We start from the raw sequence: 144,179 nt of genomic DNA, 5'->3' as shown, positions 1-144,179 counted from the left end.
TTAATAATTTTAAAATTGCAGACTTATAAATTCCGTCTGTTCTTCCTTATTCTCGAGGATGGAGTTAGATAAATGAAAGTCGAGATCAAATATGAAAAGCTTATGACCCGGAGACCTTGATTAAGTATATACGAACTTTTGTTTTGAACGAAAGACACGTTATTTCAAGTCAAAAATTTGCTCCATTGCAAAATTCGCCGGTATTGCAAAATTTTCTAAGTTAAAATTTTTCGGATTTAAAATCCTAAAGTCGTGGAAATAAATAAAAAAATTTTCAATCAAAATTACAAATCATGCTATAACCTCATAAAATATACACTCAGCATCCGAACTCGTCATTTTCTTCCGTCCTAGCAGCGATCTCGTGACTTGGTTCCACCGGCGAATCTATAAAACCCCAAGTCCCCCCTCGGGGGAGTCCTTTTCGATCGGCCAGTCGAACGTGTCACGGATGATCGCGAACAATTTACGGAGTGCCTTGGATCTCAAGTTGGAACAAGTGCCGAAAGTTCCTCGGAAATCGAAAATTGTTAAGAGGTATGAAACTGATTACGTGAACTCTCTCTCGAGCTTCCCCCTCGCGAAATTGAGAGTAGAATTGTAGCTTAGAGAACGTTTTCTTGTAATTAACACTTGTAATTAACTTTTTCGTTGAAATAAATGTTGTTTCGTTGTTAAATGGAGTCTTTACTTGACTGGCGGCCACGCTTTATCGTCGACCCCATCTCACCTCCTCTCCACTCGCGTAACGCGTAACGCGTAACAAAACGGAACCGCCATCCTGGGCAAGTGAGCAAGAAGTCAACGACCTGTTGAAGGGAACGGAGCTGACGGACTCTCTCCGATCGGACGCTCCCCGGGCTCACAACTCGCTTGTTAACAGGAAAATTACGATGTCCAGGGGCAAAACACTACTAAAATGAAGAGTATAAAATGTACATCGAGATCTAATAAATTGCAGCCCGGCATTGTGACGATGTGACAATAAATAATTGTTCGATTGTCGGTTTTTTATTAGTTTATTTTTTAATTGTTTAAACTTGTAAGGCAAGTGACATCTTCGTAATCAACCTATCACAGAAAAATTGAAAATTTGGTCAATTATAAATTAATAATAGTTGAGTGACTACTGAATCCAAATTCTGTATAAATAAAGGAAATTTATATACAATTAAATTTAAAAACATGGGAAAAAAAACAGTTGGAATGAAAAATTAGTTAATTTTGCCCCCAATAACAGGAAGAAACAGAACCATCTTTTGATGGTTCTGTTATTGGGGGCATGTTTCCAGTTACGAACAATACTTGATCCCGATAACCTAATTGATAATATGGCAAATTATTTTTGTAATCGTTCTACTTATAATTATGCTTATCCTTAGGCGTATTTTATTTAAGTATTCAATATATTACCTATATATAAACATATATATATATATATATACAGTGATTTCCGATATTGGAAGTCTTTACGAAGAGAGCCTAACCAGGTTGGCATTTCTGGCGCTTCTGGATAAGAAAACCGCAACCATTATTGTGTTTATATAATGGGAAGGGATGACGACGATGATGATAAATTCAAATTTTCCGAATGTTCTAGAGAAAATATTGAATTTCCATTGCCATAAGGTTTCCTACAGCAAGATGTGTTTTTTAAGATTGTAACAATATCTAATTATATGAAGATTAGAACATTTTTATTTATTCAAAACACACTTCCTTTGATATACAATTTAACTTTTCCGGATGAACTCAAATTACTTATTGTGACATCGTCGCAATGCCTGGCTGCAATTCTCATCTTTTAATTTTAAAAATTCACGTGACTTTCGATCTGGTCCGGAAGTTGTCATACAGATAATCGGGATCTCCGGTTCTTAAGCTTTCTATGATACATCTGATCTGGTCTTTAGTGATATCTTGCCCCTGTATATCGTTCTTCTCCTGATAACAACAATGTTCAAAAAACACAAGTTTAATTGATTTACAATGTACTGAGTATGTTATTTTAAAACATGTTTTTATGTTTAACATAGGCTAAAAGATTTTACGTTGATAACAGATGTAACCGTTCTTATCTCAAATGTAATTAGTATAAAATGCGTTAAAATTTTATTGAATTATTTAACAATTTTGATTTTTTTAAAGTAATGAGGACAATATAAATTCATAATTTATTATAAACAAAACAGTCCGTGTTAGAACCACGGGTTCTTAAAGGAAATTCGGTAAATTCAACAAAAAGTTATCGGAGAATCAACATGATGAAGTAATCAAGATTTAAAAATAATATTAGGCCTATTTATAAAAGTATTTTTTATTGATAAAGTTTACTTTTAATGGCAAAGCCTTGTAAATAAATATTCCATAACATTTCATAATTTTCTACAAGGAAATTACAGGCAGAAGGTGAATTTTACAAAGAAAATTTTAAATGATATTAATAATTTTAGGCATCGTCGGCATCATCATTGTCTACATGATAATCTTCATCGTTATAATGATAATTATCATTATCGTCACCGTCAAATTTACAGATTTGTATAATAGATTGAGCTGTTTCTATCCTAGTTAAATAAAAATGATAATATTCAGCAGCCATTAATTAAATTGGAATAAAAATAGATAAAATGGTGATTACCATGATAACAAATTCTGAACGTTTTCTCGACAGCACGGTGAAAATTTCTGCCTATTTTCCTCGCTTTGTGTACTACTCATTAAATATCCTTGACTTTCTGGACACGCTTCTGATCCTGGACTGTACGGTATACCCGGAACGGGACCCTGGCCATCGTGAGGACATCCGAGTCTATAAAAATGTATGTTTAGTTGCTACATAAAATAAACATTTAAAAAATACACGGTGGACTTAACTGAAGTTTCCTTATTCGGAGCACTTCTATGGCAGATTGACACCAGAATTTCTACACGGACTAAGTACATTTTAGTTCAAAAACTTCCGCTATTGGGAGCTTCGGCATATATGGTTTATCGTGGAAATGTTGCAACTTTGGCAGAATTAAAGAATCGTATCGCATTCCACGTGTGAAGCATCACTGCAGAACAGTTGCGGTCAGCTGTGAACACACTATTCACGTGTATTTCCCAATAATGTTTTTAAACTATTTGTTTTTGCAGAATTATTTTCTTCATTCTTTGCCTAGTCTTTATAAAATTTTTTAGTGTCTATCAGCTTATCGTTTACAGCTACGGGATGTTCTGAATAGGGAAACTTTCAATTATGGCCACCCTGTACATCAATTTGTCAGCTCCGCTTACAAATGTCCTGATTCGTGAGCGATAGTATCGACTCTCTCCATAAAATTTGCATCGTCTTCGCAGACTCCGTATTTGTACCTTTTATCGCAGATTCCTCCGACGAACGAAATACCTGAAAAAATACATTTCAAAGTTTTTTTCGGGAATCATAAACTAAATAACACTAAAGACTAACCTGCAGTATTAGCATAGACATCGCCATTTATCAAGTCACCCCATTTTCGTCTGCAATTACATACAATTAATTTAACCGAAAGTACTTTTTTAACGCATTCAATACTTACTTAACCAAAAGTATAACTATATCAGCCCATTCAACGTGCCGATATTCAATAGGATTACTGTAAAAATAAATAGCCATGTTATCTAACAAATCCTCACAATTCAAATATTCTTCATACCCCGGAATAACGCTCTGTTCGATGAAGGAAGCTTCGTCCGATTTCTACACAAATAATAAAAATATAAATAATCCAATCAATAATTATTATAATTATTTAGTATGTGAGTTACCGTATAAGCTAAAATTCCAACCATAGAAATTTCTATGTTTAATTCTAATGTATGGAAAAGATTTTGAACCTGAAATATATTTTTAAGAGGTTGATCAGTTGGGCTTGAAATTATGCAAGAATTTATATTTTAAGGTTTACTTGGACAAACATAGTTGCTACATAATCTGTTAAGCCGATATTCCTCTCGATGAAACTCTCTGTAAAGGTACTTTCAGTTATAAATACATATTTTATCATCAGGCATTCGTTACTATTTAATACTCTCGCTTTGAAATTTAATAGCTCATTTAATTTCTTCGGAATTACTGTAAACATAAATTTAATATCCGTATTAAATTATTTATAAATTTATAAAATTTAAATTACATTACATGCCTTGATCTTTAATGTAAACATTTTTATCTTTCTTAAGTTCTATAATATGATGCGCTCTTTTCCCTTTCCTGTCCATTTCTTCTGGCCTAATCGGTTCAATTCTTAGATATGAATTTATAATTCCATGCTAAAATATTAAATAATTTATAATTATATACAGCATAACGATCTAGAAATAATAAATAAAGATACTAACAACTTTTAATGATTCTTTTTCGTCAATATGAAGAGCTGCTCCTATCTTTTCATTTTTATAGAGCTTGCTCTTTAACCGTTTCACATCAACCTTTAAATACATATTAAAGAACAATATTTGAATTACTTCTATTCAATAATGCTATTCAATTAATTATATAAAAAGTATAATAATAATTTCAAATCTGATGAGGAAAAGATCTTCAAAGCTAGTTTTAAACATAATGTGACCTTGCACTACAATATTCAAGGGCCCTTCCTCCATTACCAAATAATAATGGGCAATATCTACAGGATAAACTTCTTTAATCCGGCATTCTGTGGTCCGTGAACTCTCGTAATCCTGCACTTTTTGGATTTATAAATCTGTTATGTAAGTTTCGATTCAAAGATAATTAATTAAAGCAAAGCCAAAGTACCAGAAGCAAGTTATATGTGATTTAAGGAGGTCAATAATTACTTATTCTAAAAGTCATTCTAACATAGAAAATCCATTTTGCTGTACCTCTTCTGTTTCTGATGTACTGTACACATATTGTATCAAATGAGAATACAGACCTTAATAATCTAGTATATCTTGAAGACACTGCTGACCCTGCTGACTTCTGATATAATCTGAGCTACAGGAAATAAAAAGTGTCTTTGGTTTTGAACTTTATATTACACGAAACGATTAAAAAGGACTTTTGAGAACAAAGATGAGTTATATAAAACACTGTAAACGCTAAAAGTCTGACACCTCACGAAATATATCACGTGACAACTCTCTAGCTCTCCATCCCCTTGACCTTTCTCAACAAAAATTTAATAGCATCAATGCTCCTTATATACAGCTGTTAATATTGCTAAATTTCGTTTCTTAATCTTCATCCCGTCCTGAGATATTAAGCGAAATACAGTAGACGCCAACACACATACATACATGCCCAGGAATTTTTTTGTCTTTTTTGACTTTTTGGGTTCGAGGGGGTCTCAAAACGTGGAGATTTGCAAATTTGACACGATTCCATTACTTTCCCTTGTTATGTATACATAACAGCGGGGAAAGTAAAATGATACTTATTGTTATATTCTATGGGAAAATTTTTAGAAACGAAATAAGTAACTTAAAAAAAATATTATTTAAATATTTTCATTTAATCTACATATAACATGATTACCTTTCTGAATATATTAACAGCTGTTAAAGCTCATTGGATGGTATTTCCATCTAGTGATCACATTTGAAATTATATCCCATATATACGACTTTTTTTAGACAAGGAAGACAAATTTCTAAATTAATGTAAATTTTCTAAAACTATGTGATCGATAGAAGATAGAGAAGAGTAGCTGGATGGAGAATCACATCAAAATATCTGATAATGATCACTGGTATTGATAATTCGATACGAAACAATGTATTTGATGTTATACTTAAAAATTAGAAAAAAAATATTTTATGTTATACTTATAAATTACTTATATGCTCTCCACCTCAAATTAGTAGTGGCTTGCCCCTGTACATCATACTTTTCCTTTAACAATACAGTCGTGCCGGTCATCTATCTAACACTATTTAGGGGAAAATATATGAATTGAAATAACATGACTTCCAGTTTGTATCGGAAATTCTTATATAAAGTCACTTTTTACTTAAATTTTTTATTGACACTTTAAATCACATAATTATGATACCTAAATCGTCTTTTATGGACTACGGCAAATTTTTTCAGCTATCTCGCTGTAAAGTTCACCATTTTCTCCCCCCCAAAAAATTGTTATTATAATTGTTTTTTCTTTTGTATTTTAAACTCTATGTTTATTTTATATCCTTTTTTATTCTGTCTTGTATAAAAAAACACAACTGTTAGTTATCAGACAAGATGCCCTTTAGACCCACATCTCGAAGAGAAGATACGTATGTAAACGTGACACCGAAATTGTTTATCTATCAAGTAGTGGTGTAAAGGAATTTTGCCTATTTTTCCAATTTTAGGGATCCCCTTTCCAAATTCTTAGTAATACCGACTTAAAATAATTTAGAAAAACAAATTAGAATAAAAAAAATTATCAATTAATTGTTATAAATCTCACAACCTGCAAAGGGATGAGGGGATGCTCGTCGTTTCCCCCTTTTTCGATGGTGTTTTATGACCGATGGTATGCTATCCATGTCACATGGACGCACATCACTCTTCATTGACAAGAAAGGAGGAGGACCACTAGATGACCAATCATGCATTTTACAAATTACCTCACCCTCCAGAACTAAAGCATGATTAGTCAAAAACAAATAAAAATAGAGAGACAGAGAATTGAGACAGAATTGAGAGAGTGAGAAAGAATTGGGAGAGTGAGAAAGGATTGACAGACAGACTGACTGACTGACAGGAAATTAATCAGACAAAAGTCAACCGGCCTAGTAAAGGGCCAAATAAAGGAGAAAGAAGACGAAAAAAAGAGAACAGAGAGAGAAAATAAAGAAGTAACAAAAGACAACACTTTTTCTGTTATGTTGTGAGTTGCGCAGTTCATATAACCCCCGTTAGGTACTCCTGTCGTTTTATAGATAGAAGTAGGCTAATTTCCTAAATCGGATTTTGTAATTTTGTTCAAAACTTTGTTTTTCGATAATAAACTCTCGTTATTTGTACTTGACTCTGCATTCATCCTCCTGAGAGGTTCATTCCTGGACTTCGGAGTGACTCTTACCTCGCGCCTTAACTATTTGTTTTGTTGTCTAAATCGGAGGTGTGTTTGACAAAACACACCTGGTGGCAAGACACTATTTTAAACTTGCGTAATCTAATTTTTGACGACCGCCGACCCCCACATTGCTTGTTTTACATGTCGGAAATAAAAATAAATTCTCTTTGTATGAGAATTTTGTACAAAATTTATTTTGTATAAGAAATAAAGACCCCGGGGCATTTTGTTTATATTGTTTGTTCATTTAATGTATTTCTGTTATTTTGTTCCCCCTGTACACAGGGAAAAAACCTTATATTAAAAATAAATAAGTAAAAATTTTACATGGAAAAATTATTTGCTAAGGATAGGTTTACTTCACACAGTAATACTTGAAAAAAGTATGTAACAAGTAAAATATAATATCTAAATATAAAAGAGAATATCTTTATTTTCTACGTAGTCGTGATTGTAAAATTAAAAATATTGTCAAAAATAACAATTTCCCAATATTAATAAGAAATTATATAAGTTAGGGAGAGACATGGTGGTGGAATGAGGAGGTCAAAGAAGCAGTAAGAAAGAAAAAGGAAGCATTTAGGGTATGGCAGAAAGGAGACAATCAAGAAGATAGAGAAAAATATAAGGAGTGTAACAGGACAGTCAAAAGAGCAGTGAGAATTGCTAAAGAAAGAGAGTGGGAAAAGTGGTATGAAAAGCTTGAGACCAAGGAAGGAGAGAAGACTATATATAAAATAGCAAGAAACAGAGCGAGTGCTAGAAGGGATATATTAGAAATAAATGCGCTAAAGGGTGAGAATGGAGAGCTGTTAATACAGGCGGAAAGGATACTGCACAGATGGAAAGAATACTTCCAAAACCTTTTAAATGAGGAAAATGAGAGAGGTGTCCTGATAAACGTAGAAGTAAACCTTAGTCCGGTGGAGGATATTACATGGGCAGAAGTTAATCGGGCTTTGGAGACTATGAAAAACGGTAAAGCGGCTGGACCATCTGGAGTGGTAGTGGAAATGCTTAAGGCTCTGGCGCTGGAGGGGAAAGAATGGTTATTTAATATAATGAAAAGAGTATGGGTGTCCGAGAAGATACCGGAGGGGTGGAAGAGAAGTGATATGGTGCCGATCTATAAGCAACGGGGAGATCCACTACAGTGCAACAACTACAGAGGGATTAAGCTGTTAGAACACGCCTTTAAAGTATTGGAGAAGGTGGTGGAGAGCAGACTGAGAGGAAAGGTGGAGATAGATGAAAGACAGTTTGGATTCATGAAGGGAAGGAGTGCCATCGATGCAATATTTATAGCAAGGCAGATACAAGAGAAGAGGCTAGAGGGAAACCAGGGAGTGTTCTATGCTTGTTTGGATCTAGAAAAGGCCTATGATAGAGTACCTAGAGAGGTGGTGTTCTGGTGCTTAAGAAGGAAAGGAGTGCCTGAAAAACTAGTTCGGCTGGTAGAGGAAATGTATAAAGGGGCACGGACTGCTATCAGAACACCTAATGGTAGATCAGAAGAATTTGAAGTTGGAGTGGGGTTACACCAAGGATCAGCTTTGAGTCCTCTGCTGTTTATAACGGTAATGGATGAGTTGAGCAAAACCATTGGCAGACAGGGGCTGTGGGAGTTACTTTATGCTGACGACATAATGCTGATAGCGAACAGTGAAGAAGAGTTGCAACAAAGGTTGGGGGATTGGCAGAAATGTCTGGAGAATGGAGGAATGAAATTAAACATTAACAAAACAGAGGTTTTGGCCAGTGTTAAAAATCAGAAGATAAATCTGAAGTTAACGGATAGAAACGGACTTGACATCACGCAAAAGGCTAAGGTTAAGTACCTGGAAGTGATGATAGATGAAAATGGAGGATGCACCGTGGAGGTGAAAAGTAGAATCAGTAAGGGGTGGTTAAAATGGCGAGAACTGACAGGGGTACTTTGTGATGCCAAGATGCCGAGGAAATTGAAAATCAAAATTTATGAGGCAATAATAAGACCGGTCCTTTTGTATGGATCGGAAACGTGGACCCTCCGAAAGACAGAGGAGTTGATGTTGGCGAGGACCGAGATGCGAATGCTGAGATGGTTGTCCGGTATTTCGCTCAGGGAGAGAAGGAGAAGTGAAGAGATCAGGAGAGAACTTGGGGTTGAATGTATTTTGGACAGGATAACTAAATCTCGATTGAGGTGGGTCGGACATATGCTGAGAAGAGGAGAGGATGATATGGCAAGGAGGGCTTTTGACCTGAGAGTAGAGGGGAAGAGAAGTAGAGGAAGACAGCGAAAGCGATGGGTGGATGTGGTGGAGGAGGATATGAAAATGGTAGGACTGGAGAAAGGGGACGCTTTGGATAGAGAAAAGTGGCAACGCAAGATCCAGGAGGCCTACCCCTGTAAAGGGACAAAGGCAGCAAAGTAGTAGTAGTATAAGTTAGGGTCTACTCTAATTCGTATAATAATATATAAAAATTATTGATTTATATTATTTATAATCAGTTTAATTAATTTATATTCAATTGCATACTAATGACTACACGTATTAAAAATAATGTAAGCAAAGCAAGTTATGAAGCAAATCATCTTCACGACATTTTTCAAATTGTGACTAACATTAAGACAATTTAAATGAGATCTTCTCAGTGTTAATTAAGATTTTGATTTATTCTCACTATAAAATAATTCACTAAAATATTTTTAAATGTAAGAGATCGTCCGTAAATTACGTAACACCATTTTATACTTTCTAACTACTGTATCTACTCCTGTAATGCTCTGTAACACCCCGAAAATTTTGTAACGCATATCCTCGATTGACCAGTTAATTGTACTAAGGAATAATGCACAGCAATAAAGGTTACATTATCTTATTAATTACTTATATAACGGAGTGTACAAACAATACGATTTGCCATGGAACACTTCAAAAACTCGTACCTCTTGTTACGCGTCGTAACGATTGCCTGCATGCATATCTGCGTTACATAATTTATGGACAAACCCTAAGTTACGAAATAAAATAAACGTCTTTTATGTAAAATATTTTTAAAAAATTAATATAAAAATTGTTATACCGATTCGTCTCTTTCACCCTTTCCATTTACAATAGTAAAATTATCCGAAATGACTTTGCCAGCCGGTTCCAACCTCAACTCTACATCCTCTTCTAGAAGTCGAAATTTGAGAATTTTTGCTCCAGATCTTAGTGTTATAACTGAAGGGTAAACTACGTCGATTCCATCTAATTTATTTATGTTATCATTTATTAATTTATATACCATTAGTAATAATGAAAATGATACTGTACGGTACACTTACCGCTTAAAACAGCCGAAATCGTCACAAAATAAAAGATAATGCTTATTATTTTTAAGCCACGTAACTCCATTGAACTTATTGCTTTAATAACAGCTGGTAAAATATGATAGAAGCGTGTTTTAGATTATCAAACGTTAATTTCTCCCACACACAACCAAATTTTAAATATATTTTCGTATTCTAATTTCTTATAACAGATTAAACACACCTTTATACATTTAATATCATAATTTTGTCTATGAGATATATTCGTAATAGGGAATTTATTATGTCTGTACGATATATAATTATTAAATTAAACATTATTTAATTTTTTAATTTCGTTATACAATGTTTTATTTTGAATTTACGAATTTTTATGAAAGTTTAAAGCCAGAAATAAATTTATTATAAACATTACGTATGCTTGGAGAGAGACTAATAAACGTAATATTTATGTCATTTTTACTTCGTACATTCAATTAGTAGAGAATTAATTTGTATATTTATGCTTTTTTATGAAAAAAGAGTGTAAAATAATGTAATAAACGTTAAAATGATAATAACTTTTACATTAAATCTAACGGTTTAAGTGGTAATATAAAACGTTACATTAATTAATCAAGACATCGCATAAAGACTGGAAAAGTAATTCTTGAATTTTAGAAAAAATTAAATAATTTCTTATACTTAAATTTAAAATAATTTATTTAAGCAATAAAATAATAACTGACCTTTCGTTATATATTATGGAGCTTGAACTAACGTGTAAAACAGTTGGCGATGAAAATCCAGTGTTGCAACACCTGGTTTTTCATTCGTTTAACAATAATTTGTGAATTATTATTTATAAAATAAAATTACTCCAATCTTTTCTTAAATTTTTAAATTTTTGTTTAGATTAATTTCATTTTCAAAGTAATTTAATTATCGTAATATCTTCTCAACATTTTAAAAATCTTCCATTACTTACATTTATCTAAAAGACAAGTGTTATAAACAAACATAGGCTAACAAAAAAAAACATATGGAACTATAACGAGAAATTATTTACTGTGACATCGTTACAGTGCAGTGCTGCAATTTTTAATTTATTTAATTTAAAATATATGCTCTCCACCTCGAATTAGCAGTGTCTTATCCCTGTACATAATCTTTTCCTGTTAGAATAGAGTCCTGCCAGTCATCTATCTAACTCCATTCTCGTGATTAAAGAAGGAGAGACAGACAGACGGATGACAGTGGGAATTTATAGGTCTACAATTTTTTTAAATTGCAGTTCAATGAGAACGAATGTTTGGTGTTAATAATTATAAGCCTTGCTTAATTTATTTGTAAATAATATATTTATAATCATTAATAGTGGCCCACAATTTAGATTTTACAGCGTTACATTTATAACAAGAGTGGCTTATTTCGTTTTTATTTTGAAAGATTATTAAATTAGATTATAAATTATACATCTGGTGTGACCTGTTAAAATAAACTTTATTAATTTAATCACTTGTTTTATTCAAGTATATTATAACTCATTTTTAAGCAGTATTTTTGACAATAAATAACTATAGGTTAGTTGTTTTATAATTCTAATAAGAATATTGTTTGTTCTCGAACAAATGGTTTTTTACAGCGTACGCTCATTTACATCTACGAACCTATATACATAAATATTCAATTATATATTTTAATTCAAATTATTTAAATTAATAAATATTAGTGATGTAACGAATAGTATATTTGGCCTCAGCCGAATACTAAATATTCGGCTAGGAGCGTGGCCGAATACCGAATATTCGGCCAGGAGTGTGGCTGAATGGCCGAATATTCGGCCAAACTATTCGGCTTGATTAACGCACGTACGAAAATTGGCGCGCAAACCGCATTATGGCAAGGATCGCGCACTCTGCTCTCTATTGGATCGCTGTCACTACGATTTTTTCTTTCAGTAGGTCTAAATTAATTAAATTATAATTATTAGAGTTTATGTGAGATGGAGCCTAACGTCTACCTCTAGTGCCAAATTGGTTTATAATTTATGTAATAGCCGTAAATAGCCCGATATGATTCGGCAGTTGTTGGTATTTAGATGTATGTTATAACTTATAAGTTATTTTATTTGCAATCGATCTTTTTTAACGCTAAAATTTTGTTTTTACTACGTATTTGTAGACTGAATAGTGCCCTAAGGATATACTTTAGTGGGGACATATGGTCTAGTTTCTGCCCAGTTGTGGAACAGTTCAAATATATTATTGGGGGTTTTCTATTTGCGAAGTTTTGTGATATTTTAGTGCTATTGTTTTTGTCAATATTTTTAAAATTAACGTGATTTCAAATGTTATCTTTTGCATATAATGAAAAATGCTCATTCTTTGCTTTATATATAAAATAAATTATATATTAGTTACTCATCTTCTAGAAATAGATAATTCTTTCATTAAATACGATAAGTTTCAATAAAACGTTTCGTAAATCATTTTAAAATATCGTAAAAAATATAAAAATATACGCGAATACGAATATAACATAATTAACTAAACAATAATATTAATGCCCGATACATTCTAACCTACACGCCATCAATGCCATAAGATATCGGGCTAGATAAAGGCTATAATATTATTTAATTACGAAATAATTTAATACTAGAGTTAGATGCTATTTCTTATTAACTTTAATAATTATAGTTTAATTTTCAGCATTAATAAAAGTTACCAAAATGATTAATTTACTGTGTTTTTGTTATTTCTTACTCCTGTTTTTAGGTATTCGGTATTCGACCGAATAGTGACTAAATATTCGGTATTCGGCCGAATAGTGAAAAATAGGCCGAATAGGCCGAATACCGGGTAGTAACCGAATATTCGTTACATCACTAATAAATATATTTTCCCTCTAAATAACGTAAAAGAATTAAATTTTAATATAAAGCGAAAATAGTAAACATGTTAATAGCGTAACGTTATTTATATAAAATGTATTGATTAACAGTCGAAAAACCATCTCAACTTCTCTCAATTAAGTTAAATTTTCTATTAATTTATCCTTCAATCGAAATTTTAATCAATGTAAACCGTTATCAAAATATAAAAATCAGTATAAAGATTCTTAACCTCATACAAATTATCATTTTCAATTTAAAATTATCGAGTGATTCTTTTTTTTAATTGTTTATATTTTATAAATTTATATTATGAGTGCTTTAACTATTAAAGTATAATTAAATAATTAATTAACTAATTTTATTTTAAATATAATTAAATTGAGCATATTTAATTTTAAGTCATAATACCAATTAAGTATTACCTTCCCTGATTTAAATAAAAATATAAATATTCCGTCAGAAAAATAAAAGAATTTGATGTAAAGAAGAAAAGAAAAATTAAATTTGTAATGAACAAAAATGTTCAATCATATTTTTAATTTATTTAACTTATAAAAAATATGCTCTCGATTGTAGTAGTGTCTTGCCCCTGTAAATCATACTTTTCCTTTTAATAACGGAGTCGTACAGGTCAGCTTCATTCTGGAGAAAATTTTTGAATTTAAATCGCGTGACTTCCGGTCCAGACCGGAAGTTAGTGTATAGTTAATCGGCCCTCCTACCCTATCTGGTCTCGACTTTCATCCATCTAACTCCGTTCTATTATCGTTATCAAAGAAGCTAAGTTGCAACTTATTTAATGTATCGAAAATAATTTAAACAATTTAAATATATTATTTTTTATCAATTTACTGACAACAATAACGCAAAACTCGAATAATATAAAGGCAGCTGCGATGTACAACCTTTTATTTTATCTCCTAAACAGCGATCAACCAAAATAGGCTAGCAAAGCACTTCTACAGATGTGTAAGGGGATCATGAAAAAGGTTCGATCATTTCTAATTATACTACAATATAAAATTTACATAATTATAATAGTTTAAAAGGAGAGTATTTTTCTTGAATTATGAGAAATTTCTCTTATTTTTTCAAAAAGTATATATATATATTTGCTTTAAAATATGTGGCTCCATCTGCTATGAGGTTTCATTTAAAAAGTAATTACAAAAACGGAAAAAAGGCATATTTTTGAGGTAGGGACGAGTTAAAAAATTATAACAAATAAAATTTGAAATGAATTACGTTAAGAATTCATAATTTGTTTTTGTTTTTATTGCGTGATTCAGAAATTATGATTTTTATTTCTTTTTTTTTCTGTGTGACTAAACGTCATTTGAGTGTTTGGAAAAACGTCACTCCCATCGATTTCTCAATTAACTCCTTCATTTTCTGATTTACTCGGGTGAAATAAAATTGTCTAAACTTTAGAAAATAATTTAAAGAATTTAAAAAATAAATAACTTTAACTGAATTTTCGATTAAGAATTTCCTGACACTGAGAATAAGTAAAATAATAGGAAGTAAATGATAAGAAAATCACTCTTTACTAAGTAAAAGTATGCAATTCAGTTGAGAGATTGTATGGAGATTGGAGTTAGAGCAGACCCCTTAACGGGCCCCTTTAACCATTTTTTGGGGGTAGACAAATGAAATAGGTAGAAAGTTTCTTTATCGATTAAAATCAGTCATTTTCTATAAGTAAAAACAGGATTAATTTTACAAGGATAGGAATCAATACGGGCCCCTAAATTTTTTCCGGGTCTGGGGAAAAATCTCCAACTCCTCCTCTCCACGGCTCTCAAAGTGTATGCATTATACACGTGTGACATTAATGAATCAAAAGACTTAAAGTATAAGGGAATTTTTTTAAAGTAAAACCTTTATTGAACAGTTTATTTGTTTAATTATTTTGTACTTAAAAACTTTAATTTATGTTAAGTTTTTAATTTTAAGTTGAAAATTCAATTATTTGTACTTAAAGTAGTTACGAATTTATAAAATAAACACAGAATACGAAGCAGTTTACGTGCTAAGTAATTACTTTCATAATATTTATAAATAAGAATTCGGATAAAATAGTAAAAAATAATAATAGAGTAATCATATTTTATATTCAAAATATAATAATAATAATAATATAAAATTTTATCCGTATATAAAAAATAGCAAGAAAATAAAGCCTCGATTTTAAATATTGGTCTACTGAACAATTAAGAACAATTGATTCTGATAAATTATTAACAAAATTTGTAATAAATAATTACTAAAAATATAAAATTAGAATAATTAATTAATTGTATCTTAGACCGAAAGTTTGTATTTTGTTAATCATGGTCTCCGGTTCCTAAGATTTCCATATATGGTCTCGATTTTAGTAATGTCTTGCCCCTGTACATCATACTTCTCCTGATAACGATAGTGTCATGCCGGTTGTTTATCTCAGTGTTTCTCAACCTTTTTCTCAATGTGGACCAATACCATTCTGGATAATTTTACATTTAAAATTTTTATAAAACCCCATCTTTACCCTCAAAATTAAGTTTTTTTGCCATTTTATAATAATTAAAAATATAAAAATTTGTTAATAATAAAATATCGTAACAGATAGCGCCACACGCGCAGTTTTAAATGTTGCCGGAAAAGTTAAACAACTGATTGCTTTATTTCTTTATAAATAAATTATTCAATATACAATCTTTAGCACGTAAAAGTAACACTTTCAAATATCTTTCAAGTAATATAATAAATTTATCATTTATAATATGCCTAAATAGGAGCCAGTTTACCATAGGGCCTAGCGCGTGGAATTTTCCAAAACTTCCTCACCTATCTAACACGTAAATAGGGAACAGTTTCCCGTAGAAATTCGTCTCGTGAGGCAACCTCTCTTATCAGATCGCACTAAGTGTTACGTCGCTTCATCCTAATAAGAAAATTCTCTATTATTATAGTATAAGCGAGTTAAATCATTAAAAAGAATTGGGAAGAGAATATTTGAATTTTAGCAAAATTAATTATTTATATTTAATTATTTTATATTTATCACGCGTTAAACACCGTTGATATAGTTATAAAATATTTATAAACTTGAATAATTTATAACAGAAGACTGTATTTTTACGGAATCCGCTATCGAAGAACTTCGACTTTTCAACGTTTTCAAGAGATAAAATAGTGGACCAACTCCAGAAAATCTCATCTAAAAAAAGCCTAAGAAAACACATTAATGTTTTTATCTTGGTTGTATATTTGACCACACATCCATCTGTCCGAATGCCTGTCTGTTCTCTATACACCTCGATGTTAGCTTATTTTTCCTAAACCTTTCGACCGACCCCCACCAAACTTTACATACTTACTCTCTAGGACCCCACGGATAATATAGGATACCCCTACACCCTTTCCCCTGTTTTCAACCCTCCTTATTAATTCACAAAACCTTTGACCGACCAGCATAAAATTTTTAATTTTTATTAATTCTAATAAAATTCAATTAAAATTTATTCGATAAAGTTTAAAAACATTTTAATTAATAATTTTAATTAAATTATTTTCTTTAATTTAAAAATAACATAATACAGTAAGAAAAAGGCAAGAAGTTTAAGAAGTAAAGTATTGAAAATTAAACTTGCTCTTATTTTTATAATTAAAAAGGAATTAAAACCAAAAGAATTTTTGTTAATATTTAAAAAATTTATTTCTTTAAATGAAATATTTTAATATTAAAAAATGAATAAAATAGTTATAATCATTGCCAAAAGATGGCATTAAACATCCTTGATTCATCTTCCTCCTCCAACACTTATCTTCATCCCTAATTATAATTTTTGGAAATTAAACCAATAAATAAACTAAAAATATATATTTTTAATTGATACAAATTTACTTATTTATGACAAAAATAACTTCAAATAAACAAAAATTTTCAGCAAAATAATAATAATAATAATAATAACGTTAAAAAATATAAGAAAACTTTAATTTTTCTGTGTTAATTTCCCTATATAAATGCTGAAAATTCTTCAAAATTCTCCAACTTCCAGTAAAAACCACCTCTAAACGGGGGCCAGTTTTTTATCTTTCCGTCGTTGGCCGTTGTTCACAGGTTTAACTGCATTAATAATAACTTAGAAAGATGAATTTAAAAAAATAATCAATTTTAAAAAGTCGAATTAAACTTAGAAAGGAAGGAAATTAATTCTCGAATCGTCGATTTATAAATTGGAATCGTGAGTTTAGACAGATTAGAAATAGAGACGAGAAAAGGATGATTTGGGATGCTCTCCATCCTCTTTTTTTTGTAATCTCCCTCCTCCGGATGCGGGATTGTTCGTTATTTCTTACTTGTTTGACGATTAAAGTAAGACAGAAGTGATGCTAAGCTCATTTTTTATCTTAGATAGTTATCGTGGAAGACAGTAGAAGTAAGTAGGTAACATTCCTGAACACTGCCAGATTGAACTCGTCACCAGTTTCTAATATATAACAGAACAAAAGAAAGCAGTTATAAGAATTTTTCTGAATAAATTATCGATTCTGGAAACAGAAACGGATTCTTTAGGGAACGTTAAAAGGGGGTGAATTATTATATAAAAATTCGACTGTATTATTAAATCGATTTACCAGATGATAAATACCCTTTAATGTTAATTAAATTTCAGTGGTTTCGTAAAGAATTATTGAGAAATGAAGTGGTTTTAATGGCGCTAAAAATATATTATCGGTAATTAACTAGGGAAAAAAAAGGGAGTAAAATAGAAGATAATGGTTTTAAATCCTCCTCTCACACACCAGAGACGACAGGATACAATGATACTATCTTCACAGCTCCTCTTATTGTCTAGTTTTGTTAAATACAACGAGATTCCAGCATTTACTTTTATCTGATAGTCGAGATTAGAATGAGAGATTGTAATCTTGATAGATAAGTATATTAATTTTTCAAGATTTTTTTTTCTTTGTGTTTAAAGGATTAAAATCTCATCGACGAGTCAAATTTAATAACAAAAATGATTTTTATTGAAAAAATAAATATATAAATAAATAAATAACGGATTAAAAACAGGTTAAGGCTTTTAAATTATTTATTTTTTTACCTTATTTTTTATGCTAGTGAATAGAAAGAGGAGGGGGAGAAAAAGGAAAACTTGCCATTGATGTAGAGATGCTGATCTGAAAGCAAATACAATTTTTCTTTTTTTTTTCTTAATCTTTAAAGTCCAACTTTTCGTTTTATCATGATATTTTCAGACATTTGATGGCTATTTCTGAGCGAGTGAATAAATTCAAATATAATAGATAAGATTTATACATTCATTCGTATTTTCTTCAGTTAAAATATCTGTAGCTTCTCCTGTATTTTGTTATCACAGCTAAGATACGGACGATGATGTAGGAAATTACGTCAAATATTGAACTTTTTTTTTTCCTTAAAAAAATGGCATATCTTAAAATTTTCCAGACATTCTTAAGGACATTTATCACAATAGTTAACTGAGCTCCCAGACTTCATCGTAAATGAGCATCATTTCCAGCTTAAAACACTCTAATTACGAAAGAAAGTTTTAATATTTATACACTAAAAACCTAAAATATCACGTCTGAAATGTAGAAATTTGATATAAAGTTCAGATTTTATAATTTTGAGCTTATCTCTCGCCATCTAAGTAAGGAAAAAACAAAAAAAAAATCATTTATACCATGAAAAATGCATGAAACTTCCCTAGAAACAAACTTCTCCCTGTCGATTATTAATTATCATACAAACTAGGCATAATTTGGAAAAGTTTAAGGAGTTTTTAAAAGAAAGAACAGGAGAAAGCGTTAAGATGAAGATGCGTAAGAACTTTCTATCTCATTTTAAGAAAGTTGGGCTGTTAAACAGAAACCGATATCCAGGGTGGAAGCAAAAATTCTCAATCGATACGAATCCCCAAGAGCCAATATTTTAAGCGGCCATTTAGAGATAGAAGAGATGGATAATGTGTTCGGAGGTAATTTCAGCAATGACTGTTGTGTTGTTAACAACACCTGGGTACTTGGGTTATCGTCGTATCCGACCTACCATCGCATCTCCATCTCCTCCGTACTTAACATGAATTTTGGCAATTACCTTCCATCCCCAATTAGTCTAGAGACATTTTTATTATTAAAAATACTGCCATCCCGTCGAGCAATTCGAACGAAGAGAAATGTATTCATATATGTCGAAATTGTCCAGAAAAATTGTTCCTTTCTCCTGTCAAGTACATAAGAGAGCATTTCTAAAATTAACTTTTCTCTATCGATTTCTGCATACTTTTAGTTAATAAATAGACAGAATAGAGGAAGAAAAGGGGAAAAAATCTGTTGGAATTTAAATATTTATTAGGGACTAAATAAGCAGAAACCAACTTTTCTTAATTTTAAACTAGATATGAATAAACACAAAGTAATTATTATTCTCCTTCTCTAATATATTAAACAAGAAACAATGTTATTCAATTAAACAACAAGCTACTCTTATTCATGATGTTTACTCAAGTCTGCATTCTCTACACAACAAAATTAAGTAATTAAAATTTAGAAAATAAAACTTCATCGGATTTTTATCGATAAAATTTGTTTACAAAGCTATAAAACCTGAACGATGTTTGTTTAACTAAAAGACGTTGTTTATTCGCTCCCTTCGCGCATTAAACGATTAATTTTCTTTTCTTTTTTTTCTCCCTCCCCTTCTTAGTTTTAATTTGAATTTATTTAACAAATTTTATCAATTATATTAACTAAAAATGGTAAATTAAGTGAATAATTAAACGAAAAATTCAATAAAACTCCAAAGTGTCTCGTAACTGTTACACTTATAACGTTGCAATCTCGATCTCCATCCCTTCTAAGTGATCTTTAAGATCAAGCCAAGCCACTTTAAACATAAAAGCACTTAAAAACAAATGAAAATTTTAAAATTATTTTATGTTTTTAATAAAATCCCGTGTAAAATACCCATAGAAAGATAATCAAATTTTACTTCAAAATTGAGCGAGTGATTTTAAATTTCGATATGATCTCTGGTATAATTAAATGCATCCGAAATAAAAATTCTTAACCTTTATGCGCGATTAATTTATGTATTTAATAAATAGAATAGATTTTGTTTTTATGTCTACGATAGTTTGTTGAAGTCAAATTCTTTATGGATAAGTAAATCACGAGGCAAACCTCCCTCGACAGTTATAATTGTCTACTAGGGAAAAAACATCATTTACCATAGATAACGAATGTCATGAAAATGAAAAATGATCGAATTTCAAGCTCGCATTACCAATTAGAGATCGTTCCTTAACCTATATAAGTTCATTGGCTTGTTTTTTAACGTTTTAGTGAGCGAGAAGATTAAGAGATTACAGCTGATATTGAGCAAGTGGAGAAATGCCCATATTTACATGTTAGGGCCATTTCTCACGCGACATTGAATTATGTACGGAGATATTTACTTTAAAAAATATATATGTATATATATATATATATATATAAAAGAGAAAGGTCTCTCGTATAGAAGTTATCGTGTTTCTGCACCAGATGGCAGGAGTAGAAATGGGGAGGAAAAAAGTAATTCAACATCCATTCTTCGCACTCCGTACGCGATTTATCAGGTGCAGCATCTAATCGGCACGTGTCATCTACTCGCTACAAAAAATTGATATTTACAAATTATACATTTCGAATTTATCGCCTGTCAAATTTGTAGAAAGTTCAAAAAATATATAAAAAAGATAAATGCCCGAAATCTGCATTCTTCCCCCTTACCAATTGCACTCGTAACGACTAATGAAGCATCAAACATACGCTTCATTCCGACAGATTTATTTCTCTAAGATTTTTAAGGATATTCGCATTCACGAAGAGTATTCGTTCCCTACTACAAAACTCTTATACGAATATTTATAAAGAGTATTCTAATAGAAACCATTCCTAATTATAAGTCGAAGAGAGCAAACATACGAACGTGCTTAGGAGGAGTTTGAGCCATTTGGTTCCTTCTGCCTTCTGTTTGCCATGCTAAGTTACTGGCTGATTGCCAAAAGCCACTTTTATATTTTGTTTTGCCAATTGTTGTGGCATCTTTACGATATCGCAGACCTCTCCATAAAGAAAAAAGAATTTACTGTAAAGGGCGATGTATATATGCTTCTAATTTTCATTTTTTTTAATAAAATGTTTCCTTTGTTTTCTATCTGTTAAAGTTATTGTGCGGTTGTATGCGTGGTAATACAATAAATAATGGTTATTTATGAGCGCAGACGATATTTATTTTAACGTTACGTATGACGAAGAGCATCCTTTACCTTCTTCTCAGAAATGTGCTTAGTCTTGGTAAGGAAGTCATCCGTGACGTGCAATAACAAAGAGAAGAGAAAAGATCAAAAATGTCTTGTTGATCTCAGTTCATTTCCCGTCATTAATTCGATTGATTTGTGGCGAAGAAGTCGCTCGGTCCGGCCATTTATGAAAGAAGATGAAAGGGGCGGCCGTTTTGTGTTTGTCTAAAAGAGGATTTTCTTGCTCAGAATGCCACCAAAAAGACATTTTAATACTACGTAAGTATAATAATATCAAGAAGCTCCTTATATTTGACAATTGTCGCCACTTCTAAAAGGGAAATTTAAAAAAATAATAAATGTATAAAAGATAACTGCGCTGCATTACTCCTCTATCGTGCGGGGAAGCACGCTTTACAGGCAAAAGGTCAAAATAATTTTAGGGCAGCTATTATTACGGATACGAATAAAATATTAATAATTTTTCGTTATGAGATATTAATAAAGATAATGAATTATAAAAATATAAAACTTTGGAAAAGGAATGCTTAGAGGGAACGTCAAATAAATCACCACAAAGTTAGATGATAATCAGCTTATAAAATGGAAACTATGCAAGAGAACGTATAATGTGACGAGGATGTGATCAATGTGCTCGACTGAATGAAAGGAATTTCCAGGCGAAATGCCACCAAGTGATCAGCTGTCAATGGCAAAACGGCATCAAATATTCATAAGTAGTACTCCCTCCGGATGCATTCATCAAGATACGTTTTGGTGGTGAATTTAGTTATGTAACTGCATATCGAGATTCAATCAGACTGTTGACCAAACAAGCAGTCGCAGACAGAAAATAGTCGAATTTTATCAAATTTAAATAGCTCTTTTATGCTGGAAATAGTCAGGCGATAAAGTTTATCCATCCCAGACGAAAATTAACGCTATGATTAAATTATCGGCGACGAATACGGTGCCCTGTCGTAAAAAAAGGGACACCCGACCGTCATCCGATGTTAACATTAATGATATTGTCCAGTATAAATAGACTGGACGCGATCGGAGAAGCTTGTTAATCACACGACACATCGGAAATAATCAGATGAGGGAGTAATGATGTCGGGTCCTTCTATTGTTTGAGCGTGACTCGCGAATCGTGACTGCAATGGGACGTGACTAGGAATATCACAGTCGGTTTCCGAACAGCTGACCTAAGCACCTCTCGCAGACTTAATCATCAACTCTCATCATTACCTCTTTATTATCCTCGCAATTATGACTTATTATCCGACGATTTATAGATTATAATACAATAATTAATGGCACAGACGAAAGCGGAAACTGTCTTTTTCGTTAAAAATTTATGCCATATTAAACCGAAGGTTTGTTTAAATCTTTCTCTTTCACTTTCCTCCGTGGATCTCCTATACCACATCCCCCCATATGCAAATATAAAACTATATTTTAAAAACACTTTCGCAGATTGAGATAAGGAGGGATGGTTCCATCTGTGATAAATGTCGGTATAACTCTTTTTATTCTTCATCGAGCGTAAGGCCACAATTCCGTAGCTGCAGTGTCCCAAAATCCTTTCAACTTATCTGCCTTCGAGATATGATGCTGTTCAGATCCTCCGTGAATAAATTTTCATCGGTTAGTGTCAGTAAGCCCTTTATGTTGGCCGTCTGCCGTTCGACCATTTCCTTTTATTTATAGCAGTTTCTTCATTGACGAAGGAAATCCTAATTACTTAGTGAACACGTTTGGTACGTTCCTGATTTCCATAACAAATGCACAACTTCTGACATGCCAGATAGCAGAACTTAACTCGATTAAGCCACCAGAGGAAAAAAATGCATCGAAACATTACTCCAAGCTTCCTTCCTTTGCTCGAATCTTTGTGGAGGATCTGGTTGTTGTCTTCTTCTTCTTCTTCTTCTTCTTCCTCCTCCTACTTTTCTCGTATAAACGCTGCTACATTGAAATTATTTTAATTATTTTTTACATAGTTTCCTCATAATTTTATATTTTTTAAATCTGCAAAATTTGAAAAAATTACAAATAAAAATATATATATATTAATAACTGAAAAAAACCGTAGATTTTACTAACTTCACTCGGGTAAAAGAATCGAACAGCGATCGATTTATCATTAAGGAGAGTTTATAAAGCGATGAAAATGCAAAACAATTTAATTTCGACAGTAAAATATAATTTTCCAGATGTGTCTCTTCTCTGGAATCTTTATTGAAACGTAGGATTATACGAAAAATCTCCCTCCTCCGTCAACTTTTATTCTCGAATTTTTTTAAAATACTTTTTATTTTTATACATCCATTAAATTCGGTTTTAAAATTCCGTATAAGGTATATAATTTTATTATATTTTTACTTTTAAAATAAAATAAATGCGGATATTTTATTTTAAAAAAAAACTCCGGATTTATCCAAGATGCAAAGAAGAAGATGCGGAAGAAAAGTCGAATGATGAATAAAAAACAATGATAATATCAATAAATAAAAAGCGTGTGTGTGTGTGTGTGTCTGTATGTGTAGATAAATAAACAAGTCGAAGAATAGTGGAAAAAATAAGATCAATCGTGTTTGATAGTAAAGGTTGGAATGGCTTCAGAGCAGATGGCATCGCGACAAAAAGGAAAAAATTCGTTCAATCCTTGTTCAGTACCAGATGTTTCGGATGTAAGTCTACTTGTTAGAAATCACGGCCGTCCAGACAGTTTGACATTCTAAATGGGAAACCATCCCATAACAGCCCATAAGGGATTATTCTCTTGCCATTTTATGGTCCACTATCTACTATCTCGGCGTTAAAATGCGCAAATAATTAACGAGAGAATCCAACTTTAACTTCGATCGAATTAATTTAACATATCCAAACACATTTCGCTAACAATAAAATATTTATAAGTTAATTTTATTTCAAATTTATCCATTATTTCTTATTATTTATATTTAAAAAAAGGAAGAGAAAAAAACAAATTTAAAAAGACAAATTTAAAAAAATTATATATATATATATCAGGCAATTATTAAAATTGCAAGATTTTTGCATATTTTTTTTTTATTTCTTAAGTTAAAACAAGATTTTCTGATGGGAAAACTAAGGAAGTGAAGCCATTTGTCCGAGACTACAGCCATTAAAATGTAAATGGATCACTAAAGTGGATTAGAGTCATCTCCTAATCCTTAAATCCGGATATTAAAGAAAAGTAAAAAAAAAAACTGGGAGGTTTTTTGCATAAAAAAACATAATCCGTCCTTGTTGACTAAAGACAAAAAAAAAATCAGATTCATCTGCATATTTGGGGCTTAAAAACTCCTTTAGTTCTTCTTATCTGAGGAATTTTACATAGGCCATTCATTCATCTCGCTCCTCCTTATTACCAAGTCAACAACGGCTTAGAAAGCAAGCGGCAAATAACTTCTTAGTTTCTGTTGTCACTGCACCTTTCAGATAGCGATAACCGGTTTCAATTCTGTTGTAGTGACAAGTCGTGATGGATGGATGCGGTTCACCTGAGCTTGTTGCTCCGTGATGGATGGCCAGGTGAAAACGTGATGAATGGAGTTGTAACACACCTCGTTTCATAATCGTCATAAAAAGAAATAATATTAAGTTAAAATATTATATATTTGTATAGAGAAGAGGAAGATAATTTAATCCTTTTTTTTAAAAAAAATAGCATTTTTCCGCGTATAAAAGTTTCTTATCTCTTTCTTTCTTTCTTTTTTTTGGAGGGAGGTTTATTAATAACCATAAACGTTTCTGGCTCGAAAATCCGCTGGAAAATAAAGTCGAGCTTCTTCCGGTGCAGAGAGCGATTATGCTAAAGAGGGAGATCAGGTGATGGAAAAAGCTAAGAAAGAAGAAGAAAAGCAAAAGTCCAAAAGCTGAGTTTAGCTGAGAAAGATCGATGTTGGCTAGACAAGAGATCTGTCTTCTGTCAGTTTGTGGCCGGAGAAGAAATTTCTGCCAGCGTTTTTTTTTTTATAACTTCCTTGCCTCTGAGATATTCCGCTATAAACTGTCGTCCTTAACTGTTCCGAAAGGGCAGCTGGCCGTAACAAATATTTGAAAACACCTCTCCGGAGAAACCACTCTATAAATTTAAGTGGATGTAACGCGAGTTACGGGAGCATCCCAACAAATTTGACCACACATCCGAAGCTGGATAGAGTTGTAGGGAGGGATAATATGTGGCGGCTTATCTGATGAACGTGTTCAATTGTTCGTTCTTCCATTCACCTACGGATGAAGTATAGTCCCCCGGGCATTCCGGACTTAAAGCAGCATCGCATCCCGAAGAGGCGGAGGAGAAAAGTTGACTTTCGACAGGTTTTTTTTTTCGTTTTCCTTAAATATTTAAATTCCGGCTAAATTTTTGTGGGTGGATATATTCGGCCATATGAGAGATCCTGTTAGTAAAACAAATATTGGGATTATTATTTAACCATTACTAAGCAAATTCTAGCAAACAAGCGGCGTGTCTAGGAGCCAACATCTGTCACAAGGACGGAACCATTACCGTTCCCCCACAGTCGTAACCTATCGAGAAGAGGGGGTGAGAAGGGCCACCCCTGACAACCCGTGATCGATGTATTGTAGAGGGAGGGTATCGGAGGGACAAAGTTTCAATAATTTTCTGTGCAAGTTGGCAGAGCGATATGAGCCCATGAATTCGCCATTATATACAGCGTCAGTCTGTAATCCCAGACGAAGTAGCGAGTCTAATGAGGCATCCACTTATTACATTTCCTGCTTTTCTTCTTTTTTTTTCCACTGAAGAATCCGCAGATTATCTGGAAATGAAATCAAAGATTGACTCGGCGGAGTTAATGAACAAAGCGATGGCGATAACGTTAACAAACAGGAAATGAGGTCATTTGTTACCAGCGAAAGTAATCGATAAATGTAATCCCATCGTCTACAATTAATTCGCGTTTGTAAACAAAACTTATTCTTTTCGTTTCGTCCGATTGGCTATCGATTGTAGCAGAGAAAGAGAGAAAGAGTGGGGAGAGTAAAAAAAAAACCGTGTGTTCCCGAGCCAATTCCCAGTTGTAAGACCCCTTTTCTTCTTAAGGAAGCTGGGAGTACAGATTTGGACCGAAAGACTTCTATCAACTCCCAACAGTCGGCTGACAGTCTAAAAAAAAAGCACAGAAACGTAATAGAGGTTGCTTTTCTTTCCATTTGATCTCTCCATTTCGCCAGAACAATGTAACTTCCAGTCTAGACACATGTTGTGTGGCGACATGTGTAGTGTGAAATTGTCAGAGGAAGTTGTCCAGCTCCCACGTGTCTCTCTGCCAACGTCTGCTAATCACACCAGACCTGGACAATCGATAGACAAATATCGACATCCTTCCAAGAAACAGCTGTCCACTCACTCGCAGCTCCTCTCTGTCACAAGCTGCTTTATATTTTTTTTTTTTTTAGTTTCCTACCCCCGTTTCTGTATTTTTTCATTATTTTTATCTGTAAAAATGTTTAAAATCTTCGGTTACAACCGCCTTTTAATAGTAAAAATGCATATTTAAATCTTAACGGAGAGAGAGACAGAAAGAGGGGGACTGCTTACATTAGCATCGAATTACTCGAATAGAAAATTCAAAAGAATCAGGTAATTCAGGTAAAATGGCAAAGATTTGATTTTTGAACTTTTTCGGGTGTCATCTATCATCCTGGATAGGGAAAAAACGGGAGAAGATGCAGGGAAAAAAAGCGAAGTTGTTTTGACATTCGATTCTTCCGCTTGCGACGGATGGAGAGAGAAAAAATATGGAAGATATACGAAAGAGAAGGGGACCAAGAAAATGTGCAAAGTCCGCAGAAAGGTAATGTGGTGTGATTGGCTGGACCTTGCTGTTTAAACAAGCTGGAAGGAAGAGCCACAAAATCCCTAATCCCTGGAAGAAATCCCTATACATTATTCATAGGGCGAAGCTCTTTTGGCATTAGACACTTATGCCCGCAGTACATCTGATCTTGATGTATGGGAATTGCAGGCGATAGCAACTTAAAGACAATCCTCGAATCATTATTATAATAATAAACCAATGATTAATTTAACCGACGTTTAAATTACCACGACTATTAAGAGGTGAATTCTGATGATTTTTGGGGAAATTTTACGAAAAGTTTCCAATATTTTAAGTTAGTAAACTATTTAATACATATTATATAACGAGCAGCGAAGCGTTTCAGTCGAAAATTGGGTTGGAAAGTGCCGTTTAAATAGGAGAGAAGCTAAATTTATAAATTAAGCCGGATTCTCCAGAGAGCATTTTAGGGATAATAGCGGATAAACTAAAGTAAAAAATCATTACTGGGAATTTTCTATGTTATGACTGAAATGAAAACGAAGTAGAGAAATGTTAAATTCGAGAAAATATCAAATTTATTGCATTTAAAGTAAATGTAAAAGCGATTTACAACCGAGTAATGGCAGTCAATGAAACTCGTTATTGGAAACGATAAAGCTAGAGAGGAAAATTCATCTGAAAGGAATAAAACGTATAATCACTCTACAACCGAACAAATCTGATAAATTATGTTAAATTTCTCTCTAGAAATTATCCATAATTAATTTCTAAAAAAAAACAAATGTGAGAGTTATAAAGTATTTGATGTCTTTAAAATAAGGGATAGAGACGAAAATCGCCGTTTATCATCCACGAAACGTTGTAAAATCCAAAAACAATAGCTTGATGATGGAATAATATCCATCCAAAATGGATTAAGTTCACCCTAATTAATAATTGTACCGGCTTAGAAAGCAAATATTGCAAATACAAAGATTAACATAATAAAACACGAGACAGATGCACACAATTGTCGAAAGGTCAAATAAAATGGGAAAGAAGTTGAGCATATCGAATGGTTTTTATATCTAGAAACAGCAAAAAAATCGATAGATAGATAATTCAAGGTAATAAAAGCTTTCTGGGAGTTAGTGGATTGAGGAAAGAAAAAGATTTTTTGAATCTTACAGAACTCACTTATAGGAAAAGGCAAGAGAAAAATAAATATCCAGAAATCGCTTAGCGAGAATAATAATTTTGCTAAGAACAGTTTTAAGTATGACTGACAACGGCAAATTTGTTTATTACTTAAGTTTGAAGGGCTAAAATGAGTTTGATAAGCTGAGAAATATCACATAAAATTTCAGTTTTGCAGCTTGATGAGGAAGAGGAAAGAGGAAAGTGATGCGGTGTGTCAGGTTTAATGCAAATTTTCGGATGCTAGAAAAGATTTTTAACTGTTAAAAGGTTGTCGTAGAGGCATCAAGAATGCGGAAAAGTTTAATAACGAGGGAAGAGAAAAGAGAATAGATGTTTATTAAGAGGTGTTAAGCCAATAACCGATTAGCTGATTATCAGGGATGAAAAAATGAGAAAGAGAATCGATAAATCGCCGTTTCCTGTATCAGATTGATGTGTAGCGAGACTTAATTAATTTCCACAGAGCCTCTTGCTAGTTAACAGCTATCGGAGTGACGTCCCCGGAGGTTTGTGGCAAGAGATTAATTTTGACATTATTCCGGTTTCTCCTCCTTTTTTTTCCTATATTCCGATCCGGCCACAAATATGTCGCTGGAATGTTAAATATAGAGCCTTTATTGGATGTCGGGATGCTCTTAATGAAGGTACAATATCCCCCAACGACAGCAATCGGATGCGGGAAAAAGGGGAGAAGGCGATCACGTGACAGCGCTGCGGCATCTTTCCAAATTGATTCCGAGAGGATATTAAGAATCGACGATACTCCCACCCGTTAATTGCGTTATGTATTTAATAAAGATCGATGCCGGACCGATGCGGGGAGAAGAGGACAGGGGATTAAGATATAATCCAACGAAAGCGATCCGAAACTGATAAAGATGGAGAAATGATGATACGGATCGGGATGCTGGAATGTCTCTCAATAGAAACGATCTATAATCTAACCGGTTCCATTCTTCCAGAAAAAAAAAGCCAAATTTGAGAATTAAATCGGAAGGAAAGGAATAAAAACAAGCAGGAAATGAAAGACTTCGATAACGATGCTCTATTGAAAGTTGGCTTATTGTGAAAAGGCTAACTTTTGAGTCTTTCTCATTACTTCTCTCTATTCTTTCTTTTCCACACAATGAGACTTTGTTGATATCCGAACAGAAAATTTCTTCTTTTTTGTATCAGCATTCGTTCATTTATCAAAGATAATGCAAAGTATCGAAAGTCGCCTCTTTCTTGTACAAGTTATAGCAAAATGCTTCAGTGTGAATTGCCCCGCTCGTGTCTGTTTAATAATCGAGTCTCGTATCTCTGTCCTGCTACGGGATTAAAGAAGAATCGTCTTCAAATAAATACTAGGGGGTGCTTTTAGCCACAAGTGCAGATATACGATACGGAAAGACGTGACAGTTTGGCTCAGCATTTCTCGGATTTCTCCAATGAAAGCTTCCTCTCGTTTTCCACCAGAAATGGGAAAAATTAAATCGGTTTTATCTTTAAAATTTCAACTTTCTTTTGAAGAATAGAAGAAGAAGAGGTACAGGCAAAAAACTTTCACATTTTTCCAAAATTCTTACACAGTTTATACATTAAAAACAGAGCTTGTCACATCCAAAAAATAAAAGCTTTTAATGCGCCGCCGGAATGACGTTTCCGTTTCGGAAGAAAAAAAAAAGAAAAAAATAGCGTTCTTCCCCGTTGTCCAAATGACAAGTACACTTTTTACCTCCATTAACTGCACAATATGACGTTTTCCAGATATATTTTACCAACTAAGTATCTTAACGAACGGTCTGAAGTTGACAGTCGATGTTTTGTCATCAACTGCCACATTCTGCCTTTGTTGTTGATTGGTAGAGACTCCCGAAACCATCACCCGGATCCGTTATTTGATCTGAAACACGAAATAGGACGAATTCTCCAGAGGGCCTGCCCGTAAATGTGTCGTTTCTTAGCCAACATCCCCTTTCCGAGAAGAAAAGGAAAGGATCCCACCTCTTCGTAAAGAGCAATTTCCATTTGAAGAATTTAATAAAAATATTTATCAACTTCTTCGGTAACGTGTTCGACCCTCTCCTCATCACCCCTCTCCACTCTAGGGACTGGCTATCATATACAAGAAGCCGAGGATCCGAACCAATCGTCTCGACTTTCAAATATTTACAACTCACTAAATTTAATTTTCCGACCACCGGCGAAGAGTTTAGTGTCCCTTTTTTTCTACTCTTAAAAATGTGTGGTTCCGATTAAAAAAAGGGAGGCGGTTCGTAAATATTGATTGTGAAGATATTTCGTGACTGGAGTGACATCGTCCGACTTATATTCGCTTTAATAACCGCATAGAAGCTTTAACATCACACAAAAGTAATCCTGAAATATTAGTATCGATATCAGAGTTGTTTTGCAGCCATCTGAGTAAACAAGAGCTCACTCCCACCTGGTCATGAAGATGTAATAAAAGTGGAATGTCGTCCTTTGTCTTTTCCGGAGAGTATCCTCCAATAGCTGTATTGCCCCAGGCTGTGTGACTTTGCCAACCATCAGATCTCTAACCGGACTCCGTCTCATATAACCTCTTTTAACATGGAGATAAACGGATGCTGCTCTCCCGCATCATTATGCAAATGCACCTTTTGATATCCGAAAGGTTCTTCCGACGTAATCTTGCTTCAATCGATGATTTATACCCGTTTCATCATCATCTCTTTACATAGAGGGGGAATTCTGTACAACTTAAGATCGCCTCTGTACCGCGCCAAGAAGTAAAGTTCGCGAGGATTATCTTGGCCAATTTGTCGGATAATAAGAATTTACTATCGTTAAGATACCAGAAAAAAACATATATTATATATTTTAAAAAATAATAGATGATTTATAGCTAAAATTAAAACCTTGTTAAATCCATATAAGCATTAATCAAAACGTTTTCTCACTGATTTGCTTAAAAAAGAGGCTGATGACGTTGATGTATGGCTCGGGGAAAAATAATTCTGCTTGTAGTTTGAGCAGAAAGTAATTGATTGGGAGCAAGAATTCGTAACCGTAACCATAAAGAGGGTTGGGAGATGCGTGCCACACCCAGGCGATGGCACATATCTGTCTTAGCCACTCTAATTAATTTATCCCGTTGAATCAATCGGATCGGAGTTGTTTGGTACCTACCAAGCCAATTACTGCCTACGTTATGGAGGATCTTGTTCAATTGGCGCGCGGTGTGGTCCAGATGCGGACCTCCTACGGCTCTTTTGTATGCCACTGTCGATGACATAAGCCGCGGGGCACCTCCATTTACCGATTCGGACACGGCAAAGAATTGCGCGTATCTCTACCGAAACAAAAATAAAAAAAGAGAGAGAAATGAAAAGATTAAAGAGAAAAGCCTGTTTGAATCTGTCTGTTGCAGCTTGTCGACGTTTCAAAACTTTGCTTCAATTTCGTGTAAAGTAGCGAGAGCTTCATTAAATATAGAAAAGGAGTATTCAGCCGTCTGCATCTTCCTCCTACTTTCTAAACTTTGCTCGACAGGGTGGGTGCGATCGATGACGAGGAAACGGGCTCCAGATGGCGACACCGTCGACGAGAGGTAACGGAAGGCGGAGGTAGGCGTTCGACAGTGTCGAGGAAAGGCTCGGAGACACGAGAATGGCAGAGAAGAGAAGAGCGGGATGTCATCCCACTCGGTGGGACGTCGCGCAGAGATCCGTCTGCAAGTCATGACGACTCGAACCGTGTCAAACATGGAACGAATTCAGGCGGTTCCTGAAGAAAGCCTGCTTCTTCTCGGTCATGTGCTGCGGTCTGCTTTGCTACACGTGGCACGTGGCGGTTCGCGGCTTCCGATCCGTGGCCGAAACCAACCCCGGCGACTGGAGACCGGAAGAATACGCCGTCAGGACCTGGCTGCCCAGAGGAATCAAAGAAAGGGTCGACACCAGCTACGAAGATTCTAGACCCGTTGCCAATTGCAGCTGGTATGGAGAAATAATGCACAACAACGTTACCGTCCCCAAACTTAGTCCTCCCAGTAGAAAACTACCGCAGGCGTTAATTATAGGAGTCAAGAAGTGCGGAACCAGGGCTCTTCTCGAATTCCTCAGGGTTCATCCGGACATCAGAGCCACCGGACCCGAAACGCACTTCTTCGATCGCCACTACAAGCTTGGACTGGAGTGGTACAGGTCAGTGTCAAATTATTAATTAATTCATTTCTATACATTTCGAGGTTTCGGCTCCTCAATCGTGGTACGTTCTACGCCACGTAACGTAATTAAAGACGGCGCCGCCATAAGAGATTCGCAACGGGTTCGGGTAGAGGTATGTGCAAGAGGAGAAGTGGACAAAGTAGGATGGGTGTAATCTTGGATGATTACAAAGCGATTGAAAGATCTCCCTTTACATAGAAGCCACGAACACGTGCGGTGACACGGAGAACCTCTCTGCGGTGTCTATTGTCGCGTGGAGGGAAACCACGCGCTGCCCCTTCTCCTCTCCACCACTTTCACCCCGCTGCCCCTCTGTTGAGTCTGACAAAGAGAAATTAGGTCGCGAGTGGTCCTATGAAAAACACATGAATTACTAACGATTTCGTATTCATCAACCACGCTTAATTACATCATTCTACTGATTAAATCGACGACACTCGAGCAGCCACCGTCTCCAAATTTCATTCTTTATATAAATTGACGATCAAAAAGAAGTGTAAAGTGGATTTCCAACGAATTTCTCTCTATTTTCTAAGAGAGCAAAAAAGAATCTTTAAGGGTAGCCTCCTCGGTGATGAACTTAATAAATATATATATATATACAACCGCATTAAAATCTCTTTTTAACCGGAAAAAAACTGAAAAGATCAATTTATGTCACTTGCAACTGCTTAATCTAAAGTCATTTAAGCGCATTATTCTCTGACTTGGTGGAAAAAACGGCAACATATGCTTTGACCGTTGTAACTGATGTACACAGTTTAGGAAAGAGAAGAGAGTCGTCAGAGTTTTATTACTGTTAGTCGCATGATGGGGAAGAAAGAGGAAAAGAAAATATCCAATTATGAGATGATTAGCCGCTGTTTCGTCACGGAAGAAGCGCTTAGGTATGTTTAGATGGTTTGATGTAAATCCCGTGTTACCGTTGGATGGTTGATCGATCGGGTCGGACCAGGAAATGATTAGATGTGTGACTCGAACCAAGTTGATCCATCCAAGCGTTCACTAAGTACGCCTATCATTTCCTTTTCAGATGTAATACGCTCCTTTGTCGATCCAATCTGCTCGGACATTCGTTACAGGTGATATTGCACTTTGGTCACAACTTTTCACATAAGTTCTTTTTCATAATTGCTTCGGTTTCTCCTCCACTTCCTTTCTCAAATTAATCCCTTAGACTTTCATTTAATCCTTGTAACAAACTTCTGATTTAAATATTAAACCGGGATTTTTCTCTTTCTCCTCCTCCTCCATCTCCTCCTCAACCGGTAACAGACTTTACAATTATAAAATCTGCAAAACTCGTGCTGATCCGTGTGCCGAACGGTAGGAAATGTAGGAAAAATAAATGACTTCTAAATTTCCTATAAATCTTTTTCTCCTTCGATTCGGGTGAACATTTGCGATTTTCAAAAGTATCGCTACGTCAGCAAGGATTGGGGAGGAAAAAAGGGGGGGATTTTTTAAGGGAAAAAAATCAATTTTTATTCCGTTCCTTTGATTTAAGAAGGGGAAATTCGTGACGGTATTAATTTTATTATCGGAGTAACGTAACGCATAATCTTCTCTAGTGCCGACTTGGGATAGTAAGAGGCAAGTTCAGCATAAAATTCGGGTTTTTCTTTGATTACCGACAGAATTGTGGAGTTTGAAAAATTCGATAAGTCACCGGAGAGAAGTCTCTTCCATTCTTCGTATAAGACGACGTTACTGGGTTTTTTTGTGAAGTTTTTCTGCATCTTTTTTTTACATAGAAGCAATGCACTTACCCAGGTGCAGAGACCTTAACTGACTAAAGTAAGAAAGAAGGGCTGCGAGTGACACGGGATGTTAAGGAAGTGGCTTACAGCAGTCACATGTCAATAGGTTCTCTCCGACTGTCAACTGCAGTTCTCTTCTATTTACATAGTTAGTGGTGGCTAAAGTATCGCAGTATTGAGGTTGAGTGATCCGGTATATCCCTCGGGATTCTATTGGCTCCTTAGAGAATTCGAGCTTCTTCAATTGATGGCTTCTTTCACTCCAGGTTACTTCTTTCTCCAAGTTTGATATTTAATGATGGATTGTGCACTCTCTTAGTTTCGTTTCCTTCTTAAATTGAGTTCGAGAGACGTTAGGATTTCAATTTTAAGCTTAAGTATAAAGAGAGGGGTGTAAGTTAGTTAATAATGACGGATTGCTTCTTTCGTTGTAGACAACACATGCCAGTGAGCCTGGAAGGTCAGATAACCATGGAGAAGACGCCTAGCTACTACATCACCAAGGAAGTGCCCTCCAGAATCCACAGTATGTCTCCTCTGATGAAGTTGGTGGTTGTGGTGCGCGATCCGGTGACACGAGCCGTTTCCGACTATACGCAGTCCACTAGCAAGAGGCCCGATACGCCTTCCTTCGAGAGCATGGCCTTCCTGAACGGTAGCGAAGGCTTAGTGGACACGGCATGGAGTGCCATTAGGATTGGAGTCTACGCTCGCTTTCTGGACTGGTGGCTGCAATACTTCCCTCTACAGCAGTTTCATTTTGTTAGTGGAGAGACTCTGATACAGGATCCGGCCGGGGAAATGGCTAGATTGCAAGATTTTCTAGGCTTAAAGCGGGTAATTACCGAGAAGCACTTCTATTTCAATGAAACTAAAGGCTTTCCTTGTCTAAAAAAGTCGGAGGGTAACGGTAACCCTCACTGTTTGGGTAAGACTAAAGGAAGGACACATCCCGAAGTGTCCCTCTCCACTATACAAAGATTGAGAGATTTCTATCGTCCTTTCAACCTTAAGTTCTACCAAATGACCGGGAGAAATTTCGGTTGGCCCTGATGACTCTACATATCCTGCCTATTATCTTCTTATGTGCCAATATCTAAACCTCATTAGCATGATACTGCCACGACGTGAGAGGCAACCACCCAAAAACGACCCCATTATTGTTCTCGGTTTTTTTACCTCGAAATCTCATCGATGTACAGATCACTGTATAAGAAAAGTTGTACATTAAATGAATGTAGTGGATTATCTTTCTTTTATTTGGATTATCTCCCCCCAAAAATTCGATTAACACACGAAAGTCTATCGTAAAATATAATATAAATATAGAAAAAGTCGATTGAAATCAGTGGGTAGACGTACGAAAGGTTTAATAATTACATTGTTCAAGATAAATTCCTCTAAACTTTCATTAAGCAGAAAGAAAACTCTTTAAATTGATCCATTCTACACTTAACTTTAGAGGTTTTTCACTCCTAAAATAGGAGATTTCTATCTATAAAATGGATCATTATATATATAATGATTATATATATGATATATGATAAATTAGAGACTTTATTTTTTGATATTTTTTAATAATAAAAAAAAGGTTTGCCACGTCAAGTCTTTATAATTGCCTATTTTCGGGGATTGTTATTGGCTTTAGAGGTTTTTACTTCTGCTAATGGTTTACTTTTAGAGATGCTATCAGAAGCTTTATATTTAGAAAACAAAAGCCTAAAAGTTTCTAATTTTAGAAGAAGCAGCGAAAAGTTAAAAGTTTCTATTATATAACAATCAACGTTTTAAATACACTTTACGCTTCTCGGTAAATAGGAACCCATTAGTGGACGAGTGGATGAAACCACTAAGCACCGGTCACGGGTTCGCACCTGACCAACGAGCTGTTCACGTGGAATTTAGTGTTTTCTTCCCGTGTCTAGCACCTAAATAGGGGCCAAAATCCCCATTAAAACCACTAAACACCGGTAGTTGATCTCGGGTTCGCGCATCACCGACGAGCTAGCCGCGTGGAATTCAGAGTTTTCTTCACGTGTCTAGCACCTAAATAGAGGCCACTTTCCCCACAGAAACACCTAAATATCAGTCATTTTTCTATAATATCTAGCATCTAAACAGGGGCCATTTTCCCATAGAAAGTCCTCCCTCCGGGTACTCCCCACACTTTCCTAACAGATCGAGCTAGTGTTACGTGGCCCCCCACATCATCAATTCCATCCAATTATCGAACAAGAGACTCGAACTCCACACGAGATTCTTAATTTACAACGAATATAAGTCTAAAAATTCCACTAAATGGTAGCTTCTAGTTCAGAAAAAAAGAATCCAAACATTCGAAAAATAACTTTAAAACCCGAAATAATAAGAATTTTCAGTGGATGATACGAGTTTTATTAAATAAAACTGCGCTAGAATAAACAGCGATATGTTACAATTGCCTCTCTCATTAATGATAATTTGTGTCGTCAAGATATTTACAAAGCCGAGAGAGAGAGCAGCTTAGCATTGACAAGCTAATTCCCGAAACGTCATTCGGTTATCGCCATGTTTAATTTAACAGTCTGAAGCTTTAATTAACAGTCGCCAACCTCATCAAATATGTTTCGCTCTCTTCCATTTTGCACCTCTTCGCTATAACTTTCGACCGGGATTAGCACTTTGGGATTAGCCATAAGATCATTAAACCCCCCCCCGACAGAGGAAAAACCACTATTAAAGAGGCATCGATTCGGTTCAAAAGGGGAACGAGGAACCAAAAAAAATAATAATAACAATCTTTAAAGGATATAATTACGAGAAAGTCGTTCCTTTAATCGAAATCTTCTTCAGTTTTTGGGGGAGACCATTAATGTAGGATACGTATCCGCGTGAATATACGGATGCGTAATTGTTACAGAGGGAATATATGATAATCCCACGCTTTATCTGACGTCTACATGTATCCATTCTGATCAATATAGGAAAGTTTGGCCGGCAATACCATTTTCCAAACTGTAGCACGTGACTGGAAGAGAAAATGATGTATTTTTGTTGTAAGATACGCTGTGATTACAGTTTTTCCATCCGTTTTCTTTTCGTTATCGATTGTTCCCGGCCGCACACACCCACACACACACACACATATATATATATATAAAACTCTACAATTCAAACTTTGCGCCGCTTATTTGAATGGAGAAACCATCACGAGATTGGATGAGGGATGGATGTGGCTTTACATGAATAGAAAGCCGAAACGTGCGATTACTCGTATCTCGTATATTTATACGTCTATGCCAGACCGTAACTATTTTATTATAAAATTTAATTTAAAAAAAAGAGAATTATAGAAGAGGACAAAGAAGAAAGATGGCTGGCAGCAGGACGTCTGTGAAGCATTGACCGAGCGAAAAGCAGAGACATGGTAAGTCCCGTGATTAAGAGCGTGAGCGTGTGGTAGTCTTGTCACGTTTAAGTTTGTCACAAGTTTCTTCTTGCGGCGGCTGTATTGACGAAAATGTCACATCGCCATCGACTCCCTACAGAGTCGCCTTAATTCTAAATCTGGGTGCCGCATTTCTCTCTTTCTCTCGTCCTCCAGAATGCTACTGACTATCAAGCGTGTATGGCCATCGATTGCCAAATATCCTATTTATTCTTATTTTTTAAACCGCTAGACGGTGGAACGAAACAAGAGAGACGGAGGTGTAGAGGAACTTAAAGACGTTTCGTTAGTTCGTAGATGGGTGGCAAAGTTAGACTAGAATTTATCCCGGTCTTTATTCGAGAGAGTTGTAAACTCGTCTGAGCTTCTATTATCTTTGGCAAACAGCGCTTAACCGTCTTTTGTTTATCAACTAACTCGCTTTGCATTTAAATATATTCTGGGCATAAAAGGATTTCCTCATTGCTGCCGCTCTTCGTTCGTCCCTCGCAAATGACGTCTGACGTTATAACGCCATTCCTAATAAGAACTCTGATAGGATAAAAACGGGATTGAACTTTGAAATCCACTAATAGCCGTTATAATTGCATTAATCTATTGAAGGTGCTTAGTAATTAGATTGAAGCGACGACACAATGCATTTATCTAGGTTCTTTGTAATTTTCTGACGGGTAAAAGACATTGAAATGCTGTGTGCAAATCTTCCAATCGGGTCAATAGACTAAACAGACTTTAATGATTAATTAAATTTCCAGGATTTCGAAAGGAAGGAAAGAAGCCATCTCGACCGAGTTAAACCGTTAATAAAAGAAATTCAAAGCATATTCTCTCTATTCTTAAGAGATTATCCACTTAAGGGAGCATCGATTTCAGTTGCCAGTTGGTTTTTCATTCTCGCCATCCCCGAGAGACAATGACCCGGTGACATCTTGTCTTTTAGCAGCAATTCTCCCAAAACGTACTCTTTTGTCAACTCTGATTGACTCCAGCATTTACCACTCACCTCCTAAATTGATGATAGGAGTGCATTTTTTTCCTCCTCGTCTCTCTCCTACCCTTAATCTTCGTCTTTAATTTATGCTTCCTTCCAGAAGGAGATGATAATTAAAGAGCTGAGAGGCATTCAATTAAACGGTATTGTCGGAGGAACGAACAAGAACTGAAAAAACTATTAGCAGAGAATAGGCCATGCGTTTCTTTGGTCATTACAACTTTCTCTTGTACGTCGTTGATAAACGGAGACGAGAAGAAAAGAAAAACCTATTCTTTTCATCGCGATAACGCTTTTACTACTGATTAATACCTTAAATCTCCAATTTCCTTCTTCTAACCATATCTAAAATTGCAATTTTCTGTTTAGTCTCCATCTTCTCGACAAAACGACAAAGCCTTCTCTTATTATTGTTTCTAAAGATGATTAATCATCATCGCTTCTAATAGCAGATGCACAAGATACGGGATGCAAACCATTCTCTTTTAATTGGTCCTGGGAGAAGCAATCGTGGCCTAAAAATTGTCGATAAAGCTTTAAAATACTTCAAAATGCCACATTTTCCCCCTTTCTTTCTAATTCTTTTCTACGTTACCAGCATCTTAATGGTGCCTTTCTTTCACTCGTTTTTATAAACCTCGCTTCCAGGCAAACTTTAGTAATTTATTCGAATGTGCACAAAAGCATCAAATTGGCCAGCAATTATTTTATACTCATTAGAGAGAGAGAGAGAGAGAGAGACGAGCGCATGTTGGTCCCCTTTTTTATAGCTACACGAAGGTTATAGCAGATAAAAATCCACAAGAGTTATGTCGCTGAGCGTTTCTCCTTCTCCTCATATTTTATCTCCCACGTCTGTTTAGTGGAATCTGCAAAATGATTCCTTTTTAAAACAAAACCTTCTTTCTTATCATCTTCTTCTATGAATTTAAACTCTGTTCATTGGGGTCAATATTTGGGAGTCGATAGGTATACCCAAGACCGCTTCTCTTTCTCTCGGTATCCGGTTTAGATAGCAATTAAATGGAGATAAGTGTCATTTGCTCAGTTCTCAAACAATCTGCAAACTGCAATTAAAACCGGAGTAGCTGTATTTACCAAAGTCAACAGGATACAAAATGACCATCTGTGTCGACTAACAAAGAGAAACCCGTGAATAGTAATATAGATAATGACGAGTCATTATCATCCTCATCACCATCTTCCAACATGGCATCCCTGTATTTGTTGGATCTAATTTACGACTTTTAGGCATCACCTCGGTGGCAAGAATACCTGAGGGAACCCTCCTAACCTTCTAATTCGATTTGTTCTTCTTTATTGGTGATGTGATTGCAACTGTCTCCTTTCTCACCGTTTCCAACGTCGTAGAATTTAACGAGAAATAATTGTTTATAATCCAAATAATTGTAGAAGATTCTTAAAGACGGTAGTAGTATCTGTCGATTTTATGCTTGATAAAAAGATTGCAGATAAGATATTTATGGATGCGGTTTTCCTTTTTATTGTTATCGACCAAAACCTCATATAATAAAGCGGCTTTAGGAGGAAGAGGAAGAAGAGAGATGCATCATAATTTGCACGCTTTACTTATGCGGCGCCGACAATAGCATCTTTATCAATATTAAAATCGTTAAAAAGTAAGAAAGAAACTCTAACGTTTCTCTAAGTTAACTTAACAAGAATACAGCGAATTAATGTATACACACAAATCTGTATTTTCGGAATTTATATCCAGATAAAAAAGGATAATAAATAAAAGGAAACTGTCCCATCGCTCAAAAATAACATTGTGTAGATGAAAATTGTAGATATAACCAAACTATAAAACATATTTCATAAGAAATGCAGTTAAACTTTCGGATATAGCAACTAAAAGAGGGGGACATCCATCCGAAAAAGTAATGTTTTTGCTCTCTGGAAGAAAAGAATTTCCATTAAAGTAATGAGGTGCGTCCATTTTGTGCAATACTGCAGCAAAATACCTTATTTTTTTCTTCTTCTTCTTCTTTTATCTTACAGGCAAAATAACTCTAGCCCCGGTAAACAACTTTTCTCTTTTGCATCCCGGAGAGGTCAAGGGTCATCCAGCTGCCTAACCGTATTTAGAAGGCAGCAGCTGTATAAAACAGAGACTAAAAAGGAGAAAAAACATAGCATAATTGAGTAAGAAAAGATAAAAAAAAAGAAGAAGAAGACTGCACAAAGAGTCTGTGTTGAAAGTTAATTACTTTGACCTCCTATAAGAAGATGAAGGCTGTATTCTACTTTTTCTAATTCTTCTTTTATATATCGATACTTATATTTAACAGAAATTGCAGAATTAAACTTTTAAATTTTTGAAAATAAAGTTAGGAAGAGGAGAAGGGAAAAAAGACTTTTAGGAACTGTTTAAAAAACCGATCGAATGTTTGGTTCTTTTGTCTGTAAGGAACCTTTTCAAATTCAGTTGGGAAGTGATAATGATGGTCGAATGTCGTAGCTATAATGGAGAAGAGGTAATATAAAGGCGAGGTTTTTTTTATATCGGACGAAAATCATTTTAAGAAAGTCAAGAAAATCTTTTAGATTCGGAAAGATATCATCAAACAGTGGAAGATGCTGGAAAAAAACGGGGGAAAGAGTACATAAAAACAACTTATTCCCGGTATATTCGGAAAGATGATGACATTCGGTATTTAAAGGGTGATGAAAAAGGAATGGAATCACCTTTCCGCTTGTCTAAAAATTAAATCAGCAAACGGTAATTAACCATATTCTTTTTACAGATTTAAGTTGCCAAAAATAGATTCGGTTGGCTTTTTTTTCCTTCTTTCTATCAATCTCTCGATATTAGTAGAGAGGAACTGTTCTATTTTCGATGTCGGTAACGAAATCTTAGGTTTCTGACAGGAATTGGCAATTATAAAAGGAAAAGTGAATGGAGCTTGTGCAAACCATCAAAGTGTAATTAAGCAGAGAGACAAACGAGCTCCTAAATCTGTTTTATCCTGTCTGTGAACGGGTCGTTGTTTCGCTTGACAGCTACAAGAATACGTAAGAGGGAAAGTATGTCAGGACATTTCTTTTCTTCACTCTCGGCTCGTCCCCGAGGAGTTCCTCCCATTTCTAAAAGGTATGAGTTCTCTTTAAACCGCAACTCGGTCCAATCTGTTCTCCTCAAACTTCTATCTGCTTTCGCCTTTAATCCCTGATAATAATTGGTTAAGACACTGGCAAACTTTTCAATTTTAACCTTTTAGATGGCTTTTTTATCTTGTAAAAGGATTTATTGTTCCTTTTCTATCCCCCAAAGTATCATTTAAAGTTTTAAAATAACAAAAGAAACGAACGTAGTAGTAGTAAAAATTTATTAGTTAGATTATCTCGAGTACCTTTAAGAAGTCATACTAAAAAATGAGATGGATGTATATATACATACATAATTTTTTTATGGAGATCAGCTGCTTAATTGTTGGGAAAATGGTTTTTGCACTCATTAGCTATCTAGCAACAGATGTGCGGCTCTTAATCAAAGCATAATTGGAAGAATGGCATCATTAATCGATAAGGGAACAAAAAGAGAACCTTTTATACAATGATATATATCAGCCTTATGCCAAAAAATGGATGCCAAATTATAGTAAAGCGTTGGAAAGGAGAATTAAATGGAGAGCAGATGTGAACGTCTAAATTGCAGTTTTTCTTTCCATCTGCTATTACAAATCGGCATCTATCGTCACTGCTATTTAATTTATGAAAGGTGGAGAAAGATAAATCAGTCAGAAGGAGTGAGAGGGGTCGTTCCTATAAATTTGTAGGAGCCTGATTTATATTGCTATACCTTAATACCTGGATCTGGGAATATGAACTGTAATCTGGGACTAACATTCGATCAATCAGGGAGATAGGCAGTTCTGTCATCTCCTCGCCTTTCTGTCCGTTTGTCAAATGGGATGAATGATTGTCAATTCAGCGAGTCTTGTTCCGGGATTTAGCTAATGTTTCTCTACGCGCTTATAGCCGAGGGCAGGTGTCCTTCCAGTGGTCATCGCTGGCGACAAATCCTTAGGAAAGAAGAAAAGAAGGTGAGCTGGATACACCGAATCTCCTTAACTGAATATACACTTCTTTTTTTTCTCTCAAACTTTAGCCCGGATCTGACATAACAGATCGATTCCTGTTTTACCTTCCACCAACGGATGGCGTTAAAAGACTCTTTATGTATCTAAGCTGATTTACCTTAAAATGTCATTTCTGTCTTTTCCTCTTTTACATTGGAAATTTCTCTTAAGGTTAACTGCACTGTTCTTCCTTTAAAATTCTATTTTTACTTTCCAGTTTACTGATAAACATCTCTCTCTTTTTATATATGAAAAAACCATTTCCAAATAACCGAGACCACACACAAACACACGCGTAAACCAAGGGGTTTTTTTATATTTTCTAATTTTTTAAAAGGGGAATTGAGATATTTTTAATCAAATTTGTTCATTTTTGTGTTATTTCTGAAGAAGGTGCTACTTTTGCTGGTGTAAAAGATGTGCAAACAGCGTTAATGAGATTTTCCTGACGGTTGTTCTTGATCTTTTACTTAATTGGATTTAATGAAGACGCTTTGGTTAAGAAAAAAACCAGAATCGGAAATGATTTTACTTTTTTTTCCAACATACACACACACGAAAAAATGATTAAATTAATTCAAAGAAATCCCATTTGGGAGGCAAGTTTCGTGTTTATGATATTTGTTTGATGCGAAAAATCTTTATACAGTTTGCTTCGTTTAATCGTTACATTAATAAAAGTTTAATTGAAGGAAATTTCCGTCGAACGTTTCGCTAGCCTGAACTACAAGACTTTTTATTGATCTAAATAGGATAGATTGCATTATTGATCCAAATAAGCAATCTCTTTGGTTAACGTCAGTTATCATTATATCTGCCAGCGTAAGACCAATTGGTTCAATAAGTACTGTCGGATCTACCGATAATAGCGGCTAGAGAATAATAATTATCGAAACGAACGACACTTTAATAATATTTAAGTATAAAAAAAGAAGAAGAAAACGTTAAGAAAATTTCAAAATCGCACCACCATATTTTAATCGTTAGATTAAAAAGAAGAAAAAGTCGATAGCCCCTGTAAATCATTCTTCCCCGCTCGGCTACGGAGTTAAGCAGTGAAGCCATTTACAGAGAATAACGACTGAATCGAGATATATTATAATTTTAACAATAATTTCGTCTGTGATTTTTATAGTGGAGGTTTTTAAACGTTTTTTCCTTTATTATTTATAAGACACGATTTGCGTTTTAGGCATTCCTGGATGGCTGATTAAGCGCATCTGTTGTCGGGGCATCTCTTACGATATTAAGAAGTATTGATTGGTAAAACAAAGAAAGAATAATAATAATAATAATATATATATATATATATATAAAAAGCGATACAGAGTTTCGAGACGTCATAAGTATCAATAACGGTCGGGAGCATAATCTAGATATATATCTCTCATTGAAATAACCGTTATCTGTATTTTACGGTAATTTAAGTCTAAATTATTGTCTCTCTGCCAATTGAAGATAAGAATGCATCGTCACAGTTCCAAAACTTTAAGTCCTTCCGGCCCATATTCCGTTAAGCGGTTGCCACAACTGTCCGAAATTTATGTAAAACTCCAAGATCAATAAAAGGAGGATTTCAGTCGAGGAGATTGAAGCGTTAAATATTTGCTGCACTCACAATAAGAATTTTTCATTCGTCCTTCTTCTTCCTCCCCCGTATTCTCATCCGCACACACCGCTCCGATATCGGTTCACGTGACTGAGGTGTTTTCGAAGGTCGTAACGTAAATAAAAACACCAATAGAACGAAAGGGATGCAATTATTTATAAAAAAAAAAGAAAAAATAAAAAGACGACAGAGGAAGAGGGAGAAGGACCCAAGGAGGAAACGTAGAGTAAGAGATAAAGTATCCAACGACTCGATCGTTTATCTTAACGACTTGTTCATCAACTAAAATCTACAAAAATCTCATTTATTTTTCAGAAACATGCTAAAAAGACCCGAGAGTTACTTTTGTTAAGTAAGGATCAATGTGGCATGAATTCATCATGCAGTCAGCCTATAACAAACGAAAAAGTCGTTGAGTGCTTATTCATGTAGCATACAGATGTCGACAGAATACATTGGACAAAGATTTTAAGTAGAAAAGCATTCCGGCGATTTTTTTTTCCCCTTCTCTTCTCTTAGGCAAAGAAGGGGATGCGGTTATTTATGAATTTCCATTCACCAGATGTCGTTCTTTACCGCTTTAGGCGTGTTGACGTCATCAAATTCGAAATCAAGTTACGTCTTTGACGTCACGATTCGAACCCCCTCCGCTATTTTTCCCAGTAAAAAGAATTCTTTAGCATCTTGCTGGGTTAACAAAATTGCTGCAAGATAATATATATATTTTTTCGATTTTTTTTAAAATTTTATCATAAAAGCTAAATTTCAATTTAAATCAATAAAAAAAAGGCGCTACCGATATTTTTTAATCGATATTCCTTTAGGTATTTGAGAGAATTCGCTCATAAAAATTTTATAGAAATGCACTACTTCTACATATTTCAAAAGATATATATATATATATTATATTTATATTGTTTAAAATCAATTCAAAAAATTTTTAATCCTGAATAAAAGCAACTTTCCATTATGTAAATGAATAGAAATAGATGGTTTTTCTACCAGAAAATATCTTCCCCCCCCTTAAAATGATCCTTTTTAGGGAATTTATTACTCCTAGAAAAGGGAATTTTTGATCGAAAGCAACACAGCCGATAATAACGCGAGATGGTCAACCATAAACAAAGCAATAACTGTAAAAATACTTCTTATATACAGTTACAAATGTAAAATTTCATCGTTTCAACAGCATATTTTTCTCCCCTTTTTTAGCATCACAATCGAAGAGGAAAAGTTAATAACCATTAAAGCTAATTAAAACCCGTCTTGAAACAGCCGATCTCTTTCATTTTTCCAGATAAAAATCCCGAAAATTGCAACCGGAAATTCGCCAACTAATGAAGCCGCTTGTCCGGAAGTACGTCATCCGGAATAGGCTAATTTTACGTCGTTATAAATGTAATATTATCGTTAAAAATTCCCTTTTATTTCCAGTTAGGGATTCTAACGATAACGTATCCTCCGCATCCACCGAAAGGAGGGGAGGAAAAAAACGATATGGAAGACGGATTTTTATCCGAAATGAGCATGTTCAGGATTTATAATTGGTAAAAAAAAATAAAATAAAAATAATCCTACATCACCGCTCTTCCGTAATCCTGAATTATGAGAGCTTCGACCGGAAATTACGTAGTAATTCCACTATAGAGCGCGTGGATAATTACATAACTGGGATATATTCCTTCAAAGATTAAAAAAAGGGAGGAAAATTAAACAAAAGGAAAAGATAATTTCTAACTTACCTTCGTGCATTTGTCACCGGAGGAACGTTTCCACTCGCGAAGTGATTATCCAGTTCTAAAAAAGGATGGAGGAAACTGATTTAAATATTTCCTTTTTTTATTTTTTAAACTTTTCTATTTATTTAAAGAGGAATTGCAGCAGTGACAGCTTCATTGTGATCTTGTGTGTTAACTAGTCTTGGCTTCTGACTTTGATTGACAACGAGTAGATAAACTACAGAAAACGGTCCGAGTGTGCTACAGGACAATAGAACAACGGAAATAGGTCTCTTGTGTTTTGCTAGTCTTCATGTTTTATGGATACGAACTCCAGTTCTATCCACTACAACTACAATAGAAGAATGGTTAAAGAAAGAAGCGGCTTAACTTTCATTTTTTTACACTCTCCAACAGCTCCCCAGTCAAATACTTTGCCTAACACATTATAAAACTTAGTTTTGCAACTCCTCTTAATCGTTCTTCTACATCTAAACGAATAATAAAATATATAAGAAAAAAAAAATTTTATTTGATTAATGGAAGAAAGTCAAAAATTTACATCTTTTTTTTCAAAAAATAGAATTTAATTATCGAGATTTATTCTCGATAAAATAAAAATCGCAGCGTGTTTAAATGGAGTTTTGGAGGCTGGAGTTGTGTGGAGTTATGAGAGAAAGGGGGGAATCCCAAGCGTCCAATGATGTTCTGTTCTACATGCTCTTCTCAGACTTGTTCACATTTACGTCACAGTTGTTGTTGTAAAAGCTAAATTGTGATCGGAGAGTTTTGCCGTTCGGCAAACACGACGTCATCTATGGCAGCATCTCTATCATCCACTCCAGCCGTAAATAAAACCAAGAAATCCTCAAGAAAAACATTCTTCCTTTAATTATATCCATAATTAAACCGTTAGAACTTAGAAAAGGAGGATATTTTTTATATATATATTTTATTTTTTCCTCCTCCTCCTCCTCGGCTATAGACAGCTTAACCGTTAATTAATGTTAGCTAATCAAGATTTAGCACATGGTCATTAATGGATACTTTTAATTAGAAGGATTTTCTTTTGTGTTAATATTTGACTTCATCGATTCTTTACTGTTAATAAGGTATAATTAACGACGTCTTTATGAGAATTTGAGACGAAAAGGGCGCTAAACAGAGACATCCGAAGAGTGAAAAATGAGGAAAAATTTTTTTATTATTATTATATCATTTTTATTCGTTGATATTTTAAACATCTGTTTCGAATTTTATAGAAAATGGCGTTAGCTCGATTGGAAACAAGATCTCGTTTCTTGATCGGTGACATTAATGAGCTTAAAACGGAAATGATCCCAGATTAATTATCTGTTAGTAAATTATTATCGTCACTTAACGGCCCCTTTATGGTAACGAATCTGTCTCAACTTCCCTATAAAAATCCTTAATATTTACACTTTTCGCTCTATAAACTACTCCGCTAAATATATTAAAGCTCGAATTTACGTCAATTTAACCTAATAAAAATTAAATCGCAACACTTTAATGGATAAATGTAAAAATATTCACGAAAAAAGCGATTTTTCTATGAAATATTACACTGCAATTTTCTTCCATTTATATTATATAAACTAATTTCTACGTTTTCTTATCGGGGGTGCTTCAAAAACGTCACGGCAATAATATGAAATTAATTTGTTATGCCGGATTTATAGTGGAGGGTTGTCCTGTGAGTAATTCTCCATTCGATTGTGGTCCTCTCCAAAAAAAAGTACTGCCTCACTACCCCTGCCGCACCTCTGTATAGTAGATAAAACCACTAACACTGGTAGTCGGTCGCGGGTTTGCGCCTCACTAACACGTGAAGTTTAGTAAAACCGTTTTCTTCGCTTGTCTAACACTAGTTTCACATAGAAAGTCCTCCCGTGAGGCAGTCCCCCTCCTTCACCTGTCTAACACCTAAAATAGGGACCAATTTCACACAGAAAGTCCTCTAGTGAGGAATTCCCTCTTCATCCATTCTTCTCCACGTATTAACATGGATAACGCTTTAATAAGGTTCTAAATTTTTCTGTTCGTTAAATCGGGGTGCGTTAAATCGAGGAATTACTGATTTAAGTTTGCATAATTATTATTATTATTATTATTATTTAAGTATAAATAGAGATTATAATGTAAATTTATAAACACATTAAAATTTAAACCTCCTGTTAACAGAAAATAAAAGATTTTCTGTCACATTTATATTTGTCAAAATTAAAAAAAAAAAAAATATTACATAAAAAAATGTTGACAGAATTCTGAAGTTTTATACAAGGAATATTTTTATAAACAGTGGAAGAGAAATTCAATAAGAGCAAATATAGGATTTCAATATAAATCAAATATAGGACATGCTTTGTAATGTATTTAAAAATACTAAAAACACTCCATAAAATTTATATAAAAGTTTTAATATTTAAAAAGATTTATATACAGAGTTTTAAAAAATTTACAGCAAAGACTCTGTTTTATATAATATAAATAATAATGAAAAGATTTCTTATTTTACTTTAAATTTCAGTTTGTAACTAAGAATTTTTCTTTAATCTAACGGGAGATTTCTCAAATTTGACATTATTACCGGCGGAAAATCTTGCTTGTAATGAATTCATTCTCAATATAAATGTTCGTTTATATTAATTTTAAATGTAATTTTTAGATAGAATAATATTAAACTTGTCAGAAACACTTGTTATATCTTTATTGTAATCCATAAATAATAGAACGGTTGCATAATTAATTAAGACGGAGTCTAAGTTCGGAACAAATTGTAGGTATTATTTTGTTAAAACCGACTGCCGATCGGTCCGTCCGCATAACAAATACCGATCTATAAAGCCGACGGAGGGGTGTTTCTCGCCCTTCGACTTCTGCACTCGTGATGTCGGGATATTAATATCTTTATTTGAGAAAGACTGGAATTAAGGTTAGAAATATTTTCCAAAGTTAAAATAAGTTTTACGAGACTGCAGACAGAATTATAATTGTTTTGATTAAACTGGAGAACTAGCTTTTTAATTTATTAGTTCTATTTTAATTTAAATTAACTATCAATTACCAAAAATCTCATTTCTTTCTACCATTGCGTATTTAATGAATGATAAAACTAATCAAATGGAACGTGACATGATATAATTTATTGTGAAATTAAATAAATATTAAGTAAAATTAAAGATGACTGATCGTAAATTTTAAATTACTGTTTCTTTATACTTGGATATAAAAACTGTAAAGTTTGATAATTTACAATAATATGGATACGTAAAACAAAAATATTCAAAAAATTGATTAAAAAAACATTTATTTAATTATAAAAATAATATCAATTATGTATATAAAAATGTTTTTATCAATACATGTCTCTGCATAATTCTTATAGAACAGTATTAATAAAATATTTTCATTTACGTATTTATACATTTTTATTTCTACCAATTGATATCACCTAGACATCGCTCGACTCGACTCTACGAACTTCATTTTAATTGTGGACAGTTTCTCCTAGTATGACCTGAAAAAATTAAACAAAATTATGATTAATTTCTTAGAATTTCTTATACGGATATGACGGGATGAGAGCGGGACGAAACTTTACCCTCTTGTCCGCATATGCTGCACTTTCGTTTCCTTTTTACTTTTTCTGGAGCTCGACCGTTTGACGATTCTCCATTATTTTCTATAATATAAAACAATAATGTGTTAAAATGATAAAATATTAAATTTAATTAACATTTCTTTCCTTAAATATTTTATTATACATTTAATAAAGAGCAATTTAATAAATATATTTACGTAAGAACAAATTGAGAGAGGTCTGACTCGACGGTTCTTCGGCCCACTGGAAAAAACCGCATCCGCTCTGTCTAGATTTTGGACACGCGTAAAAATGCCTACCCTTATTTGGACCTTCTTTCTGGACAATTAACCTAAATTACGCAACGTGTTTATTAAATTTATTAGTAAATTTTCACCAAAAGACACTATTAATTTTAATTATAATATTGTAATTTCACCGAGGGACGTAATAAACAAACTTTAAGTTCGTTCAAAATTGGACGAAGTCGATATTTTGACAAGTTTTGCGGTTACGAGATTAAAGTAATTCTTTCGGCTTGTAAATATTACATTTATAACAACTTTTCTTGCATAATCGAAGAATAAATTAAACTTGTTAATAGTTTATTCAGTTTATTATAAACTCGATCAATCAAATTAGAATAAAAAGACTTGCAGACAAAGTTGAAGATAGTCTTAATATTTATAGAATCATCATTATAATTTATAATTATTACAATTATTTTAATTATAAGTAAGTCATATATTTAAAAGAAAAATTAAATGATTCCTGTATTCGTTTAACATATTTTCAATTTACATCATCATTAACATTGAACGGTACAACTCTGTGGAATTTATATAGATTTTAATTGTTTTATTTAGCTCGTATAATTACTTTTTAATTTCTTATCTTTATTTTATTATATTATAAAAATATTTATTTTCTAAAATAAATATAAAGAAGCATATTATAAACAAAAAGGTAAAATTATATTACATTATTATTCTTTACTCTATTACAAAATTAAATTTATACCCCATTTATTTTCACATAATTTTCTATTTTTGTCGCATTCAAAAATAAAATTCGATTAAACGAAATTATAAAACAGAAAAATAAGCCAGAGCATTCAGCCATTAAAATGATAAAAAGTGTCTTTTGGAATTCTTAAAATTGTGCGCCCTTTTTTAAAATAAAAGAATGCAGAAATATTTTAAAATATGCTAAATTTTACTAAACAAAATTACTTCTGCCCCCCCTTTTTTAGATTCGTTTTATTGAGTATTCATATCTTTTGCATTAATAATATTTCTTAAAATTTCTATTTAATTTCTTTAAATTTAATTAGTTTGTGTTGTCACTACATTTTCAAATTCCACTACTCTTTATTTAATGCCAATTTAACAACAGTAGTTACTTTTCCCCCTAAATATTGTGATGTCGCTGTTAAATTCTTTTCCGAATTCTGCGCATCACTGTGGTATGTCTTAGGACCGTGCGTTAAAATAAAAAATTATAATCTACGCTAGAAATAACTATTTCAGTTACGTGAGATGGTCAAATAATATAACAGTAAAATATTTTATTGCTCTGGAAATTAATTTAGATCAAGCAACAATATAAATACATGGTGTCCACTTACACATCTGCCCAGGGGCAAAAGTGGTCTTTCCAGCATTGCTCATGTGTGTGTGTGTGTGGTGCGTGCTTGTTTCGGTGATAAAATAATCAATACTTAAATATCTATCCAGTAGCAACAGACTTGTTCATTTAAAAAATTCCACAATGATGATGATGATAAACGCATTCGATAAAATAAAAGAAATTAACACCTTATCCAGAACCTGTTACCGACGTGTACTGTGAATAATACAGTTTATCACTAATGTTTTTGAACTGTTAAATAGTTCTTCCTTGGGTGAAATATGCTGAATAACCAATGGAACACAAAAAAAAGAATGTTAATATTCAAATGAAATGGAACATATTGTCGACAAAAGTCGTTACAATGGAATAAAATAAAAGAAATTGTCCGACAAAAAGGACACATCAGATTCTTCAGACTTGATTCCACTGGATTTTTCCCTGTAGGATATCTAAAAGTATTGCTGTATGATGCACACCCAGCAGTACCGTGTCACGTTGGCAAACTGGAAGGACTCGTACGAGAGGCTCGTGAAACAGTGATACCGAGAATGATACATGCCATCCATAATGCCACATTCAACCATCTACGTCTCCCTATTTCCACTAAAGGCAGTCATTTTGAACATGTTCTCTAACAAAATAAAGCTAATGTTTTCATATCAATTTCTTTATCCTTTACAGTCAGAGACCATTTATATGTTACGCTAAATCATCTTAGATTCCCTTCGGTTATTTTAGCACCGGCACAAGCACTCATCATACAGATATATTTACACAATGCTAAACAGTATTTTGTCCTTGGATAAATGTTTAAATGGACATCCTGTATAAGTATTTTTAACATTTCAATTAAGCTTTAGTTCAGTTTGATGAGATACGGCAACACATGCTTCCTAGGAGGACTTTCTGTGGGAAACTGGCTGCTATTTAGGTGTTAGACATGTTAGAAAACTCGATGTTGCTAAGTCTGTTGGTCAAGTACCGCACACAATCAGTGCTCAATGGTGTTATACATTTTATATGCACTGATAGGCATTTCGATTAAGATATCAGATAATTGAAAACACATAATACAGTGAGAACATTTAACTATTGCTACAATAAGATTATACATTATTTGATTTTTGTTGTATTGTGCATTTTTAAATGCAGAGAAACTCTTTCCAATTTACAAATTATTATTATTTTCTTGTAATTTGGTCAGCAAGATTTCCAGATCTTATTTCTACTTTTTCTAGCTTCAGGATTACATTACAGAAATAAAGTTTTAAATAAACATATTTCAAGTTAAAAAAAATCTACAACAGGTGGTAGCTGTTCAAGCAGATATGCCTAGAGCCACTGTTTATAATATTGAATAGAAGTTGTTGATTATTCAAGGAGAAAAATGACAGATATGCAAAGTCAAATGAAACCTACATTTTGAGTAAATAAGTATATTTATGAATATTGAATAAGTGCTGAATTTGTACGCATATGCATGTATTTTTCCTTAAATGCTATGATGTTGAATTGAGTCCAAGTAAATCAAATTAAGGTTGTCCAATAATGCATATTTAAAAATGCATGTAAAAGACATCTTTATAATTTTTATTGCATATTTTGCAATTTGACCATATTTATATTTCAACATCCTAAAGCCAAACAATTGCAATTAGTATTGATACTAAGCCAAACAATTGCCATAATCAGGTTATTATTATGCTACAATTAATAATCATGCTACAATTAATAATCAGAAACTAGAGGTAGACTCGCTATGCACCATCTCTTATCTAAATTAATAATTATAATAATTTAATAATTTATTAAATAATTTAGAACATCCTGGAAAAAAAGAACTATCCCAGACTTGAACCTGCAACCTCCACTTACTGCTTACCGTGCAGTGTGCTTGCCAATTACACCATCTGTACCCTGAGCAAACCTTCACTTCCAGATGTATTTAAATTTAGATATAACCAATTTAGATAAAAGATGATAAAACTTCTGTGTTATGGAGTACATGCAGAAAAGATTCTGATATATCAACTTTGGTTTGACCAACAATATGGATAAAATGGCAAAAATTAATGTCGAAATTGTTAAGAAATTATGGACAAGAGTTTGGATTTCAGATATTTAACAGATGGATAAATTCTTTATTTAATATATGCTATAAATCATTTCTTGCTAAAAAACAGTTTCAAGTATTGAAATGTCCTTACATCAGCACAACATGAAGCTTCAAAATGAACCAAAACAACAATTGATCACAGGTAAATTCTAGTTACATTGAAACTAACTTTAGTAGTGTTTATAATATCAGTTAGGAACAAAATATTACAGTCAACTTCAACACTAAATCTATAATTAGTTAGTAACTCAATAAAGAGCATTTACTTCATTTCTCATTGCCCCATGTTTATTCCATCCACCTAAAAAGTGTGATACAATAGACATTAGTAAGATTTGCTCGCAGACAGAAGTAAAATGTATGCATTTCAACTAAAATTTTAGTGTATATTACTAGTGCTTTTAATATGCATAATGTATATTTCAGGCATTTTAACATGAATATAGTAGTGCATATATACGACATTTACAAAAATTATGTATGCATGTATATTGCAATAATAAATGCATATAAATTTGGCCCTTATTTATGAAATTAAATTCTAATTGATAAAATTACAAACATCTCAAAATGTCACAACTCTTGAAAAACTGTATAATTGAATTTATAATACAATTCACAATAATATTTAAATATAAACAATTTTTGTAAACATTCATTGAACCCTGAGACAATAAATTTCACACAGTACAGACTTTGCAAACAGGACATCTCAGAGAAAATGCCACAATTTTAACTATATGCAATATGATATGATACTACAACAACATATGTTGCCTTCTCTTTTGCATTTGCAGCCTCAAGGGGCTGGATAAGTAGGATATTTCAACAATATCTTGCTAGACCACGTGTATGGTTAATGCAACAAAGGAATGTCTCTTGTTAGACTGAGTACCAAAAATTCATCAGATCTCAACAAAATTGAAGACTTGTGATTACATTTGAAAAAGCTATTTGGAAAACAGAAATCTCACAAGAAAGAGCAACTGATCATCATTCTTCAGGATGAGTGGGTCAAAATTCTACTCAATGCATGTCAAAATTTTATGGTTACAATGCCATATTGTGTCTGTCAAGGAGGTTTCGAGTAGTGACAACCTGAGTCAAATTTTCACATGTTGGAGCACATTTTCAGGGAAGGGACGGTTGGCGTCATCCTGGACAAGTCAAGACAGGTATGCCAACTAAGGCAGACCCCATAGAAAGCTCAGCTCAGCTCCTAATTGGTCGGCCAGTGGATCTAGAACTTAGATATAAGGCAACATGACTGTTGGGAGAAATGAGCCTAGCCTAAGACTGTTTAGTGAGAAGCAAGTCTGGACTAAGACCTTGTAGGTTGGAGGAACAAGATATATTGCTGTGTATCCCTGTAAATAGTGTTAAATAAATAGACTTAATTTATGTTCAAGGAATCATAAGGTGTTCTTTTTGACGAACCGGAAACCGGATGGCTCTGAAATTTACTGTGTCTATGTTGTCATTGCTACAAAATTAAAATGATGAGTCTGTTAACACAAAATATTTTTGGATTCATGTAAACATGGGTTGTTACTTTCTTCTATACCATTTCATTCCATACAGTGCCATAATAACATTGTATTATTGATTTCCTTTCTGATGATAATATATATATATATATTGTTACCTTAATATTTATTTAGGTGCACTTACAAAGATGTGTCTTGTTAATCTATCAATGCATGAAACTATCATTACAAGGAAGGAAGATTTTGGTGGAGAAAGTTATGAGCTGCTACATGGCAATATGCTGCTTTGTCAATTCTAACAGTTAAAGTAAACATTTTCAGCTGCAAAAATTATGAATTTGTTGTGATTTTCTCTTAAAAATCCTAAATATTAGAAAAGAATGAAAATTTGGATTTGGAAAATGGTAGATTTAACCTAACGGTAAAGTTTTTCATATTATTATAAAATAAACAGTATAAAATTCTACATGTGAATACAGAATAGCTATAGCTATTAATAAAATGAGAATTAACTATTTGAGAATGACACTTTAAATAGTGAATAATAAGTAGAATATCTAAGCTAATAAATATGTTTTATTAGCCAGCAAAAACAAATTTCTCATGGAAATTAGCTATTAGCTTATCTTTAAAAGTTATGAGGTGCATTCGAAAACTTGTGGGACTAGTGACATGGCACTACAATCGGCCACATGCCAAACTTGCGTGAACTAGGATGCCTGATAGGCATAGTTGTTTAGCTTCCCAGCAAATTTTGTGTCATTATTGTATGTAGTTTTTGTTTCTTGCTATTTAGAATAGATCCATGTTTCAAACTTGGCAAAATTGTAACAGAAAAGAAAGTGATTACAAAAGATGAAACATGGATTTACAGTTATGACCCTGACACCAAACAGCAATAGACACAGTAGAAAAATCATGGCTCACCCAGACCAAAGAATAAATACTGAGTGTGATGCAATCTCAAGAGCATGCTCATTGTTTTTTTGGGAAATTAGGAGGAAATTATTCTTTGAGAATTTGTTCCACAAGGCCAAACCATGCATCGAAATTTTTATATGGATATTTTTGAGGTTCCTGTGTGAAAATGTCAGATAAAAAAGATCTTTGGAAAGCTCAAAACTGGTTGTTTTATCATGATGACATTCTCGCTCACACAGCTATCTCTATTCAAGAGTTTCTTGCCAAAAATAAAATAACAGTGGTATCCCACCCTCCTTATTCACCAGACTTAGCATCGTGTGATTTTTTTCTATTTCCACTGCTAAAAAAGAGCTAACAGGACAGCAATTTGAGAACATTGATGACATTCAAACAGAATTGCAGCAAGTGCTTTAACAATGTCACACCAAAATGAGAGTTTCAGGAAGGTTTCGATAACAGGAAGAAGCTTCAGAAATAACTTATTTCAAGGCGACAACTCTCAATAAATTAACATGTACATCAGCCAGTTTTTATTGGACCAGTCCCAGAACGTTTTGACTGTACCTAATACAATTTATTAAAAAAACAATCTCTTTAAGATGACCACCTTCAAAACTTAGAACTACACATCTTAAGGAGGGTGGTCTTGTTAAAGGGATGACAAAAATTCAATGGATACAAAGTACAGTTTATGGTACTGTCGTACAACAGCACTACATAGTATATATAGTATTCTAGTGTAACATTACACAAACTACTATGTAGACAATACAGCAAAATTTATTTTAAAAACACTATGTATTGATTAACACTATACTGCAAGAAAATTTATTTATTAACACATCACATGTAATTCTGTATATTGTACATGAAAATGCAGCACATATAGGTCTTAAATGTTTGCTTTAAAGTAATCTAAAGTGGATATTTGCATTTTCTGTTTTAACTTTATTCATAAGACACTGCATTCAATATTTCTTTTCTATTTGGTCAAACAGATCCGTCTGTCAGGCCAAATGGATTCCAAAAACCATCCAAATCTCACCCAAATCTGTTGTTATTTAGCTAAAATTTGAAAAAAAATCGTAGACCTATAATTTTTCACTGTCGTCCATCTGTCCGTCCTTCCTTAATCATGAGAATGGAATAAGATAGATGAATGCCAAAACCAGGTATGGAAAGATTAGAGCCCCAATTAGTTAATTGGGGCCTCCTGTCTCTAATCTTTCCATACTTCCAATACAAACATACTTCCAATATACAAACTTCCAATGCAAATCAGAAGTCACATTATTTCAATTCAAAAATTTTCCCCTGAAAGGAGTTAGATAGATTACCAGCATGACTCTATTGCTAACAGGAAAAACATGATGTACAGGGGCAAGACACTACTAATTTGAGGTGGAGAGCATATATTTTAAATTAAATAAATTAAAAATTGCAACTCAGCATTGTGATGATGTTACAATAAATAATTGCTCGTTGATTACCATTTTATCTATCCCTATTAACAGAAAGATTAGATTAATTGGTTTTCTTATAATAAGAATAAATAGAACATAAGAATAAAGCAACTTGCTGAGGATATTAACAGGAAATATGTATCTTCTCCGTAAATAGGACCAAATAGGAAAAAATGAAGACATTTAAGTTGAAAAAAAAATTGAGATGCACTTTTATATCTAATGCAACAGTGTAACATGTTCAACATTGTATATTATATATGTTCATGGTTTTGATTTTATCCTGGGATAATGAAACTTGTCACCTGAAAGAGGGTATTTTACACAAAACTGCTATAAATCCAGGTGATTGGTCATTGGTCAGGTAAAGAGGCGGTTGATTTCAAAAGAATTAAAAACAATAAGTCTTGTGGAATAAAAATTTAGTTCTAGGAAAATCTGATTGTGTAAAGAGATAGTTGGCTTAAAGATGACCATCTGAAGAGGTTTTACCGTGCTTTAAAAATATAAAGGCAAAATCATTTATATTCATTATTTACAGTTTAAAATTGATCAAGCTTTGTTTATAAGAATTTAAATAAAATATATGATTATTATTGAATTTAATTGTATTATTTCTTTAAACATTATTTGCAAAGATAAAACTATAAAACATTTCAAGGTTACCCATGCAGCTATTGTTTTCTGATTTTGTCTTACTTAAGAACATAGTAAAAGCAGTGAAATCATCAATCTTTAATTTTAAACCTATTTGATTATGTCAAATTGCAAAAGTTTATAGTCTCCTGGTGACAAAAACTTTTAAATAAATTATAATTAACACATAAAGATAATTTTCCATAAATATATATTTATTAAACATGATAAACAGACACCCAAACTCTTTATCACGCTACTTAAGCTAATTAATTAAGTAGTTTGGCTAGAAGTAGGTGGTTAAGCCACCATCTTATGTTAAATTTACTAATTAGAAATACAGTCAAACCTGTTTTTATGCGGGGGATAGGGACCGCATTAAAAAAAACGCATTAAAAAAATCTCACGAAACTTCACGAATGGCTGTAAATAATAGTTTTCGCAACACAATTAAAAAATATTTTTTTTATGCAATCAACAGGGACCGCATAAAAAAAGTCTCACATAGAAAATAACTCAAAACCGTACGAAATAGAATTTATTGACAACAGATGTCAGCACTTGACTGCATCGTCTGGTCTATCGTCTGTTTTACATATTTTTGTCCAGGTGGTGTTTTGTTGACTTAAAAAGTAAATTATTTCATTTTTCGCATATTCATGCAATAATATTACTATAATAAGTGTATTTATGCTATAATAAGTTTATTTAGCTATAATAAGTCAACGTAAGACATGACGAATCGCACGAGACTAGTCGCCAACTATACCGCACAAATTAAAAATTCGCATTAAAAAAATCGCACAAATAAAAATCGCGCATAAAAAGAGCGCATAAAAACAGGTTTGACTGTATTTATAATTAATTTAGAATATTCTAGAAGAAAAGATTGGCCCAGAGAGGGACTCAAATCCACAACTTCTGCTTACCAGGTAGACACTGCTAGTTACGGTACCCTTCGATCTTCAATTCCAGGATATTCTAAATTAATTTATTTCTAATAATTAAATTTAACATGAGATGGCAGCTTAACAACCTATCTCTAGCCAAATTACTTAGTAATTAATTAGTCTTATGTAGTCCAATAAAGAATTTGGTTGTTCGCTTGATATTTAAATTAATTATTGGGTTGATTAAATACGTTATTACAAAGATAAACATTTATGTAATTTTTCCAATTATTAAAGGACATTCTTATTCTTATATTTTAATAAGCAGTTTATGAGAAAAAGATATCAATGCGTTTAATATGTTTGTTAAAGGCAGAATTAGAAGATACAACTCATAAATTATCTAGAAACATTTTATATTTCCTGTCTTGCTGAATTAATTTATCTTGAGAGTATCTAAATCACTGTAATATTATTTAACAGATTATTTAAATCATTAAAACATTTTAGTTAAATTATAGATTACAAGATAAGTTAAATTTTTACATAAGTAGCAAAATCTGGAAGCAATAACTCAAGAATATAAATTAGATGTTAGTAAAACTAGAAAAACTAAAATACTACTGAGGAGACGCGAAATAAGGATACCCAAATAGGATGAGAAGAAACAACTATTGTTCTGCCATCAATCAGTATTCTATTAGAATGATATACTATTTATAACTGACACAATAGCAATCATTTACCAATCTACATTATAACAATTTGTGATGATAAATAAGTAACAGAAATTGCAATATTCTGACCCATGGATACGAGTACCCAACATTCTATACAGAAATAATGACTTTAATTAGTTTCAACTTGAAAATACAGACAAACCCTATATTTATTATTTGCATTCTCACACCATATTTCGGATTTGTTTATGCTAATAATGTCACAAGCTATCAATCATTCCATATTTGAAGCATTTAATAATTTAATTCATCTGTTTTTATTATATGATATATATTTTATAGACTTCTCTATTACTGAATATAGTGCCTATACAACCATTTTAAAGACATCTAAATTGTCTGAAAACATTTTAATACTAAGGTATTTTAGGAAGTATTATTTAATATATTTTTTTATACAGTACTAAGGTATTTTCAAAGCTTAAAGGTTTTGAAAATATTCACATATTAATAAATAAGATTTCTTCAATTGATTAAGATGTTTTATTTATTTTTAAATATTCATTGCTAAATTCATAAAATTAACCTTTCCACTTACATTGAACTAACCTCTGAATGCCAAATAAAACACTGACTTTTTAATTGATGAAATAAAAGATAAAACAGACTGGTTAACACTACCGGAATTTTATACAAGGTTGACAAATGGAGGGCATATGAAATGTTTATCTCCATTATTTATAGTTTACAAAGACAAACTTTAATTTAAAACATTTATAATGTCATTACATCAAAAATATTTTAAACTCTCTATTCTGAGAAAACTATCAAGTACACGGTGTGTTTTTAAAGTAAGGTTCATTCGTAAATAAGAAAAAAAATATAAAAATAGCCAAAAGGGATGTACATATTTCTATTATTTTTCTTCATAGCTACTATTGACTTCTACACATTTTTGACATTGTGTCACCAATTTCCTTATTCCATTGTCAAAGAAGTCTGTTGCCAATATCTTAAACAAGGGGTCGGCAACCTTTCGGCAATGTTGTGCCGAACGTCAGTTACATTGTTGTTCCGAGTGCCGACATGATTGTACCAAGTTTATTATATATATTATCAAAATTAGTCCAGTTATAATGAACTTCAAAAATGTATAATTTTGAAGTTAAGTTGTTAATTGAATTATGTTCTTATATGTGAAGTGCTTGCATAACACAGATGAAGACACAGAGTGTAAATGAATGCGCTGTAATAGAAATATACAAATGAGATTCGTTTTTAAAGTACCATCGCCTTTGCTGAACTATGACTTTCATTTAAATGTGTAATTTAATAATTAAAATATAATTTTTTACTACATTTCTATTCAATCAGAGTGCCACTGAAAATCGTCCTGCGTGCCACGTTTGGCACACATGCCATAGGTTGCCAACCTGTCTTAAACCATTTAGTAATGTCAATTTTCAGTTCATCATCATCTTCAAATTGCTTCAATGAAAGCTTTTTCCCTATAAAATCCTTTTTGCATTGTAGACATATTCATCGACTATCACAATCTTTTCTGAAGCCCTTAAAGGACATATTTGTGTGCCAATATACTGAATAACTTCATATTGTATGCTTTGTATAATTCATCTTACTGTATTTAATTTTTTTCTTTTGTTATTTTGTAACACTACTACTAAAACTGTAAACAAGTTATTGTTTTAAATGTAAGAGCTTGTGTATATAACTGTCCAATTTTCTAGTGGAAGTGGAAAAATAATGATGATTTGAATATAAAAAATACAGTTTATATATAACCTTCAAGTTTAAAAAAAACATTAAAATTGAAATAAAACATTTTCATAATTCGTATCAGTGTCCCTTTATCCCAGTATAACCTTTATCCCTGCAGAGTATAATTGAAAACATTGCACTTATTATGTAATTTAAAAAGTACCATCACAAACATTCTATTTTTTTCCTTTTTCTTCTTCACTTTCACTAATAATTTAATGTAGATCTAGACATAATTATAAATTAAGATGAAATGGAAAAAAATAAAATATTAAAATGGAAATTTTTAAATCGATAATATAAATTCCAATAATGTGGATTTGAGAAACAGCTTTTTCTCATTATATACAACACATATGATAAAATTAACAGAAAGCTTTTGAGTGGTTCTCTGGAAAGAAGAGGAAGTATGGGAAACTTACAAACTTCAAAGATACGCATTCAACCACCTATATTTAAGCAATAATGACTTTAACAGAGTAAAAATCTATTCAATCCAATAGAAAACAAAAATGAATATCATTAATTAAAGCACAAATTAATGCACAGAAAATGAATGCGAGAAAACTAAACATGTGGCATATTTATACATCTGATGAATTTGGAAAAAATAACTCAACAGCAAAAGATCTAAAACATGCAAAAAAATGTCATATTTTATAAATACTTTGTTTTTATATTTTATAAAGCTTGGTAACTTTGGACGAAGAAAAAAACTATTGAAGTATTTTGTAATAAATTGTAAAATTGGCTAGTAAACTACCATATCATGTAAGGGGCTGTCCATAAATGATGTCCACGCTGAAAGGGAGGAGGGAGTTATGACAAGTTGGACAAGGAGGAGAGATGGGATTGAGCATCAGTGGATGTCCATTCATTTCATTAAATTTTATACAGTTTATGCATTTTATTATATTTATTTCAAAATGTCTGGTATGTTTTGTTTCTACTTATAGTATCTATCATTCATAAAGTGATAAAGGTTTTAAGGGGGGTTGTTGAGTTTTGTTCGACATCCGAAGATGGGCAGAGGTTACGGAAACATGGACAAATTGGGACAACTGGGAGAGGGGAATAAACATTTCAAGAAAAATCCGGACATAATTTATGGACTAGCGCCTAACCCATCTCGTATTTGATTCCAAACCAATTTTTTTTTAACGCAATATTTCATTATATATTTAATTAACATCTCATTAAAAGATGAAAAAAAAAATCAAAAAATCTGTTCAACAAATATGTTAAATTCTTTACTTAAAAATACATATTATTATATAAACTAAACAGTTTTTCCATAGATATATAAGAAGAAAATTTAATATTTTCAATTTTAATATCAAAACAAATTGAAAGAACCGTACATACCGTCTTGCTCTGGCTGGACATTTACACATTACATTGGTGTCATTTTCAGTAACTGATGGAAATCTAATAAAAGAAATTTCTTTTGTTAGTCAATGTACAATAAATGAATAGTAAAATCAAATAACAGAGCTTTAGAACTGAATTATTTTAATAACATTAAACATATTAAAAACTATTCAAAAATTAATTATTATAATTTATTGTTACAACAAAATTTTCCATTTTCATTATTAAATTAAATTAACCTGTTATCATTTGTATTCGAAGAATGTGTACTTCGGCTTTCACTCCATAAGAAGAAATTGCATTTGTCGGGAGACTGTTTTGGACATTTGTAAAATTTTCTTCCTAATAAAATAAGATCAAATAAAAAATTAAGACATTTCTTATTATCTAGAAATTAAATTCTATTGATTTTCCTCTTCTTCTTTTGAAATAATTATTTGTTAGCACAGACAACACAAGTTAAAATCAATGATTGCATTTTCGCCGATTTTCTCCCTACTACGACGAACTCCTCAAGATTCTAATTTGAGTATTCTCCTTTTTCTATTTACATTAATCCTTTGATTTATAATTTATTGTCTACTTATGCAGAAAATATCCAATTAATTAACAGCAATTATTTTGCATTAATGCATATCTTACAGATTTGTTCTATTAATAGTCCTCTTGACACATCATAATTTGACAAAAAATAATAAAAAGATGCTTGCTGTTTGCTGCTTGCTATGTGCACAATGTCATTGAATCATAGTCATTTTACTATGTCTTACTGTGAAATGAAATGTGGCCATGATTTAAATTTGTTCAAATTGTATCTGCACTTGGATTTGCATTTAATATCAGATTTACTTTTAATAATAATATTTCTAAAGTCGTTAATGGAATAATATTTCCGAGATATCCTTCAGAAATATTATTCCAAAGAATTTTTCTCTATTTTTTTAGATCTGTTCTACATGCACTATTACAGGATTCGAATTTGGACTTCAGCATCCTCTACTCTTATTGATACAATCAGCTGTGTTAAATAAAGTATAGTTTTTCTCTAAATAATAGTAGTAATATACCTTTTCATCCTGCTGATGCCATACAAAATTGTCTTAAGCTTCCAAGTCTACCTGAATAATAAAATGTGAATTCAGATAGACAGAAATTGTTCTAATTTCAGTGTAGTAAGGCTCACTTTGCTAAACTGTTTGTTTGTTCGCTGATTTATTGATGGTTTTCCTCTACTAAGCCTTATGAAATATATGAAAAATCAATACACTCTTATATTTAATATTACAAGTATTTCAATGGCATTATCTGTACCAATTAGAGTACCAATGAAACACTCATTTAAAAACATGTTTATGTAGATATATATATATATAAACTAATTCTTTTATTCCATATGTCAAATATTAAGCATAATGTTTTAACAAATAAATGCATCTTCAGTGGTCTATTATTATTTTTATAAATTTTTATTAAATTTTCTATGGTAGCTGTATTCTATGTTGATCTAGTAATAGTCTCTTTAATCCGAAGCTGTGAGGCAGTCTACCGTCAATTTTTCGGATTAAAGAGACTATTACTACTTTATAAATTTTGTTTGTATATTAATATATATATATATATATATATATATATATATAAGTTAACCAAGAAAACCAGCAACGAGTTGTTTAACTTTCTTGGCAACACATTTAAAATTTTGGTGGTGCCATCTGTTATGCTATTTTGTTAAAAAAACTTTTTATATTTTTTAATTATTATAAAATGGTTTGCCAAAAAGCTTAATTTTCAGGGTAGGGATGGGTTTTATAAAAAAATTGTAAATGCTAGTAATGAATAAAATTGTCATTAAGTCAGATCCTACTTGAGATGTGAAATGAATCCCCCTTTATCTCCTTGCCCCGTCGACCTATAACCACCAAAATTTAATAGCATTAATCCCTCTAATACACAAATCTCACTGCAAAATTTCAGAAATTTTCAATAAAAAGCACAGGAGTTATTAAGCTTAAGCTTCAAAGAGAGTGAACAAAATTAGTCCCTCCCCACACACACTAACATCCATACATACAAAAAAAACCAGAGTTGTTTTGCATATCTCGATGTTTCAAGATCCCAAGTCGAAAAATGTAAATATCTTGGGGGGATTCATTTTTGACTGATCACCATAGTTTGAGTACAGAGATAACACTGTATTTCATTCATAATTTTATGAATAACTGCTTACCTACAGTTATAAACAGTTTAATAACACTTACCTAAAAATGTTTAAATAAACTTTACTAAATACAAAGATTAATTTTTAAAAAGAAAACATGGTGACAGTCTTAACAGCTAAAGTCTGAAAGCAATGACGATGACACCTGGTTAATAGGTGTCATCGTCATTGCTAAACAATTTTAATTGCTTAACAATTGCTAAACAATTTTAATTGCTTAACAATTGCTAAACAATTTTTTTTCTTCCTTGTCCTATCAGTTTTCATTAACGTAAACCTGACAAAAAGCACAAAAGCATTTGAAAATTTCGATATTCTAAAATCCGTGGGCAAATTTGAAATGACAGGCATGCTTACTTGAATAAAAAAAAATATATATTGAATAACAAAATTCAGTTAAAAATTGTGAAATTTTGTTCAAAGGATTTCCAAAACCATGTTAGAGTGAAACCAGAAGTCATTTTGTACAGAGGATATCCCCAATTTTTGAACTGTGTTAGAACAAAACTGTGTTGTACTGTACAAAAGGGATACCTGTATATATATTTAAAAATTGAAAACATAAAATTAAAGAACTGATTGATATAGAAAGTTTTTTTTAACTGTGCAGAGTAGGGTTTCTCATTTCCCGGTCTTTTGCTTGTCCTGGGATTCCGGGATAAAAGTGAACTGTTTCCCGGGATCCCGGGAAATCCCGGGCAAAATTAATTATTTTTAACATATACAAATTATTATGAAATCAAATGATATAATTATTTTTCGTCTTTTAAACTAATTTAATACGTTCCGCAACCTCCAAAATCATATTAATAACGCTGTGTAAGATATATATTAAAAATTTCCTTTGAACTACTAGAAATTTTCACAAATAGAAAAAAATTATTAAAGCTTGCTGGAAACTGCATACAACAACAAAATTCTTTGAATTGAGTTTTAAAAAAATGAACTTAGATCAAACTTCTAACTTAGATGGCAATTTTCGTTTTTTAAATAAAATATAATACAAAATATTGTAAATTCTTATAAGAATTTAAAAAGCAAAGATAGTCAATACTCCGATCACTCAATCTAATTCTTATTTTAGTAATGAAAAGTCTTGCTACCGAGAATGCCTTTTCCGATTCAATTGATGTGACTGGAATCATGTTTAATGCATTTAAGAGAAGAGAAATATTATGTGTTTTTCATCTGTATCCTGAAAGATTTCTAGTTCATTTTCGAGATTGTAGTACTTCTTTTGTTCTCTAGTATTCTTGATTTGTCTACCTCGACTACATTAATAGAAACATCATAGCCCAATAATTCGGCAGTTCGTTTGTCTTTAATAATCAGGTTATGAAAAAAAAATTTCATACTTGCAGACCTTGTTCGTATCCTGGCCCAATTTGCACAACTTGGCGTTACGCAGTCATTGAAGTTACTGGGCATGGTTAAAAATTAAGACAGCATAAGCACAATTACTACAGATATTACAGATAAAGAATTTTGAATCCTGCCACAAATAAGCTACGTATTGATTATTGACCATTTGTGACGTGCCATAACGAATAAAAATTAAAAAAACGGTTAATGTTACCTTAGGTAGCCAAGATGGCGTCTCGTCTCTGAAACAGTGGGGACGCACGTACTAACCTAACCTAACCTATTCTAATAAATTACTATAATTATTAGCAACCAAAATATTAGAATAGGGGTAATTTATTAGAATAGGTTAGGTTAGATTAGTACGTGTGTCCCCACTGTTTCAGAGACGAGCCGCCATCTTGGCTACCTAAGGTAACATTAACCAAAAAAACTAATAAGTAGGTTTAAAATTAATAAATACAAATGTATTCTGACAGTTTATGAGTTAATTATACTTTCTATTTGCAAAACTTCCCCAACCTTAACACAAAATAAGAAAAAAAGTGAATTTTTAAGAAATTTGCGGGATTTCCCAGGATAAGAAAAATTTCCCGGGTTAAAAAAACAACCGGAATCCCGTTTGAGAAACCCTAGGGCAGAGGTTGTGACTAACCTCACAGATAAATTCAGAATAATTTTTTAAATATTTTTGTTCTGAAACAGACTAGAATCTGGCAATTTTGAGTAGCTACTCTTAAGAGATTGGCAACATTAATTAGCTAACATTACTTTATCAGTTTTTTGTTAGGTAAAAACTGCATGTTTTTCTCAATGCTATCTTAAACCGTACCAGAGAGATACCAAAATCCATTAGACCATTTTATTTTAGACTTTTTTTTTTTCATTTTCTGTTTGAAATAGAAAATATTGCATATCAAATTGACAATAAGAACGATGAAGAATCACAATAGACATTACTTGAATTAGAATTTGAAAATTTGATGATTGAATCTGAAAATGATATAGACAATAATGATATAATGGAAGAACATGCAGAAAATTCTGATAATGAAAAAATTAATATGCTAACATATTATGTTAGCGTATTAATTTTTGCAGGTTTTATTCCAATTTATTCTGGTACAATTATTATTATTAAAAACTGTTAAAACTTACATATTTTTCCCCTTTATAAAATGCACAGTTTTGCATCTAAAATTTATCTGTAAATAGAATGTCTTACAAGCCAAATCAATCTTATACTGTAGAGAATATTTTCTTTCCCCAAAAAAACTGACATGAAAAATGTGATATGTACAAGATAATAGCACATCTTATAAGGCAAAAATTACAGTAATATTTCTTCTCATACTTTGAGAAAATTTTATATAAATATTTTTTTATTTAAACTACAGGTATACCTCGTCTTACGTCGGTAATTGGTTCCAGGAGAGGCGACGTAAGTCGAAAAAACGATGTAAGTCGAATTTACTTGTGTAGTTTCAACTTATGTCGTAACTAAACGCCAATAATGGAGGAAACGCCAGTAATGAGCACTTAAAGACCGCTAAATAAGACGACAACACAGAAACACAGATGTTTTCATGGTTCGTTCTCTAGGATTTATGATGATTATATTAACATTTACTGTAAATGTACATATTTTAATATGATTTTATGTGCTTTCAACGCTTTTCTAGTGATATTACGTCTTCAATGTTTATGGTGGATGGATTTAAAGTCGAATAAACTGACTTAAACTTGATTTTTATTTTTCTATACACTTTTTTGACAAACGACGTATAATCGGGAATGAGGTAACTCAAGAGCGACGTAGCTTGAGGTATACCTGTATTGACAACCAATACACATTTTAAAGCTGTTTTTTTCTTTTTATTACTGTATCTAATAGATATACCACAAACTTTACAAGGTTAAATATTAGTTACAAACTATTACATCTTTTAACTAACTTCGTTAATTATACAATAAATAAAATATAAAATGGTTATTTAACATTTTAAGTATATTTATTCTATTTATTATATATATATATATAATAATACTATTAATAAGTAATAAAACAGCAAAACTATTTAAATATCTTTAACTTTAATGGTTATAATTAACTTTCACTTTTAAATAACATTTCAATATCCTCCAAAAAATTTAATCATAATTTATTATTAAAAATATATTATTTTTTCTATATCACCAAATGGATTAAGATATATATCCATTAAGATAACATCTTTAAATCAAATAAAAAATGATTGAAAATGTAATAAGTTTATACTAAATTGAAATGGCAAGACTGCTTAAAATTTAAATTTAATTTTTTATATATAAATTGCAGAATATCAAAATAATACTATAAATATTTTACTTATAATTAACAACTTCTAAATAATCCAAGTCTTTTTTAATGTGCCAGATTCTTTTTCTGATATAATTTTGGTTTTCACTTTACTAATATCATAAAAATGATAAAACTTATTTAAAAATAGCATACTTTTTTCATTTCAAAGCACCATCAAATGTAATGCACAATCAATTTTTAGATGTCAGAAACCCAAAAGAAAGTTAGCTTGAAAATTTAATGCTCCTCCCTATATCAAAAATGCATTTAAACAGTAACAAACATATCTTTTGAAAGCATTTTATTTTCTTGTTTACAATGCTTTGTGACATCTACATTTACAAATGTATTCATTTATGACTCCATTATCAGGTTCAGAGGATCTGTGGATCAATACAAAAATCACAGTCAAAATTGCAGTCTGTATGATCAATGTTTTAACAACTTAGATCATGAACTGGCACCTAATACAGAAGATAATGTTCTTGATGGTGAATGAACTTTCTATCTTTGAACTTCATAAAGCTCTAATTCAATTAAGAACTAAATCAATTCTGAGTTTGGAATTGTATTTTGCCAGAAATGACTTTGTAAGTAACAGCTTTCTCTGTTTTTCAAAAGAAATATTAAAAATTTGTAATAAAGTGTAATCTTCAGAAGAAAGTCCTTGAAATTGGAAAAAATAGTTTCCGTACAATTCATAAGCAGTTTGACAAAAAAATGTGTATAACTATCATCCAACTGCAATACAATTGATGTATAGGAAATTGTTTAATCTTATGTTGAAAAGTCATTTGATTAAATGGTTCAGAAATTCATGATATTCTAGACAGAAACCAATTCGCATTCTTAAATAAAAAAGAATGTAGGGAAGCTAAAATTGATAATCTTATTCAATTATCTTTTCTTATAAAAAAGACAGAGACTTTTTGCTTTTTTTTACCAATTTATCAAAGACCTTTGATCTGGTACCAATTTTTTTTTTTTGCAATTGACACCTCAATTAGAAAATGTTATGTTTAAAATTAAACAACAAATTCATTAAATTAATAGTTAAAAATTTCACAAATATGATGGAGATATGTATCAAAAAGATCATTATTCCAGTGAGTTCAAAAGCTCTTGTGGTCTCCCAAGGAGATCCCTTGAGTGTATTTTTTTTAATGTATATAAATGATATAAGTGAAAGACTTTGAATCTAAATGATTTGATTCAGATTGGTGACCTACAATTTGATTATGTAATTTATGCAGATGAGTGCAATCCTGTTATTTTCTTCTCAACTCTTTCAATGCAATTTCAGAAGAAAACATTGATTTTACAACATTAAAAAAAATTAATTATTGTGACATTGTCACAATGCAATTTTTAATCATATTTTGATTTAAAAAATCACATGAATTCTGGTCCAGACCAAAAATTCATATATAGTTTATCAGAACCTCCAGCCCAATTTTTCCATATTTGTGTGAGATACGGACCTTTATAAGAATTTTCTTTGCTAATTCTCGAAATATTGTAACTCCTGCCGTAACTCAATCTCTAAAACAACATCACCAGAAAAAGAGATTATTTCTCTCATCAACAACTGTGAAAAAGTTAGCCATAACAACCCTCAAAATTTTATAACCCTCCCTTTAAGAATGTCAACATTCACCTGTCCAAACTTTGTCAATCTCATACTACAAGACCTAAGTTTACAAATCTTGTCCAATTTCATTATTTTATTTTGGTCCCAGGAACACCTATGACATGACACCTGCTAAAGTAACCTTCGTTTTGTCAACAGTCAGTCACCTGACTAATTTTCCCAGGCCGAACCAACATAAGACCAATTCGCCCCCTCCGGGGAGTCTCTCACCAAACATCTGATCAATGACATTAAGGATTCTACCAAAGCGCTGTATCTCCAAATTTTTCTTTATTGAGTGATCCATGTATCTCAGTCGCAATTTTTATTAATTAGTGCCACCGTATAAAAGAAAGGATTAATTTGAATCTTAACGAATTGTCAAAGAGGTATGACAGTAAATTGTGTAAACTCTCTCTTGGCCCCTTTAACTTGTACTCAAGATTTAGGGAATCTCAATAAATATTCAATGTCCATTATTGTAACATCTATATGTTGTTATCCAATAAATTTTTGATTTTCTTGTTAAATGGTGTCATTTACTCATATATTGCCTATGCCTTACCAACGACCCCTATCTTCTCCTTCCCTCGACCTGACAAAAAGGATCCCTACCCCTCGGGATCATAAAACGGAACAAGTCATCCACTGACAAGTGGGCAGTTTTCACCAACCTGTTGCCGAGAAAGGGGCAAGACATCTGCCTTGCCTCCGGCTACCCACATTTGGTTTCAATTTTCATCTATCGAATCTGTTCTCAAGATTAAGGAAGAACAGGAAGACGATAGTGGGAATCTAGAGGTCTACAATTTGAAAATTGCAGTCCAATCAATGTTTTTGTTAGCTATTGTGATCAAAATAAAATTAAAATTAATTGTGACAAATGAATAGTAGCAGTGTTTCAAAAAGGAATAAAATTATAAAGATCTGCTAAATGGGACATAAAAGAAACTAAGATTATGGTAGTAAATGAATAGAAATACCTTGGAGTGGTTATGTCCTATAGCAATTCTTATACCAAACATTTTAAATTTTTCAAACATAAAATAAGGGAAATAACTTTTGAGTTACTAAGTTGGATCACTAAAGTTGAAATGTTCTTACCAAAAATTTATTTTGAGTTATTCAATTCTATTATAATAAGGATAGTCTTTTAGGATCATTTTATATGGGGTCCATTGTTCCCAAAGGACATTGAATTGATTCAAAACTAATTTATAAAGATGGTTTTTTAAAACAGAAAAATTGATCTCAGGCTACATTTCAGAAATGATATTTTTCAATAAAAATTGTGAAACTTTTATTTAAATTTTTTGAAAAATTGATGCAGGACTCATATTTGGCACATTTCTCCTTTAGAAGACATTTTTGTTAATAGATATAAAAAGATCACTGAGAAATGTCACTGAGAAATCAAATATTATATGTATGGAAGTATTTTACATATTTTTGAGGAATTGTTTCTTTAAGTGATTTTTCAATCTGCAAATATATTTGCTTCTCATCTAAGATATATAATAAGAAGATGGGAAATCAAGAGCGATAATTTATTATCTTTGAAGTCTTCTAAATATCGTGACTGATACAAAGACATCACAGTGAGTAATAAACCTCATTATAAATCCTATAACCTAAGTTATTATTCTCTCTCATCACTTTTATAAACAATTAATTAAGCTGCAGTTGAGATTTTTATATCAGACTATTTTGTTTGTGAATCAACATTGTTCATTCTGCAGTGATATGGAAAACTCAATGTTGTACCTCTTTGTTTACAGTAAACATCTTAAATCTCATAGAGAAAAATTGTTATTTTTACTTCTGATAATTTATCTAACAAAACTGTTTCTTATTATACCAAACTGTCATTAAAAATGATCCACTTATATGTTAATTTCATAAATTACATATTTATGCAATCATGTTACATTAAATCTTAGTTTTTCTATTAATTGTTTTTTTTTTTTTTTGTTAAACTAGATGTTTAATATACTATTTTCATATTGAAAATTATGTTATTTTGTTATTGTAACACCCCAATGATAAGGGTAATCCTAAATGGATAAATAAATGAAATGAAATAAAGAGCTGCATACACCTAAGTAAAAATTAAATTAATTTTATATAAACTATTAAAATTTTAAGTAAGAATACCTTCATTAGGCCCTGGTTTTCTAACAGTTAGAAGTACAGCACTCTCTCCACAATGACATACTACATCAATATCATCATCCAAACTTGGCTGTACAGAAATATTATGAGTTCTTACACACTGCTGACTTGATGATACTATTGAATTTACAGTTCTAAAAAGAAGATAGGCAATATTTTAAATTAATAAAATGATATAATCAACAAATATAAAAAATAAATAATAACTGTTATATAAAATTTTCTAATTTGTATCAAATAAACTGAAATAAAATTTATTTTCCATATATATTCCAGTTTAAAAGTTTAATTTTTTTCATTTTTATAGATTTCATTTGTTTTTTATTGCCATGTATGATAAAAACATATAAACAAATTAAATATTAAAAAAATAGTATTATTGAATTGTATGGATTAATAGGATAAGGCAATGTGACATATGGGTTAATTGCCAATGGGGGAGGCCTCCTGGAAACACTTTCTATGAAAAACTGGTCCCTATTTAGATACTAAACATGTGAAACAAATCTGGAAAACTATCAGGTCAGTCCATAAGTTCATGCGTATTTTTATCTACAAAAAAAGCAGCAAAAAATTTTAATTAAATTTTATTTCAATCTATAATGTATTCACCATTATTTTGTACAATTTCTTGCCACCTTGATAGTAGCTTTTTAATCCCATCTTCGTAAAATGATTTCGGTTTTGAATCAAAATATTCAGAAATAGCCTTTTTTACATTGTTCTCATCCTCAAAAGTTTCCCTTAAAAACTTCTGCAAACTGCAAAAAAAATGATAATCACTGGGAGCAATATCTGGCAAATATGGTGGATGAGGTAAAATTTCCCAGTTGTAGCTATCAAGTTTCTGTACAGTTATTTTTGCAGCGTGTGGTCTGGCATTGTTATGCTGCAAGAGAACCTGCTTTCTGTTCACTAACAACAGTCGATTTTTTTTCAATTTTTCATTTAAATGCTCTAATTGCTCACAATACATTTGAGCTGTAATTGTTTGATTAGGTTCTAACAACTCAAAGTTCTAACACCTGACATATCCCACCAAACAGAAAAAAGAGTCTTTTTTGGATGCAACCCACCTTTTGCAGTCGGTTTTGGCTGCTTGTCGCAACCCATCCATTGTCTTTTTCTCGTCACATTATTATAGAGGATCCATTTTTCGTCTCCAGTAACCAAAGGTTCTAAAGCAATACGGCATAAAAGAGACGTGCAAATATTTACACGTTGTCGGTTAGCTATTGACAGTTCGTGTGGTATCCATTTTCCTAGCTTTGAAACTTTTCCGATTTGTTGTAGGTGTCTATGAACAGTTCCATGGGATGAATTTAAACATTCCACAATTTCATCAACTGTTAAAGATGGTTCTGCTTCAACTAGTGCAGAGAGAGCATCACCATCAAAGTCAATGGGTCTTCCAGTACAAGCCTTATCCTCCACACTAAAATCATTGTTTCTAAATCTTTCAAACCACTTCTGCGCAGTCCTTGCACTAATTACGATTTGATTATTTACAGTATTTATTTTTTTGCCTGCATTTGTAGCATTCTCACCACTTAAAAATAAAAAGTATAAAACATGTCTTTTGTATTTGTGGGTTACTTCCATTTTAACGAAAATAAACAACTAAAATGTTCACAATTCAACAACAGTATTATATGAATGACATCCAATTTAACACCTCAGTGTAAAAATTATCACATTAGACTGACATTTTTAACAGCAAAACAAGATTTTTCTCAAGGTCATAAAAATGTGCATGGACTTATGGACTGACCTGATACATTTGGTCAGCTTATTGATCAGGCACAAACCCACAACCATTAGGCACAAACAAAAACATTATTGATAAATAAATAAAATCTTAAAATAAAAACGATTAAAAAAAAGTACAATCATTCAAATAATTCTTATTTACAATAATACTTTATTAATAATATAGTAAAATAAGTTTAAATAAAACTTTTTCTATTAAAAATTTACCTCAGCTTTTTTTTACTGAACTTTGAATTAACCGTAAAATTAATAACAAAAATATCAAAGTAATGTTTTTAATTTTCTCAAAAAAGATGTTTTAGAATGCATTTTCTCAGAGGGTGTTTACACTCAATTTGCACAAGTATATCAAGATAATGTTTGATATAAAACTTATATTTAATAAATTTTAATAAATGTGGTCTTATAATATTCAAATATTTATTTTATCATCATCATATTAAAAGGAATGCAAGTCAGAATATTGGATGGTAAGAAATTAATAAAAATTTAAATACATAAATAGTATTTCTTGTAATTTTCTTAGGATTAATTTTTCTTTATTATACTCCAATCAATAATCATGTGATGATCGGGATATTGTGAACTTTATCATTTATATGTACCTTTATAATCTTTTAACTATATTTTATACAAACTCTACATTTTATACAAAAACAGAACGAAATAGACCAAAAAGGGTTAGTTAAACGGGAAATCAACTGATAAATTCTGTTGATAAGAACAGTTTAAACTCGATTCCCACGAGTTGAGTTCCTTGTTAAGATGAGTCAAATTTCGGTGACACAACTACGTCACCAATAATTTTATTGGTCCAAGAAGATCATCTCTTCTGACGAAATCAAAGAAGGGCCTGCAAACTCCCTCCCCATATAAAAAGGGAGCACGATGAGTAAGACGAAGAAGTTGTTACTGACCGTGTGTTTGTGCGCTCAAAGGGATAGTTACCTGTCGCCGCCGATCCTCCCTCATCATCTATATTCAAGCCGAACTGTCGTCGTTACACTTCCTATCTGAACAACTATTACCTGTTAGTGGACAGAGTCATTACCGACGATCTACTACAAGATCATCTATTCTTAGTCCGAATGCCTACAACGGTCTATAAGGATATCATCGATTATTACATCGACATCCGACTACATATCTTAAGGTATTTATCCTACACGCGAATATTTGTAAGCTCTCTCTCTCTAATCCGCGTAGAATTTATGTTCGCGGATCGTGAGCCATGTACCTTATCACGTGTCTCTCTGTAAAGTAATCGCTTGTATCTAATTAGTCCTATGGTAAAATTAAACGGGTATATTTTTATATATAAATCTCTGGGTGCGTTCTTTCCGTCATCCTCTCCACTCACTTCATTCTGGGTCTAACCCATATGTAACCGCTCGCGCAATTGATTTTCTGTATCAATCTAAAGGTACAGTGGTGTCATCCTGACGTGGTATCAAAGAAATACCGGACCTATGGTCACAATAAAGTTTTATTAGTTATTTTTTCCTAAAGATAATTTCTGAAATTAGGCATATTTGATGCGAATGCATGAAATGCACTTATCATTCATGAGTGAAGTCATTATACATTACAAATTCATATACTAAATGCATTCTATGCTGAACAATGATAATTCTGCCAAGACAGCAAAACCAAAAGATCTTGTTGTAGCATAGCAAATATTATAGAAATTGAAAATAGTAGTAATGAAGATAAACAGTTAATATTAGAAACTCTTGAGATATATTTGTAACCCAATAGAAAAAGATTTGTATTTGTTATTTTGACAATATTGTTCCTCATTTTATATATGATTGTTTCAGTCAAGTAGAATTTAGTCATTTCATTATTAATATAATTAACAAAATTTTGCCATTTAATTGCTTTATTGACTCTAAATATGAATTTGATTGATATAATTAGAAACTAAATTAAAAATTATGATACGTTTATCTTATACGTTCGTAAGCCACATCATGCGGCACCTGCTAATATCACACCGGATCACATTACATTGTTTTGCAGTAGAGTCAAGAAAGCAATTAAATAGTTTTTTTCGTTTGTTGATTTTCTAACACTAAATCACACAATTAAAAAAATCAGAAGCAAAATTTATTTCAAAATTAATCCAAAATGATTATTCTAAAAAGAATTTACAATTATCCTCTTCGAGCTGAATTAAATCAGCCTGAAGAGGTTAGTCGTAAACTATCGAAAGTATTCCCAACGGTGAATAAAATGTTTATTTTAATGCCACAAGACAGAGTACATTACTTTTTAACATTATACTAGATAAACATTTAGCATGAAGTGCATTTAATTTTCTTATTACAATTCATTTATAAAAAGTTTTGAATTTGTAATATGTAATTTTTACATGTTTTTTTATCATCATCATCATCAAATATGCTCATTTAATTACAATATATTTTTAGAAATCATTCAAACATTTGTTAAATTCTTGATAACTAAAAAGTAATACATTCAATCCAATAATTTTATTAAAAAACAAACTCTGAAAGCTACAGTATCAGTAAGAACTTCCCCCCACACAATTTTTTGAAATTTATAAATATTTAAAATATTAAAGAAAATTGTGAAAATTATATAATGTTTGAAAATGCACCTTAATGGTTGTCTCCTAGAAGTTTGTGAAGCTGGAAGAATTGATGTCTGATTAAAACCACTATCACTTGAACTAACATTAGAGGCCATGGATATATTTCTTCCTGCATTTAATGCTGAAAAATATGCTACTTTTAAGATATGTATTACTCTATAAATTTCTTAGTATTAATTAAAAAATTCAAATTTAATTCATTATCTAATTAATAAAATATTTTATAAAAATTATAACATTAAATCTAACTAAATCACTGATAATAATAATAATGAGAGGCTCTGGACAAGTTCAAACCCTCACTGAAATCTGCATATTTTAATGCAGATTTCAGTGAGGGTTTGAACTTAATAAGTTAAAAAAAAAAAATAGAAGCTAGAAACAATTTTTTTGTATGGAAACGCAACGTGAACTTATAAACAATAGAATGATGTAAGTCCTAAGATTGACCATCTCTGGTTGGGAACAAATTAAACTTTGATCTCTCCTGCAATCTAAGTTGAAATCTCATTACACATAGTAATGAGTGAGCAACCACTTAGAAAACAAGAATGAGGAAGAACAACCAATCAGAACGGGCAACTAAGAACAGAAATGAATAAAAATCCATAAATTCAAAGACATGATGACTTTTCCTATAAGTTCCAAGTGTTGGACCAATTGTTGTGTATTCCTGTCTTCATCTCCTGTCCTCAGATCAACATCTTCCCATCACCAGAAGTTGATTGCATCATCTTGGAGTCTTCAAGGGTACTGTCATTTGCAATCAGGGACACTCCTTTATTTGGGACTATCTTGGAAAGGAGGGGGAGACACAGAGGCCACCGCCAAATTAGAACTTTGAATATCATGGATATCTTGTAAGCTCCTTTAGTGTCAAATAAATGGTTTCTTGTAACCATAGTCTTGTCTTAATCCCACATTAACCAACATGAATTAGAGTTAGGGTTAAATCACGAGTTATTGGTAAATTGGTATTCACCAACTCCAAATCTCCAGTCAACACCAATAACTCTAACTTTAGAAAATTGGTGAGTAGATGATAAACTCTGTGTTTAATGCTTGTGTAAAACGACCATTTTCAGAAAAAAATGGCAACATTCGATGACAACCAAAGATGACAGAAAATCTGAAATATGTAGATTATTTAGATTGTATTGAACAAAGAAGTAGGTGGATTATTTCTCCAAGAAAAAATGATTTGGAACAATTGGACGATTATGACTTTCTGCGTCGATATTATTTACCAAAAGAGTGTGTGAAAAACTTACTAGACCATAAATATAAACAACTTGCTAAACCCGATACATTGCAATAACACTACTTCAACTGCCATATAACATCAAGCTATAAATTGGTGATAATAATAATAAATTACTAATAAATTTGACCAGAGAGAGAGGCATTAGATGTCATCTTGTATTAAATATAATAATTATAATTTAATTTAATAATTTTTAAATTAAACTGAAAGTAAAGAATTGGCCTGGAGAGGGACTCAAACCCGCAACCCCCGCTTGCCGTGTGAATGCGTTGCCAATTATGCTACCCAGACCTCCTGTTTATATTTATATATATATATGCCTTGCCAGGTATGTGATGGCCAGTTGAGTGCCTTGTGTAAGAGTTTACAGGACATGGGCACTGAATGCATCCCCGGTTGGCACCGTAGTAACCAACGATGGTTATATCGTAATGTTAAATATACTGGAAGAGGAGATCGGACTGGAGGTCTGGGTAGCATAATTGGCAACGCATTCACATGGCAAGCGGGGTTTGCGGATTTGAGTCCCACTCCGGGTCGATTCGTTTCTTTCAGTTTAATCTAAAAATTATTTAATTAAATTATAATTATTAAATTTAATATGAGATAATGCCTAATACCTCCCTCTCAGGTCAAATTTATTAGTAATTTATTATTATTTATCACCAATTTATAGCCTGATGTTATATGGCAGTTGAAGTAATGTTCTTACTAGACCAAATTGGTCATAGTTTGCCTGTAATAACATTTTGCAAGAAGATATCATCACACTTTCAAGATCATTTTATGGTCAGTGGAGGTGGTTATAGAAAAACTGTTTAAACTCAAAAAAATTATGAAAATTTTATTCCAATCTAAAATAAAAAATACCATGTTCCATTTCAAAAATCTTTTGGCCTGGATATCCATACCATTTCTAGCCAGTATGAGAATCAAAATTGAACATACACCATCTAATGGCATATGCTCAATTTAGTTATCAAAATGTTTAAGGTTTTTGATGAAACTTGCTTCCCTTCATTTTAAAAGGGTCGTACAGGTGGCCGAGACACCGGTATTTACTTGTATTAGAACACAAGAATACAAATGTTACAACAGTTGCCATAAAATTTGCATCAATTTAGGAATAATCAGACTAATTGTGAGATAATAACATCCAAAAATAAATAAATTAATAATAATAAAAGTGAGATAAAGTTTTGTAAAGCATTATGTTGTCTCAATACTCTGTCTTACTTTTTTTTACAATTAATAATGTAAATATGTTTAAAATATTTTTAACATAATGAAAGTATTTTTAGCAAAATCATTCATTTTTTAGTCCATTCAAATGTTTTTGTATTTTTATTTGTAGAAAACTATTTCATGTAACTGGTTAAAATTCTTTTTGTTTTCCTTTTTACTCTCTCTACCCTGTGGATCTAAGAGAAATTTTTCCCTCTTAGATCGACAGAACGAAGCTCAACATATCCAAAACAGATCATCTATAGAAAATTCTCAAAATGTTTGATCTGGATACCAACTTAAGTCCCCACAAGTTTGAAAACTTTTGAACTTGTGAGAAAAAGCTTTTAAAAATGTGACAGCTAGTAAAAGCTGACATTTTAACTACCTTGTCAGCAAGTTAAAGTTCATTGCTAACATTAACAGTAATATTCATAACAATGTGTGGAAGATTAAAAGAAATATTAAAAATAATTACAATTATTATTAAAATTTAATTGATAAAATCAATATCTACCACTATTAGGCATAATTCTTCTAATACTTAAGGCCTGTAGAAAGTTTTCGTCACATCCTCCAATACATCCAATGTAGCTATTAAAAGAAACAAATTTCAAATGCATTCTCATCTTTTATAAAAAATTTGACAACAAAATATAAAAAAAAGTTGTATTCTTACTTATCTGGATAGAGGGGAGCTAAAGATCCCTTCTTAAATTTGAATTTAAGTTTTCTAATTTGACACTATTTAAAAATATTGTTATTAAAATTAAAAATTAATTATGTTAAAAGTATGTTTATTTCTATATAATTAATTTAATTAATTAAATTTTTTTTAAATAAACAGTCATTAAAATTGAATAAAAACACATCCTATACATTGAAAGAATCTATTTATTAAACAGTTTATAAAAAATAAATTCTTTTTAAAATAATTAAAAGTTAATTTTCAAAGTTAAACATTTATTCTTCACTGAATTTTATCTACAGATATTACAAAATTATATATTAGTACTACAAGTTGTCACTTAATGTCATTGACAGGTTTTTCTGTAAATTATAACTGTTAAAAATTAAGAGTAAAAAGACTCCTATTATTATTACTATAGTATCAAATCCCTACTAACTGGACAACTGGTAATAGCTAGGAAAACTCTCTCTCCCATTTTCAACAAACATGCAATATTTTAAGTTTCCAGAAAAACTACGTTGTTCGAACACTTTAAAACAAAAATAATAACTACATCAATAAATAATTCCAATTAAAATTACTGAATGCAAATAACCAATCTATAAACATATATAGATATTTGAATATAATGCAAGTGTGTATGTATATATACATTGTGGACCTTTTTAATCGATCCAATAGAATAACTGAAAAAATATACGTCCTACAAAAAAACCATTGAACCAAAAATGCTACACTTTGAGGCGGCATAAGATGAGGCCATCATTTCGTAATCAGTGTAAATGTGCTACAATCAGTATAAATGGGACCAACCCAAAAAACTCCCATTTTTTATTGCATATTCTGATTCTACATTAAAAATAAGCAAACTTTTATCTAAAACATTTTTTCAAAGAAGTATTTATCAAATAGTTATGAGCAATTGAAGTTTTATGCAGACACCACATAGTGCACACATAAATCTATGGATATATATATATATATATACACACACACACACATGCACAAACACACACATATATCTGCAAAAACTTTTTCTTGTAATTTCTTTCATTTTTAAGCTATTCTAAACTCCACATTTCTTGTCTGTAAAGATTATTTTTTATATAAAAATAAAATATAAGTTAAATAGATTTATTAATTTTTTCAATTTATTTTTATGACCTTTCTTGCAACATTTCGTGTCATGAAAGAAATGAACTCCATTGTAAAAGTTAATGCATTAAAAATAAACATACAAATTCAATTACTTTAAAGCTAATTTGCTCATTATCAGGAAAACCAAACACACAATTCTATTGCTATGAAAGCAATACATAGAAATAAAAAATAAATTAATAAATATATAATATTCAATATAAAATGCTAGAAAAACAAATTTTTTATTATAAACAATAAAATATTCATCTAATATCTGGTTCTTTTATGAGAGATAAAACATCTAATCAGAAATGCACTAGCCAATCCATCAACAAATTAAACAGGTGGTTTCCCTTCCATTTTTCAAAATATTTGCCTATTAAATTACAACAACATCTGGCTAAAACTGTAATGGTACCTTAGTGTGGAAAATGAATGCCTCCATTTTTAATAAGTTAAGAAATGATTTTAAAAAAAATAGTAGTACAAAACAATAGGATCTACAAAGTTCCAATCAATAATAGAAGAGATCAGTTTATGTGGCAACAGCCTGTAGAATAGAAAGAAAAAAAAATGAAAGAACACCAGAGATATACATCTAGGGAAGGGTAATAACACACTAACATGGAATATTTTGAATAAAGATCTAAATGTCTTATAGAATGAAGTAAAAGCTGTTAAAACCCTAAAGTCCACAGACTAATACTTCACAGGAGAAACTTTATTGATTTATGAATAAAAGCCAATGTTGTTATTTCTGAAGACTCCAATAGTTTAATGACACATTGGAAATGGGTAATGTGTATTTTGCTAGCCAATCGCTGAGAAACATCGTTAAAATAATAATTTCTAATATTTTAGTTTTAATCTTAAGATTCTAATATTAATTTTTCTAACATTTTATGTTAAACAATTTTTATTTATTTATTTATTTTTCTTTATATTGCTTACACCACAATATAATTCTATGTTCAATGTTTCTTCCTAATAAGCAAAGTAACTCAAAAATACTGATTTTGTTACAATTTAAATTTTAAAAAATTTATTCATCATTATTAAAATTATACAATAGAAAATGCAAATTATAAATTGAAGCGATAAACACTTACTCGAAAACCTTTTAAACGTGCAGCCAAATTTATTAACTTGAAACATTTTTGGTCTTGTTAAAAGACCTCTCTCAGAAAAACATTGTAAAATTCAAAGTCTTAGTACAAATACAAAAACGAAAAAGCTTTAGAACGTTTCCGAGAGAGGTCTTTTAACAAGACCGAAAATGTTTCAAGTTAATAAATTTGGCTGCACGTTTAAAAGGTTTTCGAGTAAGTGTTTATCTATTGAGTAATATACAGTCTCGGAAGAATTATAAATTCAAGCTTTTAATGCACTAAACATTTTAAAACAAAATTTCTCTGGGAATAAAATATTTTGAAATATTAATTGAATTAGGTATAAGAGTGAAATTTGTTGACATATAATTCATCATAATTTAATTAAATAATAATTTAATGATTTAATTTAAGAAGATTAAAAAACACAGATATATGATTTACATCTATCAAAAACATTTATGTGCACAAATTTCTACTTTGTAGAAGAAAAGTTTCCTACACTTGTTTCAAAGTACAAGCTACATTTCTAGTGTTGTCATAGCAAAACCATGTTCATCAGAAGATCAAAAGATCAGTATTTAACTTAATCATTTGTTTATTGTTTATATAATACCCACTTCAATTAAATGTAACAAACATTTAAGATTTTTCTTTTACTTTAAAATTTGTAACAGCTAATAAAAAAATTTATAACCAATTAGATTTTATAATTAGCTTATTTCTATTAAATAAATTAAATTTATTAAATGTCCTTTACTTTTCTTACAAATATTTATAAAAACAAATTCAAAATATATATATATATATATACACAATTAAAATTATGTTATGTACATTTTATTGATACATAATTAAGTAATGATATTTTATGATTCTATTTATTTTAAAGGAAGTTAAACAATAGAAAAATATCTCTTCACACAAAAATATTTGCTTTAATACTAGTTTAAGAAACAAAGCAGAATACAAAAGAAAAAATTCTAGTGTTTGAACTTGCATCATCAGGAATGCTTAATCTTTCGGGTGTTTATCATCCCTTTGTTTCTTAAACTTTATTAAAGCTAATGTTTTTTTCTGTTTTTTAATATATAGAGGTTTTTTTATATACCTCTTCACATAGACAGTTGTCAACAGATACATTTTCAACATAATCTGGTAACCAAATGGCTGCATTACAGTGAGGATAAGACATGCAGCTTAAATAAAATCTGAAAAATTATGATTGTAAATCAAAATTATATTTAGAATCTTCAAATACTTATATATTATTAGCAATTTACCCTTTTCCATCCTTTTTAATTTTAAGAGTAATATCAGAATTTGAACATTTTGGACATTTCATAATTGGTAATTGAGAAATTTCTAATTGCCCTATTAAAACAAAAACATCTAAATTAATTATTTTTACATAAATACTTTTTAAATTAAAATATTTCATCCTGAAAATTTCAGAACAACAACACAATTGTAAATTATGTTACATATTTTCAGAAGATTACTAAAATATATCAAAAATTGATAAATTCTTTTTCTGCTAAGTATTAACAAAAAGCTAATATTTAATAAAAATAATCATAAAATCAATATCTATATTATCTTATAATTAATTATAATAGTCTTACTATTTTAAACAACAATTATAAAATTTGTGTAACACTCACCTTCTGAAATTTGGCATTGTTGTTCATCTAAATATTTTGACAAAGCCTCATCTATTTTAATGGCCTATAAAACATAATACAGAAAAATTACAAATTTAAAGTAAATTACTGAATCAACTAATTTTCCAATTTAAATGTTTTTTTCTTTTTATTATTTTTAAACTTAATCTTTAATCAGCATACAAAAAAATTCCCAAAGGTATGAATTCATTAAAAGTTCACAAAGTCAAGTTTTCTAAAAATTCTGTGAACTGTTTAATGAATTTATGCCAATTAAATAATTTTAATATTTGATTTTAGTTTGTATATTTTTCCAACTACCAAAAAATGTTTTTCATTTTAGTTGAAGTTAGACAGACTGCAATAAAATGTCAAAGTCACTAATGTTTTTAGTATGTTCCTGAATGTAAAAGATTAAGACAAAAAAAATATACATATATAGATATTTTTTAATATATAATGTAGTTTTAATATACAGGCAGTCCTCTACTTACGAACTTTTGAAGTTACGAACAAAGCCGACAGATGGCGGGTTAAAGTGCAGTTGGTTATTTTTTATGTATAGTCAAGTTTATTTTTGAAGTTTTACGTTAAAACATTTACAGTACATACATATGTACATTTGTAGTTGTTTTAAATGAGTAATTTTAATAAATAATGTACTGTACATGTGACTGATTTGAATTTATACTTCCCTTTAACAATCTTAATTCAACATTATTCAAGTAGCCTAAACATTACATAATTGTAAAAACAACATTGTATTCGAGTTTTTGCGCCAAACATCATCTTTTCAAGTTACGAACTTTTCGATTTGCAAACGACCGCTACGAACGGATTAAGATCGTAAGTAGAGGACTTACTGTATGTTAAAAAAATATCTATTCTTGAAATATTTTAAATATTTATCAAACTTTAAGAAACTTTAGAAGAAAAAAAAATCCAAATTAAAAACTTAAAAATAATAAAATACTAGTTATTGCTTCAGTAAAATTTGTATTTTCTTCATTAACTATTATCAAATTTTTGAGACTTAAATATAAAATATCTGCTTAAATAAAATAATGCAGCACAAAGACATTAAAGTTAGTATACAGTGCCTGGAAATGTTTTTATGGACTAATAATAATAAAGGCATTATTATACAAGTCTGAATTCTAATCACAGTAAATTTATTGAAGAATTGAGAAATTTGAAGACATTAACGAAGATATTTTAATTTAAAAAGCAGGTAGCAATTCTTTTTTTCCTTTCATTATTCTATCCCCGAATAATGAAAAACTGGTCTTATCAAAACTACTCATTATTAATTTTTGTTCAGTTTACTAGTAGCTTTAGATTGATTATGTTAATACCTCAAAACAGTCAGCCTTTCTTAAAGCTTTATTAAATTATAAAAATACTGAGCTATACTTGTTAGTTAATTTTTGTGCTTAAGATTTATAAATGTATGATTATATATGAAAAATGTTTTGTAGCATAATAAATTTTAATTCTGTACACAATATATTTAAAAACTGTAGTTTTACCTGTCTTACTGCTTCAATATATACTTGTTGATATTTATTCAGTTGCTCTCTTAATACAACTGCAAAAAGTATTAATTAATATTTTTTCATTTTTATCATTATTTTAACAAAATTTAACAAATTAGAATATAATTATTTTCAAAATATTTATATTAAAGTAATTAAATCTATCAAAATAGATTTAATATTCAACTTTTTATAAAATAAAAGATATTTTTATAAAATATTTTAATAGTTCAATCAAAAGTATTAGTTTCATATTTTGATTAAAATTATTTTTTAAGAGAAAAGCTGAAATAAAAAATACTTATTTAATTAATTAATTTGTTTATTAAAATTTATTTTTGGTTAACAATTGGATTAGATTGATGTGATAAGGCAACACAACACAAAAACAATGTGCCAAGGGAAATGCCTCACTTTCTGTGGGAAATTGATTCCTATTTAGATGTTAGAGACATTTAAAAAAAATCTGAAAAACTCCACATGGCCATCTTGTCAATTTTGGATTTGCACCTGACTATCTACTAAATGACTATCAATGACTTTTTGACAAAAATATTCTATACACGAATAAATAATTATTAGCAGATAAAAAGAAGTTTTGTAAAAAAAAATTTTAACAGTAAGAAATAATAACTGAATAATAAAGCTATTCAAAATGTCATTAAAATAAACTTTTCTCATTTATATTAGATTATATATATAATTTAAACTATTAACTGAATAAAAATCAAACAAGCTTTTTTGATCACTTAATATAAAATTTCATAATATAAATATATATTAATTTGTTTGGTTCATTTATTTTTATTTTTTAATAGTAAAAATTGCATTTAAGATTAAAGTATAACTATTATATAATGAACATAAAGTGTTTAATAAGTAATTTGTTTGATCACTTTTTAGTAATACTCTCTCAAAATAAAAAAAGTCTATATAATGAGAAATTGAACATGTTAAAATACAGTTGAAAATTATAAAATACTACAGAATTCATGAAGAATAAAAAATGTCTAGAACTTTGATATTGTTATTATGGTCAATAAACTGAAGTATTTAAATAAAATATGAAAAATGATGATTTAATAATAGAGAAACATTGTAAGTAATACATGTACAATTTAACATACTAAACAGGATATTATCAATCTTCTATTTCAGTAAATACGTAGAAATAGAGAAAGCATCACTTACCATTAGGATCCTTCGTTCCTTCACATATCCTATTTTAAGAATTCATTTTTATATAAAATAACAACATTAAATATTGTTGCAATAAAAAGACAGAAGCCTTTATTACCTTTTCAGATCAGACTCAAGTTCTGCTCTTAAGTGTGGTTTAGACATTTCAAAGCCCATATTATCATAACCTAAAGATAATTTATTTTAAAATCTCTAAAAATGAATTTTTAGGTAAACAGTGTATACTCAATAAAACATCAAACAGTATTTTATTTAAATTTAAATAAGCAGTTACATATTTTTACTGAATATTCTATATAATTAAAATAAAATATATTGATTACTTTAAGTAAATAAAAAACAATATTAAATGTTTCTATATGTTTCTCTGTGAATTTCTAATAACAAACAATTTGATCTGTAATATACAGAAGACTACTTTTATTTATTTGCTTTCAACTTAGATTTCCGTCTATTAATTGATTTTAATGGTATTTTATAAACATTTGTTTTTTCATTATGTGTGAATTGAGGAATTTACATATTGCAAACACTTTCCAAATGTTTGCAATATGTAAATTCCTCAATTTATTCAAATTAAAAAAAATTAATAAAGTTATAATTTTGTTAATTTCATTTATTGAACACAGACAATTAGTAAATAAAACATTTTCTTAGGCTTTTAAATGAAATGAAAAACTTTCACTTGAAAGCTAGTCTATGATCAATAGTAATAATTATAGAAAAATACTAGTATAGTTAAAGCCAGTATAAATCAGAATTGTACAGTATGAATTTTTTTCTATTTTAGCGGGTTTCAGTTTTGAACGCATTTCAGTGTTTTTTCATTTTTAAACTATACCAGGCAAATGTCATACAGTTGTATTAATTTTTATAGTAAAGTAATAAGAAAAATTTTATTACTAGTTTTAATCCAAAGTGATTTCAACTCAAGATGGCAGCATTCAGATGCACGTATTGGAAATCATTCAATTCTAAAACATTCTCATAAAACTTTTGCTAGATATTCAAATACTGAAAGTTCTCAAACCAAGAACTTTCAGTATTTTTCATATTAAGTTTTCTTCAAACATTTTGAAACACATTCAATTTAAGTGAGAGCTGCACTTCAATACAGAATTTGTCTATATAGTTAAAAAGATTATATAGCAAAATCCTGAATTATTAGTACATCAATTATAAATTTTCAAAATATGACATTGTCATGTTAAGCTACAATAATATATTAAACCACTTTTATTTATAATAATTGATAATGACCGAATATTGAATAATTGTATTTAAATTTAAAAAATTGCTAAACAAGAAGACTTAATAATATAATACAGTGAAGTAAAATGTAAATTAATTTATTTCTGTTAAGTATCTTACCACCAACTTATTAATAGCTTGTGAAGCAATATGTCAAAATAATTAAAATAAATTTCTTCAAACATAAAATAGTTTGAAAAGCTCATCTGAATGTTACATAACTTATTTTATTGTAAATCCTACTAACAGTTTCTAAAACATTTTGCAAGTTAATTCATTTGGGGTAAAATTCAATTTAAACTTGTTATTCTGTTCTTATTGAAGAAAATCTGTGAGCTAAAGCAAATGACAATAAATAACTGCATGTAAATAGTACAAATAATTCTTAATTTATATCTATTTTGGATTTTTTATAATGTAAGATTCTATTTTTAAAAATCTAAAAAGTTCAATTAAACAAAATATTCAAAAAATGACAAAAAGCAAATTATAACATTAGATATGAAAAAATTGATCAGAGCACCTGTGACAGGAATAAACAGATAACTCATAAAGTATAAATTCTATTGAGGTTTTATTAATATAGATATTAATATTGAAATTAAAACAAATGAATATAGGCAACTAAGGACTTAAATATACAACTATAAAGTTTTCAAAATGGTAATATTATTACAGTAGAGCATCGATTATCTGACCCCCGATTAACCGACTTATCGGTTAACCGACCGCGTTCTAGTCGGCAAATTCAAATGTCCGCTAGTGATGTGGCGCTACTATATTTGGTTATGTCTTGGCTACTTTAATATTATTTTTGATAAATTTTTGCATGTTTTAGCTGGCAGCACTGGCTGGGTGCTATGGGGATGCTAGTATTTAAACCAGGCCTAATACACTATACTAATAATGTATTTTTTTTCATACTTTTCGGTTATCCGACTTTTCAGTTATCCAACCAACCCCAGTCCCCAATTAAGTCGGATAATCGATGCTCTACTGTATATCCTTATTATTATTTATCATATAGATGTCTTCTTACATTAAATTATTAAATTCTGAAAATGTTTAAGAATAATTTGCTATTTTTTTTTATTTTTAAGACAAAAGTTATTAGGTGCAATACACATTAAATTGAAATTTATAAAACAAAAACAGTATTAATAATAAAACTGATTTAACTTTCGAATTCAAACTCACCCTCCACAAGTCCCATTCCTAATTGCCCTGGAACAAACTTATCTTCATTTAAACCAACATAGTGTCTGGATTTTATTGTTTCAATATGGTCTGCATGTGTAGCATCAGTACCTTTTAAGTAAGCAAAATATGTCAGAATACTTTGAAATACACAGAAACCTAGTCTAGAAAAGAAATATTTAACAAATGAAAGATGTGACTGTTGCAATCTGTATTAAAAGAAGCAGATCATCAACATAGATAATCTTTCATACAATGATTTTAATTCTGCTGTTGCATCCATCAATATCAAAGTGAATGTAATGAATGGAGAAATAGCAAAATAATATCCAAATTTGATCAAAAAATCACAGGATTTTACTATGGGACGATGTTTGTAGACATCTAATGCAAAATTTCATACATTTAAATGAAAAAGTTCCATATCGCCCACATAATTTATAACTAATTTGTTGTGATTTCATTTCCTTGATACATAAGAAATTCTTCTTAGTCATAATAAGAAAAATAATTTTATAATGCTACTGTAAAGGCATCTATAAAATAGACAGGACAAAGCATTTCTTAAAATAAAGAAATGAAAAGTTGCCAATTAAATATATTTAAAGAATTTAAAAAGTGAATAACATAATCTTTTTAAAAATACAGCATAAAACTTTTGCTAAACTAAGATTAAACCTGTGAAGAGTTATAAACAAGCTCAAAAATGATAGTTTAGGGAAAGTTTTATGCTAGACATCTAAAAAGGTTGTGTTATTCATCCTTTAAATTCTGTAAAATAAAGATATATTGAAAAATAAAGTACAAAATATCAAGTAATTAAGTAATGAAAACCATACAAACAAGTGTTTTTTAAAATCCTTTTTTAAAAAACACTTGTTTGTATGGTACACTTGTATGTAACACTTGTTAAAATCAACTGCTATCAGTTCCTAACTGAAATTAAAAAGAATTTTAAAAAAGACTCAACTTGTTTGTATTAGCTTCATTACTTAATTGCTTAATGTATAAATAATCCTGGCTTTTTGTGGAATTACAAAACATCAATTTAAGAAACACATGGTAAAAAGTTTTTCATAAATAAAAATAAATCCTATGTTGAATAATGATACTTACCAATCCCATGCTTCTCCATCAAAGCAATTAAATCAGCTTCTGTCAATAAAGGAGGAGGACTAGTTTCACCATCTACCATCTAATTTAAAATATAAAGTGAATATCATAAAAGTAATTATTGCTACTATATTGTTCTATATTGATAAGAATTCTTAAATTACATATTTTAGCAAAACTAGCTAATGCAAAATGAAAACCATTTGCATTTATTATTACAATTTCTATTTAAAAATGATTTATAGAATAATTTAACAACTAAAAGATGTTATTGTACTGTAATATTGTCATATGTGTGTGAGAACTGAGGGGGTTAAGCGGCAAGCTTGACCCTGCTTATCGGCTTCCTTGTCAGGGGATGGCCTATACTGTAAGCGAGTGGAAGGGCTAGTGAGGTCATGATAAGGTGTCGGCTGTACTCAAGAATGACAACCAGTAAATGTTAAAAAGAAAAATTTAATAACATCAAACGAATATAAGTAAATACAGAAACAAAGATAATACATAGTCTACACAGTCTGATCAGCACGACCATTATCATAATAAGGTATCGTCCATTTGGCCAGCCTTCGCAAATTCAGCCCTTCGTACAGGTCTAAGGATGTTAGATAAATGCTAAGGTGGCAGCTTTCTTAAAACTAACCAAGAGAGAGTGAGAGAGAGTAAGTTTCTAAGCAAATACCTCATAACCTGCAGTGATCTGGACAGTCCTAGGATAGCTGGGCAGAGATTTGAACAGAGCTTCTCGTCCTGTAGAGTCCCCTCTGATGATCGACCAGAGGCTCAGATAGGACTCCTTTTTATACGTGTTTGGCTGGGAGAATTCGGATGAAATTCATGATGTAATGTGTTCTAAGTTCACTTTCAGTCCGAGTGTTGTTTATACTAATTGTCAAAAATCGAACATTTCATCAAATTTATTACTTTGTCTATCCGGTATTGTTACTCATTTTACCTCATAAAATTGATAACAACTGTCAAACATTTGGAATAAATGATCAGAGGTGACTTAAGGTCAAGATTTGTCTTGCGACCTTAGTAATAATTGTTCTGCCAGTGAGTCATCTGATCAGTTTTATTAGTGACAAAATGGGCAAAATAGGAAGTGCGTCAGTTTGTTCGGTTTGGACCCCTCTGTTAAGATGACCCTCTTGTTACCCTCTGTCGAGTAACAAATTCAGTTTCATGTTAATTGGCTAGCGCTGTAGATCACAAGAAAGGTGGAAATGAACAAATGATACCCGGTCGCAAGGGGAGAACTGTCTCTGACGTTTGCGACATAGTTGAAAGGGCAAAAAAGGTCACTTTTGGAAGTGCTGCACAAAATGGAGGAGAAAAAGGTTGTCTTCTTGACCTCCACCTCCCATAAAAAGCAGAAAAAAAAGGAAAACTGAAGAAAGAAGGGAAATAATAATTAAAAATATTAGAGTTTTAAAACTCACAAAAGAGCTTAAAAAAGTTAGAAAAACTAAATTTCATTAACTAATCACAAAAATCTACAAGCAAACTTAATACTAATATTAAAAAATAACTTAAGCTAAATTCCATTTAGCAATTAATCAAAACAGGTAAATGAAACCACTCACAACATTATCTGACAAAATATTCAATTATATTTTTGTCCAAATCAGAAATTTTTCAAAGATTCTCAATTGTCTCATACTCAATACAATTCCAAAATCTTTGATTCAACAACAAATCTCTTTCAGCTAAATCATTACGAAAAAATCCATGATTTGACCTTCAGTTTTATCATGTCAATACTTCTAACTTCTGAATTTAACAATCTTAACATTTAAAAATTATTTATAAGATGTCATGTCAAAATAAGGTCATTGATGCTCATACAGAAGCCTGTAGAAGGAATAACAAGAAAGAATTTGTGATAAATATGAAGAGAATTGGACTGATCAATTAGACATTGTCATGTAATACAAGGAATATACAATTAGGACTTGTTAAGTTACAGATTAAACTTGGACAGTTTGTTTTCTTTTGGTGCAAACCACATATTATTAAGTATTCAATAATCCAAAATTACGTATATCAAAACACCAATATTCTTTATGAATAACTCCATTTATTGTTTTCCTAAATTATTATTGTTATTTGAATAAAGATTGAATTTTACATATCCAGAGCAGCATTTCATATAAAACTTACCTCTATAGAAGAAGGCTGAAATGTTTCACCTAATGCATATTCTGGAATTGTCTAAAAGTAATTTGAAAATTATTAATTTTTTTAAATTTTTGATAAACAAGATTTTAACAAATAAATACCTTTGAATTCCATTTGTCATAAGGATAAACTTCAAGATAATTTTTTGCAATTATCATTAATCCATTTAAATCAAACTGAAAAAAAATAAATAAATTACATAAGAGTTTAAAATATTGTATATTTCTTAATCATAATATTACAGTTAACTACAAAAACCAATCTTGACAAATATAATCATTGTACGACATTGTATTTCAAATTAAAAATAAATTCAAAAAGAGTTACTTAGAACCAATCATAAAAAATATCCTTTTTGTTAGTGGAACACAAATATTCTCTAGTGATATATCAAAAATCATGATTAACAAAATATAATTACTCAGAATTGTAAAGAAGCTCTTAACTTTATCTTTACAATAATTAATTATAAATACAGTAAGACCCTGCTTAAAGCTGCCTTGATTAATGCTGAATTGATATAATGCAGTCTGCCTAAAGCCTAAAAAAAAGCTCAAAATTTAAGCTGATTCAAATTATTGCAGCATTTCATTGATTCGTATATAATATGATTATTTACGAACATGAACCAATCAGCAAAAGGTGGAAATTCCTCATAGTGCTGTACTTCCCCTAAATTTATGTTTGTTTGGTGCAATTTTGGAAAAAATATAACATTATATATGCCACAGGAAATATCAACATTGCTTGGCAAGAATTAACTGATAAATGCATGAACGAAGTGTGGAAGAAGTTATGGCTGAAGGTACCCTAGAATTCTCAATGAGAAGAGCCTATCATTAATGAAATTGTCAACCTTAATCGATACAGCAAGACTAGGAGATGTAGACGAGCAGGATACTGAGAAGTTACTACAGGTTTCTGGTGAGAGCCTTACCTATGACAACCTTCAAGAACTGGCAGAACAAGAAATTCATGTAAAACTGGAAAATAGTGATTCTGAAAACAAAGAACCCAAAGAACTTGCTGCAGATTTCCTTAGTAAAAGTGGTAATGATAACTGAAATTGCTGATCAAATTGTAGCAAATGATCCACATTTTGAAAGGAGTGCAAAAACAAGATGAGGCGTTTTGGATGTGATCTTCTGCTACTGACATTCGCTTAAAGAAAAGGAAAAAAAAAGGAACAAATAAAATTACGTGACTTCATTGCAAAAATAAGAATTTCAGAAGAGCCAGGACTATCACTACAAAAAATTAACTTTATCAGAAATTTCACTTATAGTCATCTTGCTGTTTGGACTGATGAGGGACTAACTCATAGTCCCTCATCAGTCCAAGCAGTCCCTCATCAGTCCCTCATCAAAAATATACACTTTATTAGTAATAAATAATAATAAAGTGTATATTTTTGAACTTGATCTCTGACTCTGTTTCGTCAACCTACAAGGTGTGATAAGTTTGTGCAATCAGCCAATTTTGGGCTACATCAGAATTCATTAATTCACAGAAGAGATGAGAATATTTGTAATATACAGTACGACCCCGCTTAATGCGGGGGTTATGTTCCTAGACGACAAAGCACTAAATGAAACGGTGTTAAACAAGGTAATTTTAACACAGTAAATAGGGAAAGAGGAACATGTGACCAAAAATAAACAGATTTTATTTTAATTTTAAGTTATGTTTATATTAATTTGCATACTAATATATGTTAAATAACACACAAATATATGCACACAGAAATGTAAAGTTCATTTTTACAGGTCTACATACTCTCGTTCATTTCAATCTAAACCAAATCTACCCAGAGAACACCAAAAGCCCCACAAACCTTATCAAAATAAACATAACAATAAAATTGTCAAGTGTTTTAATTGTAATAAAAATTGGTCACATTTCAAGTAATTGTTTATATAAATCTGAAGGTATTAAATGTTTTAAGTGCAAAAAATTTGGTCATAAAGCTAACACAATGCTTGTCCTCAAAAAGAAGTAAACAAAATGGAACTAAGTCATTTCCCTAAGCATAACAACAAAATTAAAATGAATGTTGAAATTCTAGGTGCAAAAACAAAAGGATTCATTGACACGGGGTCGGATGTAACAATGAAACCAAGGCAGTTTTATGAAAAAATAGGATCTCCGAAATTAAATTCTGATAATACATCTTTGATTGGATTAAATGGGAATAGTATTTCTTTGAAAGTGAAATAAAAATTGATGAATATTCTCTTGCCGTGAATGTTTACATATTAGAAAGTGATCTGTGCAATTCTATAATAATTGGAATAATGTTCTGAATAAGCTGAATTTCTCTATAATGAACTATGGATTCAAGATTATAGGAAAACAAAGCCAAAATACTATTCGTGTTAATTATGCTCGAATTTTTATTTCCAAAGAAAATTCTGCGGCTGAATCAACACTCGTAGACCAGATGGCACATATGGAAAAGGGCAGATGTCTCTTTCACATTCCATTGAGGAGGAGAAAGAAAACAGTTTTCAAAACACTAAATCACTTGATGAGTGCCCATCTTTTGTAGCTAACAATGTAAATGATTTCAGTGAAAATAAAGAAGAGAAGTTGACTTTTGAATCTAATATCACTTCATGCAAGCCTTGCAATGAAAGCAAAAAAAATGCAATCAAGTATGGACATAAACAAATTAAATTGTTTTAACCATTTTTCGTTCACCGATAACAAAAAGTGTGATTTAGCTGATTCTTTAGAAGTTGAAAGTGAAGAAACATGCTTTTTAGGTTGATTGGCAGATGCGACAGATCGTTGTCAGATAGAAATAAATCACATTCTGGAAACAAAACAACAGCAAAATTTGATGAAACTGATTTCAGACTATGAGCCAAATAAGGTTAGGGATACAGGATTGAAAATGCAAATTATTTTAACTGATGAAGTTCCCATTAGTCAGCACCAGTGAAGAATGTCATTCAAAGAACAAAAATTAGTAGAAGATCAAATCCAAGAATGGTTGAATGGTGGCACAATCAAACCTAGCTGTTCAGATTATGCTGCACCAATAGTTTTATGCAAAAAGAAGAATGGCAAGACTAGACTGTGCATCAATTTTCGTAAGTTGAATTGGAAAATGATCAGAGATCACTTCCCATTGCTTTTGATCGAAGATGTGATAGATCGTTTGGAACAATCAAAAGTGTTCATGTCGCTTGATTTAAAAAATAGATTTTTCCTTGTTGATATTGATGAGAAATATAGAAAGTATACCTCTTTTGTTACACACAAGGGCCAGTATGAATTTTTAAAGTTTCCTTTTGGCTTACGTAATAGTCCAAGTGTATTTCAATGTTATATTTACCATGTGTTTTAGACCAGTGTTACAAGATAAAACTGTAGTAATTTATATGGATGATATCCTGATACCATCAACAAATGCACAGGAAGGTCTAGAAAAATTGAAACGTGTACTAAAAATAACTTCAGAATATGGGTTGGAACTTAATTTCAAAAAATGTCAATTCTTGAAGGACAAAATAGAATTTATTGGCTGTCATCAAAGACGGAACGATTAAACCCTGTCCAACTAAAACAGCTGCCGTTCAGAAGTTTCCACAACCCAGAACCACAAAACATGTTCACAGCTTTCTAGGACTCACAGGTTATTTTAGGAAATTCATTCCTCACTATTTGAAAATAGCAAAACCCTTAAGTGATTTAGAGATGGTGTAAAATTCCAATTTTGTTCAGAACAGCTAGAAGCATTTCAAAAATTGAAGGACATACTATCACAAAGTCCAGTCCTACATATTTTCAGCATGGTGCTCCACTAGAATTTGTAATGTTATTTCTCTTTGTAGGTCATTTCCGCTCACTGAAGATGTCCTTAAAATTTTTTCATTAGTTTTATTAAAATAATCATTTCAATTGATATTGAAAGCAATAATAACTCATTTGATTTTTTAATATTTGTCAGAATTTAGCCATATTTATTTAACTATGTCATATATATCAAATTGATGTAGAATGCAAAAACAAATTTATCAGTTTATAAGTTCAAATAATGTCTCAAATAGGGGTTAATAGTCATTCTCTTGCAAGTGATGGTCAGGTGACTACAGAGTGACTGTGAAATGGTGAAGATATTCATAGATTGCTTTTTTGTTTTTTAAAGAAATATTGTCAAACTGTATAAATTATAACAAATGCTTTGGTATTGATTATAAACATTTTTTGATGCATGAAAAGTTTATATCATAAAGAAATTTGCAGTAAACACAAAGGAAATAATTGTTGAAAGCTGAAAATGAAACTATTCCAAATAAATAGTCTTCATGAGACTTTACTTGAACTTACAAATTGATAAATTTGTTTTTGCATTCTACATCAATTTGATATATATGACATAGTTAAATATATATGGCTAAATTCTGACAAATATTAAAAAATCAAATGAGTAATTATTGCTTTCAATATCAATTGAAATTATTACTTTAATAAAACTTCTGAAAAAATTTTAAAGACATCTTCAGTGAGCGGAAATGACCTACAAATAGAAATATCATTACAAAAATATTATTTTTTAAAGGTTTTTATTTTGAGATTTCAATTTTTAAAATCTCTCATAATAGATGACTTTAAAAAGTCATAGAAAATCAACAAATTTGAGTTTTAAAATTCTGAAACCATACATTAATTAATAAAAAATAAATAAATAGAATTCTAAAACAAAAACTGTTTTTATCTCTCAGTTACTGTTAAAAATGGAACAGAATTTTCCCTTAGAAATGCATTACATTTTTACCACTATCTACAGATCGTATGTGTAACCAAACAGATTACAATTAATCTTAAATCATATCTTATGTTTGCATTTATAAGAATAATGGTTGAAAAATAATTATTTTGTTAAAAGTTTCATATAAATAAACTTAATCAAGTCAAATATTAATTATAACAAGCAAATTGTCATACAGTTTAGTGACAAAAATTTTACATTTATAACAAAGTAAATAATTAATATAGTTACTTTTTCACCATTAATATCAATTTCTACTATTGTTTCCTGTCCTTCAGCATCTTTGGAAAGACAAGCCAGAAAATGTCTCACTATAAATTCATACAATCTTGCTTCATTTCCCTGAAATTAAAAAATATTTCATTTTAATTTTATTCATTTGTTTAATAAACTTAATTTAATACAAAATTTAAAAATCAAAATAAAGTTTAATAAACAATTTAAATAAAATATTACTTAAAATTAAATATAAATAATTAACTTAATTATAAAAGTTAAATAATACGTGTAATTTTAGGGAATATTTTCAATAAAATATTTTAAAATAATGTTTACAGCTAACAATTTCTTTTTTTATAACACTTTATTAAATTATATTACAATTTTATATAACTTTTTATATTAGTGTAGTAAAGTATTATTTCATAAAACAGATTTACCTGTAAGTTTTTAGCATATTTTGTAGGATGAATTGGAGGATGGGCATTATCAGTTTTATTTCCCTGTCTTGGATTAGGACCATCATTTAAAACTCTACTAGCGAATCCTATTTTTAAAAAATTTACATGAAATTCAAATACCATGTTTTAATTTAAAAAAATAAATAAAACTGTAAAGTTTGTATGTTTATACAGAATATTTTATTAATTAAAATTACAAAAAAAATCCAAAAACACTTAAATATAAGCAACAGTAAGTTTTATTGTGATTACATTTTTTAAATTTTTATTATTGATCAGATTACAATAATCAGGTAAAAGATAAATGAAATAAATGTATGAATGATATTTTCTAATGAGATAGGAGAGAAGTGAAAAAATAAAGTTTACTTAATTTTGAAGGAAATACAAATATAGACAATTTAAAATTATTTTTTACCTCCCCAATTTGGATCTTGAACTTGCATTTCTACAAGTGATCCTAAATTAAGGTCATTAGGAAATTTATTAGTTTCCGTTCGGGGATAACTGATGTATCCTTGCGTATAAAGCTTTTCTGCTATGCTCATAGTTTCTTTTGCTTTCATACGTAATTTCCTTGATGCCAATTTTTCTAATTCCTATATATGGTTATTTTTAAACAGTTATAAAAATAAAAACTGAAATACAAATTAAAATTTTGTAATAGAGAATACTTACAACAGTGTCTAATGGCAAAGGTCTCCACTTGCTTTTAGGCTTAGTTTTTAAATCTGTGACATGAGCAGTTGGGTTCTGCAGAAATATCATAAGAAATTAAAAAACAAAGTGAATTATTAACAATTATCATTAAAATAAAAGAGAAGATAAATAACTCGACACTTTACTTCTGTACAGTGAAAGAGTAGCTATGAGTCAGCCTGAGCTGGAAGGATATTTGAAGAGGAGGAAGGAGACATGTAAAAGTTGACACATGGATATGATTTCTTTTAAGTGTTTTGTTTTTACATTTTCAAAGTGTCCAATTGAATGTTTTTCAACCTTAAATCTTATTTATGTCTACTTGGTCTTATACTATGTTTCAAAACATTGTGTAATTTTCCTGCAACTTTTCATTAAATACTAAGACTAAGTTATATAAAATTTAAAAAATTCTGCAATGTTTGGAAATTTATTTTTTCTATCTTCATTATTTTACATCCTTTTCAATTAAAAAAATTTACAATTTTAAATTTATAAGTAAGAAAAGTTTAATTATGTTAATATGCAAATAATGCAACAGATGCATCCCAGTTCAACATGCATTAAATATTTCAATATGAAAAATTCTAAATGTATGGTATACTTTTTCCCCTGTAAGGAATGGTAAACATATTAAATAAATGTGGTAAAATGATGATGATTTTTTAAAATGGAAGATAATTTATCTGTTTTATTAGTACAAAATTTAAAATACTAAAAACTAAAACTCTTCCCTGTAGTTGAAAGTTTGCATAAAATTTCAAAGTTTATGGAAAGCCTTATCTCATAAAAATTTAATTTGTATATTAACCTTCTATATGACCGTAGTATTTTATAATTTCTAAAATAATTTCCAGTTTTACAGTGTGTGTAAAAATTCTAAGAAGAATTTGTCAATTTATTTAACAAATTCAAATTTTTACTTTTGAATACAATCACCACAATATTACTGGTGTAGAATTCAATAAATAAACAAGTAATTACCCATAACCAGCATTAATTCTCTTCAAAAACAAACATTTTCTTCCATTTTTAACAGTCATCATCAGGTTTCTACACTTTGGAATGTTTGTAAAAGAACACACCTTCCAAAAATTGCATGTCCTGAAGCTACGCGCATGCTCAATGTAACATTTTAAAAATTAGTCTTTAAAATGGCTTCCTATTTTAAAAAATTTGATGTTTATATAAATTATAAAGACAATCTTGATGACTATCTATTTTACGTCAAAATACGCCCTCTACAAAGCTGCCAACGAGTCCATTTCTTTAAAATTGATGGCTGTTTCCCTTTTGAACACTTTAAATATCTCCAGCTGTTCGAGATATTTTAGGCTGGCCTGGTCCTCGCACTGTTGCAGTAATTGTGCATTATCATAGTCCACCCTGGCGAAAGCAGCCAATGCTGTAGTGGAAAGACTTTTTTGAATGGTGTATATATGCTCCTTGATCCTTGTTTTAAGGCAACGTGCAGTAGTACCAATATATTCACCAGGATGGTTTACCCTATGATTGTAAATAGAGATCGAATATATCCCTGGAATATTATTTTGATCCGATCAGTCCTCATCGTTTCTTAAACAAGAGAAAACTGTCAGAGATCTCCTGTAAGCGATCCTGTTACTCGTAAAGCGTGCCATTTGTTAGTAAGGACCTTGTTGTAAATAATAGGTAAAAAGGACTTGTCTCTTGGAAGTGCTGTTTCTGCTGGTTGTTCCTGGTGTGCAACCAGATCATTAATTTGGTGTGCAGAGTAACCATGCTGCCTAGCTACACTTGAAATATATTCCAGCTCCATTCTCCTATCTTCCGCCATCAAACAATAGGTGTAAGCCCTTTGTACAAGGGTCTTAAAAGTAGAGATCTTGTAACTAAAAGGATCATGCGATTTTGCATGGAGGAAAAGCGGAGCATACGAGGTCTTACAGAATACCTTAGTTCTCAACTGGCCATGTTGTAATGTGATGACCATATCAAGAAAGTGTATGCTAGTGGAGCTTTGTTGTTCTACCCACAACAAGAGGTTGCAAAAAAATCACTGCTTAAAAATTAGGCGTAAAAAAAAAAATCACTACTACACAGTATGTGACTTTTTTTTTGTACAGTTTAATACTTTTATAACCATATAATAACCATACTGGTATTTCTTTTATTGTTCACATTTACATTTATGATGATGACCATTAAAAACAGAAGAAAACATTTGTTTTTGAAGAGAAGTAATGCTGGTTATAGGTAATTACTTGTTTATTTATTTTTACTTTTGAATCAGTGTTATGACTTATAATCTATTAAAATTAATTATCAAATTAGACAAAATAATTAAAGTTTAAATTTTATTTTTATAGAAGTTCAGAATTTGTTAAAGAATTCAAATGCTTACCTTTGATAATATAAAATTAATTGTTCTAAAAAATTATATTTATATTTACTTACTTCTAAGCAAATCTGATAAATTACAAGACAAGCAGTATGATCAAAAAGACGTCCTCTTTTCCAAGTAAAGTCTGCTTGGGTACCATTTTTTAAATGAGAAACTAAAATAGATTAATATTGAAAATTAAAAATAATTAAAATCATTTTAAATTTTAGTCTTAAAAGTATTAACTGAAAACTATTTTATTAAATTCATTTTTTAACTATGATAAATATTTGTACTACTATGTAGAATTTACAATTCTAAGCAAAATTTATATTTGATTTTTAATGTAGTTATTTTTATTTCATTGTACTGATCTGCCTATTTAACATGCAATCAGTACAATGAGGTTTCTTTTAACATGAATAAGGTTACAATTTTCCACAAATTTTCATCACATACTAATTATGGTGCTTGTAATTGCCATTCCTCAAATTTGATGATTCTGAAAACCTGTATGTGTCTTCTCTGCAAATGCCATTGTATCTCATACATTTTTCAGTTTATGAGATACTGTTTTTTTTATAGAACATCGTTGACCAGGCTTTCATGGGGAGCCCTTCAAACTTCAGGATAGCATGGACTAATGTGAAACATTGGAAATAAATGATGGGAGGGTTAATATGTTTCTCAGAAGGGCCAGAAAATGAGAAAATGTTTCTGTATTTTTCAGGCATGAAACAAATCCTTGAAATATTTAAATTGAAGGTCATCTTACAAAGACAGGTCACTTTAGGCTATCTTATGCATGCATTCAAGATCTTAGTGATTTGCAAACCACATCATTACATCATGCTTAGCTGACAAACATCCATAATGTCATGCCTACCTCTAATGGTGATTGTAAGAAACCTCCATGAGATCATTTTTGATGACATTAGGGCATTAAAAATGACATCAATACAGAAGATTGTTGTATTGATGCAATCATTTGATGGTAAGGAAAAATTGTACACAATGACAAGTGTAAGACAGTGAACTTTTGTAGTTTTTTGAGATTCTGTGATAAGTGGGAAAAATTTTTTTGACTGAATTTTTAGTCAGATATCATATAGCATGAGGATTTGAATTAGGGCTAAGTAACTCAATTTGGTGAAAAATTTCCACAAAAAAAAACTAGTAGGTGCAAAAAAAATCACTGTTACACAGTATGTGATTTTTTTTGTACAGTTTAATACTTCTATAACCATATAATAACAAAACTGGTACAGTAGAGCATCGATTATCCGACTTAATTGGGGACTGGGGTTGGTCGAATAACTGAAAAGTCGGATGACCGAAAAGTATGAAAAAATACATTATTAGTATAGTGTATTAAGCCTGGTTTAAATACTAGCCTCCCTTTTCATGGTCGAGCCAGTGCTGCCAGCTAAAACATGCAAAAATTTAACAAAAATAATATTAAAGTAGCCAAGACATAACCAAATATTGTAGCGCCACATCACTAGCGGTCATTTGAATTTGCCGACTAGAACGCGGTCGGTTAACCGATAAGTCGGTTAATCGGGGGTCGGATAATCGATGCTCTACTGTATTTCTCTTATTCTTCACATTTACATTTATGTTGATGTTGAAATTAAAGTCATTCTAATGTTAATCAAAAAGATACATTAGGTTATTTTACATGTTTAATAATATAATAAGTTTTTTACATTATCAGTTTATAATTCTATCAAATTATTAAAATTCATATGTATTATTACTATATTAATGAACCTTAGTCAGAATTGATTCATTTTTATTTAAAGTGATTTACAAAATTTATCATACAATTTCATGACATTAAACCGTTCATAAATCATATTAGAAATAGGTTTTTTGCATCTAAATATGTATCTGATATTGTTTTAATGAAATTCCAATTATTTTCCAATATAAATTAGGTTAGATTAATCAATTTTTGAAAATAAATTTGGATTTTAATATGAACCATGACATCTCTTATCATGTATTATAACATTTTCCTAAAATTTAACTAATGCATATGTTACACAGTAGTAAAGAAACTAAAATTGTTAAATCAAGCAAACTGATTTCAATAAGCCAGATGCATGCTTATTTCTGATGTAACACATCAATATACATCTATTCTTTTTATTTTTTCAAGTTTTATCTACTTTTTAAAAGATAATGTTTTAAAGTATGAAATCAGAATTGGACAATGTTCAAATGCATCTACTAGTTAATAAAAATGTGTTCTGTATAATTTCATGTTAAATGATAAAATTTCAAATGCATTACCAAAATTTTATTTTGATAATGTATTGGAATTTTTTAATAATGTATTTTATACAGAAAATTTCATTTCTTGACATGTTTTTAATTAAATAATGAAACAAAAAACTACCTTTAATTTTCCTTTAATTTACCTTTAATTTTCCAAAATGGTTCAGCAATAAATGACTGTACTTGTTTATATCGTTCAACTACAAAGCCAAGAGTTGGAAACTGGCAGCTTCCATAACTTATTAGTTCATTTTGAAGAGATTCTGGAAAGACTTTCTTCAGTCTCAGAGTTTGAAATCTTGTGAAGGCAGCACCTATCAGAATGTTTCAATAAAGCAAAACAAAAATTTCTTTAAAAAATTGATGTTAAAACTCAAAACATATTGATAAAATTTATACCACATAGCATTCACAAATTTGTAGATTCATATTAATTTTAAAGAATGTAACATCTTTAAAAAACATAACATCATATATGCCACAGAAAATATCAACGTTGCTTGGCAAGAATTAACTGATAAATGCATGAACGAAGTGTGGAAGAAGTTATGGCTGAAGGTATCCTAGAATTCTCAATGAGAAGAGCCTATCATTGATGAAATTGTCAACCTTAATCGATACAGCAAGACTAGGAGATGTAGACGAGCAGAATACGGAGGAGTTACTGCAGGTTTCTGGTGAGAGCCTTACCAATGACAACCTTCAAGAACTAGCAGACCAAGGAATTCATGTAGAACTGGAAAACAGTGATTATGAAAACGAAGAACCCAAAGAACTTGCTACAGATTTCCTTAGGAAAAGTTTGGTAACGATAACTGAAATCGCTGATGAAATTGTAGTGAATGATCCAGATTTTGAAAGGAGTGCAAAAGCAAAACGAGGCATTTTGGATGCGATCTTCTGCTACTGACATTTGCTTAGGGAAAGAAAAAAAAGCGAAAAATGAAACTACATGACTTTATCACAAAAAACAAGAATTTCGGAAGAGCCAAGACCTTCATCACAAATAATGAACTTTACACTTCTATGTGCATATGTTTGTGTGTTATTTAACATATATTAGTATGCAAATTAATATAAACATAATGTAAAATTAAAGTAAAATCTGTTTATTTTTGGGTTGCGTGTTTCCCTTTCCCTATTTACTCTGTGTTAAAATGACCTCGTTTAATGCTGTTTCATTTAGCACTTTGTCATCTAGGAACACATTCCCCGCTTTAAGCAGAATCTTACTGTACATAGTATATTTTATATATATTAATTTAACTTTAAAACAAATTTTCAAATATAAATAAAACATTTATATTTGTAAATTTAAAAATATGTTTAATTCTTTGCCTTCTGGACATGACAAGGTGAAAGAAAAAGATGTGTTTCATGCCCATCATAGGTCAGCCGAGCTTCCAAAGGGGGGTAGCTAGATAACCAATATATCTAAGCCAAACCATCCAAGAAAATTTCCAATGCTCAAAAATGGGATTCAAATCTAAGTTCTGAAGAAGTAAGTTCTTGCTCTTACTGTCTTGACTATTTAGATATCAATAGTTTCTGAATTATAATTTATTATATATCTTTATCTTACCTATTCTTAGGTCTAATTCTCTTCTGACATTAACAGCATCGCTTATATTCTTATTTGGTTCACCCAGATTTTGACAAGCTCTAGATATGGCTTGAGGAGTAATTTCAGAAAATCTAGCTCTAAATACTTGGATATGTGGTTTTACTGAAGGAAAAAAAGACAGAATTAATTCCAAAATATGAATTACTGTTAGGGAATTGAACCTAATAATTCTTACTATAATCAATATCTTAAAACTTAAATTTATTATTAGTTCTAAGAATTACATAAAAATAATCATATGTTTTTATCTTAAAACTAAAACTTGCTTGTTCCATACTTTTAGGCACATTTTTGTCAAAAAATTAAGATTTGTAGTTTCTCACAATGAAAAATTGATAACAATAAAATGAAAAAATGGTGCAAACAAATCATTACTCTTAATCAATAAAATGAAGTATCATTTGTTATATGTAAGGTCTGGATTTTTGGGTGCAGTTTTAGAATGGATTAGGTGCTCATTTGGGTGCTTTTTTTCTCCATTTTGGGTGCCAGTTTGAATGCTTTTAAATGCTGTATTATTTAGACAAAAACCAACAAGATGTACTATATTTACAAACTACATAATTGTTTATTGCGATTTAGACATAAAGATGAGCATTATAATTTACAACGATAACCATTTCAATGTTCTTAAAGTGAAGTTTTCTCGTTTGGAGGATAGAATGTCTTTATATAAAGAAAAAGATTTTTTTACATTGACTGAGACTAAAAGGACATGTTTCAGTTTTACTCAGAATTCTAGTTCAGTGCAATCCAGAATATTTTTCAAATCGGGATTTTTTGATAAACTAGACTTGAGTTTGTCCAGGGCAAAACCGTCCAGTACATCAAGTGCCTGACTTACAACATTCCACTGATCCCGCATTTCAGTTCCATGTCTTTCCAGCTCATTGATTTTATCCACCAATAACTTGTATGAATGCACAGAGTAGAGCTCTGTGGTCACTACTGGATCGGCGACCAGTTTCTCGACACTGTCGACAGCTGCAGAATCACCAGGAGGAAGCTCACTGATAAATGCATTAATTTTCTTGAACATCTCGCAGTAGAATACCACACTGTTTATCCAAGACCCCCAATGGATGACCAGATATTAGAGTTCATTGAGTTTGTATTTTCAAGTTGGTACATTTTGAACAACACTGTACATAGCACCTGGTCAGTGATGAAACAAGAATGTTCAGCACGTACCGTTTTGTGGAATCCGCTGTTTCTTCCAGTATAAACACTACAGGATTGTCTCCAACAACGTCCAGGTGCCCCTATAAATATATGCTCGAAATTCCTCGTTTTTTGTTTGCCTTCTCTATGCTTTTCCAAACTTATGTGTGACCTGATTTTCTTTTCTTGGTGTTTCACATCAACCAAACTCACATAATCGCAAATGGAACAGCAAAGAACTTTTCCGTCTGTGCATACGCCTTAACTTATTTGCTAAAATGTTCAGTTTAGATGCAGACAATTTGGTTAATGTGAGCCTAGGTATACAAAATGGCGGCGCTTCCGGTCGCCATCTTGTTTGCACACGTAAATGTGCAAACAAGATAGCGACCGTCGACAATAACATAAAAGCACCTATATTTAATCTTTTTTAAAACTAAGACATTTTTAAAACGTAAATTTGCTACTTACTTTTTCCCCTGCTTTTGGTTATTTTTCCTACTCTTGAACCAGAAATGAAAAATAAAAAAGTCATCATACTACCTATAAATTCAATCGATGCATGGACGAAGTGAATTACGAGATTCTATACATCAGCGGTTCAAACAAAATTTGCCTGTATTGTACATAAATTTTACTCCTCTTAAGAACTGCAGTCTTACGATTCACATCTCTTGACTTTTTATCTACAATAGACAGCGTCTCCATAGAGGTTGGCACCTGCGATCCACGGCCACCTAGCCTTCCATGTGTCATTCACGTTGTCTTTCGTGTCGGAAATCACTATTACATATCCTTGGTTATGACAAATTTAACACGTTTAACACACATTTGCACACTTATAAATGCACATTTAAACCATGTTTAAATACATTTAGCTCACATTTGCACACTTTTAAACACATTTAACACATTTACACACTTTAAACGCAAATTTGAACCACATATAAACCCTTTACAAAATTTTTACCTCACTTACACAATGTTAACACACCTTTAATACACTTTTATGACATTTAACACGCATTAAACACATTAATGACACGTTTATCATGTCAATTACCATTGACAAACTTTCCTCCTCGATAACTTTAGACTTCGAGTAAATTGTACAAACTTTGAAAAAAACACAGACACTTTTAAAAAATTAACAACGTACATAATCCGTCTACATCATAACCAAAATTCGAAATTCACATTATTCCTCATGTTTCCTGAACGGAATTTTTTGATGGATATTTGCATACGAAGGCATCATTACTATCAGCGCCATCTACATTTCTTTTCTAAAAACACTTGCCATCGAGGTTACCGGAAGCGCCGCCATTTTGTATACCTAGGCTCACATTAACCGACAATTTTGCCATTTTCTAATGTCGCCGACACCAAACAAAGGAAATTGGAACTGTTGTGCTCACAAGTCAGGGTAAGGTGACCTCAATACAGAATTTTCTAGATTGCTCTTTTCTTAGAAAAGAAAACATGTGTTAAAGATTTTCAGTGAATCTGTTTACATTCTTAAAACAACCCTAAGGCCTAGTTGTTTAGTCCAGATAATTCCGCTTTACCCCCTTTCCTCTCAACAAAAGAAGAGAGTAAGCTAATAATCATATATTTTTCCTCAGCATATGTAGTCTGGTTTAACGAATTTGTTTTTTTCCCCCCTCAAGTGAATGAATGAAAACCACCAAAAAAAAAAAAGAGATAATTCTCAACATATTCTTTGAGAATGTAAGAAAGGGGGAAGCTGGGTGCAAAATATATAGTTTGGATGCTAGTCACTGTTTTGGGAGCAAGTTTGCGATTAGGGTGCATTTGGGTGCTAAACAATTTGGCAATAAGTGGGCTTACTGCACTAAAACCAACTTAGTTTGTCTTTTTACACTCTGCCCCTTTCAAAAATTGAGTGGGTGCAGCACCCAAAACTCCGAACCTTAGTTATATGATACTTCATTGTATTTACTTAAAGAATCATTTCACATAAATAAAAACTTATTTCTTCTTTCATATTATGGAAAGAGAGATGAGTTTTTATCCATAAAATGTTTCTTGCTTATAAAGTGCTTCATCTAATATATAGGCTTTCCTAGATATAGATGAAAAACTTTTAGTCGAATTTCTTAATAATTTCTGTAAAATTTCTATTCAGATACAAAATTATCCTAATGCAATTAATGTTGAAATTCATTGGTATTTTTTATTAATTTCTGTTCTTAAGAAAAAAAATATCCTATTGAAAAATAACCTTATCTTTTTTTAAAAACATTAAAATTAAATGTATAGCAATGAGAGAATGAGAAATACAAAAGCATTTCTTGTACATAAAAAGTTTTTAATTCAATATGTCACATGTCATCATTATTATTGCCCAAAAAAAATGGATTCAATACCAAAAACCAGAAAATAAAAACAGATAGTAAACAGCTTAACCAATGAATTTACTCAAAACATTTAAATATAACATTTAAATAAATATAAAATATATTCTAATATTTCTCTATTTTACACTTTTTTCAATATTGAATCATGTTTCTTATATGATCATCCATACAATAATGGTAATTTAACACTAAAAATAATAGGTAATTTAATTCATTTAATCAAATGCTTTCATTTTTCATTATAATAGTCAAATTCTGCATTTAAAGATATTTGATAACCAGAGAACAAATCTGATATGAAATTAAAGAAAACCTCATCTAACATAATGCAAAAATTTCAACTTTCTAACTTTTTTAGTTTTCTTATGAATCTGTCAAACTTATGGACATTGAAAGATAAAATGAGCAATTATTTTATTGTGACATCATCACAATGTCGGGCTGCAATTTTTAATCATATTTTTTAATTAATTTAATTTAAAATATATGCTCTCCACCTTCAAATTAGTAGTGTCTTGCCCCTGTATATCATACTTTTTCTTTAGCAATTGAGTTGTGTCAGTCATCTATCTAACTCTTTTCAGGGGAAATTTTGAACTGAAATAATGCGACTCCTGGTTTAGACAGATTTAAAATAATATAAATTCTTCTTACCATTTCTACAAACTTCAATAATTTCAAAGCCAATATTCTCTCCTTCTCTATCACCATCTGTCCAAATAATTAATTTATTGCAATTACGAACTTCTCTTTCTAATGTTTTCTGAAAGTTGAAAATAAAACAATTGTAAAAAGCACTTTACCAAATTTTTCAAATTAAATCTTCTAATATTCTATAAGAATAAATTTTAGAATATCAAATTTCCTTTACTTAATTCATAAATTTTTTCTTCTAAATTTAAAAATCACTGATTAACTAAATCAGGGTTTAAGATGGAAAAAATGTTCTGTAGCATTTTAGCTAATTTTACTAAAAAAGTTATAGCAAAATTTTGGGAATTGCAGTTAACATTTCTCATCCATGAGGCTGCCCAGAACAATACGCAATACATTATTGTTTAAACATTTCTTTATTCTCATAGATACTGTACATTATTACAGTGCACTGCACTACCGATGTAACCATAAATCTGTTGTCATAACTCACAAGTATCATACATTATTGAACAATTCTTCTTGATTTTGATAACACCAGGCACCACACCATATTTAAATGCTGAATGAAAACCAAATTCCCTATTTATGGAGTTGTTTAACAAGTTGCTGATGTTTTCTACAACAAGACAGCTTTTTGTTAATTTCATCTCTCTTTCACACTTAACAGTGCATACTGGGAATGAAAGAACAAACTGAATAACTGTTGAGATAAACTGTTAATTAATTAAAATTTAAATCAAATCAATTGAAACATTATCCACACTTTCTGAAATAATAAGTATTTGTTTTCCTTCTTGATTGATTTGGTCATATTTCATCCAAGTCAAAATTGAGTCTATTTATAGCACTTCCTTGTAGAGTGTAAATTTTGGTTTTTGTTGGTGTAATGGAATATTTTGCTTTTAATATATATAAATAATAGATATAAATATAAATATAGATAATATATTGTATCTGTAGGCATTTTTATGCATGAAATACCACTAAAAAGGTAAATAAATAAAGCTTTGTTTTGGGTGAGTCAGAAATGAATTAATTCATTTTATATTGTTTTCTTATGGGAAAATTTATTTTGGTTTTAGAACAAGTCAGTTTTTGAACAACTTTCAGAAATGAATTAAGTTTAAAAACAGAGGTTTAACTATATATATATATAAATTAGATCTTATCAAGAAACAAAACCATGTTTTAAATTTTAATATTAAAACTATTTAAAGTATACATTACTGTTTATACCCACCTTAATTTTCACATAATCATCTATACATTCCATAATGACAGGTGCATCAAAAAGAGTAATTGGATTGCATCCTTGCCTATTTTAAACAAAAGTTACAAATTCTGATTACAAGCTGATTGCATAAATTTCATTACTAGATACTGTAAAATTCAAAATTAAGAATACAGTCTGTCCCTTGACACATGCAAATACATTTTCCATTAATAGAATTTTACAAAATTTCAGGAATGACTAATATAATATTGCTTCTTTATCCCTGATATTCCAAAATTACAAAAACCACATAATGTCCAACTATATATTATTAAAAAATTAAATGGTAAAATAGCTAGAATGGCACATAATAAAACAAAATACAATATTCAACCATTTTCATACATCCTTATTATTTTAATTTCTGACCCACACTGATTGCGTTATCATAAAAGTATATGGACAGTATCTTTACAACTGTACCAAAAACTTTATCTGGGTTCAAAGTTACATTCAGCCTTACATAAGTTAGGGACTAACTGTATTCATTTTTACAAATTTAAATAAAACTGAAAACAACATTTATAAATTTACATAAATATTTTCTTATATAATTATAATAACTATTATATAAGAAAATATTTAATTTATTCATGTAAATTTATAAATATTCTTTTCTTTTGACATATTCTGAAGTTTTGCCTGGTTCAATGTCACGACTTGGCGAATTAATAGACACTTGGCAAATAATTCATCAACTTTTTAATCCATATAGAGACGCGTTTCGGGTTTTCGCCTCTCTTCAGTCTGTTATGTAATAAATATATGTATAAGTTTCTTGATCTTTTTATGGGAAACTGGCCGCTATTTAGGCGTTACAGACGTGGAGAAAATCCGGAAAACTCCACGTGGTCAGCCCATACGAGCAAGGTGCAAACCCATGACTGAACTCGCAGTGTTCAGGGAACGGAGACAGCTTGGCCACTGGTGGGCCACGGCTCTACTTAGAAAATCCTCTTCCCTGCACAAGACAAACTTCTTCTCCTTGTCCAAAGTCGATAAAAGAATAAACGTTTCATTGCAAATGCTTATTCTTCTACCAACTTCACATGGGAAAAAGAAAATGGGGAAAAATTGCATTTTCATACTCCTATATATCAACACCTGTATATATCAACACCTAGTTTGACAGAATTTTTTTCAGACCTTAAAAGTCAACTTATACAGTATATAAATGAAATATGGTCATTTGACTTACTTTTTTATTTCATAGTTGAAAAGAGAAATCTTAATCTTTTAAACTAGTAATATAATAGTTGGAGACAAAAGAATATTAAATCATTAATAACATTTTTTTAAATGTGTTATATTAATACATTATTTTTTTTTTTGTAAATCTTAAAGTTTAGAATCTGTTCACAACATTACAATATGTAAAGTTCAATTGTAATATTTAAATAATCTTACCATTTTCTGTACAATCCGACAAAATCCAGATTTAGCAAATGGCCCGATACAGAAGTCATGATCATGGTACAATTCTGATTGAATAACCGATACTCAAATTCATAAATTTTATTGTATTGAGATAAACCTTCCCTGCGTCTGTAACTACCCCTAGACATAATTTCAGCCAAATTCTTTGCAGCATCATTCTTTTCTGCCACATTTAAAATCATAGTACTCGAAAATTCAAATCTTCTACATAAGAAATAACTTTCAATACAGTTGATGGAAATCTGAAATGAAAACAACAGTTATTCCCTGTGTAGATAATGTGCAAATACAGTAGTTACAAATGCAGCTCCAAACAAGGTGGTTAGGATCTCATCGGTTAAAACCAGTGTTTTTCAACCATCAAACTGCAGAAAAATATTCATAGTACCAACACTATGAGATGTTTAAAAAAAAAGAAGAAGGAAGAATGAACGTCTATTTGGACGACGAAAAAATAGACAGTCAAGTTCATGTACCTAGGAAACATAATTACCTCAGACAAAAGAAGTGGAATAGATGTTACAGCGAGAATAGCCCAAGCAAAACAAGCATTCCATAAGAAACAACAGTTAATGTTACCTTAGGTAGCCAAGATGGCGGCTCGTCTCTAATTCCAGCAAGGAAGCAATGGGACGCACGTTCTAACCTAACCTAACCTATTCTAATAAATTACCATAATTATTAGCAACCAACTTATTAGAATAGGTTAGGTTAGGTTAGAACGTACGTCTCATTGCTTCCTTGCTGGAATTAGAGACGAACCGCCATCTTGGCTACCTAAGGTAACATTAACCGAAACGACAGATGTTAACATTGAAAAATATATCAATCAACGTTAGGAAGTGATTCATTAAGAGTTTCAACCGGAGCATAGCATTGTATGGTTCAGAAACATGGACACTCCGAACAGCAGAGAAAAGAAAACCAGAGGCCTTCGAGATGCAGTGCTGGTGAAGAACGGCTCAAGCGTCCTGGGCGGAGAAAGAGGAACAAGGATATTTTGGAAGAGGCAACAGAGAAGAGACAGATTTTGAGAACAATACAGGAAAGGATAAATGACACAATCAACCACCTAATTCGACACTCAGAACAGACGAACGTTTTATCGGAAGGAAAGATAGAGGGCAAAAGGGGACGTGGAAGATCCAGAGTGGAATATCTTGACGAGTTATTACAGAAAAGATAAACATCTAGCTCAGCAAAGAGAGAAGCTATAACACTCCATATATCCACGTTTGCCCACCAATCATTGGTCGAGGAGAGAGAAAGAACCGACATCGGCATAGTCGATTACGGGCAACATTTAAATAGCACTCAGGAATTACCGTAGATAACAAAGTATACGCTGTAACTCTAAACAAGCATATGTAAGCATAATTCATAGACGCATTTAATTACCGCCAGCATAAAATTATCCATTATTTTACCGGTTCACAATGAGAAAAGGTTGAAAAACACTGCTACAGACAATGCCCATAGGAGTAAATAAGTCAAAGGAACCGAGGGGATTTAAAATTAGGGAAAGAGTACAAACCACTCATTCAGAGCAGCAATTTTACCAATACAATATATACATCTTAACAGATCCACAATAAATTATAAACTAAATAGAAATGTGTTTAATGAGCGATCTTAATCGAGTTTAAACCGTTTTTTGAATTATAATCTATTTTTATAACCGTAATAAAATTGTTAAATTACGTGAAGGTAAATTTCTCTTAAAGCAAATGAAAACAAAACGAGATCGTTTGATATTCTCACCCTTTTTGCAGACGGTAAAAAGTTATTAAGGAAAACTGAACGAAAAGTGAGAAACATTCCCAGCAGACATTGTGAATCTCTTCGTTTTCACACATTAAAATTCAATTTGTTTACCGCCATGATGAAAAGCGACCCCTGCCGACAAAATCCTTACATTATGATTTTTGCTTACGTAATTCGTAAAGGCCTGGCAACATGACCTTTACTACAGCCTTTTTTTTAAATTACAGTATGTTTTGGTTTACCGAATGATATTGAATTCTTCCGAAGTTGTAACCTATACTGGTTATTAAAAGCGACCTATACGGAGGCTTCTAGAGCGACAGCATAAACACATGTCTGCGTGTTTGCTGTGTATATTTAACAATTACAGTGGGTGATCGGTTAACGAACAAATCGGATAACGAACACTTTCGCGAAAGATTTTTATGTTCGGACATCGAACACCTCACAGAACAAACACAAGAAGAAGCGACGTAAAATAATGAATACCGATTAGTCTTCCCTTGTCTTCGGGCAACAATTCGAAACTTTTCGGAGCGCGGGAGCGTCGACATCGACGCTCAACCCGGTATATACTGATCGGATAGTATCCTCCGAACTTCGAAACTCTCCCTTGTAATTCCAGCTTTTTATTTTTCTGACAGAAATAATTTTTTATAGTATTCGCGAGACTGTCGGGCGGGCACTCGTTAAGTTATGCGTCGGTTTTTATATTTGAAAGTGAGAGTATAATAGCAAAGGTAGAGAGTGGGCAGAAGATGTCTGATGTTGCTGGGCAGTATGGCTCGAACAATTCTTTAATCCCCACAAACGGAAAAAACGTGACTAATAAATTTGCAAGACTGTGTATGTATGTATTTTTATTATTACATATAAATAAACGTAGTAAGAAAGTATATGTTTTTTATTTTTGGGGTCTCCAGAACGAATTAATCAAATTCCCATAAAAACCTATGATAAATCGATAATCGGTTAACAAACAATTCGGATAGCGAACAAAGTCTTGGAACGGATTATGTTCGTTAACTGATCACTCACTGTATAAGACTACTTACTACAATTAATAACATAAATTTTATTTTTATTTATATATAGGCCTACATTTTTTTACTTAAATTCCCGAGCTGCATTATTAAATTTTAAATTTTCTTTGTATAAACTCTTTTCAAACACTAAGACGAGTTTAGTTAGGCCAACAAAAGGACTGCCAGATGACGAATGGATGGGGCCTATGAATACGTTGTTCTGAAACAAAATGGCGATTGAATTCACAAATAAACTGATCGTAAATGCTGAATGTTACATTAAATCACACTATATTCATAATTAATGAACAATTTAAAGATGGCGGGATCCCGTCGTCTTTAAATTGATGGTTGTAAAAGCGCCGGCCTGCCATTCTGGGGGGCACAGATTATTGCCGAGGATATTAACAGAAAATTATGTGTATTCTCCGTGTTAAGTCAGAATAGGAAAAAATTAAATCATTTAAATTGAAAAAAGCAAAACGAACTTTCCTATCCAAAATGATAAAATTGGTCGAAGAGGTTATTTCATCCAATGGATCAAAAAATATTCTAAAATATGTTATATACTGATAACAATGAGTTATTATAGCCTACCTTTGTTTCTGAAGTCCAAATTTTCCTAAATTTATTTAAGATGAATTTTGACAGGAATGATCTCATTTGGTATCTCTGTAAAAATATTTATTGAAATATTAGTTACTTGAAATTACCTATATTACTTTTATATTTAAAATTATTATCTTAAAATTACAGCATAGTATACCATATTTACCATACACACAATCTTATAACATCGGGACAAATACATTTTTCAGTTCTTTGAAATAGATTCATTAAGGATTAAAATTAAATAAACTGTAAATTACTTACCAACAATCTAAGTATTGAACATAATCTTTGAAAATTTTGTTATCAATAAACAATTAACACGGAAGATTGACACGAGATATGATAAAAGAGTCATAATGAAAACCATAACTTACGAATGAACTTAATTATAAAAGTATATTCCTCTACAATATTTATCATATTCAGTATAGTTGACAAGATATAAATCATTTATTAGTATATACAGGCTTATTATATATATATATTCTTTTTAACTAAAAGGCACTACAAGAGCCTTCTTAGTAAGGTTATTATAGACCCACAATAGGACAGCTGGATGGTAAGGGAGGCTCTAGAGAACATGGGGTCGAAGCCTGAAGTGTCAAAAAAAAACCAGTAATTTTTCGTAGATGGTCCATCCTGTTGTATTGGGCCCCGACACCCACCACCAGAAGGCTATTGATAATGGTAGAAGTATAATAAATAATTAGAAGTGATTATAAAAATTTATAAATATTTGTCTGTGATCACAATTACAATTCATTACTATAAATTTAAGTCGTTAGATTAATAAATGAGCAGTATATACGGTTAATGTAATCCTTTTATATGATACAATCGTATAACAGATTAATAGTTAAACAAACTCTATACATTTCGATTTTTATTTAAAGTCATCAACCATGACTGCCGATAATAATGTTCATCCCGGAAATATATTATAAACCAGAAAACAGATAAGATCAGCAATTTTATTGGCTTATTTAGCTATAGCCTAAAGCATACAGTCACTTTAAACCTGTAACCGCTGATTTATTATAGAGTTTTCACCGTTTATTTTTACACACCGAATTGTTTATAGGACTATAACTTTAATGAAATTCCGAAGTGAAAAATCTGTGTTGTTTTGGTAATTATAGGACTACTTGAAAGCAAGAAATGTTTTGGAAAAAAGACCTTCGACCTTCAACCAGAATGCAACCGGTCTACAAGTAGGTTGCTTTCCAAACTAGTCTTACTGTGAGCATTTCCTAGTAAATATTGAAAAAAATATTACGTTTATATATTTATCTAATGGCTAGACAAAAGGTGAAATTTAAACGAACTTTTCCATCGATCTTGTTCTATAAAGCTTCAATACATAGATGGATATTGCCTGTTTTCATTTGTTTTACTTTATTGTTACTATTGGGATATAGAACGTTGAAAACACTGTATTTGGACTGGTATGATTCATCGTTAAGAAATTTAGGTAAAAATTCGAGTTAATATTTCTTTATTTTTTAATGTTTTTTAATGACTTAATAGTAATTTTATTTTTACGGAAGATACACTAGAATCTTTATTGGCTTACATTCGTCATCCACCCACTCTATGTAAGACAACCTTGACCTTGAATGGAGATGGTAAACATCACGTAGACAGGAATAAGGTGGTATGTCTAAAGCCAGGACCCGGACTTAGAACCAACTGCATTGTATATTCGTTTAGGTAATTACGATAAATTCAATAGATAAATCACAATGCGAAACTTTAAATTTTTAAATTAATAGGATAGATGGAGACTGGTCTTTCGATGAATCTCTGGAGAAATATGGTTGCAGGGTGTACGCTTTCGATCCTGGAATCGACGTAAATAACCAGAATCTCAGCAAAAAAATTTCATTTTATAACCTGGGTGTATCGGATGTCAATGAAAATAAGTAAGTAATATTTAAATTTTGTATATTTTATTGACAAAGTTTAGATAAAATCTTACATTTAGAATACGTACAAAAAATAAGATATGGAAAATGAGAACGTTCGATTACTTTCTGGATCTCTTGGGGCATCATAATGAAACAATTGACGTACTGAAGATGGATATCAAGGGATCAGAATGGGATGTGCTGAGGCATATGCTAAACAACGAGTACTTTAATGTAAGAATCATTTTTATTTAGTTGATTATTTTTATTTTACGTTACGTAATAATTATTTTTGCATTCTTTTCAGCAAATACATCATTTATGCGTGGAAATCTACGTTAATTTTGATACGAAATGGAGTGAGAAATTGCAGACGTTAAAAAGACTCGAAAGAGAAGCAAAATTCAGATTTTTTAACTCCAAAAAGAATAATGTAACCGGAAAAAATGTATTTTCTAACAAAGATAAGAAGATGACCGAACAATTGCTATACGAATTGGCGTGGTATAAAGATGAGACTAATTGAAATTTTGTTACAAGATAAATTATTAAAAATTTAATTAAAATTATAATTTTGTGAATATAAAAATTTATTTAGATACCATGAATGAAAAATTAAATAGGTACATTTTACACTTAAATGAATAGACGATAAATTGGAAAATACATAAAAGTAACAATGAATTTTATATTATATTATGTCAATGGTTCTCAACCCGTGTTCCACGGACCATAAATGTTCCGCAAACTTGCCCCAAAAATTTTTATAATTTTTATTGCAAAATTATTACAATATATTACTTCATTCGTAGAAAATCCCACGTTACTATTTTATTCAATACAATAGAGTTTATAGTTTAATGCTTTATTGTTTCATGAAATTTGTAAATTCAGTCTCAAAAATACCATAACTTGTCCTGTATTTTAGCTAGTGTAGCATTCGGCAAGGCTACACTAGCTAAAATACAGTTTCTGTTTGTGGTACAAATTATGGTATTTGCGTGGCTGAAGGACAAGACATCAGAATGCTGGACTGTCTCTCTGGAACCGGGACAGTTGACGACTAAGGCTTTATTAATATTAATAAAATGCGATAATAAAACGTTAATTATACTGAATTCAAAGCGGTTTGGCATCTGATATTTGAAATAACGTGACTTTCGGTTTGTACCAAGTTAATTGGAGCATTCTGCTCCTTTCCATATCTGATTTAGGTTACGATTAACAGTAATTTAATATAACGCTAGATAATTTAGGTAATTATCCTTTTCTCTATTTGTAAATTTCCTTCCTTTAATTACTACCACTGACGATTAAATAATTTTGAAACATATTGTTTCTTACGTATTTAAAGTTCTAGAGGAAACTATTTCTCGCAAAAGAGGTGTCTAAGGTTAGAATAAACGGACTGCACAATCAAACGTTGGTTTTCGAACGTAATTCGTTCCTAAGAGTTGTTCGAAAACCGAAACAAATTTTCATAAAATGGATTAATTTAACCGAAGCATATTTAAACGGTGTACGCGAACTCACTAAGTTATTGTTAAAGGTAAAGTATGATGTACAGGGGCAAGCCACTACTAATTTGAGGTGGAGAGCATATATTTTAAATTAAATAAATTAAAAATTGCAGTCCGCCATGTGACATGTGACAATAAAAGAATTGCTCGTGTGATTTTTAGATTGTTTATTATTTATAATATTACACATATCTAGTCAGATGCATTATAATAAGTCTATAACCTCTCACTTCCTGTACATTGCTTTAAAAATTCTCAGTAAACATACCTTCTATCAATTAAAAAGGCCCACTGGGCGTTTAAATGCATTTATTACGTGTAAAGGAACATACTACAGCTATCATTAAAATCAAGCAATAGCTTATTATATATATTTATATTTACTTAAAATACAAATGGCAGAAATCATTAAATGTGAAATAATAATGTAAATTTACAATAAACTCATTTATTTACAATGTTTATCTCTCGAAAAATAAATGGTATCTGTAAGTTAAACAGAATTATAACTTCTGTACAGGATAGTACCAAAACTTTATTTTAAATCGGGCATAATTTTACGGTTCTTATCAAAACAGTATAATTTACAAATGTTTACGGTTTATTTTATAAGCCTGCCTCGGGTTTTAAACTACAAACTTTCGAAATTTCTATAGTTTGTAGTTTTAAACCCGAGGCAGCTATGACCTACAAATCCGTGGGTGCTAGATGACACGATGGCGAATTTCTGAACACCTATTATATTTTCCAATTCATTGACAAACTATCGTACTCATTTTAATTAGGGGAGAGCGGGGCTAAAAGTTCCCGGGGTAAGTTGTTCCGATTGAAATAGCTCCACAAGGAAAAAATATATATATAATTAGTAAATATGTAATGAAATCGAACGTTTCTACGCACCGACGGCAGCTATCTTAATCAGGCCAGTGACGTCCGGTACATTGGAAAGAGAGCCTGTACGTCGCTGATCCACATAAGTAAATATTTTCGTGTTTGATATTTTTGGTATATCTGGCGAATTTAAATAATTAGCGATTAGTTGTTTGGTATTTTTATTCAAAAATATATCGAGTATCTTGATATACTACGCTAAAACTGTATATGTCTCGTAACCTAATCTAGTAGTTGCTGTTTTGAACCCATGTGTTATCGGGGCTTGATGTTCCCTTCTTTGGGGGGCATGTTGTGACCTTGGAACAACTTGCTCCAGTTCATCTGTACCGGTAATGCAGTAAAAATAATGGTTTTTTTTGCAGTATGCGGACTTATATTCGAAAAGCAACACGGGGTTCTGTATCTCGGGAGTTGATGCAAAGAGCTGCAGATGCAGTTATTAAAGATGGTTAAAAAATAAAAACTGTTGCCAGAGAATTAGATATTTGTCATATGACGTTATATAGATTTGTAAAGAAGTTGAAATCTGGAGTAGAAAACGTTGCGATTGGCTACAGAAAAGTAAGATTGGTCTTTATTGAAGAACAGGAAAACAAGTTAGCAGAGTATTTGTTAAATGTAAGCTTTACTGAAAAAAGACAAATCTTGGATCAGCCAGGGTCATCAGGAGTTGTAAATTTGTTTGCAACTTCTGGTGTTATACAAGAACTTGGAAAGGATGTTCCTTTCTCCCTTTTTCTTTAAGTAAAAGTTATAAATGTTAAAACGTAAAAATGTTTTCTTTATAATAAATTTAAGAAAAACAACTAATTATTCATAAGATACTATTGATTAGTCCTTAAATACATACGTAGTTAAATAAATTATTGTTTTTTTTACATATTACACCTTCCATAGATCTCGTAACAACTTGTCCCACCCTGTTAACAACTAGCCCCGAACCGGGGTAAGTTGTTACTTTCCGACTTTAGGTATTGTATTATTAATTATAAAAAAACTTACAGAAAATCAACCCCAAAAACTGTATTTATAGCAAAGTTAGATATATTACTAAATTTTAATCTCTTAATACTTAGGCTAGAATTATGTTTCCTTAACAAAATATAAGGTTGATTAAAAAACGGAACTTGTAGCCCCGCTCTCCCCTACTTTATCACATTTTATTGTCAGTTTCTATATAAAAAAATATTCATTTATTTCAAACCTAAATAATATACTTTCTATCTGCATCGCTCTTTTAAATAGACTACGAAAGTAAATCTTGCTTAAGACCGCCGCTGCTTTCTTTAACATACGAAGTAAAGGGAGTTGAACGTCTGTGTCATTCTATTCTATCCAATTATGAGTTGGAAATTCCGTTATAACAGAATGTTGTTTTAATTTCTTTGGAGAGGGGTTTCTTTCGCATAATAATATTTTAAAATTATTTTCTAAATACAAAATAGAATGCAAACAGCGGGCATTCTTAAATGTTTCTATCAGTCGGCCGTTGTTCAGAGGTTTGACTGTGTTATAAATTGCTTGCAGAAGGTTTAAACAATAATTTCTAGTTATTTTGCATTAATATTGTAATCAGAATTAATTAAAACTTTCAAAACCGATTAACTCGAGAATAATTTCTAATAGATTGAATGATTAAAATTTTAAAATAATAATCGAATGATTATCATATTAGTGTCATGGAGTCTATTACTTTCGTTCTAATACTTAAGAGAAAATTATTTTTAGCATTGTGAATTAATCAATTATTTTAAGTTTAAAGCGACTCTTAAGTAAATGTTACAGGTAATTAATTTATAGAAAACAATAATTTAATGCTTCATAATCAATTTAATTCTTTAACTGTTCGGATACAAAAGTTACAGAACAATTGTACGAATGTTAGACATTATAATCAAACGAGAGTAATTCCGATATATGATTTATGCCTGATACAAACAATATAGGACACTTTCATTCATTGTTTGCTCATCTTGTGGGTCTGGTTCGCCTAGATCCTAATTAATATATATATATATTTGTGTATAAATTAATTATAACAAAAGTTTAAATATATAAAAATAACACGCATAATATATTACCTTGGTTTTTTCATCATAACATTCATCAACCTAATGGAAAAAGATTTATTTTAGATTTTGCATTAAAGTCGAATTGATTTTAAAAGATCTAACGTATTTTTATCGTAAATTTTCTATAAATTAACAAGAATTGCTACGAAATCTTAATATGCAGTTAATATTTAGAATAAATCTGTCTGCAAAATACAAAGAAAGAGCTTACATCGTCGTCTCTGCGTACATTATTGTCACAAGTATGCAGTAAAATAGCATCCAATTTGTCATCGACTTCATAAAATGTATCTACGCATTCGTAGAAGATATCGGTTACCTTATAAAGAAAAACATTCGTTTAAAAATTCGTTTAAACAACCAAATCAAAATTGAAAATTAGAAAATAAGCATACCTTTTGAACGATTTTTGGGCCACGACTAATAGTGCAATTTAGGAATCTGCGCAAATATTTGTCGGGTATAGCTGAAAAAAACAAATGTAAATCAAAGTAAATCATAAACTTAACTTTTACCGCAATAAAAAAGAGGAGAGAAAAGAGAAATGCAGCATTACAGCACGCAATATCTTGGAATTCATTGGGATGAAATGATTGTACAACTCCAAATACAGCCAGGAATGAAAATGCTGCAATTAAGTACACTTTCATCTTTCGTCTTCTATTCGAATTCGACAAAATGTTGTAAGATCGAACAATACAATCCGAGTTCAACTTCGATTTGTGTGACAACTTCTTAGGAAAGGCAATTTATTCGAATTAAAGAAAAAAAAAGTCGGATGTGGCTGCTTTTAATGATATCCTGCATTTGCAAGGAAACGATTATGTATATTATTTATCTGCAAATATTTAATTTTAAAGTATCAGACTAATTAGTGAATTAAAAATTAGATTTATATTTGCTATTTTTACCTATTTAATATTCATAACAATTATTTAACGTTTTTTACAGGTAACTGGAGTATCACTAGGAGAGAGTAGCCTCCGCCAATCCAACGTGCCAGGAAAGTTTCGTTCAACCCTTTTCTCACAACTGTAATCAAATCCAATAAAATCCAATGAATAGATCAAAACCATGTGACAACAAAATATAAAAACTATAAAAATAATCCAAACAAAGTATCTATATTGTATATCCGAAATCCCTTATCAACAGTTGAGTAGGCGAATGTGCATGATCTGTGAAGAAAATCCATGAAAAAATTAATCCAAATATCATGCAAATATATGAAAACTATTTGTATTTACAGTCAAACCTGTAAACAACCATTAGCGACGACAACATAAAAAAATCCAGCAACGAGTTGCTTAACTTTTCCTGCAATATTTGATGGCGCCATCTGTTACGAAATTTTATTTTTTAAAATACTTTTTATGTTTTTAACTATTATAAAATGGCAAATAGTTTTATAAAATGAGTTTTATAAAAAATTTTAAATGCTAATAACGAGTAAAATCGTCATTAAATCCGATCCTGCTGGAGATACACACGACCCCTTCCTCTGCTCACCCCCATCACCTTTAACCACCAAAATTGAATAACGTAAATTCCCTTAATACACAAACTTCACTGTAAAATTTCAGAAATTTTTGACAAATTAAGTAGTTCAAGTTTTAATTTTACACTTTATTAATGTAAGCTAATAGCGATATGTTTTGATAAGTGCAATTACCACAAAATTACTTAATAAGGAAGAAAGTTGTAAAGGCTGCATTTTTAATGATTAGAATAAAAGGATATTATTAAAAGTTTCCGATAAACTGGCACTAACTAAAGCATTTCCCTTTAAAATGTGATGTTTTTTAAAGTTCTGTAAACGAGCGATAACGTTAGAAAAGACCCTTTAATTTTGTTAAAATCTAAACTGAAATTGTAAATTTTAAGATATTATTTTCTAAATCAAAAAGCTGAATTCCCATCTCCGTTTTCCATTCGTTGATCAATTGTTAATTGCAATTTCTGTTATATATAACAGAGGGAAAGTATAGCGATCGGTTAAATCGCCCTTCAAGATGTTCACATTTTTGGACTCGGGACACCTTGAAACGTCGTGAAATGCAAAAAATTCGGATAACTAATAGTTTAATTATCCGAATTCTATTCGAATTTTGGGATTTGATGGTCCGAAATTAAATCTCAAATTAATTATATTTAGTCCCACCCCAGTAAAGAAATGTAAATCTCCATTCGGTGGGACTAAAATATTTGTTATAAACATTCACAATTGTTTATAAACCTCACCATTCAAAATTAATTTTTTGGCCATATTATATAATTAATTATTAATTATATAAATATTTTTATTATTGTTATTGTTTTCGTTATTATTTAAATATTTGCTAGTCTGTAAAATACGTTACGTTGTAATTATTATTGTTAAATATGTAAAAACAGCAAAGAAAAATCTATTTTTATATAAATAAATAAATTAATTAGTATGATAATTTTAAAAATATTCATTTCAGATAAATAATATGTGTAATCGTTTCCTTGCAAATGCAGCCACATCCGATTTTTTTTTTCTTTAATTCGAATAAATTGCCTTTCCTAAGAAGTTGTCACACAAATCGAAGTTAAACTCGGATTGTATTGTTCGATCTTACAACATTTTGTCGAATTCGAATAGAAGACGAAAGATGAAAGTGTACTTAATTGCAGCATTTTCATTCCTGGCTGTATTTGGAGTTGTACAATCATTTCATCCCAATGAAATCCAAGATATTGCGTGCTGTAATGCTGCATTTCTCTTTTCTCTCCTCTTTTTTATTGCGGTAAAAGTTAAGTTTATGATTTAGTTTGATTTACATTTGTTTTTTTCAGCTATACCCGACAAATATTTGCGCAGATTCCTAAATTGCACTATTAGTCGTGGCCCAAAAATCGCTCAAAAGGTATGCTTATTTTCTAATTTTCAATTTTGATTTGGTTGTTTAAACGAATTTTTAAACGAATGTTTTTCTTTATAAGGTAACCGATATCTTCTACGAATGCGTAGATACATTTTATGAAGTCGATGACAAATTGGATGCTATTTTACTGCATACTTGTGACAATAATGTACGCAGAGACGACGATGTAAGCACTTACTTTGTATTTTGCAGACAGATTTATTCTAAATATTAAGTGCATATTAAGATTTCGTAGCAATTCTTGTTAATTTATAGAAAATTTACGATAGAAAATACATTAGATCTTTTGAAATCAATTCGACTTTAATGCAAAATCTAAAATAAATCTTTTTCCATTAGGTTGATGAATGTTTGGATGAAAAAACCAAGGTAATATATTATGCGTGTTATTTTTATATATTTAAACTTTTGTTATAATTAATTTATACACAAATATATATATTTCAATTAGGATCTAGGCAACCCAGACCAACAAGATGCGCCGACAATGGAAGAAAATATCCTATATTGTTTGCATCAGGCATAAATCATATATCGGAATTACTCTCGTTTGATTATAATGTCTAACATTCGTACAATTGTTCTGTACTTATTGTATCCAAGCAGTTAAAGAATTAAATTGGTTATGAAGCATTAAAGTATTGTTTTTGTAAATTAATTACGCATAACAGTTACGTAATGGGCCACTTTAATCTTAAAATAATTGATTAATTCACAATGCTAAAAATAATTTTCTCTTAAGTATTAGAACGAAAGTAATAGACTCCATGACACTAATATGATAATCATTCGATTATTATTTTAAAATTTTAATCATTCAATCTATTAGAAATTATTCTCGAGTTAATCGGTTTTGAAAGTTTTAATTAATTCTGATTACAATATTAATGCAAAATAACTGGAAATTATTGTTTAAACCTTCTGTAAGCAATTTATAACACAGTCAAACCTCTGAACTACGGCCACTGATGGAAACATTTAAGAATGCCCGCTGTTTGCATTCTATTTTGTATTTAGAAAATAATTTTAAAATATTATTATGCGAAAGAAAACCCTCCAAAGAAATTAAAAAAACATTCTGTTATAACGGAATTTCCAACTCATAATTGGATAGAATAGAATGACACAGACGTTCAACTCCTTATACTTCGTATGTTAAAGAAAGCAGCGGCGGTCTTAAGCGAGATTTACTTTCGTGAGTCTATTTAAAAGAGCGATGCAGATAGAAAGTATATTATTTAGGTTTGAAATACATGAATATTTTTTTTATATAGAAACAGACGGTATAACGCGATAAAGTAATTAAAATGAGTTCGATAATTTCTCAATGAATTGGAAAATATAATAAATGTTCAGAAATTCACCAACAAAATTGCTGTCCAGCTTTTACAGCGCTGAATTCATCGATTCCATAGCGAAAAGGTTGTTCTGCAGTAACGAGAGTCGTGGCAGTCACATTGCGCCAAGTGGAAAATTCACCGACTGACTACATATACAGGAATCAGAATTGCCGATTTTCGGGGGATCGGTTTCTCCGTCTTCCAAACGTCTATAGTAAATATGAACATCTCGTTAAAAAGATATTTGTTTTCTTCGATAGTACGCAAAATTTCAGGTTTTTCTATAAAGGGTTGCCGAAATATAAGTAAGTAAAAAGTGCAAAGATTGCCATAAAAGCTGTATTTTCTCTTCTTCTTTCTTCTCTCTGTCTTTTCTTGGCGGTGCAGAAGCACCCGGAGAAAAAACTCTACTGGGTGTAGAGAGCTCAAACTTTAAACTTAAGCCTTTCACGTTATCAGTAAGGTGCTGGAGGAACTTCCGGGTCGATAGGTCAAACTTCGCGGAATCACCCATAGAGCTATGTTACTTTTGTCGCTTTTTAGGATAAAATTGCATCCGAACGAATGATTTTCACTCGAAATGTTGCCCAGAATAACAAAATCTTAATTTTTTTTTTGTAAATTAAACCTTTTTGTAACGATTACACTAACATTAAATAGAACGTGCTCAGCAAAATATTAAACAATAACTAAACATCCTTATCGTTGCCGAGAAAGTTTATTTAAAACAAACGTTTTCGACCTATTCCATAGGCCATCGTCAAATTAAAAACGGACAATTGGAACATTTCCGTTTCACAAGATCGAATTCAAATATTTAAATTTCAAAAAATTGACAACTAATTAAAAAATAATATACAAGTAATGTATAAAGAAATATATATAATAAAAAACAAAGAATAAAATAAAAATAAACTCAGAAATATTACTAAATATAAGTGTCAACTATCACTAATTTAGAACTATAAAATTAACACGTAAATTATGAGTTCCTGGCAGACTTTTTAATAATATACTTCCAGGCCGTTGGAAGGCCTTCAGCATCCCTCGCATTTATACACGTCTCTTCTAGTTTGCTCTTATAAATCTCTATTTTTTCAGCGGTCTTTGCTAACGTTGGAGAGCTCGCGGGTTTGATAATGTCCGCTTTATCCCATTTAACCACCGAGCTTTGGGTCTGAGCCATCTGGGATAGTACCGTCGCGTTGGAACTTTTTCTGGTGTTATAATTGTGCTCCTTGAGTCTTACGCTCAAATTCCTTGTTGTAACACCGATATAACCTTTCCTAATTCCCAGTTGTGCGTTTTCGTACGGTATCCTATACACACCTGCTTTTTCTTCCTTCCTAATGCTATCCTTGTCTCATTTCTTAAAATTTTATATAGGTTCGGGGCTCTTTTTAGAATTATCGTTGGCTCATTGCGGTTCGCAATTTCTTTCGTAATGCCTTTGGCATATCTGTTATAAGTGAATTTTGTGATTTTACCTTGTTTTGAGCACCTTGTTATGCTCTTCTCGCATCTTTTAACAATTTCTGTTATTGTATCTTTTTTGTACCCTAAGTAGCCGAAGCCTTAGGGTACGTTGACATAATATAATATAAAATTCATTGTTACTTTTATGTATTTTCCAAATAATCGTCTATTCATTTAAGTATAAAATGTACTGTACCTATTTAATTTTTCATTTATAATATCTAAATAAATTTTTTTATCCACAAAAAATAATTACATCAAATTATAATTTTAATTAAATTTTTAATAATTTATCTTGTAATAAAATTAATTTATAAAATTTCAATTAGTCTGATCTTTATACCACGCCATTGACATTCATTAATTTAAAATTGAGTGTGGCGCCATCTGGTGAGATATTTTATTTAAAAACTTTTTATATAATTAATTATTATAAAATGGTTGAAAAGTTAATTTTGAAATAGAGCGTCGTGTCTCCACAGAGATAAGACTAAAATATTTGTTATAAACATTTCTAATATTTTATAAAATATTGGAAATGTTTATAACAAATATTTTCTCAAATATACCTCATCTCTATTTCAAAATTAATTCTTCGGCCATTTTATAATAATTAATTATATAAAAAGTTTTTAAAATAATATATCACAACAGATGGCGCCACAATTAATTTTTAATTCTTTTGCGAGGAACGTTACGCAACTCGTTGATAGACTTTTAACTTTTAATAATGAAAATTTAATAATTTTATTACGTATTTGTTAATATAAAATTGCAGTTTATTACAAATAGTACATTATATATAACATTCCGTTGCAAAATATACTTATTTATTTATGTAGGATGCGATAGAAATAAAAACTACTGTATAAAAACTGAAATAGAAACTACTGTATCTTAAAAATCTAATATATATTTAATTATATTTGTCCCAGGATTATTTACATATTAAAACAATAAAGCCTACAGTAATATTCTCTTAAATATGGCAATAAAAATATAAATCGTGCTTATAAATTTTGTAATGCCACAGGTAATTACTGGTAAAATTATTTAACGCGTATGATATGGTAAAATTTTAATAAAAGAAAATAATTATAAAAATTTAATTATTCTTGATTAAAAATGACAAGAAATTTTTAAACAGGAGAAAATTAGTTTATTGGAAAATGAAAATAAAGTAAAACATCGATTTAACAGCGGATTAAACGGAGAAAATTTCCGGTCCGTGTGTCACATATAAAAATTAACACCCTGTTAATTTAATTATACGTAAAAGACAATTTAAAATTTAAATATTATATTTTTTAGATCTGAGTCGTCTACCTCACTTAACTTTACGGAAGTTAGATATGAAAGTCAAGGATAGATATGGAAAGATTAGGGACAGGAGGCCACGATTAACTATATACAAACTTTCCATGCCAACCGGAGGTCACGTTACTTCAATTCAAAATTTTCCCCTTAAAAGAGTTAGATAGATGACCGGCACGACTTTATTGTTAAAGGAAAAGTATGATTTACAGGGGCAAGACACTGCCAATTCGAGGTGGAGAGCGTATATATTGAATGAAACAAATTAAAAATATGATTAAAACTTGCAACCCGGAAATGTGACGATGTGACAATAAATAATTGCTAGTTTTTTATGTTCTTTTGTCAAATTTAAATTTTGTTTTCTTTTTAAGAACATTAAGTATATTTAACTAAACTTTTTTGCCGGTTATAATAATAATAATATGTTTATAAATAAATTCTACGCTGTCGTATCCCGGAATTTGTATTTACAGTCAAACCTGTAAACAACGACCAGCGAGGACAACATAAAAAATCCAACAACGACATGCTTAACGTTTTCCGCAATATTTGATGGCTCTATCTGTTACGAAGTTTTATTAAGAAATAACTTTTTATATTTTTAACTATTATAAGATGGGAAAAAGCTTAATTTTAAGGGTAGAGATGAGTTTTATATAAAAAAAAAAGTTAAGTGCTAATAACGAGTAAAATCATCATTAAGTCCGACCCTGCTGAAGATACATACGACCCCTTTCTCTGCTCACCCCCATCATCTTTAACCACCAAAATTGAATAACATAAATTCCCTTAATACACAAACTTTACAGCAAAATGTAACAAATTTTTGACAGATTAAGTAGTTCGAGTTTTAGTTTGACACTTTATTAATGTAAGCTAATAGCGATATGTTTTGATAAGTGCAATTATCACAAAATTATTTGATAACGAAGAAAGTTGTAAGGGTTACACTTCTAATGATTAGAGTAAAAGGATATTATTAAAAGTTTCCGATAAACTTGCTGTAATTAAAGCATTTCCTGTCAAAATGCGGTATTTTTTAAAGTTTTGTAATCACCTGATGACGTTAGAAAAGATCCTTTAATTTTGTTAAAATCTAAACTTTTTCTGAAATTGTAAATTTTAAGACGTTATTTTCTAAATCAAATTGGCATTTTCCATTTCCATTTTCAATTCGTTGATCAATTATTAATTGCAATTTCTGTTATATATAACAGAGGGAAAGTATGGCGATCGGTTAATCCCTCTCCAAGGTGTTCACATTTTTGGACTCGGGACACTTTGAAACGTCGGAAATGCAAAAAATTCGGATAATTCAATTATTAATTATCCGAATTTTATTGCATTTCTCGAAGAATTTTGGGATTAATAATCTGAAATTAAATCTCAAATTAATTATATTTTAGTCCCACCCCGGTGGAGAAATGTATATCTTTATTGGAGTGGGACTAAAATATTTGTTATAAACATCCACAATTTTTTCATAAATCTCATTTCTATTTCAAAATTAACTTTTCAGCCATTTTATAATAATTAATTATATAAAAAGTTTTCATAAAAAGTTCAGAAGGAGAAGGCTTCTGAATTTTCAGAGACCTCTCCTTGTGAGACTCCTTGATATCGTGTGCAATGAAAGGTCGACGTCAGGTAAATTCTGTACGTTTTCTGTCGTATCGTCGACCATTTTAATGAATATTTGTATTCTATCTTTAAGTTCTATACTCTCTGTATCTGGCTGGATTTAAATTGACCCAAAATTTTTGCATGGTCCGTTATTGTTTAAATATTTATTACCAACAATTTTTTAACTCTAAAATAATAAAATATTTACTTATCTGTAAAATGTGTTATGCAGTAATTATTACTATTAAATATGTAAAAACAGCAAAGATAAATCTAGTTTTTTATTAATTCATTAGTATGATAATTAAAAAGAAATTCATTTCAGATAAATAATACGTATAATCGCTTCCTTACGAAAACAGGATATAAAGGAAAAAAGTCGGATGTGAATTCACATCCGATTTTTTTTATTTAACTCAAATAAATTGCCTTTCCTAAGAAGTTGTCCCACAAATTGAAGTTAAACTCGGTTTGTAATTGTTCGATTTTACAACATTTTGTCGAATTCTAATTGAAGACGAAAGATGAAAGTGTACTTAATTGCAGCATTTTCATTCCTGGCTGTATTTGGAGTTGTACAATCATTTACTCCGGATGAATTCCAAGATGCTGTGTGCTGTAATGCTGCATTTTTCTATTATCTCTCTTTTCTATTACGATAAGAGCTAAATTTATAATTTACTTTGATTTACATTTGTTTTTTTCAGCTATACCCGACAAATATCTACTGAGATTCCTAAATTGCACTATTAGTCGTGCCCCAAAAATCTTTCAAAAGGTATGCTTATTTTTTTATTTTCAACTTTAATTTGATTTAGATTAATTCACGAATTTTTAAACGAATGTTTTTATTTATAAGGCAACCGATATCTTATATGAATGCGTAGATACAGTTTATGAAGTCGATGGCAAATTGGATGCCCTTTTAACGTATGCTTGTGACAATAATGTATCCAGAGACAAGGAGGTAACCACTTACTTTGTATTTTGCAGACAGATATATTCTTAATATTAAGTGCAAATTAAGATTCCGTAGCAATTATTGTTAATTTATAGAAAATTTACGATAAAAATACGTTAGATCTTTTAAAGTCAATACGACTTTAATTCAAAATCTAAAATGAATTTTGTACCGTTAGGTTGGTGAATGTTTGCGGGATAAAGGCAAGGTAATATATTATGCGTGTTACTTTTATATACTTTAATTTTTACTATAACTAGTTTATACATAAATATTCATATTTCAATTAGGATCTAGGACACCCAGATCGACAAGATGAGTCAACAATGGAAGAAACTGCCAAATATTGTGTGTTTCACGCATAAATCATATATCGGAATTACCCTCGTGTGATTATAATGTCTAACATTCGTGCAATTGTACTGTACCTTTTGTATCCGAACAGTTAAATAATTAAATTGATTATGAAGCATTAAAGTATTGTTTTTATAAATTAATTACGCGTAACATTTACTTAAGGGTCGCTTTAAACTTAAAATAATAATTTTAAAACACAATCCGTTAGTTCGTAATGTTAAAAGTAATATGCTTTTAAATAAGTCAATAAAAATATAAATCGTGCTTATAAATTTTGTAATGCCACAGGTAATTACTGGTAAAATTATTTAACTCGTATGATATGATAAGATTTTAACTTTAAATAAGAGAAAATAGTTATAATATTTAAATAAATTATTCATAATTAAGAATGATAAGAAATTTTGAAACAGGAGAAAATAAATTAAGTGTATTTTATTTATTATTTATTGTACAGTAAAACCTGTTTAAACGGAACCTGCAAAACCGGAAAAATATTCGGTACCGCGCGATTCCGGTTTACGCAAGTTTTACCGTATAACTTTCGTCTTTAACGGTCAACCCATCGCCCGAATTAGTTCGTTAAATCGTAGTTTTACTGTAATATACTCAGGGGAGAATCCTGACCAGAATTTTTGGGCCAGCTGAAAGTTATAAGAGAAATAATAAGCCTATCTGTAGCACTATGTCAGAAATGTTATTTGGTTTGAATAGAAAATGTATAGACTATTATAAAGCCCATTACACAGCATTTACACACACACACCACACACACACACACACACACACACACACACACACACACACCCACACACACACTATATAAACATAAAAGTGATGTAAGTGAAATAATAGAACGCTTACTTGCAATTGTGTTATGGATGACTTGATGGAAGGCGATCATTTTAGCAATCTTTCACTTGAAGGTAAAGTCTGCTCTCGATAAACTTCTGTATCACTTCATCACAAAATGTCGGTCGAATTTTTAAGTCATTAAGTAAAGCTTTCTCAATCGAGAACAATGCCAGTGAAGATAATCTTTTTTGTCCTTGAGTTGACCTGCAATACGTTCTTATCCTCCGCAATGCAGAAAATATTCCTTCAGCTGTAGCAAGTTTATACATTTCCTTTAGTCCCATTTGAAGGCCATTTTCATTTATAAACTTAACCGACACAGAAGCAGGCTTATCTTTAAACTCTTGCGAACAATAGAGAACAGACAATTCATTCCTCAAAGGAAGATATCAGAGAATGCTCCGGGGTTTTTAAAGACTTTTCTGGAAAATCTTTTTTGTGTTTGTCTTACATGTTGCTGTTCAGTAAGCAGAAGTCAAGTTTTCATACGGTATGAAACCTACTCTTTATTTGCATTATTATATTATCTAAGATCTCCACGAAGAGACGATTGTATTCTGTGACGTCCTGTGTACCATGCATCGTGTTTTTTGTGTGGTGGTTCATCATCTTCAAATGCTTTCCTGAAATTGCGTTCTCTTATTTCTCCCACTTTCTGGTTGTTTCTTCTACTTTTTTTAAAGCACTGTATGCAATATCCATACTTTCTGTCTGAAGAATATTGAAGACAACATCAGTATATGAAAATACTCGAGAAAAGACATTAAGTAAGAAGCTAGTCTGGAACTTTTGCAGGAAAAAAGAATAATTGAGCCTTTATGACAGTATCATTATCCCAATCTGCAGAGTGTTCACGAATACTTTGAAAGAAGATTATTATCACGTCATATTTCTCCATTACAGCTTTCACAAATCTTGAAGCAAAATTCCATCCCGTAGAGGGGACTGAAGGCAATTTTTTTCAACAAAACACTGAAGAGTGTATGTTTGTTTATAAGACGGAAAAAATGCTGAAAGTCCCTGATTAGTTTTTTTTTTCTTCTTTCTTTGCCGTGGCCTTATTTTAAACAAATTTCAGACAATGTGGTCTTTCACTAGAGCCGGCCATTCAAGGATGCAACTACCCAATATATATTTCAATTAGGATCTAGGCAACCCAGACCGACATGATGTGTCAAGAATATAAAAAAAACTGCCAAATATTACGTGTTTCGTGCATGAGTCATATATTAGAATTACTCTCGTGTGATTATAATGTCTAACATTCGTACAATTGTACCTTTTGCATACGAACAGTTAAAGAATTAAATTGATTATAAAGCATCAAATTATTGTTTTCTATAAGTGGAGAGCATATATTTTAAATTAAACAAATTAAAAATATGGTTAAAAATTGCAGCCCGGCATTACGAGAATAGATAATTGCTCGTATTTTTTGGGGTTTTTTTTAAAATCGAATTTAAATTTTGTTTTCTCTTTACGAACATTAATTGTATTTAACTAAAAATTTTTGCCAGTTATAATAATAATGTAGTTTGTAAATAAATTCTACGCTATCGTATCCTAGAATTTTTATTTACAGCCAAACCTCTAAACAACGACCAGTGACGACAACATTAAAAAATTCAACAACGAGTTGCTTAACTTTCCCGGCAACATTTGGTTACGAAATTTTATTTTAAAAAACTTTTTATATTTTTAACTATTATAAATTGGCAAAAGATTAATTTTAAGAGTAGGGGTGGGCTTTATACCAAATTGTATATGTTAATAAGAAGTAAAATCATGGTTAAGTCCAACCCTACTGGAGATACACACGACCCCTTTCTCTGCTCAGCCTCACCATTTTTATCCATCAAAATTTAATAGCATAAACGTTCTTAATACGAAAACCTCCATGAAAAATTTCAGAAATTTTCGACAAAAAGCACAGGAGTTATTAAGTAGTTCAAGTTTTAATTTTTGACTTTATTAATGTAAGCTAATTGCGATGTTTTGGAAATGTGCAATTATCACAGATTTATCAGAGAACAACAAAGAAAGTTGTAAAAACTGCAGTTTTAATGATTAGAATAAAAGGATATTGTATAAAGTTTCCGATAAACTGGTTCTAATTAAAGCATTTCCCTTTAAAGTGTGATGTTTTTTAAGTTCTGAAATCAAGTGATAACGTTAGAAAAGATCATTTAATTTTGTTAAAATCTAAACTCTTTCTGAAATTATAAATTTTAAAATATTATTTTCTAAATCAAATTGACGAATTGCCATTTTCCATTTCCATTTTCAATTCGTTGATCAATTATTAATTGAAATTTCTGTTATATATAACAGAAATATAACAGAGAGAAAGTATGACGATCGGTTAAACCCTCTCCAAGATTTATACATTTTTGAACTCAGGACACGTCAGAATGTCGTAAAATGCAAAAAATTCGGATAATTAATAGTTTAATTATCCAAATTTTATTCGAATTTTGGGATTTGATGATCCAAAATTAAATCTGAAATTAATTATATTTTAGTCCCACCCCAGTAAAGAAATGTATATCTCCATTCGGTGGGACTAAAATATTTGTTATAAACATTCACAATTGTTTATAAACCTCATTTCTAATTCAAAATTAATCTTTTGGACATTTTATATAATTAATTATTAATTATATACATATTTTTATTATTGTTATTGTATTCGTTATTGTTTAAATATTTGCTAGTCTGTAAAATACGTTACGTAGTAATTATTATTATTTAATATGTAAAAACAGTAGAGATAAATCTATTTTTAAATTAATTAATTAGTATAATAATTTTAAAAAATATTCATTTTAGATAAATATGTATAATCGTTTCCTTGCAAATGCAGGATATTATTAAATGCTTTCACATCGGACATTTTTTTTCTATAATATAAATAAATTTCCTTTCCTAAGTTCGAAGTTAAACTCGGATTCTAATTGTTCGATCTTATGACATTTTGTCGAATTCAAAATATGAAAGTGTACTTAATTGCAGCGGTTTCATTCCTGGCTGCATTTGGAGTCGTACAGTCATTTACTCCGGATGAATTACAAGATGCTGTGTGCTGTAATGCTGTATTTCTCTTTCCTCTCTCTCTCTTCTTCATAGCAGTAAGAGTGAAGTTTATTATTTACTTTGATTTACATTTGATTTTTTTCAGAAAAACTCGACAATCATCTGGTGAGATTCATAAATTGCCCTATTAGTCGTGCCCCAAAAATCAATCAAAAGGTATGCTTTTCCTATTTTCAATTCTGATTTCTTTTAAATTAATTCGCGAATTTTTAAACCGAATGTTTTACTTTATAAGGCAGCCGATATCGTACATGAATGCGTAGATACATTTGATAAAGTCGATGGCAAATTTGATGCCCTTTTATATTTTCGTTGTTTCAATTATGTACAAAGAAACAAGAATGTAAGCTCTTTGTTTGTATTTTGTAGGCAGCTTTATTCTTAATATTAAGCGCATATTAAGATTTCGTAGCAATTCTTGTTAATTTATAGAAAATTTACGATAAAAATACATTAGATCTTTTAAAGTCAGTTCGATTGTAATTCAAAGTGTAAAAGTAATTTTATTCCGTCAGGTTTAAAAATGTTTGCAAGAAAAAGCCAAGGTAATATATTATGCGACGGTAATATATTACATATTCAAATTTTTACTATAATTAGTTTAAACATATTTCAATTAGGATTTAGGCAACCCAAACCGACAAGATATGTCAACAAGATATGAAGGATACTGTCGAATATCGTGTGTTTCAGACATAAATTATATATCGGAATTACCCTTGTGTGGTTATTATACAATTGTACTTTCTGTATCCGAACAATTAAAGAATTAAACGGGTTATGAAGCATTAAATTATTATTTTCTATTAATTAATTACGTGTAACATGTATTTAAGGATCGCTTTATACTTAAAATAATAATTTGAAAATATAATTCGTTAGTTCGTAATGTTAAAAGTAATATTCACTGAAATATGGCAATAAAAATATAAATCGTGCTTATAAATTTCGTAATGCAACAGGAAATTACTGGTAAAATTATTTAACTCGTGTCATATCGTAAAATTTTAACTTAAAAAATAAAATAGTTATAAAAATTAAATTATTTTTGATTAAAAATGAGAAGAAATTTTGAAACAAGAGAAAATTAAATGTTTATTGGGAAATGAAAATACAGTAAAACGTCGTTTAACAGCGGATTTAACAAACAAAATTTCCGGTCCGTGTGTTACATATAAAAATTAACTGCTAATTTAATTATATATAAAAGACAATTTAAAATTAAAATATATATTATTATTATTATTTTAGATCTAAGAGTCATCTACCACACTTAACTTTACGGAGTTAGATATATGGAAATCAAGGCCAGATATGGAAAGATTAGGGACAGGATGTCCCGATTAACTATATACGAACTTCCGATTCTAACCGAAAGTCATGTTATTTCAATTCAAAATTTTTCCCTGAAAAGTGTTAGAGACATGACCGGCACGACTCTATTGTTAAAGGAAAAGTATGATTTATAGGGGCAAGACACTGCCAATTTGAGATGGAAAGCATATATTTTAAATCAAATACAGTAAACTAAAAATATGATTAAAACTTGCAGGCTGGCATCGTGACGATGTGACAATAAATAATTGCTCGTTTTTTGTTTTTTTTTTTTTGTCAAATTTAAATTTTGTTTTCTTTTTACGAACATTAACTGTATTCAACTAATTTTGCCAGTTATAATAATAATATAGTTTTTCTATACTGACACAATGAAGTGACTTTTTTCAAACATTTTGCAGGTTATTCATATTTTTATTCAGTTAGTGAATAACCTGCCAAGTGTTTGAAAGAAGTCACTTCATTGGGTCAGTATAGAACAACATAAACTACAACACGGTTTCATAAGAATCAAAAATAATATAGTTTCTAAATAAATTCTGCGCTGTCGTATCTTAGAATTTGTATTTACAGTAAAACCTGTAAACAACGACCAGCGAGGACAACATAAAAAATCCAGCAACGAGTTGCTTAACCTTCCCGGAAATATTTAGTGGTGCCATCTGTTACGAAATTTTATTTTTAAAGCTTTTTATATTTTTAACTATTATAAGATGGCAAAAAGCTTAATTTTGTGGGTAGAAACGAGCTTTATACAAAATTGTACATCTAATAAAAAGTAAAATCATCGTTAAGTCTCCGACTTTACTAGAAATACATACGAACCATTACTCTGCTCAGCCCCACTACCTTTATCCATCAAAATTTAATAGCATAAATGATCTTAATACACCAACCTCCATGAAAAATTTCAGAAATTTTCGACAAAAAGCACAGGAGTTATTAAGTAGTTCAATTTTTAATTTTTTACTTTATTAATGTAAGCTAATAGCGATATATTTTGATAAGTGCAATTACAACAAAATTACTTGATAACAGTGGCGTACCGTCATTGGAAGCGATGGAAGCGCCAATTCCACCTTCCAATGACCTTCCCTTGTATTTTACAAAATATAAATTTTCATATTTTAACGTACTTTGCATTAATTAAAATTAATATTTTATTATAACTGCATTATGTATCTTTTACAAATTTCTATACTACATGTGAAAAAACGATAAGATTGCTATCGTATATTCGAATAATTCGGTGGCGGAAGGAATGTCGAAACCGGGTCAGTTTCCAATCAGCCAGATTATATAGGCATTGTCACATGCAGTTTACAGAGCACCAACCTCACCCGGTTTAGCTGGTAGAAGCAACACACGCATAAAGAATCTAATTTTATATCCCGGACCGGTTCTGAGCTATTAGCCGCCTGCCTGTCAACTTCCAAGCAGCCAGATTATAGGCATTGGCGCATGCGCTTTACAGAGCACCAACGTCACGGTTTAGCTGGTAGAAGCGACACACGCGTAAAGCGTCCAACTTTATATTCCGGAGCGGTTGTGGGCTGTTAGCCGCCTGCTAGACATTCGGCCACCCTCGCCCGATTACGTGAATCACGAGCAGACTAGATCAACGGCGGGCAACCCCCGGCCCGCGGGCCAGCTACGGCTCGCGAAAAGTTTCTATCCGACCCGCGAGATCTTTAATAGATTATTAAAGTGGAAAAATAACTAATCAATAGTTATTTTTTCAATTCTTTGTAATTTTCGAAAACGATAAGAAAAATAAATGTAGTAATTAACTTTTTATTTACTTATTTCATATTTGCAGACTTAAAAAATTACAAGTCACAAGAAGGCGTCATTTAACTACTACGGCCCGCGGAAAAAACGTAAAATTTATTTTGGCCCGTGTTATAAAAATGGTTGCCCACTCTAGACTAGATTTATAACAACTTAACCAATAGGAGTTTACTGGCATGTTTTTATGATAGTTCTGTATAGTTGACAGGAGTTTTAAAAAAATCCATTAAAATATTTGATATATTTATTCTGCGTTTATTCCGCTCGCCCATCTTATATTACTTACGGTTTTCAATGTTAAACCGGTGATATTACGATTTAGTCTGTCCCATCTGTAAGCGGATGCAGATAAAACGTGTACAATTCTTGTACAGTGTTAAAAAATGAACTGTTTCTTTGGCATTATCATTTACAACCAAATTTAATGAATGAAACGCACAAGGTACAAAAAAGCTCTAGAATTTATTTTCCTTAAATTTACGATCTAAGTATTTGTTGTCATAAAAATTTGTCTTTCCAATGTTTTCCCAAGACTACAGATATTCAAGTACAAAGTAACTGGTTTCGACTTATTTCTACTTAAGAAGTAATTAAATAATTAAGAGATCAGGAAATGGGGACATAAATAAAACCCTGTTGAAAGGGCCAGAATTTTACTTAAACAAAAGCTTGACCGAACCAATCACTCGCTCAGTACAGTGGGGAACTGATTTTCGTGTACACCTGGTATTAAAACGAATTAGTTAGAAAACAAATGACTATTAAGTTTAACATAGTTAGATTTTTACAGCTATGATGAGAAACGTTTAAAATTTACAACAGCCCTGTAATTGGCGTCCTTTGAGATATACTAGTGATGCGAAAGAAGAGGCATTTGACATTGACCGGTATCGGCACCTTCGGGATTTGGAACGCACGCACTATATACCTACCTGGACCGTCTCTGATTCCATCCATTAGCTACTCGTAACGAGCTATTTGACTAAGTGGATTGTTTTAAAATTTAAAAAGTAAAGAATATTTTATGTTATTTTTATGTACGTTTCTTTACAAAGCTATATTTTAATTATAATTTTTTTAAAAGTATATTAATACAATTGAACAATATATTGTACCAGGTATGTATATCCATCGCAATTTTATTTCACAGAGTAAGTTTTTATAATTTATCTTTAATTTTAGCCCTTATATCGTGGCTAGCGATTCAGAATGTAATTGTGATATTAAAAATACTTTTAGAGAAGTCTACGGTTTTTACTGGCTTATCGAACAAATGAATACGAATGGACCCAAGTCCAGTGATTCTTAACAGAGGGGCCGCGGCCCCCTGGGGGTCCATAAGAAGTTTGCCGGGGGGCCGCCAAATTATGCAAAATTTCCTTCGGAATATAATAAAAAGAAAATTGATGTATAACCGAATATCGTATTGAAAAGTGAAATAAGAAAGATAAAGTTTTCCTATTTAGTTTTTTTTTATTTGTTTTTTATTTCTCCCTACATACAACTTTGTTAGTACAGAAGAAATAAATGCAAATATGCTACTTACACCGCAGTATTTACTTCTTTTATTCCAAAGTAATTCCAAAAAACTATTAATGCTTGGAATTTTAAAAATAATTATGCAAAAATAGTAGGCTTAGTAGTAGGGTTAGAAATTTTAAATATTTTTGCAAAAGTTATGCAAAATCTTTACAACAAGTTGTGGGTGATTTAGTTTAGTTTTAGCATCGGCTTTGGATCTAATAATAGTGCATTTCTTTCTTATATTGTGTGTTTAGTTTTAATTATTTATAATTAACCCACAAAAATGAGCAAAAAACAGAAAGGAACATTAGAAAATTTTTGTAATGTAAGTAATCACGGACCGGGACCTTCAAAAAGAAAATATGATGATGGAAAATATGATGATGATGAGGAAACTAGATGATGATACAGTGAAAAACGCAACGGAAAAAAACCACAAGTCCTAAACTAAAGGTATAAAATTAAGTAACATTAAAATTAGAAAATACGATCGTGATTATATCAAATATGGGTTCGTAAGAATAGAAGTTCAAGGAATTACAAAATCACAAGAAATCTCGTTAAATTATTTTCGAATATTTTTTGTTTTTTCTATGAATTTTTAATTGTTTATTTTATTTTTTGTTAAAAATAAATGAGTTTTTATGTTTAATTGTGAAGTTTGAATGTTATTTAAATAGAAAATGAAATAATAAAGTTATGATTTACATTTATTTTATAAAAAAATAAAGCAATAATGAAAAATCAATTTATTATAGATAAATTATCAAATATAAATTATTGTTTAAAAAAATGAGGGTCACAAAAAATTATGAAATATTTGGTGGGCTGCGAGTATAGAAAGGTTAAGAACCACTGCCCTAGGGCCTAGACCATCACTGACACACAATTAACTGATTGCTCCTGGAAGTCGGCTTCTTACAGAAACACAGCTTCCCTATCATCAAATGTCACGGCACGCCACTGTGTAACACCGATATAATCTTTCCTAATTCATTAATTTAAAATTGAGAGTGGCGCTATCTGGTGAGATATTTTATTTAAAAACTTTTTACATAATTAATTTTTTTTTTAAACTCTTTCCGCCCTGGGCGCACTAAGAGGGCCTCTTTTAGTAGGCCCATTATGGGTTCGGTCAGGCCCACAATGGGGCGACCGGGTGGTGAGGGACGGGGCCCGACATATCCGAACAGACCACCCCCCGAAAAATTCCTAAAGATTTTTCGACCCGTTCGGATTCGATCCCGGGTCCCCCAGAGCGGTAGGCTGCCACCTTGACCGCTCGGCCATCCGTCCGCTCTTATATAATTAATTATTATAAAATAGTTGAAAAGTTAATTTTCAAATAGAGTGTCGTGTCTCCACAGAGATGGGACTAAAATATTTGTTATAAACATTTCTAATATTTTATAAAGCTCATCTCTATTTCAAAATTAATTTTTCGGCCATTTTATAATAATTAATTATATAAAAAGTTTTTAAAATAATATATCACAACAGATGGCGCCACAATTAATTTTTAATTCTTTTGCGAGGAACGTTACGCAACTCGTTGATAGACTTTTAACTTTTAATAATGAAAATTTAATAATTTTATTACGTATTTGTTAATATAAAATTGCAGTTTATTACAAATAGTACATTATATATAACATTCCGTTGCAAAATATACTTATTTATTTATGTAGGATGCGATAGAAATAAAAACTACTGTATAAAAACTGAAATAGAAACTACTGTATCTTAAAAATCTAATATATATTTAATTATATTTGTCCCAGGATTATTTACATATTAAAACAATAAAGCCTACAGTAATATTCTCTTAAATATGGCAATAAAAATATAAATCGTGCTTATAAATTTTGTAATGCCACAGGTAATTACTGGTAAAATTATTTAACTCGTATGATATGGTAAAATTTAAATAAAGAAAATAATTATAAAAATTTAATTATTCTTGATTAAAAATGACAAGAAATTTTTAAACAGGAGAAAATTAGTTTATTGGAAAATGAAAATAAAGTAAAACATCGATTTAACAGCGGATTAAACGGAGAAAATTTCCGGTCCGTGTGTCACATATAAAAATTAACACCCTGTTAATTTAATTATACGTAAAAGACAATTTAAAATTTAAATATTATATTTTTTAGATCTGAGTCGTCTACCTCACTTAACTTTACGGAAGTTAGATATGAAAGTCAAGGATAGATATGGAAAGATTAGGGACAGGAGGCCACGATTAACTATATACAAACTTTCCATGCCAACCGGAGGTCACGTTACTTCAATTCAAAATTTTCCCCTTAAAAGAGTTAGATAGATGACCGGCACGACTTTATTGTTAAAGGAAAAGTATGATTTACAGGGGCAAGACACTGCCAATTCGAGGTGGAGAGCGTATATATTGAATGAAACAAATTAAAAATATGATTAAAACTTGCAACCCGGAAATGTGACGATGTGACAATAAATAATTGCTAGTTTTTTATGTTCTTTTGTCAAATTTAAATTTTGTTTTCTTTTTAAGAACATTAAGTATATTTAACTAAACTTTTTTGCCGGTTATAATAATAATAATATGTTTATAAATAAATTCTACGCTGTCGTATCCCGGAATTTGTATTTACAGTCAAACCTGTAAACAACGACCAGCGAGGACAACATAAAAAATCCAACAACGACATGCTTAACGTTTTCCGCAATATTTGATGGCTCTATCTGTTACGAAGTTTTATTAAGAAATAACATTTTATATTTTTAACTATTATAAGATGGGAAAAAGCTTAATTTTAAGGGTAGAGATGAGTTTTATATAAAAAAAAAAGTTAAGTGCTAATAACGAGTAAAATCATCATTAAGTCCGACCCTGCTGAAGATACATACGACCCCTTTCTCTGCTCACCCCCATCATCTTTAACCACCAAAATTGAATAACATAAATTCCCTTAATACACAAACTTTACAGCAAAATGTAACAAATTTTTGACAGATTAAGTAGTTCGAGTTTTAGTTTGACACTTTATTAATGTAAGCTAATAGCGATATGTTTTGATAAGTGCAATTATCACAAAATTATTTGATAACGAAGAAAGTTGTAAGGGTTACACTTCTAATGATTAGAGTAAAAGGATATTATTAAAAGTTTCCGATAAACTTGCTGTAATTAAAGCATTTCCTGTCAAAATGCGGTATTTTTTAAAGTTTTGTAATCACCTGATGACGTTAGAAAAGATCCTTTAATTTTGTTAAAATCTAAACTTTTTCTGAAATTGTAAATTTTAAGACGTTATTTTCTAAATCAAATTGGCATTTTCCATTTCCATTTTCAATTCGTTGATCAATTATTAATTGCAATTTCTGTTATATATAACAGAGGGAAAGTATGGCGATCGGTTAATCCCTCTCCAAGGTGTTCACATTTTTGGACTCGGGACACTTTGAAACGTCGGAAATGCAAAAAATTCGGATAATTCAATTATTAATTATCCGAATTTTATTGCATTTCTCGAAGAATTTTGGGATTAATAATCTGAAATTAAATCTCAAATTAATTATATTTTAGTCCCACCCCGGTGGAGAAATGTATATCTTTATTGGAGTGGGACTAAAATATTTGTTATAAACATCCACAATTTTTTCATATACCTCATCTCTATTTCAAAATTAACTTTTCAGCCATTTTATAACAATTAATCATATAAAAGGTTTTCATAAAAAATTCACATGGAGAAGGCTTCTGAATTTATAGAGACTCTCTCCTTGTGAGACTCCTTGATATCGTGTGCAATGAAAGGTCGACGTCAGGTAAATTCTGTACGTTTTCTGTCGTATCGTCGACCATTTTAATGAATATTT

The 144,179-nt window shown here is 30.9% G+C and overlaps 7 protein-coding genes across 8 annotated transcripts; 4 read left to right on the top strand and 3 right to left on the bottom strand.

Moving 5' to 3' along the window:
* Positions 1 to 2,301: 2,301 nt before the first annotated feature.
* Positions 2,302 to 11,153, bottom strand: LOC136987709 (venom metalloproteinase antarease-like TpachMP_B). Its single transcript, XM_067285478.1, has 12 exons — positions 11,082 to 11,153; positions 10,369 to 10,461; positions 10,125 to 10,291; positions 4,369 to 4,458; positions 4,173 to 4,299; positions 3,936 to 4,102; positions 3,796 to 3,864; positions 3,567 to 3,727; positions 3,458 to 3,507; positions 3,283 to 3,394; positions 2,642 to 2,812; positions 2,302 to 2,567 (listed from the first exon to the last, which is right to left on the bottom strand). The coding sequence occupies exons 2-12, from the start codon at positions 10,436 to 10,438 to the stop codon at positions 2,450 to 2,452; spliced, it is 1,302 nt and encodes a 433-aa protein (XP_067141579.1). The 5' UTR covers positions 10,439 to 10,461; positions 11,082 to 11,153; the 3' UTR covers positions 2,302 to 2,449.
* Positions 11,154 to 32,137: 20,984 nt separating this feature from the next.
* Positions 32,138 to 35,721, top strand: LOC136987741 (heparan sulfate glucosamine 3-O-sulfotransferase 3B1-like). Its single transcript, XM_067285505.1, has 2 exons — positions 32,138 to 32,722; positions 34,941 to 35,721. The coding sequence occupies exons 1-2, from the start codon at positions 32,331 to 32,333 to the stop codon at positions 35,557 to 35,559; spliced, it is 1,011 nt and encodes a 336-aa protein (XP_067141606.1). The 5' UTR covers positions 32,138 to 32,330; the 3' UTR covers positions 35,560 to 35,721.
* Positions 35,722 to 49,665: 13,944 nt separating this feature from the next.
* Positions 49,666 to 113,845, bottom strand: Top3alpha (topoisomerase 3-alpha). Its single transcript, XM_067285449.1, has 30 exons — positions 113,705 to 113,845; positions 111,914 to 112,185; positions 110,474 to 110,549; positions 109,231 to 109,339; positions 104,993 to 105,136; positions 103,554 to 103,724; positions 101,202 to 101,302; positions 98,745 to 98,819; positions 98,485 to 98,665; positions 98,046 to 98,152; positions 97,618 to 97,728; positions 92,711 to 92,785; positions 92,592 to 92,642; positions 90,432 to 90,510; positions 89,316 to 89,426; positions 86,965 to 87,034; positions 86,859 to 86,887; positions 85,662 to 85,720; positions 84,133 to 84,196; positions 83,752 to 83,842; positions 83,580 to 83,679; positions 80,208 to 80,272; positions 80,046 to 80,122; positions 77,047 to 77,161; positions 72,636 to 72,787; positions 63,173 to 63,275; positions 62,928 to 62,990; positions 50,174 to 50,307; positions 49,977 to 50,057; positions 49,666 to 49,892 (listed from the first exon to the last, which is right to left on the bottom strand). The coding sequence occupies exons 1-30, from the start codon at positions 113,759 to 113,761 to the stop codon at positions 49,858 to 49,860; spliced, it is 2,958 nt and encodes a 985-aa protein (XP_067141550.1). The 5' UTR covers positions 113,762 to 113,845; the 3' UTR covers positions 49,666 to 49,857.
* A 2,560-nt stretch (positions 113,846 to 116,405) lies between these two features.
* Positions 116,406 to 117,823, top strand: LOC136987740 (probable methyltransferase-like protein 24). Its single transcript, XM_067285504.1, has 6 exons — positions 116,406 to 116,555; positions 116,646 to 116,815; positions 116,892 to 117,054; positions 117,117 to 117,266; positions 117,329 to 117,485; positions 117,559 to 117,823. The coding sequence occupies exons 1-6, from the start codon at positions 116,503 to 116,505 to the stop codon at positions 117,775 to 117,777; spliced, it is 912 nt and encodes a 303-aa protein (XP_067141605.1). The 5' UTR covers positions 116,406 to 116,502; the 3' UTR covers positions 117,778 to 117,823.
* A 3,652-nt stretch (positions 117,824 to 121,475) lies between these two features.
* LOC136987645 (venom protein 29-like) lies at positions 121,476 to 122,504 on the bottom strand. The gene is made up of 5 exons (XM_067285394.1): positions 122,294 to 122,504; positions 122,133 to 122,203; positions 121,949 to 122,056; positions 121,747 to 121,776; positions 121,476 to 121,662 (listed from the first exon to the last, which is right to left on the bottom strand). Exons 1-5 carry the CDS (start codon positions 122,385 to 122,387, stop codon positions 121,588 to 121,590), a joined length of 378 nt encoding a protein of 125 aa, XP_067141495.1. The 5' UTR covers positions 122,388 to 122,504; the 3' UTR covers positions 121,476 to 121,587.
* A 1,753-nt stretch (positions 122,505 to 124,257) lies between these two features.
* Positions 124,258 to 125,284, top strand: LOC136987695 (venom protein 7.1-like). 2 transcript variants are annotated; one of them, XM_067285452.1, is made up of 5 exons: positions 124,258 to 124,467; positions 124,558 to 124,628; positions 124,705 to 124,812; positions 124,986 to 125,015; positions 125,098 to 125,284. In XM_067285452.1, exons 1-5 carry the CDS (start codon positions 124,374 to 124,376, stop codon positions 125,170 to 125,172), a joined length of 378 nt encoding a protein of 125 aa, XP_067141553.1. In that variant the 5' UTR covers positions 124,258 to 124,373; the 3' UTR covers positions 125,173 to 125,284. The 2 variants fall into 2 exon arrangements, with proteins under 2 accessions (XP_067141553.1, XP_067141554.1); XM_067285453.1 differs by having other exon boundaries at positions 124,558 to 124,633; positions 124,710 to 124,812.
* A 5,542-nt stretch (positions 125,285 to 130,826) lies between these two features.
* Positions 130,827 to 131,840, top strand: LOC136987694 (venom protein 29-like). The gene is made up of 5 exons (XM_067285451.1): positions 130,827 to 131,020; positions 131,110 to 131,180; positions 131,262 to 131,369; positions 131,542 to 131,571; positions 131,654 to 131,840. The coding sequence occupies exons 1-5, from the start codon at positions 130,927 to 130,929 to the stop codon at positions 131,726 to 131,728; spliced, it is 378 nt and encodes a 125-aa protein (XP_067141552.1). The 5' UTR covers positions 130,827 to 130,926; the 3' UTR covers positions 131,729 to 131,840.
* The last annotated feature ends 12,339 nt before the right edge of the window (positions 131,841 to 144,179 follow it).

This window comes from Centruroides vittatus, unplaced genomic scaffold, assembly GCF_030686945.1.
Source record: "Centruroides vittatus isolate TY-2023 unplaced genomic scaffold, ASM3068694v2 scaffold_2569, whole genome shotgun sequence".
Lineage (NCBI taxonomy): Eukaryota > Metazoa > Arthropoda > Arachnida > Scorpiones > Buthidae > Centruroides > Centruroides vittatus.
The sequence above is the reverse complement of the archived record's forward strand: the minus strand, read 5'-3'. Positions and strand labels throughout refer to the sequence as shown.

Excerpts from the sequence above, each read along its gene's own strand:
- LOC136987740 (XM_067285504.1), top strand. The coding sequence starts at position 116,503 with ATGTTTTGGAAAAAAGACCTTCGACCTTCAACCAGAATGCAACCGGTC. Across the intron at positions 117,267-117,328 it reads TCGGATGTCAATGAAAATAA|AATACGTACAAAAAATAAGA; the intron begins GTAAGTAATATT and ends TCTTACATTTAG. Across the intron at positions 117,486-117,558 it reads TAAACAACGAGTACTTTAAT|CAAATACATCATTTATGCGT; the intron begins GTAAGAATCATT and ends CATTCTTTTCAG.
- LOC136987645 (XM_067285394.1), bottom strand. The coding sequence starts at position 122,387 with ATGAAAGTGTACTTAATTGCAGCATTTTCATTCCTGGCTGTATTTGGA. Across the intron at positions 121,777-121,948 it reads ATGTACGCAGAGACGACGAT|GTTGATGAATGTTATGATGA; the intron begins GTAAGCTCTTTC and ends TTTTTCCATTAG. Across the intron at positions 121,663-121,746 it reads GTTATGATGAAAAAACCAAG|GATCTAGGCGAACCAGACCC; the intron begins GTAATATATTAT and ends TATATTAATTAG.
- Top3alpha (XM_067285449.1), bottom strand. The coding sequence starts at position 113,761 with ATGTTTCTCACTTTTCGTTCAGTTTTCCTTAATAACTTTTTACCGTCT. Across the intron at positions 98,666-98,744 it reads CTTTGCCATTAGACACTGTT|GAATTAGAAAAATTGGCATC; the intron begins GTAAGTATTCTC and ends AACCATATATAG. Across the intron at positions 77,162-80,045 it reads AAGAATTATGCCTAATAGTG|CATTAAATGCAGGAAGAAAT; the intron begins GTAGATATTGAT and ends CATATTTTTCAG.
- LOC136987695 (XM_067285452.1), top strand. The coding sequence starts at position 124,374 with ATGAAAGTGTACTTAATTGCAGCATTTTCATTCCTGGCTGTATTTGGA. Across the intron at positions 124,468-124,557 it reads AATCCAAGATATTGCGTGCT|CTATACCCGACAAATATTTG; the intron begins GTAATGCTGCAT and ends TGTTTTTTTCAG. Across the intron at positions 125,016-125,097 it reads GTTTGGATGAAAAAACCAAG|GATCTAGGCAACCCAGACCA; the intron begins GTAATATATTAT and ends TATTTCAATTAG.
- LOC136987709 (XM_067285478.1), bottom strand. The coding sequence starts at position 10,438 with ATGGAGTTACGTGGCTTAAAAATAATAAGCATTATCTTTTATTTTGTG. Across the intron at positions 4,459-10,124 it reads AGGGTGAAAGAGACGAATCG|GTTGATGTGAAACGGTTAAA; the intron begins GTATAACAATTT and ends ATGTATTTAAAG. Across the intron at positions 4,300-4,368 it reads AAAAAGAATCATTAAAAGTT|CATGGAATTATAAATTCATA; the intron begins GTTAGTATCTTT and ends TTAATATTTTAG.
- LOC136987694 (XM_067285451.1), top strand. The coding sequence starts at position 130,927 with ATGAAAGTGTACTTAATTGCAGCATTTTCATTCCTGGCTGTATTTGGA. Across the intron at positions 131,181-131,261 it reads CCCCAAAAATCTTTCAAAAG|GCAACCGATATCTTATATGA; the intron begins GTATGCTTATTT and ends TTTATTTATAAG. Across the intron at positions 131,572-131,653 it reads GTTTGCGGGATAAAGGCAAG|GATCTAGGACACCCAGATCG; the intron begins GTAATATATTAT and ends TATTTCAATTAG.
- LOC136987741 (XM_067285505.1), top strand. The coding sequence starts at position 32,331 with ATGTGCTGCGGTCTGCTTTGCTACACGTGGCACGTGGCGGTTCGCGGC. Across the intron at positions 32,723-34,940 it reads CTTGGACTGGAGTGGTACAG|ACAACACATGCCAGTGAGCC; the intron begins GTCAGTGTCAAA and ends CTTTCGTTGTAG.